At 43.9% G+C, this 113,145-nt stretch overlaps 1 protein-coding gene across 1 annotated transcript; it reads left to right on the top strand.

Annotated features, from left to right (window-relative positions):
- The first annotated feature begins 18,776 nt into the window (after positions 1-18,776).
- LOC143794130 (coiled-coil domain-containing protein 17-like) lies at positions 18,777-100,471 on the top strand. The gene is made up of 13 exons (XM_077280948.1): positions 18,777-19,126; positions 26,085-26,210; positions 36,137-36,269; positions 45,398-45,551; positions 52,289-52,414; positions 53,708-53,847; positions 58,720-58,860; positions 73,010-73,191; positions 73,290-73,375; positions 87,227-87,436; positions 90,327-90,549; positions 90,741-90,851; positions 100,259-100,471. Exons 1-13 carry the CDS (start codon positions 18,992-18,994, stop codon positions 100,397-100,399), a joined length of 1,908 nt encoding a protein of 635 aa, XP_077137063.1. The 5' UTR covers positions 18,777-18,991; the 3' UTR covers positions 100,400-100,471.
- The last annotated feature ends 12,674 nt before the right edge of the window (positions 100,472-113,145 follow it).

Here is a 113,145-nt window from a genome sequence, read left to right as displayed (position 1 = left end):
AGTTCAGGGAGAAACTCAGGCCATCGCCCCTTTTGCCTTTGTTCCAGCGTTTTCAGCATCTGGAGCAGCGTTTGGTTGAATCGCTCACAAGCTCCATTTCCCTGCGGGTGATAGGGCGTCGTCCGTGATTGCTGAATCCCATAGACCTGCAGCCACTCAGTCATGAGCTGACCCTGAAAACAGGTACCTTGGTCTGAATGCACTCTTTGAGGGCACCCATACACCGGAATGAAATGTTTTACAGATCACCTCTGCTGCGGACTTAGCAGTCTGATCTTTAGTGGGAACGGCCACAGCAAATTTTGTGAAATGATCGGTCATGACTAGGCACGAATGATGACCGCTGCTGGAGTACCCAATGGACAGATAATCCATCATTAATACTTCCAGCGGGGCAGACGTCACGATTGTCTGAACTGGAGCTCTCTGTTCTGGGGACTTATTCAATTCACAGGGCCGGCACTTAGCACACACCTCTCTTACGACTTCTTCCAAGCCAGGTGTATACACAAATCGATGCAACCATCGGGCGAGCCTCTCGGGCAATGTCCGGAGCCATTGAGGCTGGGATCACCACCTGCCAACGGTACCCCAGCTCTGCCGCTATGTAGATCCAGCGATACAGTACCCCTTCCGTTATGGCCAATCGATCCCACTGCCGTAGCAGTTTCTGCCCCTCTGCACCCAGCCGAGCTCTCACCCTTCCATTGGGCCAGGACTTTTGACTCAGCCACTTCTTTACTCGTGACAGCTCGGAGTCTGCATCCTGTAAATCGGCCCACTCCTGACGAGTCGTTCCCAGCAAAGTGGCGACCCGATCTCCATGATCTTCCTGCCATTCCACGCAGGTGTGGGGAACTCTTCGGTTGTCATCTGCATTGACAGGGTCCAAGGCAGTCCTGCGGTCTGCTCTCAGTGTAAACTGACTTTTGGGAATGACTCTCTCGCTGCACACATATACATCAGCCAGCTTGGTGCCTGCCGCCAGAGTGATCTCATGATCTTGCAGATTCAAGCACCTTATTGGTACACTTCCATCTCGTACAATGGCCAATGTTCAGGCTACCATTAAACTATCCGTGTCTTCTGACCGACTGGTCTGTTCCAGAATTATCTCCACACCATTCAGTTTTCTGTGTGTCCCTACCGGCATCAATACAAGCTTCTCTTGACCCGGACCGATCACAACAGCAGACCCGCGTGGGACATACACCGCTCCCACTGCTCTTCCTTCTGCCGAACTCTTCTGAATGCCGCACGAACGGACTACCTGCTGCAGGACTCTTTGAGTGACTTTGTGGGGCATCACCCGCTTCCAATAACGCGTACCATCACGTTCAAACAGAAGGGAATCAAGCTCTCTCAGGATGTTCATTCCCAGAACCACCGGAAGGTTTGGTCTTGCCTGCGTCTTCACGAGCACCACTCCCTTGGTCCCCAACTCCTGACCACACAGCTGTACCTTCATCCACACAATGCCCGCCACTGGGATTTCCTCATTATTGGCAGCCTTCAGTTTTAGTAGATGTCCCGACTTCGGTTTGACAGTCCCTTCGAAGTGCGCCTTAAAAAACTTCATTGGCATCGTAGTCACCTCCGACCCGGTATCCACCAGGCACGCCACCTTCTTGCCTGCAAACTGCACCTCCAAAGTGGGACTGTCCTCAATCAGATCCTCAGAACAGACATTGGGCACTGATTTTCATTCCTGCCCCGCCGTATGCCCATCTACAGCGAGGGCCTCTCTTTTACTGATGATGAAGCTTCATCTGCCATCTTCCTCTGGCAGTCTCGCTGCAAATGACCAAATTCCCTGCATCGCCAGCATTGCACCGGTCTTCTTGCCCAACCTCTGGATGGCCAGGGTCTTATAGCAGTCCACATTTCCCTTGAGGTATAGGGTAACCGCTCATACAACAGAGTAGAGGGGTTAGGCGATGCCGGGTACATCGGAGGCGTTTCCCAAATCTGCATCTGCTCTGCCAGGCTTTCCAAAGTTTTCTGTAAAGCTGCCAACTGTGTCTGGATGGGATCTGGCCCCGGCCCTCGTGTATTAGCCACTTGCAGGTTACTCCTCTGCAGAACGGGCTTCACTTCTAAGGTCCATGCTACTGCTTCTTCCTGAATTTCAGCATATGTAATACCAGGAATACTTTGTGCTTTCAGTAACAATTCACTCCTTAGTGTCTAACTTTGGATCCCCTCAATGAACTGATCCCGAAGAATGCTGTCAACCTCGGCCTCAGTACCCACAGTCATAGTTGACTTCCTTTTAACCTCCTGATGCAGCTCCTCCAACGCTATAGCATACTGAATCAGACTTTTTCCATCTCTCTGGGTCTGAGCGAAAAACTGTACTCGCAGTTGCCCTGCCGCCGCCACGTGATCAAATGCTTTTTTCAATATCCGAATGATGTCATCAACTGTTCTTCGCTTATCTTCGGATTTCAACAAGACAACTTTGCGGGCATCCCCATCCAAAGCATTCAGCACGACTTCTGGCTGCAGTCGGGGGCTAACACCGAGCAAGGCAATGGCATTCTTTAACCTGCCTTCCCAATCACTGAGCAGCAGATTGTATCCATCAAACTTGGCCAGGTGATTAAGCAGCGCTCCCGTGGCAGAGCAACCCACTAATCGATCTCTACCAGAAACAATGGGGGAAGGGGGGTGAATAACTACAGCAGGAGCGACAGCGCCTTCTGTTCCATCAGTAACATCCATAGCGAGCGCCGTATCCTGCTGACTACGCCAAAATGTAACGACCGTTATGCCGGTCACTGCTCGAGAACAGAATACGGCGCTGCTATGAATGACTGAGAGCACAATATGATATTAACCCCTTTCTGCCATTGCACGTACTATTCCGTCCATGTGGGGTGGGCCCTAATTCCCAAGGACGGAATAGTACGTCCAGAGCGATCGGCCGTGCTCTCGGGGGGAGCGCGGCCGATCGCGGCCGGGTGTCAGCTGCCTATCGCAGCTGACATCCGGCACTATGTGCCAGGAGCGGTCAAGGACCGCCCCCGGCACATTAACCCCCGCCACACCGCGATCAAACATGATCGCGGTGTGCCGGCAGTGCAGGGAAGCATCGCGCAGGGAGGGGGCTCCCTGCGGGCTTCCCTGAGACCCCCAGAGCAACGCGATGTGATCGCGTTGCTGCGAGGGTCTCTTACCTCCTATCCCTGCAGGCCCCGGATCCAAAATGGCCGCGGGGCTGCATCCGGGTCCTGCAGGGATTACTTCCGGGTGCAGACCAGGCTCTGGTAAGCCTGCAGCACTGGAACTCAGATCGGTGATCTGACAGAGTGCTGTGCAAACTGTCAGATCAGCGATCTGTGATGTCCCCCCCGGGACAAAGTAAAAAAGTTTAAAAAAAATTTCCACATGTGTAAAAAAAAAGAAAAAAAAAAAACCTAAATAAAGAAAAAAAAAATATATAATATTCCCATAAATACATTTCTTTATCTAAAAAAAATAAATAAATAAAACAATAAAAGTACACATATTTAGTATCGCCGCGTCCGTAACGACCCCACCTATAAAACTATATCACTAGTTAACCCCTTCAGTGAACACCGTAAAAAAAAAAACGAGGCAAAAAACATCGCTTTATTCTCATACTGCCAAACAAAAAGTGGAATAACACGCAATCAAAAAGACAGATATAAATAACCATGGTACCGCTGAAAACGTAATCTTGTCCCGCAAAAACCGAGCTGCCATACATCATCATCAGCAAAAAAATAAAAAAGTTATAGTCCTCAGAATAAAGCGATGCCAAAATGATTATTTTTTCTATAAAATAGTTTTTATCGTATAAAAGCGCCAAAACATAAAAAAATGATATAAATGAGGTATCACTGTAATCGTACTGACCCGAAGAATAAAACTGCTTTATCAATTTTACCAAACGCGGAACGGTATAAACGCCTCCCCCAAAAGAAATTCATGAATAGCTGGTTTTTGGTCATTCTGCCTCACAAAAGTCGGAATAAAAAGCGATCAAAAAATCTCCCGTGCCCGAACATGTTACCAATAAAAACGACAACTCGTCCCGCAAAAAACAAGACCTCACATGACTCTGTGGACTCAAATATGGAAAAATTATAGCTCTCAAAATGTGGTAACGCAAAAAATATTTTTTGCAATAAAAAGCGTCTTTCAGTGTGTGACGGCTGCCAATCATAAAAATCCGCTAAAAAACCCGCTATAAAAGTAAATCAAACTCTCCTTGATCACCCGCTTAGTTAGGGAAAAATTAAAAAATTTAAAAAATGAAAAATGTATTTATTTCCATTTTCCCATCAGGGTTAGGGTTAGGGCTAGGGCTAGGGTTAGGGCTAGGGTTAGGGCTAGGGTTAGGGCTAGGGCTAGGGCTAGGGTTAGGGCTAGGGTTAGAGTTAGGGCTAGGGTTAGGGCTAGGGTTAGGGCTAGGTTTAGGGCTAGGTTTAGGGCTAGGGTTAGGGTTGGGGCTAGGGTTAAGGCTACAGTTAGGGTTGGGGCTAAAGTTAGGGTTAGGGTTTGGATTACATTTACGGTTGGGAATAGGGTTGGGATTAGGGTTAGGGGTGTGTCTGGGTTAGAGGTGTGGTTAGGGTTACTGTTGGGATTAGGGTTAGGGGTGTGTTTGCATTAGGGTTTCAGTTGTAATTGGGGGGTTTCCACTGTTTAGGCACATCAGGGGCTCTCCAAACGCGACATGGCGTCCGATCTCAGTTCCAGCCAATTCTGCGTTGAAAAAGTAAAACAGTGCTCCTTCCCTTCCGAGCTCTCCCGTGCGCCCAAACAGGGGTTTACCCCAACATATGAGGTATCAGCGTACTCGGAACACATTGGAGAACAACTTTTGGGGTCCAATTTCTCCTGTTACCCTTGGGAAAATAAAAAACTGGGGGCTAAAAAATATTTTTTGTGGGAAAAAATGTTTGCTTTATTTTTATGGCTCTGCATTATAAACTTCTGTGAAGCACTTGGTGGGTCAAAGTGCTCACCACACCTCTAGATAAGTTCCTTAGGGGGTCTACTTTCCAAAATGGTGTTACTTGTGGGGGGTTTCAATGTTTAGGCACATCAGGGGCTCTCCAAACGCAACATGACGTCCCATCTCAATTCCAGTCAATTTTGCATTGAAAGGTCAAATGGCGCTCCTTCGCTTCTGAGCTCTGTCATGCGCCCAAACAGTGGTTTACCCCCACATATGGGGAATCGGCATACTCAGGATAAATTGTACAACATCTTTTGGGGTCTATTTTCTCCTGTTACCCTTGGTAAAATAAAACAAATTGGAGCTGAAGTAAATTTTGTGTGAAAAAAAGTTAAATGTTCATTTTTATTTAAACATTCCAAAAATTCCTGTCAAACACCTGAAGGGTTAATAAACTTCTTGAATGTGGTTTTGAGCACCTTGAGGGGTGCAGTTTTTAGAATGGTGTCACACTTGGGTATTTTCTATCATATAGACCCCTCAAAATGACTTCAAATGAGATGTGGTCCCTAAAAAAAATGGTGTTGTAAAAATGAGAAATTGCTGGTCAACTTTTAACCCTTATAACTCCCTAACAAAAAAAAATGTTGGTTCCAAAATTGTGCTGATGTAAAGTAGACATGTGGGAAATGTTACTTAGTAAGTATTTTGTGTGACATATCTCTGTGATTTAATTGCATAAAAATTCAAAGTTGGAAAATTGCGAAATTTTTAAAATTTTCACCAAATTTCCGTTTTTTTCACAGATCAACGCAGGTAATATCAAAGAAATTTTACCACTATCATGAAGTACAATATGTCACGAGAAAACAGTGTCAGAATCACCAAGATCCCTTGAAGCGTTCCAGAGTTATAACCTCATAAAGGGACAGTGGTCAGAATTGTAAAAATTGGCCTGGTCATTAACGTGCAAACCACCCTTGGGGGTGAAGGGGTTAAACCAACTTTTCTTTATAACTTATGCAAAAAATGACAGAATTTTCTCTCCCAACACAATATAGGCCACAACAGCCACAACTCACAGAACACAAGTTATGCAGCCTGAGAGACCCCAAGTGCCAGCTTCACAGACAGGAACCAGACTACCCCACAACTATACCACTCCCTCCCTTAATTGTAATGGGCCTACACGGGGTTATACTGTGCCTGTGACACGTGGTCCTCTCAGGAATACAATCTTACACCCGCCTCCCACCTAATTTACAATAAATCACGGGTACCCGGTTTTTCCCAACATATATACATATATATCACAGTATATACTAAGTGTATACGCAGCGCACTGTCTTAGGCTGGTTTCACACTTGCGTTTTGATCTGCAGCGTTTTTTAAAAAAACGCAGGTGGTGAAAAAACACATGTAAATGCATGCAAACGCTGCGTTTGTTAGACGCATGCGTTTTTGCATGCAGAAAAAAACGCGGTGTTTTGACGCGTTTACATGCGTTTTTTCCTGCGTTTGCGTTTTTGAAACGCATGCTGAGAAGTGTGTGACAGCTGCCAATCATCAAAATCAACTAGAAAACCCACTATTAATAGAATTAGCTAGGGTTAGGGTTAGGGTTAGGATCCCTAGGGTTAGGGTTAGGGGTAGCTTTTTATTAGAAGAATGTCCTGGTCACCAGGTTACTGATAAGCCACCCCCCACCATCAAGGTGATAAAGGGATCCAAACCCTAACCCTACCCCTAACCATAACCCTAACCATAACCCTAGGGATCCAAACTCTAACCCTACCCCTAACCCTACCCCTAACCCTTACCCTACCCCTAACCCTAACCATAACCCTTGGGATCCTAACCCTAACCCTAACCATAACCCTTGGGATCCTAACCCTAACCCTAACCATAACCCTTGGGATCCTAACCCTACCCCTAACCCTAACCATAACCCTAGGGATCCTAACCCTAACCCTTAGGATCCTAACCCTAAAGGTTAGGATCCTAACCCTAACCCTAATGGTTAGGGTTAGGATCCCTAGGGTTAGGGTTAGGATTCCTAGGATTACTAGGGATCCTAACCCTAACCGTTACCCTAGGGATCCTAACCCTAACCATAACCCTAAGGGTTAGAGTTAGGGTTAGGATCCCTAGGGTTAGGGTTAGGATCCCTAGGGTTACTAGGGATCCTAACCTTAGGGTTAGGGTTAGGATCCCTAGTAACCCAAGGGTTAGGGTTAGGGTTTTCTTGGGTTTTTTTGTGTTTTCTTGTGTTTTTCTATAAAAACGCATGCGTTTTTAACGCAAGCAAATGCATGTGCTTAAAAACGCATGCGTTTACATAGACAGCAATACTTTTTTTGCCGCGAATAAACGCATGCGTTTTTTTGCGGCAAAAAAAGCCGCTAGAAATTACTACAGGTTGCATTTCTGCAACTAAACGCACGCGTCAAAAAACGCATGCGTTGCCGAAAACGCGTCAAAACGCATGCTAAAAAACGCATGCGTTTTTAATGTTAAGTATAGGAAAAAAACGTATGCGTTTTTTAGCGCTAAAACGCTGCAGATCAAAACGCAAGTGTGAAACCAGCCTTATTGTTGAGTGCTCAGAGTGACTCTTTCACAATATATGCTTCAACGGTAAATAACTGAATTTGTTATACAGGTGTCCAGCAGCGGATTAAATAAGTGTTTGAGCCACCAAATTTTCTGATGCAGATCCAGATAAAGTTCACAAATAATTCCAGGAATATCCCACAGCCAGAATCGTGAGGTGCATGAATCCACACAGTGTCTATTAGTTGTCATGCAATTCTTAATACAAGACTGTCCTTAAATCGGCTGTGATTCCTATCTAGCTATCCCTAGCTAACTACACAGTCGCTGACCGGTCACACTTCTCTGTTTACTCACAAGAATAGGTTTCTTGAAATCACACAGTCCGAAAACAGGAATGCCTCAAGATCTGGATTCCCCACTCTCCATCACCGCGCTGCTTCTTCTCAAACGCCCAGAAACTCTCTCTGAGGTAACTGTCCTGTTTCCAGCATCTTCTTGTCTTTAACTCATGGGTGACCTCCGGTGGCTGAACAAAATTACTGCAACAACATTGTAATTATCCTGTCTATTACTCAAGGGTGACCTCCGGTGGCTGAACACAGTTACTGTATCAACACTGTTTATGATTAAAAAAATCACCTTTTTACACTGGGAAGGGGGTGGGAGTAAGGTATATTCATGGAGACACCAAGAACTATCCCATGGCCTAGGTTAAGATATGCACAGACTGTTGTTCCATGGAGTGGGAGTGGTCAAGGACTTAAAGGGAACCTGTCACCCCCCGTGGCGTTTTCAAGTAAAAGAGCCACCTTCAGCAGCACTAAGGCTGCATTCTGTGAAGGTGGCTCTTATGTTTAGCATCCCAAGTAGTAATGAGCGAACGTGCTCGCCACTGCTCGTTACTCACCCGATTATCACTATGCTCAGTGCTCAGTGTACTCGCCGAGCACCGAGCATTTCCGGGATTATTCGGCGTTAACTGGTGTCTCTGCCCAGCATTTTTGGTGGACTTTAGAGTCCCAATCACGATGCAGGGATTGTCTGCCAGGCCATGGAATGCCGCAGCCATCTTTGTTGTGGTCGTGCAGTGATTGTCTTGGCTGTACAGCATCATCCCGAGTATAAGAGACCTGGCGCCGCCCTGCTCGCCACATTCTGCTCCTGTTTGAGCGAGAGTAGGGAGAGCTGGTGCTGAGATAGGGTCAGAATCGTGGTTTTAGGGCTTGTTTCCACTTGCGAGAATAACGTCCGTGTCTCGCATGTGGAAACCAAGCTGTGGCGCCGGCACTCCAGAGAGGAGCATGCGGCCGCATAGGAACACATGGAGCTGCACGCTCCGCTCCTAAGTGCCGGCACCAGAGCTTGGTTTCCACATGCGAGACACGGACGTTATTCTCGCAAGTGGAAACAAGCCCTTATAGTTAGTGTAGGTCTGCAACTCTTACATCCACAACTCCTGAGAAACCAACAGTCCTTTTTAGGGCTATTTCGTGGGTCCCGATATTGCAGCGCTAGGCAGGCAGGGCACAGCATATCCACATCAGTGCAAGGCCTGCAGGCACTGTATGTGCGTCCATTGCTCCCACTGCATCCCTCCAAAGCTCCATAACTGTCTGCTGCTGCAGCTTCTTTACTATATACCGAGTTGCATTTTTTTTTCCCAAAAATTCACCCCCCCCCCAAAAAAAAAAAATACAGCCTGTTCTGTCAGACTGAGGCCTGTTTAAAAATCATAGTTTGTCAGGCATATGTAGCATAGTTGTGTGTGCTAGCCTTGTGGCACTTTTTTTTTTTGGTGTTTTAAATTCACCAAAAAAGTCCTCATATATCTGCATGCTCCAACTTTCTGCATTTTAGGCCGTTTTGCCACTGTTTTTGCTGTCTGTTACTCTAATTATATACAGCACTATTTGGCATTTAAAGAAAAAAACAGGCCACACATTTGCCAGTGTGGTATTTCCATGACAGCCCTCATATATCTGTGTGCTCCAAGTTTGGTCATTGTAGGTCGGAGGACCACTGTTTTTGCTGTCTGTTACTCTACTTGTATACAGCACTATTTTGCATAAATGAACTTTACAAAATAGCCCCCAAAAATTGAATACAGTCTGTTATATCAGGCTGAGGCCTGCCTGGTGGTTGGGTTTGAAAAACTGTAGATTTGCAGGCATACTGATCAAATATTATTTCGCTACTAATAAATATATTTGTGTTGAGCATTTGAAATAGTGCAGTAGTCCATTTAAAATCGGCAAGGCAAGGGGCAAGGGATGGGGAAGTGGATGTGATGATAATGGTGCATGCAGAGGACAAGGCCGTGGCCAAGGTGAAAGTGGGCAACAACAAAGACCCACATCTTCTCACTCGACCTTCCTGTCCCAGTTTCTAGGAGACCACAGCACACCACTATTGAAGCCAGGGCAGTGTGAAATTGTTGTTGATTGGATAGCGGATAATGCTTCCAGTCACTTAGCCACCACCACCATGTCTTCCACACGGTCAAGTCTGAATAGCTTTGAGTGTGGCCCGGATATTCCTCACCCTGATCCTCCTTCCTCCCACCATGCCGAGTGCCCTGAGACAACTGATCCCACACTTGGACACTCTGAAGAGCTGTTCAGTTTTCCATTTCAAGATTCAGAACTATCGGCTAGTCAACTTGAAGTGGGGACAGGTGAGATCGCATCGCATGTAGAGATGCCCAAAGCTTTGACCAGCCCCGGTCACGCAAAGGGGAAAGTGTCAGAAGAGGTGGACAATGATGAGACACAATTGCCAGAAAGTCAGGAGGAGGAGCAGGGTGCGGATGTGGAAGACAAGGTGGTGGATGACTATGTGACTGACCCAACCTGGCAGGAGGACATGCAGAGCGAAGGCAGCAGCACACATGGGGAAGGAGGCATATCACCCTAACAGGCAAGAAGAAGCAGTGTGGTGGCCAGAAGGCATGCATCCGTTCCCCGTAACACTAACATGAGGGAAGTTGCCATTCCAACTGTTAAATCTTCCCGAGTCTGGTTATTTGTTAAAGACTCTGCCAATAACCCCAAACAGGCCATTTGCGGCACCTGCCATGTCCGCATCAGCAGGGGTAGCAAAACAACCAGCCTGACCACCACCAGCATGATCAGGCACATAGCAGCAAAGCACCCGACTTTGTGGGCCGAACCCCAGGCTCCAGGACCACTGCCTGCAGGTCACACCACTGCTTCTTCCACTATTTTGCATACCAATTAGATACACAATGCACAGGGTTAACAATTCCCAACCCCTGTGCCCATCCGGAGCTAAATATAATTAGCCCCATGCAAAGAATATATGAACCTATAAATAAGTTTTGCACGCCAGAACTCAAATAAGAAAAAATATAAATTGTATTGATAATAAGTTAATAACACTTAAAATCATGAATAATATTGCTAATGGTGAATGGTACCAAAAGAAACAAGACACCACAGACCAGAGGATAATTATGTCAAAAAGTTCTGACTCCTACCGCCATGATATAAATATACCCAGTGGCTAATCAGTACCTCGTGCTGTAACCAGGCATAATCACCTAAGAACGCCACATAAAGGTCAGTAAAAGATGGCATAGTGTCAATATATAAGATATAATACTAGTTACCTCTGGTCCAATGGTGCCATGGCCCCACTATTTTGAGTAGAAGCCAATCCCCAGTACACCATGCATGTGAAGATGCCTCTAGCCCTGCACTTGTTGTGGCCCACAGTCAAGCAGCACCATCATCAAGCCCGTGCACGTCCTTGTCCCAGCACAGCCTTCAGTTGTCTATAACCCAGTCTTTGCAACGCAAGCGGAAAAACCCAGCCAACGCCCCATAGGCCACAGTCCTAAATTCTAATACTTCTCTTCTGCTTGCGCTATAAATGCTGCCTTTTAGGCTTGTTGAGATGGAAGCTTTCCGCAACCTGATGGCGGCGGCCGTCCCAAGGTACTCGGTCCCCAGTCGCCACTATTTCTCCTGGTGTGCTGTACCTGCATTACACCAGCATGTGTCCCACAACATTACCCATGCCCTCAACAATGCTGTTACAAGGAAAGTCCACCTAACCACAGAAACATGGACAAGTGCTTGTGGGCAGGGATGGTACATCTCAATGATGGCACACTGGGTTAACATAGTGGAAGCCGGGACCCAGTCAGACCTGGGGATGGAACACATCCTCCCCACGCCGAGGATTGCTGGCCCTATGTCAATCAGGGTTGCCTCCACAGTCTACAGCTCCTGCACCTCCTCCTCCTTCTTCTCCTCTTCATCCTCCATCTCTGAAATCAACACATTAGTCAGAAGCTGGAAGCACTGCAGCACTCCCTCAGCCAAGAGGCAACAGGCTGTGCTGAAACTAATCTGCATAGGTGAGAAACCGCACAATGCAGAAGAGTTGTGGACAGCGCTGAAAGAGCAGTCAGATGTTTGGATGACACCACTGAACCTACAGCCAGGCATGGTCATGTGTGACAATGGCCGTAACCTAGTGGCAGCTCTGAGGCAAGGTGAGCTCACACACGTACCTTGCTTTGACCATGTGCTAAATCCTCGTGGTTCAACGTTTTCTGAAAAGCTAACCGGAGCTGCCATATCTGCTAGAGAAAGTACGCCGTCTGTCTGCCCATTTTAGAAAGTCAGCTACAGCTTCAGCCGCCCTTGCCATGCTTCAGAAGCGTTTGCAGCTTCCAGCTTACCGGCTGGTGTGTGATGTCCCCACTCACTGGAACTCTACGCTGCATATGTTGGAAAGGATTTGTGAGAAGAAGAATGCAGTTGTTAACTACCAACATCAACAAGGCCATCGATATTCAGTTCAGACTCCACACATAAGACCTCAGGAGTGGACATGGATGTCCGACATATGTACCATCCTCCAAAACTTTAAGGACTGCACCAAGATGGTGAGCGGCGATGACATAGTAACATAGTAACATAGCTAGTAAGGCCGAAAAAAGACATTTGTCCATCCAGTTCAGCCTATATTCCATCATAATAAATCCCCAGATCTACGTCCTTCTACAGAACCTAATAAGTGTATGATACAATATTGTTGTGCTCCAGGAAGACATCCAGGCCTCTCTTGAACCCCTCGACTGAGTTCGCCATCACCACCTCCTCAGGCAAGCAATTCCAGATTCTCACTGCCCTAACAGTAAAGACTCCTCTTCTATGTTGGTGGAAAAACCTTCTCTCCTCCAGACGCAAAGAATGCCACCTTGTGCCCGTCACCTTCCTTGGTATAAACAGATCCTCAGCGAGATATTTGTATTGTCCCCTTATATACTTATACATGGTTATTAGATCGCCCCTCAGTCGTCTTTTTTCTAGACTAAATAATCCTAATTTCGCTAATCTATCTGGGTATTGTAGTTCTCCCATCCCCTTTATTAATTTTGTTGCCCTCCTTTGTACTCTCTCTAGTTCCATTATATCCTTCCTGAGCACCGGTGCCCAAAACTGGACACAGTACTCCATGTGCGGTCTAACTAGTGATTTGTACAGAGGCAGTATAATGCTCTCATCATGTGTATCCAGACCTCTTTTAATGCACCCCATGATCCTGTTTGCCTTGGCAGCTGCTGCCTGGCACTGGCTGCTCCAGGTAAGTTTATCATTAACTAGGATCCCCAAGTCCTTCTCCCTGTCAGATTTACCCAGTGGTTTCCCATTCAGTGTGTAATGGTGATATTGATTCCTTCTTCCCATGTGTATAACCTTACATTTATCATTGTTAAACCTCATCTGCCACCTTTCAGCCCAAGTTGCCAACTTATCTAGATCCATCTGTAGCAGAATACTATCTTCTCTTGTATTAACTGCTTTACATAGTTTTGTATCATCTGCAAATATCAATATTTTACTGTGTAAACCTTCTACCAGATCATTAATGAATATGTTGAAGAGAACAGGTCCCAATACCGACCCCTGCGGTACCCCACTAGTCACAGCGACCCAGTTAGAGACTATACCATTTATAACCACCCTCTGCTTTCTATCACTAAGCCAGTTACTAACCCATTTACACACATTTTCCCCCAGACCAAGCATTCTCATTTTGTGTACCAACATCTTGTGCGGCACGGTATCAAACGCTTTGGAAAAATCGAGATATACCACGTCCAATGACTCACCGTGGTCTAGCCTATAGCTTACCTCTTCATAAAAACTGATTAGATTGGTTTGACATGAGCGATTTCTCATAAACCCATGCTGATATGGAGTTAAACAGTTATTCTCATTGAGATAATCCAGAATAACATCCTTCAGAAACCCTTCAAATATTTTACCAACAGTAGAGGTTAGACTTACTGGCCTATAATTTCCAGGTTCACTTTTAGAGCCCTTTTTGAATATTGGCACCACATTTGCTATGCGCCAGTCCTGCAGAACAGACCCCGTCGCTATAGAGTCCCTAAAAATAAGAAATAATGGTTTATCTATTACATTACTTAGTTCTCTTAGTACTCGTGGGTGTATGCCATCCGGACCCCGAGATTTATCTATTTTAATCTTATTTAGCCGGTTTCGCACCTCTTCTTGGGTTAGATTGGTGACCCTTAATATAGGGTTTTCATTGTTTCTTGGGATTTCACCTAGCATTTCATTTTCCACCGTGAATACCGTGGAGAAGAAGGTGTTTAATATGTTAGCCTTTTCCTCGTCATCTACAACCATTCTTTCCTCACTATTTTTTAAGGGGCCTACATTTTCAGTTTTTATTCTTTTACTATTGATATAGTTGAAGAACAGTTTGGGATTAGTTTTACTCTCCTTAAGGCCCCGTCTCACTTATCGATTTACCAACGATCACGACCAGCGATATGACCTGGCCGTGATCGTTGGTAAGTCGCTGTGTGGTCGCTGGGGAGCTGTCACACAGACCGCTCTCCCCAGCGACCAACGATCAGGGGAACGAGTTCGGCATCGTTGAAACTGTCTTCAACGATGCCGAAGTCCCCCTGCAGCACCCGGGTAACCAGGGTAAACATCGGGTTACTAAGCGCAGGGCCGCGCTTAGTAACCCGATGTTTACCCTGGTTACCAAAAAAAACAAACAGTACATACTCGCCTTTCGGTGTCCAGGTCCCCTGCCGTCTGCTTCCTGCTCTGACAGTGCCGCCGTACACTGAGAGCAGAGCGCAGCGGTGACGTCACTGCTGTGCTCTCACTTCTCACTGTACGGCCGGCAGTCAGTGAGAGCAGGAAGCAGACGGCAAGGGACCTGACGGACATCAGAAGGCGAGTATGTATTGTTTGTTTTTTTTTACATTTACGCTGGTAACCAGGGTAAACATCGGGTTACTAAGCGCGGCCCTGCGCTTAGTAACCCGATGTTTACCCTGGTTACCAGTGAAGACATCGCTGGATCGGTGTCACACACACCGATTCAGCAATGTCAGCGGGGCCTCAACGACCAAAAAAAGGTCCAGGCCATTCCGACACGACCAGCGATCTCGCAGCAGGGGCCTGATCGCTGGTACGTGTCACACATAGCGAGATCGCTATGGAGGTCGCTGTTGCGTCACAAAACTTGTGACTCAGCAGCGATCTCGCTAGCGATCTCGCTATGTGAGACGGGGCCTTTAGCAATGTGCTTCTCTGTTTCCTTTTTGGCAGCTTTAATTAGTTTTTTAGATAAAGTATTTTTCTCCCTATAGTTTTTTAGAGCTTCAATGGTGCCATCCTGCTTTAGTAGTGCAAATGCTTTCTTTTTACTGTTAATTGCCTGTCTTACTTCTTTGTTTAGCCACATTGGGTTTTTCCTATTTCTAGTCCTTTTATTCCCACAAGGTATAAACCGCTTACAGTGCCTATTTAGGATGTTCTTAAACATTTCCCATTTATTATCTGTATTCTTATTTCTGAGGATATTGTCCCAGTCTACCAGATTAAGGGCATCTCTAAGCTGGTCAAACTTTGCCTTCCTAAAGTTCAGTGTTTTTGTGACTCCCTGACAAGTCCCCCTAGTGAAAGACAGGTGAAACTGTACAATATTGTGGTTGCTATTTCCTAGATGCCCGACCACCTGCAGATTTGTTATTCTGTCAGGTCTATTAGATAGTATTAGGTCTAAAAGTGCTGCCATAATTAGCGTCACCATCCCTCTTCTCAGCATTCTGAAAACCTCTCTGCTCATAACTAAAGAGGATGCATTGTAGGCAGAGCACAAGGACATGGAGGAAGGAACTATACAGCCCAGCCTCATGTCTTCTCAACGTGGATTGGTTGTCAATGAGGAGGAGGAAGAACTGGAGCTACTTTCATACACTATAGACGGTACCATCTGTTCAGCGGGGATGGTCTGAGGACAGGGAGGAGGAGGATGAGGAGGAGGAGGACAGCATGGTCAGTCGTCCTGTTGGTGAGGACACGAAAGTCTTTCCTGTTAGCAGTCTGGCACGCATGGCTGACTTTATGTTGCGCTGTATTTCATGTGACCCTCGCATTATAAACATTTTGGGTGACACTCATTACTGGTTGGTGACACTTCTAGACCCATGCTACAAGGAGAACTTTCAATCTCTTCTACCAGAGGCAGAGAGGTCTACTAAAATGTTGCAGTACCAGAGGGCCCTTGTAGCGGAATTACTTAGAAAATTCCCATGTGAGAACGCTGTCAGCAGATGTCAGAGTTTGTTGTACAACCAAGGAGTCCAAGTGAGAGAGACAGAAGTACAATCCTGCTCAGGAAGGAGAACAATGGCAAAGTTCTGGGACAGTTTTCTCAGACCCTCCCATCGTGACGGCACAGAGGCAAGGGGTGCTGTCACAAGAAGTGCAATGTTTGGGAACATGGTGAGGGAGTACCTTGCAGATCGTACAAACGTCCTCTGTGATTCCTCTGTGCCTTTTAATTACTGGGTATCCAAGCTGGACACGTGGTATAAACTGGCTCTCTATGCCTTGGAGGTCCTGGCCTGCTCTGCTGCTAGCGTTCTGTCAGAGCGGGTTTTTAGTGCCACTAGTGGAATTATAACAGATAAGCGCATCCGCCTGTCAACTGAAAATGCTGACAGGCTGACTCTTATAAAAATGAACAAGGGCTGGATTGGGAAAGACTTCTGTACACCACCAAGTGAAAACAGCGAAACATAACCTCAAATACATTCTCTCTTTTGGGGAGGTGTATTCTCATGCATCTCTTCACAACCACACATGGTATACGCTTACAGATTTGGTCCTCCTTATCCTCATTCTCATCACCCATAACCACTAGATGACCAGGGTGAATGTGCTCTGTACTTTTATAGGCCGCTGCATTTTGAGCAAAGGGGGCTGTGATGGCACTATTTTATTTTGTAAGAAAAGGACCCTACATTGGGGAATTGAGCATGACATTACATTGGGTCTACTTCTTAATTCAGTCTCCTGCAATGTGTCCTTTAACTGCCACTAGATCACCAGGGTGAACGTGCTCTGTACAATGCATTTTGGGCAAGGGGGCTGTGATCACAGTAATGCCACTACCAAGATGGCTATGGAATTACAGTGAAGCTCAGGCAATCCCCACATGCTTATTGGCTGTTCAACAGATACCAAACATTTGAGTTTAAAATCGAGCACGGCTAATGGTTTCCGAGTAACGAGCACAGTCGAGCACCAGATAGTTGAGTGATATCCAAGTGTTACCAAGCACGTTCCCTCATCCCTAGTGCCTATGTATCACAATAAATTATAAATCAGTCTATAGACATTGTAATGACATTTATAGTTAGCATTATGTCAGGGCCAGCCCGAGAGATTACGGCGCCCTAGGCGAAACTATTTTGTTGCGCCCCTACTACTTTTAACATACCTCCCAACTTTTGAAGATGGGAAAGAGGGACAAAGTTTGCGGCGCGCGAAGCGCGCTGCGGCAAATTTTAGGCCACGCCTCTGACCACACCCATTCATGACTAACCACACCCATATCCACGTCCCAACCACACCCATTTAGCACTGCTGATCACACTGTTTCATAAAGAATAATTAGAAACAAAAAAATATGGCCACACAGTGCTCCATACTGTATAATGGCCACACATGATGCTCCATACTGTGTAATGGCCACACATGATGCTCCATACTGTATAATGACCACACATGATGCTCCATACTGTATATTGGCTGCACATGATACTTCGTACCGTATAATGGCCACACATAGCTACTCCTACACACGCGGCTGCGCTCCGTACACACGTGCCCCGCTCCATACACCTCGTACACACGCGGCTCTGCTCCGTACACCTCGTACACATTTAGCTCCGCTCCATACACCTCATACACACGACTCCGCTCCGTACACCTCATACACACATGGCTCCGCTCCATACACCTCATACACATTCAGCTCCGCTCCATACACCTTTTGCTTTTTGAAAAGATTTTTTATAATTTTTTCTATTTTTTCTCTTTCGCCCCCTTAGGGTCGGCGCCCTAGGCGGCCGCCTAGTTCGCCTATACGTTCGGGCCGGCCCTGCATTATGTACACATACCCGGACTATATCCAAAACAATTAGTAAAGCCTATTAACAAAGAGATATATTGTCATAGGTAGAAAAAATTAGTACATTTTATTAAATTACATTAAAAAGAGTCATATCAAGATTATTAGCAAACTCAGGTGAGTGCACAAAGGAATGTGACATAACATGGCAGGAGGACATGAATTACAGTAAATGTAAAAATCTATATTATCCACTTGTAATAAATATGGTACTCATTGGTAAGTAAAGGGGTGGTCCAGAGGCCAAAGAAATTTTAGTCTAAATTCCTATCTATTTGATGCTGTAATCTAAACTAATTAGTTTATTGTTGCATGCTGGGATACTCAAACGAAGCATCATCAGATCAGTGGGTAGAGGCTGCGGTCACTGTTATAGCCTCTCCCCTCTCCCTGAAAGGAAGGGTCATCAGTAATGCTCGTTTCAGGAGCTGGACTAGTCCCTTCTGGGTCCCTGCACACTGTCATTGGGCGATGTGCAAAATCACAGTGCACATTGCACAATGACAGCGCACAGCGACACAGAAGGGACTAGCCCAGCTCCTGAAACGAGCGTCACTGATTTCTGGTGCAAAGAAATGAATAAAAATGCTATTAACTAAGTAAATATTGATGTGGGCCACCGTCTTTTCTCCTCACAAGATGTAAACTCTGCAATTTCCAGTCTTGCCTGTAGATGCTGCTCTGAAGCCTTCCAAATCTGTAGCTGTGGTTTTGTGATAAGTTGCAGAAGTTATACACAAACACAGGTTGCCATCCAGCTCTTTGTTACAACACTGGGGAGGGGACAGCTAAGCTCAGGAGCTGGGAAACTACAGCAAGCAAAGGATATGATCTAATTAAGTAGTGAAGAAAAATCTTTAGGGATATATTTCAAGTGTTTTGCATTTTTGTTATTCAATATATAAACATGCAAGATTTCAACATCTGAATCCAAGCGGAAAAGAGAAAACTGATGAATGAAATATTTAACTTTTAACAGTAATCTCTCACAGAATTGGCACGATGACAGATATATTACGCTGCCCAAGTTGCAATATGACTTTCAAGTCTTCATTATTACTGCAAAAACACAGAGAAAAATTCTGCATTGGTGGAGACCTTGGCAGAGCAAGAGAAACACGGACGCCTCAGGACATGGTAAGTTTTTAGCTGGTAGTTTCTTTTATTAATCTTCCTATTAATAATATGTTTTGTATTTGTTTTTTAAATATCTTTAGAATATATAGTGTATCCTAGAAATATAGTCGTTTATTTTGTCTCTTTATATAGAACCAACATATCCCCCAGACATTGTCGGCACTCACTGTCCCCATTGGGACTCACAATCTAAATTCGCTATTTAGTATTTCTTTCAGAGTCTTAGAGAAAACCAGATATGACGGACATGTTCACCAAAGAAACATTAAGCTGTCCACTTTGAATATATTATGAAATAAGGACCCAATGTAACTCTCTGGAGTTATAAACATATACATATTACCGTACTATATACATTATAATTGGTTTTATCTGCAGCATTCACCGTCAGGCGCCATATCCACCCCAACAAAGTCTAAAACATATAGGTCCGTAATATGGATTCTAGCTGTACATTTTTGTTGCATCATTATTACTGACCTGTGCTTCTATCTGCAACATATGCGATCACTTTGAAAAATATGCGCGATAAACAGTTGAACATTACAGAACATAAAACAATTGACATGTATACTGGGGTAAATGCAGACTAAGTTATCGGTATTTTGTGTATATATCTCAATTTGTCAATACACACATGAAGTGTGTACCAAAAAAATGGAGAACAACACATAGGGTAATATGGTCATCCCAACAATATGGGAATATAGCATAAAGGTTCTTCTCACCCTAAGTTGCTGTGTCACAGCAAAAAAAAAGCTGTGGAGGTCACCGTAAGTACTTGTAGAAGTAAATCCTCCTGGCCGTGAATCCAATCAGTATGCTATAGAAATAACCAAAATCAACTTTCGGAATCCGTGCTTGGGGGTCAATATAAAATTAATTAAGTCCAAAAAGAAACGTGTTATGTTTTAGACTTAATGTCATATTGACTCCAGTTGCAGATACGAAAAGTTGTTTTTGGTTACTTTTATAACCTTTTTTGCATACCGATTACACACATATGAATGTGGCCTTAGGTTAGCTTCAGATGGCTGTATCAAAAAACAAGCCAGTCGTTCTTGCAAATTGTGGACCTGACTGGCCCCCATGTACGGCTCTGTGTTCCCCTGTGTGAGAAACATCAGGAATCAGCCCAGAATTACATGGGAGGACCTGGTCAATTACCTGAAGAGAGCTGGAACCACAGTCTCAAACATTACCATTAGTAACACACTACGTCATCATGGATTAAAATCCTGTAGGGGACGCGAGGTCCCCCTGCTCACCCAGCACATGTCCAAAAATAGAACTTATTGGTATCAACTCCATTCGCCATGTTTGGAGGAAGAGGAACAATGAGTACAACTGCAAGAACACCATCCCAACCATGAAGCATGTTGGAAAACATCATACTTTGGGGGTGCTTGTTTGCAAAGGGGACAGGATGACTTCTCCGGATTGAATGAAGGATGGCTAGGGTCATGTATCCAGGGTCGCAATAAGGTATACTGTGTTGAGAGGGGATAAATGGTTATTTTAAGGGCTGGGTTTTAGCGGACAACCATAGAGTGGGTGGGAGGTTGACCACCCTATCTCCACCCCAGGGTGCAGTTTGGGGTTAAAATAGCCAGCTTCCTGAGGCTTTCAGTGTTCAGTGTGCCTGAAGAGGCTAACTCCAGATACCTGGTCGTGCTAACCTGAACCATGTGTTTTGCCAACCCTAAGCAGGCTGATTCCCCCTACCACAAGGACTGTGCTTTGTGTTACTACTTTGTTTTGTTTTCCTGTTTTTGTCCAAAGGGCCATGTTTATTTTTACTTCATCATAGTTTATGCCACATATATATGACACCAGTGAAGATCTTAAAGAGACAATGTACTTCTGTGTACAGCTGAGTGATCCAATCTACCACAGGGGATAAAGCCCTTGTACACATTCAATATCTATAAGCAGAGATTGGAGAGACTTTGTTTGAACAGTCATTCTTTGCTGACAGAGTCCTTTTAAACCTAAGTTCCTTGCCCCCTGTCGTATGTTCACCTACCAGCATCTTCACCATTTTTAAGCACAGTTCCAGTCCTGCGGCACCATCGTGTGAGTGCAGCTTCTGACTGGCCGGAAGTCAGAAGCTGCTTCAAAAAGCTCTCAATGCATGTCTATTAGAGCCAGAATGGAGCGGGTACTCGGTACCGGGTCCTTTCGGTTCTCAAGGGGGATGTCACAGTGGCTGACCCGGTCCGTGGCCCTATGGACGTCCGTTGAAAATGGGGGGAAAGGTCTTTAAAGGGATAGAATTTATGTTCGTGACGCCACCTGTGGCATTCGGTCAGGGTGACCGACGCTGCTTAGGTGTCCGCTGGGGTGATGTTATGGCAGCTAGATGGTATACCTTCCCACAGGTGAAGTGTAGCCCCAGGGCTTCCCAGAGTGTAGATGGTGGATGGTGTGAGGCGCAGTGAAGAACAAGGACACAAGGTTGCAGTCTCTTTACCTTTTTACTGAAGGCTTCAGTATCCACAGTCCAGAGCACCAGATCACAGGGCAGGCAGAGTCCGGCCGGTCTGAAGGCAAATCCAAAGTCCCCTTATCCAGGTGGAAATCAGTAGCCTTCCTCTAGCACCTGGGTGTTGTAGTACCTTACTGCTGAGCCTCTCATAAGGTCCTCACAACTGTTGTAGATGTTCTAGATTTTATGTCTCTCTCTGTCCCCCAGATGGATAGGAACAAACCCGTATGACTGATGGCCTAAGGCTTTTTACAGGGACACGCCCTGGCCGCCACAAGTTGCCACCGTGCCTCTTGGGTATAGGGCGGATCAGTAACTTGGAATTAGCTGTCCTGCCGGTCTCTGGAGCAAGGCATAGAGACTGTTGCTCCCTCGGTGTCCCGGCTATCGGATCCTGCGCCTCAGAGGGAGGCAGCCTTTGCAGGGCAGAACTTCTTCTGGTTTCCTCTCCTTTTGCTATGACTTTGTTTCTCACCCTCTACAATACAATTCGCTGTTCGTGTGTCTTTCTTAGGATGCTGCCGCATGTCGGGCAGGCGCAGCTCCGTGGCCTTCTGTTTAGGCCTCTGACAGGATCCCACCCCTGACAGGGACCCACTCTGTCAGCAGCTATTAGATGTTCCTCCTTCCTGTCTGTCTGCCTGACAGGGACTGCCTAACTTCCTATCCAGGCCACCAGTTTTACCTAATTGTGAAGCGTGCCCTAATAAATAGGAGCATAGCTCCCCCTGGTGGACTGGAGTGTGAAGTGTGTTGCATGGTTTGTGATACCTGGTAAAGAGATCTCCTTTATTGCCTTCAAACGTAACATCACTCCCCCTGATGGAAGAATGACATTACTGCAATCACCAGGACCCTGGGGCGCTGCAAGAACAAGGTTCTCATAGACTTCATCTGGTCATGGTGTTGCGGTTTTTGTCCCTTGTAAGTGATGTTATTCGATCGCCATATTGTGGTAATATGTGGTCTAGTCATGGTGTAGCGGTATTTCTCCTTTGTATGTGGTATTATTCGGTCACCCTGTGGCGGTAATATGTAATTTTTGTCATGGTGTGGCGGTATTTGTCCCTTGTATGTGGTATTATTCAGTCACCATATTGTGGTAATATGTAGTCTGGCCATGGTGTGTTGATATTTCTAACCTATATGTGATATTATTGGTGGTCTTGTAATAGGGGATTGTGTTGTATATGGAGGTTACTTGTTCTCTCTGATATCAATAAGAGGAAGATTCTTCATTTCCGATACAGATAAAATACTTGGAAGCTTAACCCCTCCCTGTCCTGTGACTATTACAGTAGTATCAAAGATGTACATACAGGGGTTCTCCTGTGAAAACAAGTAATCACCTATCCTAAGGTCACGTTCATACGTTCAGTATTTGGTCAGTATTAAACATCAGTATTTGTAAGCCAAAACCAGGAGTGGTTGAAAAATGCAGAAGTAGTGACTTGTTTCTATTATACTTTTCCTATGATTGTTCCACTCCTGATTGTATCCAAAACAAAAGCTGATGGCTATGTATGTCATCTTGTTTTCAATGGGAATTGTTAATGTGTGATTGATGAATACATGGTGCGAAGTGGAGTTTTTCCAAGAGTGGGCGGTGGGACTGTGGAAGATCTGAGAGGTGGAGGTGGAGCTGAGTGAAGGCTCAAGGGGGCCCAAAAACTTTGCCAGCATGGGGCCCTGAATTTCCTGCATATATAGCAAGATTTTGGCCAAAACCTTCTTCCCTCAGTAAAGGGGCATTGAAGATGAGTTGTGGCTGGGTCTTCCAGCATGACAATGAACCGGAACACACAGCCTGGGTAACTAAGGAGTGAAAAAATTGGAGTCTGGCTCAACAGGACTGGATTTTCCTTTTCTTTTTCTTTTTCAAAAGAAAATATGGTGCATACAAAAGAAAAATTTACATGGTCGACATGACCCAGTCGACGCGTTACGACTGCACTATCAGTCACAAAAAGTAACTGATAAGTGACAAAAAGCATATTTCTCTGAAAAATATATATTAAAAACTTTATTTTCTATGTTTGTACTGATGATGTTTGTCCTTCGTAGTCTAAGATGACCATGACTTCAGAGTTAGAAGAGAATTAGTAGTTATGGGTCCGGAGGTGGCTGATGAGTCCAATCCGGGCCCTGAAGGTTCGCCCATATACTTGACATAAGGAAGCAGATGTGGTCAGTACACCAGATTCTACTTGTGCCTTGCGGACAGCGCGCTTTCTTTTTGCGTCAAAGATTTTCCTATCTTCAGCTGCACATGCTCCTGAGGTGATCCTGCCCCGCCAACCTGGACGATCCAGAGCAAGCTCTTCCCATTCATTGGTGTTGACTTCCAGGTTTTTGAGAGACACCTTAAGGCAGTCTTTATAGTGCTTTTTCTGCCCCCCAACTGCTCTCTTTCCTTGGCACAGTTCTCCGTACAGCAGTTGTTTCGGTAGTCGGCTGTCAGGAATTCTAACCACGTGTCCAGACCACCTGGCGTGGACTTTCAGCAGAAGAGTGTAAACGCTGCGGAGCCCAGTTTGTTCCAGAATTGCCATGTCCGGGACATTGTCTTGACACCTGATGTGGAGGAGTCTGCGGAGGCAACTCATGTGGAAATGATTAAGCTGTTTAGCATGCCGGCTGTACACTGTCCAGGTCTCGCTAGCATAGAGAAGTGTGGTGAGGACCACCGCGCAGTAGACCTTCAGCTTGGTGGTAAGGCTGAGTCCCCTTTGTTCCCAGACGTTCTTACGCAGTCTCCAGAAGGCGGCACTGGCTTTGGCAATTCTGTTATTAACCTCAGCGTCTATGGTTACTTCACGGGAAAGTGTGCTGCCTAAGTAGGTGAAGTTATCGACTGCTTTGAGGTTTTGCTCCTTCACCGTGAAAAGTGTTTGTACTATATATTTATGGAAAACATATTTAAAGTGTAATTAACTATTTGAAGAGAATCTGTCAGCAGGTTTTTGCTATGTAATCTGAGGCAACATGAGGTAGGGTCTAAAATACTAAATTCAGTGATGTGTTACTTAACAAGTGTGATGTTATGTATAATGAAGGTTTTAACACTAGGACATTATCATTGCTTTGACTAGCAGGCTCATGAGCAGTTGTCCAACTCCACCCTCTCCTGTGATTAGCAGCTCATTGTCAATAGTCTGTGTACATATAGAGCCAGGGGTGGGTGGGTAGCTTCCTCAGCTCTGCTGCATTTTACATCTAAGCACTCTGATTGTGTCACAACTGCTGCACCCAGTAACTAAGTGATACATGGTTGGATTCAGGGCCTGTTTTCCTACATTGTGCTGCTCTCAGATGAGGTAGCAAAATTCTGGTGACAGATTTCCTTTAAGTTAGAATGGTCCTGTAATGACGTTAGTATAATGTTGTTCAGATCAGGACACCTTGGATCAAATTTGCTTACCCACGTGTAATCTCCCAAGTTGCTGCTAGATAAAAGTGAAAAATGAAATCACCAGCTCACCTAGGTCTCCAACTTTTGATTTTGGAGAACCTGGAGCAGAAGCTGTTGCAAGGTGGTGATTGAAAAAACTGATTATCAACGCGCTTTACATTTTTCATTAAGATTAAGAATGGATATAGCATTTTGAAATGCATTGAAAATCAGTATTCATTACTGGATTTTAAATGTTTGAAATAAATTGCTAATTTTAACCCATTTGGATCAAGCAGGATAACCCCACCTCTTTTTTCAGTCAGACATTGGCTGTATGATTTCAGCCAGTTGGGCTGACTCTGAAACTCTGCAGTGTTTCAGAAAAAAACATACATTTGCTGCCATAAACCAAGCCACATGGGTGACTAGTAGAGAAGGTTGGTCCCAAATAGCATCTCTCCGCTATCCAATTACCGACAGGTCTCACCCCATACGTGCATGCAGGAAGATATTTGTTAGTTAAGGGGAGCAGGCAAAGAGAAGTTGCTGGGAACCGGCCTTTTCGACTAATCACCGATGTGACTTTTTACCCAGGCAGGATTTAACTTTTTTTTTTCCCCTGAAAAGCTGCAGTGTTTCTGAGCCAAACATACCTGGCTGAGATCATGTAGCCAATGTCTGATCCATGCCGCCCGTGGTTTGGGCAGCATGTATCTGCTGTCAGGTTTCCTGTAACTCAGTGTAGATAACCTAACAATTATCTACAAATCAAATTGTGCACTGTTGAATTTCGAAGGTTGGATCTATCCCCTATTAATATCCAAGACTATATGACCATTTCTTCCTAATGTGATCCATACAGGCAGTTTTAGGCTGAAATCACTTGTGGCATGTGTTTGCTTTCAAAACAATCCCAGTCAAATGAATGGAAACCATTTTTACTAACAGAAATGCCTGCAACAAATTTGCCATGTGTGAATTCACCCTTATTTTTTGTTGAGTGATAAGTGGAAATGGGATTTGCATATTCTTTGAGGTTGCTCCAACTATGTGCTCTTTACTCACCTGTAAATTAGGTAAACCGTCTCCAAAAGGCCAGACGAAAAAAGACTGACCAACTGCAGCAGCATCACCAAACCAGCATGATAAATGATCATAATCACATGTTGGACTCTAACGAGGAGAAGTCTGATTCGCTGAAGGTAAGTACAGTTTACGCATGATCAAATCTAAACCAGATCAAGATCCAAATGGACTCTTTTCACACCGGTTTGTGCTTTCTTGTGCCTTGAATCCTAATGAGTTTGCTAAATCAGATGATGCATGTTGTTACGCAGCCTCTGTTTCTTTCATTCTAGAAAAACAGAGAACGTTTTACACTCTACTAGTTCCATTACATACTATTTGGGAAAGCCAAATCCTCCTACATAATATCTAAAAAGTAAATAAGTTTAAGACAAAAGATTTCTGACTGTTACTGTACCCAGTTAGATCTCATTGTGGTTCAAGACCTTGGACAATTCCATACATCCAGGTCGGTAAGTACTTACCGACCTTGGATGTATGGATATGTTCAGGAGCTCTGCGTGCAGGATCGCCGCTGGGAGTTCAGCAATTTTGACAGCTGACACCTGGCACTCATTGCCAAGAGTGGTGCCCGCACCGTTCCCAGCAGTTTAACCCCCCAAATCTTGCGATCAACATCGATCGCAGCATTTAGAAGGCAGGCAGAGGGAAGTAGCCCCATCTGCCATTCAATCGGCATCCCAGCGACGTCCAGATCATTGTCATGGTGACCTGATGACATCCGTGTCACCAGGCACTAACAAGTGCACAAGTGCATGATCTAACTAACTTGTGTCAGTGCAGCACTGACATTTACAAAGCCTAAAAATGCTTCTGCATTCATATGTTTTATAACTGCGATCATAGTGCTGAAAGTCAAAGTCCCAGAGTGGGACTAAGTAAAAAAGTTAGAAAAAAAGTTGCAAAAATATTTTTGTAAAAAAATCATAAAATAATAATAAATATATATGTATATATTGTACCCATAAATAAATATTTTTCTGAAAAAATAAAAAGTAAACCAAAAAAGTACGCATATTTGGTATTGTTGCATCTGGAACAACCCACCTAATCAAAATGTCACACTAGTTAACCCCTTCAGTGGACAACATAAAAATAGACACAAGGCAAAAAATGATGCTTTATCATCATACCGCCAAAGAAAAAGAGGAATAAAATGCGATCAAAAAGACAAATGTAAATATAAATTATATCTTTGAAAACGTTATCAATTTTACAACACACACGAAACAACATAAATTCCCCCCAAAAAAAACAATATCTGAATTGCTGATTTTTGTTCATTTTGCGTCCCAAAAATTGGAATAGAAAATTATAAAAAAAAGTAATGTGCCCAAAAATGGTACCTATAAAAATGTCAATTCATCCTGCAAAAAACAAGCGCTCACATGACTTATTCGACATAAATACGGAAACATTTTAGCTATAAAAAAAGGAAATGATTTTTGCAAACAGAAAGCATCTTTTAGTGTATGACAGTAGCCGAACAAAAAAAACCCTATATAAATCTGGTATCTTAGTAGTCGCATCGACCTGAAGAATAAAGTTGTCTAATCACTAATACCGCACTAGTAATGGCATAAAAAATAAATAAAAACAATTCTTCACCTACTGTTGATTTGTTCACTCTGTCTCCCAAAGATTGCAGTCAAGCTTGGCTCAAATTTATGCTGCGCTTACACTGGGGTTTCCATGTAAAGTTCTGAAATACGTGATTCAGACAGAACCCCTGGTGGAAGGTTCCATACAATAAGGCAGATGGAGGCACTGTGGACGCCGTCTGACTTGTGATTTGGCTGTGTCGTCATTTTAGGCGTGCATAAAAGTGCAGTTGGCCACAGTATTGTGCACTTCTGAAAAGAAGGACACTGCTGAATAGAGGCCAGACTGAGTCCAGAGTAAGTTTGCTGCCCCATTATAGTGAATGAATCCTTCGGAGGTTACATCTGAATCACTTGGTGATTTAGATGGAAACCCTGATGTAAGCTGATTAGCTTAGAGCACAGGATAAATGTGATCCCAATGTTTTGTAAAATGTTCCTAACAAAAGCTTCAAATCAAATCAATCCACTAAAAAAGTCTCCACTCAGGTCCGTCATCTGTCAATGGAAATATAGAGGCTTCTACGTTACTAGTAGCACAAGGGCTATGGCAAAGCGAAATTACTCCTTTCCCCACCTCAAAAGAAATTCAGAAAATTCTGCGCTCCCAAATCCCCCTCCCTTCTGAGCCCCAGGCTGATTAAACCATTAGCATCCACATGTTTTGCATTTCTGTAGCTATGAGAGCCCACCTAATTTATGAGTGAGTGTCTCCAGAAGCATGAGCTGGCACTATAACGTACTGGTTACTTCAACATACTGGTCACTTCAACTTACTGGTCACTATAACGTACTAAGGACTACAAGGTACTGGGGACTACAATGGCAGATTTAAAATTTTCTCTCAGCAGTATCCACTGCTGCTTGTTTCTGGAAAACTCGCATTGAGTCAAAATCGTCACTACACCTGTAAATAAATTCCCAAAGGGGTATAATTTCCAAAATAGGGTCACTTGTGGGGGCTTCTGCATTTCTAGCACTTAGGGGCTCTGTATATGGAGTCCGCAAACTCTTCTAGCACAGCCTGCACCCCTGGAGGCAAATAGCGCTCTGACTTGCTGTATACCTAAGCAGTACTGTACAGCCACATATGGGTATTTCCACATTCAGCAGAAATTGTGGGACAAATTTTGGTGCCATTTTTTACCCACTTCCTCTTGTGAAAATATAAAATCTGGGGATAAAACAACATTTTTGTGTTAAAAATGTAATTAGGCTTTCTTTACTGCCCAATGGCATAAAATTCTGTGATACACCTGTGGTGTCAATATGATCACTGCACCCCTAGATGAATTCATTGAGAGGTGTAGTTTATAAATTGGGGTCATTTATGGGTTTTTTTGCGGTACTGGCACCTCAGGGGCTCTCATAGTAGGTAATGGCACCCGTTAACCATAATAAAATCTGCACTATAATATTACGCGCCTTCCCTTCTGAGCTTGGCACTGTGCCTGAAAAGTGTTTCCTGATTACATGTATGGTATTGGTACACTCAGGAGAAATTTTTACAAGAGTCCTTTTTTCTTATTAGCCCTTAGAAAAATGAAAAACTTGTGCTAAAACAACTTTTTAGTGGTAAAAATGTTATTCTTTCTTCACCACCCAATAGTATAAAATTATGTGACATACCTGTGGTGTCAATAAGATCACTGCACCCCTAGATAAATTTATTGGGGGTGAAGTTTGTAAAATGAAGTCACATATGGGGCTTCTGCTGTTCTGGCACCTCAGGGGCTCTGCCAATGTGATATGGCACCCTCAAACCATTCTTGCTAAATCTGGACCCTTCATTTCTGAGCTTTGCACTGTGCCACATATGGAGTATCGTTGTACTCAGGAGAAATTGCACAACAAATAGTTTTGGGGTCCATTATTCTCCGGCTATCCTTGTAAAAAATGAAAAAGTTTGGGGCTAGAACAACATTTTTGTGGAAATCTTTTTTTTTTCATTTTCACAGATCAACGTTGTAAAATTCTTTAAAGCAACTGTGTGTTCAAGGTGCTAACCACATGTCTAAATAAATTCCTTGAGGCATTTTGTATCCAAAATGGGGTCACTTATGGGGGAGTTCCACTGTTTAGGTACACCAGGGGCTCTCAAAACGCAACCTGACACCCACAGACCATTCCATGAAAGTCTGCATTCCAAAACATCACTCCTTCTCTTCTGAGCCCTGCCGTGCACCCAAACAGTAGTTGAAAGCTGCTATCAAAGCAACCTAGGCTTCCATAACACCTCAGCAGTGCCACAGGCTGATCGCCTCCATTCCACGCCGCTTTGATGCAGTAATTGATGTAAAAGGAGCCCCAACCAAGTATTGAGTGCATTTACTGAACATACATTTCAGTAGGCCAACATTTCAGATTTTGAAATAATTTTTCAAGCTGGTGTTATAAAGTATTCCAATTTACTGAGATAATGACTTTTGGGTTTTCATTGGCTGTAAGCCATAATCATCAAAATTAACAGAAATAAACACTTGAAATAGATCACTGTTTGTAATGACTCTATATAATATACGAGTTTCAGTTTTTGTATTGAAGAGCTGAAATAAATTAACTTTTTGATGATATTCTAATTTTGTGAGACACACCTGTATATTGAGGTGACTTTGACATTACTAAGGTTGTGTTTATGCTAAACAGCTTGAAAGGGTTTCCATAAAGTATTAGGAAACCTTAGATTGTTATACCCGTCTTTTCTGGGCAACATAAATACCTGCAATTTTCTAGAAATATTGCAAAAATTTGCAGAAGCTAGAAAACTTGAATGTTAAAAAATGCGATCATTTCTAGTACAAAGAGTAATTGTATCTTGGTAGATGGTGCACACAAGTGTGATAAAGGATTTCAACCTATCAAAAAGGCAAAATTAACATGTTTTTTTGTAAAAAAATAGATGTCCGATTTGAGGCATTGCATTTTGGTTAAAGGGGTTGTCCACTACTTTCAATTAACCCCCCTATGTATCCCCCCGGGGCCCCTGATGATTTGTGTAGATACCTTCTTTAGCCGTTTTCGCCTGTGAGCGGCGCTATGCTGGTGCCTGAGTCCGGGTCACGTGACCCCCAGGCTTCAGCCGCCGCTCATTTCCGCCGACGTCACGTCAATTTCCAGACTCTGGAAATTGATGTGACGTCAGTAGCAGGCGTGTCCCCAGGCTCCACAGACAGCAGTCACTCATAAAGAGTGACTGGGCTGTGGGCGGGGCTGAGGCTGCCTGCGGGGCTGTGCTGGGGGCGGGCGGGGCTAGGCAGGGATGTGCGTATGCTGGCGGGCGCCGGTGCTGTGCGGTCCCCGGCGCCTGTGCTGTGCGGTCCCCGGCGCCGTGCGGTCACCGGCGCCGTGCGGTCACCGGCGCCGTGCGGTCCCGGGCGCCGTGCGGTCTCGGGCACCGGCGATGTGCGGTCACCGGCGCTGTGCGGTCCCGGGCGCCGTGCGGTCTCGGGCGCCGGCGATGTGCGGTCACCGGCGCTGTGCGGTCCCGGGCGCCGGCGCTGTGCGGACCGGTATGTGCTGGGGGGTGGTGTGTGTGTGTGTGTGTGTGTCTGTCTCTGTGTGCAGGCATCGTCCGATGGGACAACAAGTCCCATCGGGCTCTGCCTGCTACAGTGGCAGTGAGTGACACATTAGCCAATGATGGGACAGTAGTAGTCCCATCATCCGGCTAATGTGTTGAATGTAATAAAAAAAAAAAAAAAAAACACATATACATATACAGTACATACATACATACATACATACATACATACAACACACACCATGCGACGACATACGACAACACTCACCATGCGGCGACATGCGACAACACACACCATGCGACGACATGCGACAACACACACCATGCGGCGACATGCGCCATGCGATGACATGCAGCATGCGACGACATGCGCCATGCAACTACATGCACCATGTGACGACATGCAGCATGCGACGCCATGCGCCATGCAACAACATGCAACATGCGAGACATGCAGCATGCGACGACATGCACCATGCAGCGACATGCACCATGCGACGACACTCACCATGCGACGACATGCGCCATGCGACGACATGCAGCATGCAACGACACTCACCATGCGGCGGCATGAGCCATGCGACGGCATGCGACATGTACCATGCAATGCCATGCGGCGACATGCTGCATGCGACGACATGCTGCATGCGACGACATGCGCCATGCGACAACATGCTGCATGCGATGGCATGCGACGCCATGCGACGACATGCGCCATGCGACGGCATGCGCCATGCGACGGCATGCAACAACATGCGCATACAGTACATACATACAGTACATACATACATACAGACATACAGTACATACATACATACAGTACATACATATAGACATACAGTACATAAAACATAGAGTACATATTCACCATCACTTGTCACTTTGATCCCCGAAGCCATTGTCATCTGTAAAAAATATTAAAATAATAAACAAACAATATACTCCCTGATCCGCAGAAATCCAATTAAAACGAGTGTCCCACGACGATCTCCCGTGGAGAGCAGGAGCATCTACTGACCCAACCACTCTCCAGGGGCTCCAGGAACACAATGAGGGGAGGAAGGTATCCTTCCACAATGTATTCCCCACAATGTATTCCTACGCCCCTGTGAGAAAATAGTCCCTAGTCTCACTTTATGGCATGCTGTATGAGAAAGTTCCCACGCAGCTTTTTGCCATAAAGTGAGACCAGTGAACTTTAGTAACCTCAGTGATGCACTACAGGAGCCATTGTCTCCTGTCAGTGTGTCACTGAGGGTCCTATAGAGCAGTGACATCACCCGATGTCACTGTTCTATAGGGGAGATCGTCGTGGGACACTCGTTATTAATTGGACTACGGCGGACAGGTAGTATACGGTTTATTATTTTACGTTTTTTGCAGGCGCTGAAGTATGGTAAGTATGGTTAAATGAAGAATATTAAAATACTTTTTCCTAATGTGTGTGTTTTATTAACCCTTTTTTAGTATTGGATTAATAATGGATAGGCGCCTTATTGACGCCTCTCCGTTATTAACCCGGCTTAATGTCACCTTACAATAGCAAGGTGACATTAACCCCTTATTACCCCATATTCCACCGCTACACGGGAGTGGGAAGAGAGGGGCTAAGGCTGGTTTCACACTTGCGTTTTTATCTGCATGCATGAAAAAACGCATGTAAACGCGGTAAAATGCTGCGTTTTTTTAGACGCATGCGTTTTTGCATGTAGGAAAAAAACGCGGCATTTTGCCGTGTTTACATGCGTTTTTTCGTGCGTTTGCGTTTTTAAAACGCATGCTGAGAAGTGTGTGACAGCTGCCAATCATCAAAATCCACAAGAAAACCCACTATAAATAGAAATAGCTAGGGTTAGGGGTAGGTTTAGGGCCTAACCCTAACCGTGACAGAAATACGTGGCACTTTAATACGTGACACTGAAATACGTGGCACGTGGCACTGAAATACGTGGCACTTACATAGGTGGCACTTACATAGGTGGCACTTAAATCCGTGGCACTGAAATACGTGGCACGTGGCACTTACATACGTGGCACTTACATACGTGGCACTTACATACATGGCACTTAAATACGCGGCACTTAAATACGTGGCACGTGGCAATTACATACGTGGCACTTATATACGTGGCACGTGGCAATTACATACGTGGCACTTATATACGTGGCACTTATATACGTGGCACTGAAATACGTGGCACTGAAATATCGTGGCACTATGACTGTCAGAAAATGTTCATTAAACGGTTAGGGGTGAGGTTAGGGGTAGGGTTAGGGTTAGGGTTTGGATCCCTTTATCACCCTGATGGTGGTGGGTGGTTTTTCAGTGTTTTTTCTGTTTTTTTCTATAAAAACGCATGCGTTTTTAACGCAAATGCATGTGCTTAAAAACGCATGCGTTTACATAGACAGCAATGCATTTTTTTGCCGCAAATAAACGCATGCGTTTTTTGCGGCAAAAAACGCCGCTAAAAATTACTACAGGTTGCATTTCTGCAAATGAACACGCGCGTTCAAAAACGCATGCGTTGCCGAAAACGCGTCAAAACGCATGCGAAAAAACCGCATGCGTTTTTAATGTTAAGTATAGGAAAAAAACGCATGCGTTTTTTAGCGCTAAAACACAGCGTCCAAAACCGCAAGTGTGAAACCAGCCTCAGTGCCGGAATTGGCGCATCTTACAGATTCGCCATTTCTGGGGTGGCTGCGGACTGGTATTTGTAGCCGGGGGGGACCAATATCCATGGCCCCTCTCTAGGCTATGAATATCAGCCCGCTATCTGCGTAGCCTTTCTGGCTATAAAATATAGGGGGACCCCACGTCATTTTTTGGGGGTGGTCCCCCTATTTTAATAGCCAGTAAAGGCTACGCAGACAGCTGCGGGCTGATATTCATAACAGGCTACAAATATTGGTTCCCGGCCGTCGGCTTTCCCCCTCTTGCGCAGAAAATTGCGCGGGAGCCCACGCCGTTTTTTTCAGCTTTTTATTAAATTAAACGCTCATTAATGCCTGTTTCACACTTGCGTCGGCACGGGTCCATCGCTATGCGTTGGGCCGACGTACCGACGCACGTTGTGAAATTTGTGCACGTCGTGGGCAGCGGATGCAGTTTTTCAATGCATCCGCTGCCCATTCTGAAGTCCGGGGAGGAGGGGGCGGAGTTTTGGCCGCGCATGCGCGGTAGAAAATGGCAGACGCGACGGACGTGCCAACGGTCCGCCAAAACACGACGCATCCGTTGCACGATGGACGCGACGTGTGGCCATCCGTCACGATCCTTCACTAATACACGTCTATGGGTAAAAAACGCATCCTGCGAGCACATTTGCAGGATCCGTTTTTTTCCCAAAAAGACGGATTGCGAAAAACTCAAGTGTGAAAGTAGCCTTATAGAAACATCGGCCTTTCTATTATATATCTATGGATATATCTATCCATAGATATATTTATCTATAGATATATCTATAGATACATAGATGTATTTATCCATATATTTGGGTGCTTTCACACATCAGATTTTTGCCGTGAGGCACAATCCGGCGAGTTTTAAAAAAAACGGATCAATTTTTTTCCGCCGGATCCGTTTTTTTCTCATACAGTTTCATCCGCTTTTTGCCGGATCCGTCAAAAAAGCTGTTTCCGCCGGATGGAAAACACATACAGAGGAACGTTTTTTCTGTCCGGCGAAAAAACGCACAGCGACGGATCCGGCAAAAAAACGTATGAAACTGAGCTGTGAAATGATGAATCCGGCTTTGGAATCCGTTTTTTCATGCATGTTTCCATTCAAATCATGCACATTTTCCATTTATTTACTTATTTCCAAAAACGGCATTAAAACCGCGCATAAACCGCACCAAAAAAAGCATCAAAACTGCACCAAAAACTGCATCAAAACTGCACCAAAAACTGCATCAAAACCTGGTGCAGTTTTGCAGTTTTGGTGCGGTTTTGATGCAGTTTTTGGTGCGGTTTTGATGCAGTTCTTGGTGTGGTTTCGGTGCGGCTTTTTCCGCAGCATGTGCACAACAAGTCTGCGGCTCCCATAGACTTACATTGGTTGTACACTACACTGCGGATTTGATGCAATTCAGTGCAGCAAAAAACACTGCGGATCTGCAATCAGATCCGCAACGGGTGCACAGCCTTAGCATTTAGTGAACCTAGCCAAAAAGCCAAGCAAAAAACAAGTGTGGGATTGGACTTTTTTGCCATTTCATTGCACTTTGAATTTTTTTCACATTTTCTGCTACACGACATGGTAAAACCAATGGTGTCGTTCAAAAGTAGAACTTGTCACGCAAAAGATCACATGGCCATACTGACGGAAAAATTATGGCTCTGGAAAGAAGGGGAGCGATAAACGAAAACAAAAAAGCTCCAGGGGGTGAAGGGGTTTAGAAACATGGATATGGACATATCTGTGGAAATAGACATATATCTATCTATCTATCTATCTATCTATCTATCTATCTATCTATCTATCTATCTATCTATCCATCTATCTGTGTGTAATGGAGTGTGGGTTGGACAAATGTAAAAGAGGAGGTTGGACAGAAATGACATCACAAATCTTTTTGAAGATAGAGGAGGGAGGGGTTGGGTGTGTTTTGGAGTGGGTGTGGTAGGTTCGTGCTTAGTAGCAGTGCAATGCATCATGGAACTTGTAGTATTAGAGCACAGTAACTCAGGAGAAAGGAAGTTGTCGATTAACCCCATGAGAGCTGAATCCAGCACTAAAGATGTGCTGCTACAGCATGATAAAAGGTAATATTGCTAAAATAAACACAGTAGATGTTTTCAGTGGCACATAATAGCAAGATTTATGAAAAAAAAAAAAGGTTATAGTAGTGGACAACTTCTTTAAGCTATCAACTTGCTAACTAAAGGTGTTTAAATGAATATTTTCTCATTTTAGATTAATGCAATTGGTAAACCAGGGCCCAGGACAATAGTTAATGACACACAGCTACACTATCTGGCTGAGGCTCACAGCAAGCAAATCAGTGAAATTATGTCTCAGAACAGGATGCTGGAAAAACAGAGAGATGGTATGTTACAAAACCTACTAGAAAGTTCATTATAGATTTTGCTTAAGTTTATTACATTCCTTGTATGTAAGTATTTTAGTACACAATTATGTATAACTAGATTGTGGCCCGATTCTAACGCATCGGGTATTCTAGAATATGCATGTCCCCATAGTATATGGACAATGATGATTCCAGAATTCGCGGCAGACTGTGCCTGTTGCTGATTGCTCGAGGCAACCTTTATGACATCATCGTCGCCATGGCAACCATTATGACATCTACGTCGATACTGTGCCCGTCGCTGATTGGTCGAGGCCGCCAGGCGGCCTCGACCAATCAGAGACGCGGGATTTCCATTATGACATCATCGTCGCCATGCTGTGCCCGTCGCTGATTGGTCGAGGCCTGTCGGCCTCGACCAATCAGAGAGGCGGGATTTCCAGGACAGACAGACAGACAGAAAGACAGACAGACAGAAAGACAGACAGACGGAAAAACCCTTAGACAATTATATATATAGATGTGTAATTCGGAGTGCAAAATACATGTTTTATATATATATATATATATATATATATATATATATATATATATATATATATATATATATATATCCGCTTTGAAGAAACCGGAATACATCCAACCTGTGGTTACAGTTCGCACGGAAAACGGATTGGGACAAAGCCACACATGTAAAGAAAAAACTTGTTTCTCCAGTGATCAGTTAAATGGTAGAGTAAAATATACCTTTTATTTATCCATTGAAAAGTTCCAGATTTCTTCAGTTACAATATTGCATACATTCAATCCCTTATGGATGACATGTTTCAACACCACATGTGTTCTGTAGAAGGATGTAGATCTGGGGATTTATTATGATGGAATATAGGAATATAGGCTGAACTGGATGGACAAATGTCTTTTTTCGGCCTTACTAACTATGTTACTATGTTACTATGTTACTATGTGTCTTCCTCCAGGTCCGATATATACAGTCATATGAAAAAGTTTGGGCACCCCTATTAATCTTAAGCTTAATGTTTTATAAAAATTGTTTTTTTTGCAACAGCTATTTCAGTTTCATATATCTAATAACTGTTGGACACAGTAATGTTTCTGCCTTGAAATGAGGTTTATTGTACTAACAGAAAATGTGCAATCTGCATTCAAACTAAGTCTGACAGGTGCATAAGTATGGGCACCCTTATCATTTTCTTGTTTTAAATACTCCTACCTACTTTTTACTGACTTACTAAAGCACTTTTTTTTTGTTTTGTAACCTCATTGAGCTTTGAACTTCATAGCTAGGTGTATGCAATCATGAGAAAAGCTACTTAAAGTGGCCACTTGCAAGTTGTTCTCCTGTTTGAATCTCCTCTGAAGAGTGGCATCATGGGCTCCTCAAAACAACTGTCAAATGATCTGAAAACAAAGATTATTCAACATAGTTGTTCAGGGGAAGGATACAAAAAGCTGTCTCAGAGATTTAACCTGTCAATTTCCACTGTGAGGAACATAGTAAGGAAACACATTGATCTGGGCACATCACAGCTGAGCTATACAGCTGACATGTATCCACAACAGCCACAGATGGAATTGCATTCCACCGGCGACTGTTAGCTAGTTAGCTGACAGCGGCATTTACCTCACGCTTCTAGGAAGAACGTCGCTAATTCCACCCATTGGTGACCTGTCACATGATCGTGGGTCACCGATGGGTCAGCATGACAACCAAAAAATATTAAAAAAATATATAAAATTTCAAATCACCTCCCTTTCACCCCATTCAAAAAAAAAGAAAAAACAATAAAAAAATCAAATATACACATATCAATATACAAAAAGAATTAACCCGATCGCTAAACGGGGTAACGAGAGAAAAATTCTAAATGCCAGAATTACGTTTTTTTGGTCGCCGCTACATTGCAATAAAATGCAATAATGGGCAATTAAAAGATTGTATCTGCACCAAAATGATATAATTAAAAACATCAGCTCAGCACGCAAAAATAAGCTCTAAACCAACCACAGATCACAAAAAATGGACACGCTACAGGTCTCAAAAAATGGCGCCTTTTTAAGAAATTTTGATTTTTTTTTTCAGCACTTAAATAAAAAAGAACCTAGACATGTTTGGTGTCTGTGAACTCATAATGACTTGGAGAATCATAATGGTTAGTTTTAGCATTTGGTGATTATGGTGAAAAAAAACAACAACTGTGGAGTTGCACTTTTTTTGCAATTTCACCGCACTTGGAATTTTTTAATGAAAAATAAAAAAGTTATGGCTCTGGGAAAAACTGGAGCAAAAAATGGAAATTTAAAAACTGAAATACCCCTGACTGTTAAGGGGATAATGTAGCCCTAGCCTCTTGGCAACCACCTGTAAGAAATAGTCTTTTTATCAATTTTTGAGGTACATCCAGTTCAGTTTGTCACTATGACAAATGTAAGCAATTTCTTGATGACTGTCTTCACAGTGTTCCATGGTACAGTCATGGCCGGAAGTGCGGGCGCCCTTGAAATTGTTCCAGAAAATTAAGTATTTCTTCCAGAAAATTATTGCCGTTAACCCCTTCACCCCGGAGCTTTTTCCGTTTTTTCGTTTTCGGTTTTTGCTCCCCTCCTTCCCAGAGCCATAACCTTTTTATTTTTCCGTCAATATGGCCATGTGAGGGCTTATTTTTTGTGGGATGAGTTTTACTTTTGAATGATACCATTGGTTTTACCATGCCGTGTAACAGAAAATGGGAAAAAAATTCCAAGTGTGATGAAACTGCAAAAAAAGTGCAATCTCACACTTGTTTTTTATTTGGCTTTTTTGCTAGGTTCACCAAATGCTAAAACTAACCTCCCATTATGATTCTCCAGGTCATTACGAGTTCATAGACACCTAGCATGTCTAGGTTATTTTTTATCTAAGTGGTGAAAGAAAATTCCCAAACTTAGCTAAGAAAAAAAAGAAAATTGCGCGATTTTCCGATACCTGTAGTGTCTCCAATTTTCATGATCTGGGGTCGGGTGAGGGCTTATTTTTTGCATGCCAAGCTGGCGTTTTTATTGATAACATTTGGGTGCAGATACGTTTTTTTGATCACCCGTTATTACATTTTAATGCAATGTCGCGGCGACCAAAAAAACGTAATTTTGGCGTTTTGATTTTTTTCTCGCTATGCCATTTAGCGATCAGGTTAATCCTTTGTTTTTATTGATAGATCGGGAGATTCTGAACGCGGCAATTCCAAATATGTGTAGGTTTGATTTTTTTTTTATTGTTTTATTTTGATTGGGGCGAAAGGGGGGTGATTTGAACTTTTATATTTTTTTTATTTTTTTTATATTTTTAAACACTTTTTTTTTTAAATTTTGAAATGCTTCAATAGCCTCCATAGGAGGCTAGAAGCATGCCCTACACGATCACCTCTGCTACATAGAGGTGAAGTACAGATCACCTCTATGTAGTAGAAATGGTAGTGTACTTTGAGCGCCGACCACAGGGTGGCGCTCAAAGCAATCGGCCATCAACAACCATAGAGGTCTCAAGGAGACCTCTGGTTGTTATGGCAATGCACCGCTGACCCCCGATCATGTGACGGGGGTCAGCGGTGCGAGCACCTCCGGCCGCGCGGCCGGGAGCGCTAGTTAAATGCCGCCGTCAGCGCTTGACTGCGGCATTTAACTAGTTAATGGGTGCGGGCGGATCGCGATTCCGCTCGCGCTCATTGCGCGCACATGTCAGCTGTACAAAACACCTGACATGCCGCGGCTTTGAGGTGGGTTCACCGCCGGAGCCCACCTCAAAGCGGGGGATCTGCCAGCTGATGTACTATTCCATCAGCTGGCAGAAAGGGGTTAAACATGTTTTGTTATGCACATGTTTATTTCCTCTGTTTGTATTGGAACAACATAATAGAACTGAGAAAAAAGGCAAATTAGACATAATTTCACACAAAACTTCAACAATGAGACGGACAAAATTGTTGGCACCTTTACTAAACAACTTTGTTTCAAGCATGTGAGTGTTCAAACTCACCTGTGGCAAGTAACAAGTGTGGGCAATATGAAAATCCCACCTGAAACCAGAGACAAAGGGGAGAAGTTGACTCAAGGAATAATGCAAGTCTATGTTGAAAGTTTGCACATAAAACTCGGCGTACCGCAAGAGAAATTGACATGTTGCATATTTGAAGCATGCACCGCATATCAAAAAAACACAGCAGACATGAGATTTCTGTACATCCCGTCCACCATCCTGGAACTGTAAGACACTGCATTTTGTTTGCTGAGCAAAAATTCACAGTGTCAAAAACATTTGATGGGTGTTTAACCCAAGTAGGTGCAAATATATTTATGTGCTCACGTTCATTACTTAATCCCAAATATATCCAAATAAAAAGAAACTTGAAGGTAACGGTTTCCCTGAAAAACAGTAGAATGTGTCCTCAAATGAAGTTTTTATTTATTTTAACCCCTTCCTGACATGCGCCATACTAGTACTGCTCTGCGGGAACTGCATTTCTGCAAACAGTAGTACAGGTACGACGCACATGGTCGCGTGGCCTCAGGCTGAGCTATGCGGCAATCGGGTGCGGGTGTCAGCTGTATGTGACTAGCTAGATAGCACTGATCACGGACATTTAACCCCTCTGATGCCACTGTCAGTAGTGACAGCAACAGGGAGGAGCATCGCGCAAGGAGGGAGCTCAGTGCGGGCTTCAATCAGGACAATGCGATGCGATCACATTGTCTTGATGTTCTCCATGGAGACCCCCAGCTGCAAGATGGCCGCGGGGTCCTTATGGGAAGGTGGCATGTCAGTGCCTGCTCAGAGCAGGACCTGAGATGCCTCCTCCCTACCTGGCAGATCTTGGTCTAATGTCCTGCAGTGCAGATGCATTGCAATAATGTCCCATACTGGGACAATGTAAAAAGAAAAAAAATATATGTATTAAAAAGTGTAAAAATATATTTTTTTAAATCCCCAAATAAAGAAGAAAAGGAAACAAATATGTTTCCAATAAATACATTTATTTATGTAAATAAAATAAATAAATAACAAAAGTACACATATTTGGTATCACCGCATCTGTAACGACCCGCTCTATCAAACAGTGCCACTAGTTAACCCCTTCAGTGAACACCATGAAAAAATAAATAAAAAATGAGGCAGAAAACAATGCTTTATCATCATACCAACAAACAAAAAGTGCAATTAAACATGATCAAAAAGACAAATGTAACCAAAAATGGTACCACTGAAAACATCATCTTGTCCTGCAAAAAACAAGCCTTCATACAGCTCCATCAACAGAAAAATAAAAAACTTATAGCTCTCAGAATAAAGCGATGCAAAAATAATTTTTTTTATATAAAATGTATTGTCTAAAAGCATCAAAACATAAAAAAGATGTAAATTGGGTATTACTATAATCGTACTGACCCGAAGAATAAAGCTGTCTTACCAATTTTAGCACACGCAGAATGGTATATATAAAAAAAAGCAATTCCTGAATTGCTGGTATTTGTTCATTCTGTCTCCCAAAAATCGGAATAGAAAGCGATCAAAAAATGTCATGTGCCCTAAAATGGTACCAATAAAAACGTCAGCTCCTCCCACAAGAAACAATACATAACATGACTTTGTCGGTCGAAATATGGAAAAATTATAGCTCTCAGCCAAACATAAAACCCCAGTATAAATCTGGTATCACTGTAATCACACCAAACCAAAAATAAAGTCGCCTAATCACCTATACCACACGAGGAACGACATAAAAAATAAATTAAACCAATTCTTCACCTGCTGTTGATTTTTTAATTCTGCCTCCCAAAGATCACAGTAAGGCTTGTTGTACACTTATTCTGCGCTCTGCGCTGAGCGCTTACACCGGGGTTTCTGTGTAAATCTCTGAAATACGTGATTCAGACAGAAACCCCGGTGGAAAATTCCCTATGATGAGGCAGATGGAGACACTGTGGGCACCATAAAACCTGTGATGCGGTGGTGTCCGTGCTTTTAGGATTGCATAAAAGTGCTGTTGGCCACAATTTTGTGCACTTCTGAAAAGGACACCACTGAACAGAGGCCAGACGGAGTCCAGAGTAACTCTGCTGCCTCATTATAGTGATTAGATACATTGAGAGTTTCATCTGTCACGTCACTTGGAGATTTAGATGGAAATCCCAATGTAAGTGTTCAGTGTAGAGCGCTGGATAAATGTGATCATAAATGCTATGTAAAATGTTCCCAATAAAAGCTTCAACTCAGTCCACTAAAAAGCAAGTCCCCACTCAGGTCTGTCATCTGTTAACGGAAATATAGGGGTCTTCCACGTCACTGGTAGCACAAATGCTCTGGAAAAGCGAAATAGCTACTGGCCCCCCAAAAGAATTTCAGCAAATTCTTTGCTCCCAAATCTAAATGCCCCCTCCCTTCTGAGCCCCAGTCTGCATAAACCACATTTAGTGCCCACATTTTTGGCATTTCTGTAGGGATGAGAACCCGCTTAATTTACAGGTGCGTATCTCCAGAAGCATGAGCTGAGCATAATGTACTGGTGACTGCAACGTACTGGTCACTACAGCGTACTTGTCAGTGCAACAGCAGTTTGCACTTTTTCACTCAGCATCCACTTCTGCTTGTTTCTGGAAAACACCCATGAGTCAAAATCGTCACTAAACCTGTAGATAAATTCCCGAGTTGTATAATTTCCAAAATGGGGTCACTTGAGGGGAAATACTGCTTTTCTATCACTTAGGGGCTCTTTATATGGAATCCATAAACTATTCTAGGAAACTCTGCGCTCCAGGAGGCAAATAGCGTTCCGCCCCTCCCGAGTCTTTCCATATGGCTAAGTAGTACTGCACAGCCACATATGGGGTATTGCCACGTTCAGTAGAAATTGTGGGACAAATTTTGGTGCCAGTTTCACCCATTTCCCAGTATAAAAATTTAAAACTTGGGTCTAACACACAATCTTGGTGGTAAAAATGTAAATTATTTTATCTTCACTGCTTAATGGTCTTCATTGAGTGGTTTAGTTTGTAAAATGGGATTACTTATGTGGGTTTCTGCTGTGTTGGCATCTCAGGAGCTCTGCCAATGTAACATGGCACCCTCAAACAAGTGCAGCATAATCTGCACTGTAATATGGCGTTTCTTCCCTTCTGAGCTTTGCACTGTGCCTCAAAAGTAGTTTTCAATGACATATGGGCCATCGGGGAACTCAGGAGAAATTGCACAAAAAATGTTGGGGTCCATATTCTCCTATTACCCTTGTGAAAATACAAAATTTGAAGCTAAAAAAGATTTTTGCGGGAAATATGTGATTTTTTTATTTTCATGGCTTAACGTTATAAACTTCTGTTAAGCACCTGTGAGTTCAAGGTGCTCAATATACATCTAGATAAGTTCCCTAAGGGGTCTAGTTTCCAAAATGGTGTCACTTGGTGGGAGTTTCCACTGTTAGGCTGCCGTCACACTAGCAGTATTTGGTCAGTATTTTACATCAGTATGTGTAAGCCAAAACCAGGAGTGGAACAATCAGAGGAAAAGTATAATAGAAACATATGCACTACTTCTGCATTTATCACCCACTCCTGGTTTTGGCTTACAAATACTGATGTAAAATACTGACCAAATACTGATAGTGTGACGGCAGCCTTAGTCACATTAGGGGCTCTCCAAACGGACATGGCATCCGCTAATTATTCCAGCAAATTTTACATTCAAAAAGTCAAATTGCGCTCCTTCCCTTCCTAGCCCTGCCATGGGCCCAAACAGTGGTTTTCCACCACATATTGGATATCTGCGTACTCGGGAAAAATTGCACAACAAATTGTAGGGAGCAATTTCTCCTGTTACCTTATAAAAATGCAAAATTTGGAGCTAAAACGATTTATCTGGGAAAGATGTGATTTTTTTTTAGTTTTACAGCTTAACGTTATAAAATTCTGTGAAGCACCTGTGGGTTCAAGGTGCTCAATACACATCTAGATAAGTTCCCAAAGGGGTCTAGTTTCCAAAATGGTGTCATTTTTGGGAGTTTCCTCTGTCTTGGCACATCAGGGGCTCTCCAAACGCAACATGGTGTCCGCTAATTATTCCAGCAAATTTTACATTCAAAAAGTCAAATGGCGATCCTTCCCTTCCAAGCCCTGCCGTGCACCCAAACAGTAAATTTTCCCCACATATGGGGTATCGGAATGCTCAGGAGAAATTACACAACAAATGTTTTGGTCCATTTTCTCTTGTTACCCTTGCGAAGGTAAAAAAAATTAGGTCTAAAGGAAAATTTTTGTGAAAGAAAAGTAAATGTTTATTTTTCCTTTCATATTCCAAAAATTCCTGTGAAGCACCTAAAGGGTTAATAAACATCTTGAATGTGGTTTTGAGCACCTTGAGGGGTGCAGTTTTTAGAATGGTGTCACTTGTGGATATTTTCTGTCATATAAACCCCTCAAAGTCACTTCAAATGTGAGGTGGACCCTTAAAAAATGGTTTTGTAAATTTTGTTGTGAAAAATGAGAAATCGCTGGTAAACTTTTCACCCTAATAGCTTCATAACAAAAAAATTATGTTTCAAAAATTGTGCTAATGTAAATTAGACATGTGGCAAATGTTATTTGTTAACTATTTTGTGTGATATGACTCTCTGATTTAAGGGCATAAAAATTAAAAGTTTGAAAATAGCGAACTTTTCAAAATTTTTGCAAATTTTCTGTTTATTTCACAAATAAACGCAAGTCATAACAAATAAATTTTACCACTATCATGAAGTACAATATGTCTTGAGAAAATAATCTCAGAATCAGTGGGATCCACTGAAGGGTTCTAGAGTTATAACCTCATAAATTGACAGTGGTCAGACCCGTAGAAGCGCAGGCTAAGCGCGAAACGGCCGTCGTCCTCCCCTGCTCACACGAGCTTCGGCTCCCTCTCCCCCGGCCATGATTTTTACCTGGATTTGTTGTTGCTAATAAAGAAGTCACTTTACTGAAGACCGGTGAGTGCCCTCATCTTTTTTCTTATAAGGATTGCATCAATTTTTTTAATATGTTCGTCCTCTAATTTGCGATTGATTGAATAACAGTATAGATCCTGTACTGCTGAATTATGCATGTAATCTCATCTAACACAAATACAGATATCGTGCAAAGGCTGAATGAAATAGCAGCTCGAAGCAGGAATACAGATTACTTAGAAAGGATGATAAAGCATTTGAATGCTCAAGAGCAAAAAAATGAACAACTGCTAACTACTATGAAGCAACAGATTGACGTGCTGCAGAGTGAAGCCATGTAAGAATAATGCATTCTTAGTATTTCTAATGTTTTATATTGATTGTATTTTGCAAAAGTATTTCAAGCTAAAACATTACATTATTTCATTATTAGCTCACTATTGCTTTACTTGTGAACACCTTTAATAGTGCTATTATACATTTTGTTTCTATTTTTTATGTAGTTTTTTGGGGCCAAAAGAAGGAGTGGATAAAAAAACAAAATTTATATTTTATTGGTTAATATCATAATAGTAACTATAGTAAATGTAGTATCTGTACTTTATACATCGTCTTAATTTGTGTTTCACACTTGGTTTTACCTTTCACGTTGAGTATTTTTGACATCAGTATTTGTAAGCCAAAACTAAGAGCATGACAAAGGGTATCCGTGACTCCTGTGAGCTCAAATGCAAGACCCCTTATCTTACCTCATATAACTCCCGAGATAACGGCCACCTCCCCCTTCTCCTGTACCAAGAGAATAACCCTAATAAAACACACAATAAACTTGGGTTGGATTAATTGGCCACAGCAGCCATTTATTAACATTTAACATACAACAATATTGAAACAATAAACCCCGGAAGTGGATGATCCTCGAAGCCCGAAACATATAACGAGTATTTTTTCAGCCAGACGTCCCACCTATTTGGCCTTATATCCGCCTTACCCCCAGCCGCTATGCACCAGCTCGGAGGCAAACCACCCGCCAGGCCAAGACCGCACACCTGTTGATGGTTCCCCTAATAATCCCTTCCATGGGATTATCTATACCCCTTTGACCATTTTAAATCACCCCGGGGAGTCCAGGACCTATTGAGATCCCCCCCCATCTTGGATCGCCAAACACCACATATCGGTACCGACCGCATTCAAATGCACACCATCCAACCTCCAGCAACCTCCCGTGCCTTGCTCCAAATTTATATGCCGCACTACTAGCGCTCCGTTCCTTGCCATAAAACGCGAAACAGCTTTGTTCACCTTGATCCTCGCTTTGTTCACCCCTTCCAGTGACCTAGCACCCCGCCAAACCTTCCGCGGGACGATGTCGGACCAAATCACCAAAACCTTGGGAAACATCGCCCACAACCTTAACATGTCGAACTTAATGTCTTTTATAAGTTCTCTACACGGCCTCTTCCCCAAGTCATTACCACCCAAGTGGACAACCAGGATTTGTGGGACCTGATCCCAGCGCACAAAGCGATGAAACTCGGGCAAAAATTGACTCCAAGTCATCCCCCTTTTCCCAATCCACCTCAGTGTTGCCACGTCCCGCGAAAAACCCAATTGACGGCCATCCGGACGAACTGCTGCCCTCTGCGCCGCCCCGAACACGAATGAGTGTCCCATTATCCAAACCAGCCTTTTTCCGTGTTCTGAAAAAGAATAAACAATAGCATCAATCAATTTACGAAAACCCCCTAAATACTTGAACCATGAAGTTAAACCAAACCCGGGCGAACATAAGACCGGAATCTCTCCGATTCCCACCGCCCTATTCTCTTCACCACCTCATCCCCCAATCCTCTCCTAGCTGCTTCCGTTGCAGCCCCTATCCGGAATGAATGCCCACTGTACATTGCCGCTGAAATTCCCCCGGCCTCTAAACACTTCCGAAATACTGAAACAAATTGGAAACGCGACAAAAAGGAACCATCCGCATGAACTAATAGTGGGTCAGATAATACACCTCCTCTTCTCATGAGCTTATCCACGCAGGTTACCGGGCACAATGGACAATTTGGAACTTCGAATAACACTAATTTACAACCTTTTCCGGTAACGTCTGTCTTTGATGACCGAATGAATACGACCACCCTGTCCGAAGTAACATCCACGTCTTCCCTCTGTAAACCCCCTCTCTTGCATTTGGAAGGGCTAACCAACTCCTCCAGGCGAAACGCCCCAAAAAACGCCAACGAGAAAGCTGCTTGAAATAAAGTCACCTCCCAATCTGAAAAGCAAACAACCCGTAATTGCCTTCCAATTGTCAACAGCACTTCGAAGGAGACCGGTCGTCTACCGTCCAATGACTTCTGCCCTTTTTTACAGCCCTTTACTATTTGTGTCAACAAAAATGATTTTGTCTCGTCCCGTAAGCCTCTAACCTTGAAACCAAATGCTAAACCAGCTAAGAACTTACTCACTTTGGACACCGACCAACCCGATTCCCAAACATGCCCTACTAGCAACAACAGCCTATTCTCATCGTCCATACCAGACCCGTAGGACACCTTCCAATTCTCCCATGTACTCCAAGCCTGATCATACTGCATCCAAGACCTATCCGATAATGATCTAGCGAACAACTCCCTTACGGCCCGAAGGGCAGGTTCCACAGGTCCACTGGACAATCCCGGCCTTCTGAATCCATGCAAAGTCTCGGCCCGTGAGACTGATGCCACTGTGAATTGAAAAGGACATCATCAGCATGAGTAGGCACATTTGCCCTACAGTCTGCTACAATCCACAAATTAAACTTTAAGCCCAGGAAAACCAGATGCTGCAGTATCCTGACGACCTCTGGAGATGCCGCAGATAACGTATTGATGGCCTCAACAACACCCGCATGATCGCAAGAAAAACAGATTTTTTTATTCATCACCCTCTCGCCCCAAACGGACAACACCACCACTCGAGGAAATAACTGAAGCAGAATCCGGTTTTGCAACAAACCTTGTTCACGCCACCTGAATGGCCATTCCGCCACCAACCCCTGATCGCGATACTGCAAGCTAAAACCACGCTTTTCAATCACGTTAATGACAAAACCTAGGTCCACCGCATTCTCAACTGGCTGAATCCAAATGGATTTGCCATTATATTCCTCCAAGAAAAGAGCCCACATCTTCAAATCCTGCTTCAACTCCTTTGTCAATCTGATGAAATGTAGGGGAGATTTTACTCCCGCCGTCGCCAAAGACAAACGCCGATCAAATGCGCGGCCCATCGGCATAATTCTGCAAGCAAAGTTCAGCTTGCCCAATAAAGATTGTAAATCATGTAGCGTTATCTTACGCCGCGTACTTGCTTTTCTATAACTTCCTCTCGAAAAGCTACCAGTTTGTCATCAGGCAATCTACATTCCATCGCCACAGTATCAATTTCTATGCCTAGAAAACTCAGTGTAGTCGCTGGCCCGACGGTCTTATCCGCCGCTAACGGGACCCCGAAGCCTTTCGCTATCCTCTCCATCGTGTGTAGTAGAATCGAGCAAACCGCAGACTGTGGCGGGCCTACAAACATAAAATCATCGAGGTAATGTAAACAAGAATTCAAACCAGATACATCCTTAACGACCCATTCCAAGAATGTACTAAACGCCTCAAAATAAGCACACAATAGCGAGCAGCCCATGGGAAGACAACGATCAATGAAAAAACCTCCGTCCCAAAAACAACCTAACAAGTGCATACTCTCAGGGTGTACTGGTAACAGGCGAAACGCAGCCTCGATATCCGTTTTTGCCATCAAAGCCCCCTTACCGCACTGCCGCACCAGATTCATTGCTACATCAAACGACATGTATGAAACCGCACACAGTTGGGGATCGATACCGTCGTTCACTGACAGACCTTTGGGGAACGATAAATGATGAATAAGCCTAAATTTGTTAGGCTCCTTCTTCGGAACCACTCCGAACGGTGACACCCTCAAATTACTGATCGGAGCCGTTGCAAAAGGTCCTGCCATCCTACCCAAATCAACCTCTTTCTTCAATTTCTCGGAAACCACACTAGTAAACTGCAATGCCGATTTTAAGTTCTTTTTTGACAAACAAACATCGTGCTCAATAAACGGAATTTTAAAACCATAACCAAAACCTTCCTTCAAAAGTGACGCTGCTGCTACATCTGGGTATCTATTTAGATAAACCTCCATCGCGTCCAGCCGCACCGGCGTCTCCCCTTTTTTCAGCCACGTCTCCTCCTCTTGTTTTCCCCCCTCTAAAACACCTAGCCGCCCCGTGTGCGCCCCCACAACCAGAACATTCGTGCTTGAATTTACACTTGCTCCCGAGCCTACAGGTCCCCTCATTAAAGGAGAAACACAGTCCCTTCTGCATTGCGACCGAGTGTCCTGACTGCCCTGAACTCCCGGCGCCCCCTTGAAATGGCTGACTTCCCTGATTTGCCCTAGCCGGTGCCATAACTCTCATCCATAAGGCTATGTCCTTATGATCCCACCGTATGCCCGGTCACACCGCCTTACGCTGCCGGAACTGCTCATCATATCTGAGCCAGCCCTGCCCGCCATAAACCCGGTAAGCCTCCCCAATTGCATCCATATAGCAAAAGAGTCCTGAACAATTTCCCGGTGCTTTCTTGCCTATCACGCTCGCCAATATCGCAAACGCCTGCAACCAATTAGAAAATGAACGAGGGATCAGACGGTACCTCCTCTTCTCTTCATCATCTTTTTTGGAATCATCTCTCCCCCCCCCCCGAGGGTCTCCGTACCATATCCTGGCTAAATCTCTAAGGCCCTGTAATATTAAACCCATACCCCCGCTAGCGCCCCCCATGAATGCCTCCCGTTCTCTAACCTCATTAGGAGCTAAGCAAGGGTTAAATATAGAAAATTGCTGGCTGTCACCTGGCTGCCTGGGCGCTGTGAACCCAGCAGCCGAAGGTCCTGGATCCTGGCAAAGGTGTGCTGGTCCCACACTAGATTGGTCTGCCATTGGCTCTGCAGCTCCCGGGTCAACCTGCCTCACCAGCTGCCCACCGCCAGGAGCAGGCAAGCTGGCAACATGTGCAGGGACCCTCGGAACTGCCGCCGTGATCCATGCTGTGCCGCCATCTTGGGAAGGTCCCTGGTCCTGTTGCGCATGTGCTGGGTTCCATGTTGCGGCGCCATCTTGGGGAGGTCCCCGGCCACGCGGCGCTGGTGCCGTGCTCCATGCTGTGGCGCCATCTTGCCGGAGACCCCGGCCATGCGGCGACACTGTAGTGCTGCTGACCGAGGCAGCCGATCGCTGCCCGCGGCTCACCGGTGCCGCCCTCACCGCACCGATCGCCGACTGCCCGTCATGCGCCGCTCCTCCCGGCGCACTGGAAGACACGCCGGCGGGCTGCTGGCCGCTAGGCCGCCGACGCAGAAGGGCCCGCCCCCTGCCTCCACGTGTTCCTCCTCGCCGAACAGGGCCAGCAGAAACGCTGGCGCCCGCCGCTCCTGGTCCCGGATCCTGTCGCCTCTGTGCTGCGAGGGGGGAGGACCCCGGTCCCTGTTGTAGGTCCCGCCGTTGGGTTGGATTCCTCCCAGCCTGCAGGCGCGGAGCAGGGGGGGGTGCGACCGCCGACCCCGGCTGGAGGGTCCCCAGAGGGGCTCCTAATGCGGCACCGGACCCGGGGGGTAACCTAAGAACTTAGGCGCGCCGGAGGGCGGGACCTCCGTGGCCGGCATCCTGCCGGAGGAGCGATGGATCTCCAGTTACCGACCCTTGGAGCAGGTTATTTACCGAAGCCTGTAGCCAATCTGCGCCGAGTGCCCGCTGCGTCCCTAAGCCATTGCAGCAAAGCCTCCACATCCATCGTCGTGAGTACTACAAAGCTTTCGTATCTGGCCGGTGAGTACCCAAATGGTTACCCCACTAACATGGCCACCCCCTTTTATAAAGTCCCCTCTACCCTGCCCCTGACCCCTCCTTCTCCCTTCAATTCAAAAAACTCCGTCCCTCCACCAATTCACTGTTAACCCTATACCCCCCAGCACTCATATGAGCTCCCTATCGTCGCACGTTTCCCTGTCATGGCGGCCTCCCCTAATGGCCAGAGGCCCAGTACGGCCTTTCTGGACAATCAGAGGAAAAGTATAATAGAAACATATGCACTACTTCTGCATTTATCACCCACTCCTGGTTTTGAAAAACTCGGTGTATGGCAGTATATGTCACCAGGATTATCAGAATGAGGGGTGTGAGTCCTCTTGGTGTCCAGGGTAAAACAGAATGTACGTATGTACTGGTATAATTATTTTTTAGGAATGCTCTGTTTGTATCTTACTTATATTTGATTATATATATTTCATTTTATTAAAATATTGAAATAAAATGTGATGTTTTATGAGACCTGTTTTACACTCTGTCCTCTTGTTTGTTTTCTGATTTACCCTAGAGTGTTTGTCTCTCTATAAGGGATTTCTGGTTGCTCGTTTTTTGTTGGTATTCACTATCTGTGATTTGGTTGTTTTTTTAAAGGAATTGTTGTGACTCTAGGTGTGCAACAGCATGTCACAAACAAATTGCACAAATCGTGGCCAAAGTCGCTGAGTATCTCCAGCCATGTCAGCATTGTCTCGAGGATGTCTAATCTGACAAGAGAGGATAAGGCTAAATTCACACAGGCATAAATAATAATCATCCGATTTACATCCAGAAAAGTGGATAATTTTTCATCTGTTTTTTCCCCTGTACAGCGTGTTATACAGCAGCAATTAATAACATTTTCAAAATCGGATGCTGTACATATGATCCATGTGGTATCCAATTTTTTTTTTATCTCCTCATTTCTCAGTGCTTCAGAAAACAACAAATATTCCTTGATGTTTTTAATTGTCATTTATGCAGCCATGGTTGGAGCTTAGTTGTTATATGAAAGGATCACCTGCCATCTGACAACTCTTAGGCTACAATCACTCATCGGTGTGACACATCCATGCCCTTTTGTCAAGTCCAAAATTCCATAACTTTTGTCAAGAATCGCTTAATGTATTTAGATACCTTTCTTATTTGGCTTTATCTTCTAGAAAAAGAGGTATTTCAACAAGGCCCAGTGTATCCCCAGCCTCTCGAAAAATAGAAAGAGTTCCAATATGGTTTCAACAACCATTTGTTCCAATTTATGGAGGTGGAAGCTTGACATCTGAAATCAGGTAAAAGCCTTTATTCAGAGTATAAACTAATAATTATTATAATCAGAACTTATGAAGGAGAGAGAATTCAAATTCCAATAGAGTCCAGCAGAGTCACAATTCATGGCTCTGTTCCTCAAGAAGCATGGCCAGCAGGCAGCAAAATAACCAGTCACGGTTGTAGACTTTAATTGTGTAAATTATGTAGGTTCAGACCCAGAACAACCTGCCTGCTGGGTGTCAAAAGCCACTTTGTCAGGGCTGATGTATTTAGATACAAGATCAGTGCAGTTTTGGGTTCAGATATACCTAAAATCTGTGATCCATGGCAGACTGACTCTTAAGTGTTGTCATTAATAGTAAAAATTAATGGGATATTATGAAACGTTCTCAAAGGTTCTCAGCGAAATGTTATAATAATAATCTTTATTTTTTTATATAGCGCTAACATATTACGCAGTGCTTTACAGTTTGCACACATTATCATTGCTGTCCCCGATGGGGCTCACAATCTAAATTCCCTATCAGTATGTCTTTGGAATGTGGGAGGAAACCGGAGTGCCCGGAGGAAACCCACGCAAACATGGAGAGAACATACAAACTCTTTGCAAATGTTCTCAAATGGCTGTTTTTATATCTGTTATATGGAGTATAAACTGTCAGTTTCCCTGTCAGAACAAAGACCCTTCCCCAGGAATAATATTGGCGCCAACAACTGAACTTTGTGTGAATTCCCTATCAAAATAGCAACAGAAAGTCTGAGTGTACATTTTCATTGCAACTTTACCTCTTCCTGATATTCACCGTGCATGTATGATGCATGTCGATGTTGACATATGGAACTGCTCAGGAGCCGACCCCGCACTATACACCGCAACTGCATGTGAAAGCAGAAATTAAAGCTAATCTCCAATTGCTACTGCTAACTAACAAATCAATTTTTTTTTACAAATTTGGTAGGCAGGTAATACTACTATACTGTAAAACCAAGTCACACAGTACCACGCAATAAATGCTGTAAAACCAAAATCTAAAAAGCAATGGCAAAATTCCGAGGAGAAAGGGGGAAAGTTGCAGTTTCACTACATTTAGAATTTTATTCCCGTTTTCCAGTACATTATATGCTATAGTAAGATGAATGGCGTATTTAAAAGCTACAGCCCTCAAATAAAAAAAAAATAAAAATGTTAGAGGAAGAAACAAAAGTTCAAAAACAAAAATTGGTTGTGGCGGGAAAGGTTTAAAGGGGTAATTGATGTTTAAAAAATGTACATTAAAAGCCTTCACGAATTTAATGTTTGCTCATTTACACAGTGCATTACGCATGACCTATCTGCAGAATGGTGGAAATGATCAAATGATCTTGGCGAATTTACAGGATCTCCTTACTGAGGCACAGCTCATAGAACAAAGAGAGAAACGTCCCCGCTCCATTCGGAAGAAAAAAAACAAAAGTAGGTTGTATACTTAATCTTTTATTCATGACAGCTTTTGCAATATCTTTGAAATAAGGCATTATGTATGAACTCAAGTCTCATTCTGTGGGGAACAAGGTTTTGATGATTAACTATTCATGCCCAGTCAGGTCAGCACCCATTGTAGTTCCCATAACCTGATGGACAGCTTTGTGGCAAATCCTTCACTTGTTCTGCTTTGGATCTAATGTACAATTCACACCTAGACAATTTAGACATATGATAGTTTTAATTTTTTATATTTCACACAGACTCTTTTGTGAATGTTTGTGATTCTTTATTTCATTAAAAGGAAGTAATCATATTTAATAAAACTGTTTACCTTCTTCTTTTCAGTTTTTGTCTGTGGCCAATTTGTAGTTTGATGTACGGTAATCTAGTATAATAGTATTGCATGCACTTCTAAGATGCTTGGTGTTTAGAAGTTAAAGGGAATGTTCTCATTTTAAGGACATATATGGCATATTCTCCTGACCCCCATTCACCTACTCAGGGTTAGACCAGTAGATGACTACCTTGACAGTTTGTTCTCCTGAATGGTAGTGGACCTGGGTGTCCGCTCTCTCCACACCAATATATCAATAGCTTATCCTTAAGATACACCATCAATCAGTAGCGGGCACAGACACAAGATGACTTCAGTGAATGAACAATATATGGGCCCTTTTCAGTACAATAGCTCATTATAATGCACAATTTCTTCAGCTTTGGAGATGGACGTGACACCATTACTTCTTGGGCCACCGTGCGGCTTCACAAGGTTGCACCAATGGTACGTCCGTCCCTGTCATCATTGTTGCTTTTCAGAAAACAATGACCTCCTGCTTGTTTCCCTTTTAACAAAAATTACTGAACATGTCATAAAAGTTAGTCTCCTGCTTAAAGGGAACCTCTCACCAAAGATAAACTGTAATCAGGTTAACAGCGTGATTATGCTGCCTGGCGCCTGCAGTAGCCGAATGCAAAGGGGAGAAAATGATCTTTATTCTCCCCACCAACATTCGGTTTCAGTCATGGTGGCGTGGGCGCTGCTGGTTCAGTCAATGCTCTGAGTATACAGAGTGGCCGCTGTAACCGCACTCCCGGCCCTGACTGAGAGCCGGCCTCAATGTAGAGCCAGTGTCCTTCAGGGCCAGGGGTGCGGTATTTCAAGAGCGGTGCTTGAATCGGTGCGCCCCATCCCTATGACTGAATGCCAAATTCCGGCATGGAGAATAAAGATCATTTTCTCCCCTTTGCATTCGGCTACATGCAGGCGCCGGGCAGCATCATAACGCTGTTAACCTGGTTACAGGTTATCTTTGGTGATGGGTTCCCTTTAAGCAGGAGACTAACTTGTATGACATGTTCAGTAATTTACCCCATATCTGCAGGTTAACAGCATTATTCCTGGTGACAGGTTCCCTTTAAAGTCCCTCTGTAAATCAGAGCAGAGAGCTGCAGTTAAAGAGCAGTACCCTCTCTGGCACTTCATGGATGGCTATTCATTCATGAAGGTCACCATGTAATAGTGCAAGGGAAAGGTCTGACAAGCCATGGCTTCATCCCCTGTGCTAATTAGCTATCATGAATTAACTGGTGATTAATCTCTGTTTACAGCCAAAATATATTCTTTACTTCTTATTGGGGTTGTCCAGGCTTGGGGCTCATGTCTGCAGTCTCTCTATGTGACTGCAGACTTGTGAGTCCTCATATCACATGGACTGTGCACTGTAAGGATTCTCCGGCACCAGGAGTGGGCAGGCAAGTGACCTCAAGTATGCAATTTGCATACATGTGGTCAAGTGCCGATTAGATATGTGTTTCCACACTCAATACAAGTAAAGTGAGCGAGGCTCGACACGTCTATTCGCAATGTAGCTGGAAGAATATAAATCGCTACTCGCTTCCAGCCCCGGCACTGGAGAATCCTGACAGTGCACACTGTGCGGCTGTGAGGGTTCACAAATGTGCAGTCACATAAAATGACTACAGACTTGAATCACAATCCCGGACAACCCTTTTAATAACACATGATGAGTATGAGTGTCATGAGCAGAAGCCAATAACTACATCATAGCAAGCAGTCCCCTTATGTAGGGGAGCACTAGGGGGGCTCCCAGAGATCTCTGTGAATGCCTTATACTTTTGTAAAAAAACATAAAAATTATCTTGACATAATTGGCTTTCCCAAAACTGTAACAACCTGTGCAACACATTTCTAACATGATTTTAAGACAATCAGTGCAATGTAAGATGTAAAATAAATATAAATTATCTGCTAACCTACCAAAAATGTTTTACCCAACTTGCCTCCCTACCCCCAAAAAACAGTTTTTAACACTGCTGCTAAAAAAAAATGAAATTGCGAGGAGGAAAAAAAAATCGTCATATCCATCCAACAATAAAATTTATCAAAAATTTACTGGAAAATCTCTAAAAATAAGGATTCCATCGATACAAAAACATCACGCGTTTCTGGCGTCCAATCTCCCTTAATCATAGTCCTAGAAAATTTTGCATTGGCCAAACAGGGATAGTTAGATAAGTGAAGTGATGTGACAAGCCAGTTTAACCCCTTCATGACCTTGGGATTTTCTGTTTTTCCGTGTTCGTTTTTCGCTCCCCTCCTTCCCAGAGCCATAACTTTTTTATTTTTCCAATACTACCGCAAAAGAAAACAAAAATACGAGCGGCACCGACCCTCATCCAACGGTATTAGTAAAACTATTTTCGGGGGATATCACCAGGTGTGACTCATCTGTATGCCGCTGACAAAAGACCTTGGGTGCTCCTTTAAGAAAAAAAGACTTCTATCCATGCGATCCTTATGAGAAAAATAAGGGCACTCACCAGTCTTCAATAATGTCACTTCTTTATTAACAACAACTCCAGATAAAATTCATGGCCGGACGACGGCCGTTTAGCGCTGTGCCTGCGCTTCTACGGGTCCCAGGCGCAGGCACAGTGCGAAACGGACGTCATCCTCCCCTGCTCACACGAGCTTCGGCTCCTTTACCCCGGCCATGAATTTTATCTGGAGTTGTTGTTAATAAAGAAGTGACATTATTGAAGACTGGTGAGTGCCCTTATTTTTCTCATAAGGATCGCATGGATAGAAGTCTTTTTTATTTTTCCGTTAATATGGCCATGTGAGGGCTTGTTTGTTGCGAAACAAGTTGTACTTTTGAACGACATCATTGGTTTTAGCATGTCGTGTACTAGAAAACGGGAAAAAAATTCCAAGTGCGGTGAAATTGCAAAAAAAGTGCAGTCCCACACTTGTTTTTTGCTTGGCTTTTTTGCTAGTTTCACTAAATGCTAAAACTGACCTGCCATTATGATTCTCCAGGTCAGTGTGAGTTCATAGACACCTAACATGACTAGGTTATTTTTTATCTAAGTGGTGAAAAAAAATTCCAAACTTTGCTAAAAAAAAAAAAAAAAAAAAAAAAATTGCGCCATTTTCCAAGGGCTTATTTTTTGCATGACGAGCTGGCGTTTTTAATGATACCATTTTGGTGCACATACGTCTTTTGATCGCCCGTTATTGCATTTTAATGCAATGTCGCGGCGACAAAAAAAACGTAATTCTGGCGTTTGAAATTTTTTTTCTCGCTACACCGTTTAGCGATCAGGTTAATGCTTTTTTTTATTGATAGATCGGGCAATTCTGAACACGGTGATACCAAATATGTGTAGGTTTGATTTTTTTTTATTGATTTATTTTGAATGGGGCAAAAGGGGGGTGATTTAAACTTTTATATTTTTTTATTTTTTTCACATTTTTTTTTACTTTTTTTTTTTTACTTTTGCCATGCTTCAATAGCCTCCATAGGAGGCTAGAAGCTGGCACAACGCGATCGGCTCTGCTACATAGCAGCGATCATCAGATCGCTGCTATGCAGCAGAAATGCAGGTGTGCTATGAGCGCCGACCACAGGGTGGCGCTCACAGCTACCGGGGATCAGTAACCATAGAGGTCTCAAGGACCTCTATGGTTACGATTCAGAAGCATCGCTGACCCCCGATCATGTGACGGGGGTCAGTGATGCGCTCATATCCGGCCGCCCGGCCGGAAGCGCCGGTTAAATGCCGCTGTCTGCGTTTGACAGCGGCATTTAACTAGTTAATGGCGGGGGGTGAATCGCGATTTCACCAGCCGCTATTTCGGGCACATGTCAGCTGTTCAACACAACTGACATGTCCCAGCTTTGATGCGGGCTCACCGCCGGAGCCCTGCATCAAAGCGGGGGATCTGACCTCGGACGTACTATCCCTTCCGAGGTCAGAAAGGGGTTAAATAAATGCATTGTTAAACCATTCTTAAAATTGTCGGTATTGGGAATTAATCAAATTGTCCTGGGTAATGCATTCCTAGGAATTAGGGCAGCTCAAGAGAAGTCTTCTACTAGTAAACACGCCTTGACATGTATTGAATACCAATCATTAAAGCCAATATATCTAATACTTTCATTTTAATCTACATTTTAATCTTCTCTACTTAATAGGAAGTGGAAGTTTAGTATAAGGCCTATAGATACTGGTATGGAAATTTGATGAGATATTATAAAATTACAAAAAAATAAATGTAAAATAAAAACCTGACTTAAACAATAGGTAATTTTCTGGCGAAATATTTCCTTTAAATTAGATATCTGACTTAGGGTACATCCTCAATAGATTTTAATTTGCAATTTGATTGGCAATATGGTACAAACTACAGACAAAGTGTATTAATGCATGTGTTTGTTGTAATCAATAGACATAATGCAAGAAAACACTAGTGTGGATAAGCCCTTACATTACTGAAGCAATACACCTAATATACAATTTGTCTTTGCCTTTCATGTCTGTTTTCTTCATATGCAGAAGGATACATAAGTTCAAAATGGGACTTGAATGAGAAACTAATTACTCTTGAAATTGAAAATCAGCAGTTAGAAGATGAACTCTTCAAACTTCAGCTTCATAGGCAACGAAACACCAGAATTCCCAGAACAACAAACGGAGGTATGGCCTGGATTTTCTCCACCGCTACGGCAAGGCATATTCTTAAATGGGAAATTATATACAGTTGCATGGAAAAATGTAGGCACACCTGGACAAAATTACTGTTATTGTGAACAGTTAAGCAAGTTGAAAATAATTCTCTGCAAAAGGCCTAAAGCTAAAGATGACACATGTCCTTTGTATTTTAGGCAAAAAAATAGAATACTTTAGATTTGTGTACTCAGATAACGTTGACCAAGGTTTCAGACCTTAATTAGCCTGTTAGGGTTATGGCTTGTTCACTGTCATCATTAGGAAAGGCCATGTGATGCAAATTTCCCAGCTTTATAAAAACCCAGCCTCCCCTAACCTTGTGGCAAAAAACAGCAGATTTTCATCTGAATGTCCCATGAAAAATATAATATATTTTTGATAAAGACACGGCCAAAATTGGTGCTGCCTGTCTGTTAAAGGGAACCTGTCACCCCGTTTTGCCGCTATAAGATATGTCCACTGCCTTTCGGGGCTTATCTACATTCTGTAATGCTGAAGATAAGCCCCCAGTCCGACCTGAAAGAGAAGAAAAACAGGTATTATTATACTCCTCCAGGGGCGGTCCAGTCCGATGGGTGTCGCAGGTCCCAGGTCCGGCGCCTCCCATCTTCATGCAATGTTGTCATCCTGCTTGCTTCGTGCCGCTCTCCTGCGCAGGCGTACTGATCTGCCCTGTTGAGGGCTGAGCAAAGTACTGCAGTGTGCAGGTGCTGGGAAAGGTCAGAGCCTGCATTAGGCCGGAGACACACTGGTGCGAGAGACGGCCGAGTCTCGCTGGTTAAAAGCAAGCTGTGGCACCTGCACTCCGGAGCGGAGCGTGCGGCTCCATAGCAATACATGGAGCTGCACGCTCAGCTCTGGAATGCAGGTGCCACAGCTTGCTTTTAACCAGCGAGACTCGGCCGTCTCTCGCACCAGTGTGTCTCCGGCCTTATAGAGTCACTACAAACAGAGTGATCTATTTCAAGTGTTTATTTCTGTTAATGTTGGGAAAGATTGCTGACTTCACAGATGTCCAGAAGGCAGTTTGTTGGGCTCTCCATACATGTGTTTGACTGTCACACATCCGCGATACATGCAGCTGTGCAGCCAAACAGGCTGATCAGCCGGAGCAATCCAGGGAACCAGGTTCCCTCTGCAGCTTATTCGCTAAGCGCTATAGCTTGACGAATTAGCAGGAACTGGATCAAATTTGCTCATCAATACTCATGACCAATAGACAGACTGGGTCAAGGAGAAAAAGAACTGGACTGTTGCTCAGTGGTCCAAGGTGTTGTTTTTAGATGAAAGTAAATTTTGCATTTCATTTGGAAATCAAGGTCCCAGAGCCTTGAGGAAGAGTGGAGAGGCACACAATCCAAGCTGCTTGAGGTCTAGTGTGAAGTTTCAATAATCAGTGATGTGTCACGATCCAATTTTGGATACGTGGCAGCTCTGGTTCCACTATGTTTTAAATGTAGCTTTTTTCATTTCAGGACCAGAGGGGGTTAACATTAGTTTCCCCTGCTGGCAGCCTGCTGCAACTGCAGAGTGGCTAGGTCAGCTGATGTGGGTGGTGACCACTCCCACCATCCTTTAAATCAGGGGTGGGGAATCTTTTCTGACAAGGGTTATTTGGATATTTATACCATCCTTCGGGGGCCATACAAACTCCACCCACAAAGTAGATCCTGACTCTGGCTTCAGGACGTAATCTTTTATTGCATGCCCTTCAGTGTTCAGTAGTGAACACTGCGTGTGTGTGTGTGCTAACAGAGCAAGAAGAAATTAATGAGCTTGTGGCAATCAAAATACAGCTTCTTGCCCAAGAATGTGGTCCCTGAGAATCTGCTCGGGGGCCTGATAAAAGGTCATCGAGTGCTGTAAATGGCCCTGGGGCCTGAGGTTCCCCACCCATGCTTTAAATGATGCATCAGCTGACTGTTGGTGATAGAGTTTCTCTATGAAGACCAGCCGTGCAGTTGCAGCTCTCTGGTGTCAGCTACTTCTGGAGTTTGAAGTCCTGTTTCTGTGTCATCTGTGGTGTGGAGCTTGGCAGCAGATTCTGGAAGCTAAGTGTTGTACTTATTTTTTGTCCCTCTCCTGTTTGTCCCTTCCCCCTGTGTTTGTACCATCTGCAGTGGTGAGGCTAGCGCCCTTGCTGGCCAGTGCAATAACCAGGATAGTGTAAGGTAACAGCGAAGGACAAGGTTCCTGACAGCGGTGGGGGATGGACCCACTTAGGGCATTAGAGGAGTGCAGGGAAAGGCTCAGGTTTGAGCTCAGGGGGTGTCCTGTTGTGAAATTGGATTTTGAGCTCCCCCGGTGGCCACTGGTGGAATTGAACTGGTGTGCATCATCCTCTCTGTTCACCTGTTTCCATCAGGAGGTGGGAGTCGCTATTTAGCCTTGCTCCTCTGTCACTTCCATGCCGGTCAACATTGTAATCAGAAGCCTTTCTGTGCATGTTCCTGCTGCTAGACAACTCCCAGCTAAGTTGGACTTAGTCCTTGTTTGTTTTTGCATTTTGTTCCAGTTCACAGCTGTAGTTTCGTTTCTGTGTCTGGAAAGCTCTTGTGATCTGAAATTGCCACTCTGATGTTATGAGTTAATACTAGAGTCTTAAAGTAATTTCAGGATGGTATTTTGATAGGGTTTTCAGCTGACCATGAAAGTGCCCTTTCTGTCTTCCTGCTATCTAGTAAGCGGACCTCAATTTTGCTAAACCTATTTTCATGCTACGTTTGTCATTTCATCTAAAATCACCGCCAATATTTGTGGGGGCCTCTGTCTGCCTTTCGGGGAAATTTCTCTAGAGGTGAGCCAGGACTATATTTTCCTCTGCCAGGATTAGTTAGTCCTCCGGCCGGCGCTGGGCGTCTAGGGATAAAACGCAGGCTACGCTACCCGGCTACTGATAGTTGTGCGGCAGGTTTAGTTCATGGTCAGTTTAGTTTCCATCCTTCCAAGAGCTAGTTCTTATGTTTGCTGGGCTATGTTCTCTTGCCATTGAGAACCATAACAGTTTGACCGGCCAAAAAGGGTTAAATTAATTGACAGAGAAAGGAGAGAAAAGAGAAGTCTGCTGAAGATTTTTTTTTTTTTTTTTTTCTCAGTTCTGAGTGTGCTTGTAATTGAATCTCTTGCAAGTCTGCCTATATTGCAGCCTTTCTCTCTCTCTCTCCTTCTTATCCTGGAATGGCTCTGTGTTCACCTGTTTAAGATGGATATTCAGAGTTTAGCTGCAGGTTTGAATAATCTCACCACGAAAGTTCAAAACTTACAAGATTTTGTTGTTCATGTTCCTATATCTGAACCTAGAATTCCTTTGCCTGAATTTTTCTCGGGGAATAGATCTTGCTTTCAAAATTTCAAAAATAATTGCAAGTTGTTTTTGTCCCTGAAATCTCGCTCTGCTGGAGATCCTGCTCAGCAGGTCAGGATTGTGATTTCTTTGCTCCGGGGCAACCCTCAGGATTGGGCTTTTGCATTGGCTCCAGGGGATCCTGCGTTGCTCAATGTGGATGCGTTTTTTCTGGCCTTGGGGTTGCTTTATGAGGAACCTCAGTTAGAACTTCAGGCGGAAAAGGCCTTGATGTCCCTATCTCAGGGGCAAGACGAAGCTGAAATATACTGCCAGAAATTCCGTAAATGGGCTGTGCTTACTCAGTGGAATGAGTGCGCCCTGGCGGCGAATTTCAGAGAGGGTCTCTCTGATGCCATTAAGGATGTTATGGTGGGGTTCCCTGTGCCTGCGGGTCTGAATGAGTCCATGACAATGGCTATCCAGATCGATAGGCGTCTGCGGGAGCGCAAACCTGTGCACCATTTGGCGGTGTCTACTGAGAAGACGCCAGAGAATATGCAATGTGATAGAATTCTGTCCAGAAGTGAACGGCAGAATTTTAGATGAAAAAATGGGTTGTGCTTCTATTGCGGTGATTCAACTCATGTTATGTCAGCATGCTCTAAGCGTACTAAGAAGCTTGATAAGTCTGTTTCAATTGGCACTTTACAGTCTAAGTTTATTCTATCTGTGACCCTGATTTGTTCTTTATCATCTATTACCGCGGATGCCTATGTCGACTCTGGCGCCGCTTTGAGTCTTATGGATTGGTCCTTTGCCAAACGCTGTGGGTATGATTTGGAGCCTCTTGAAACTCCTATACCCCTGAAGGGGATTGACTCCACCCCATTGGCTAGCAATAAACCACAATACTGGACACAAGTAACTATGCGGATTAATCCGGATCACCAGGAGATTATTCGCTTTCTTGTGCTGTATAACCTACATGATGTGTTGGTGCTTGGATTGCCATGGCTGCAATCTCATAACCCAGTCCTTGACTGGAAAGCTATGTCTGTGTTAAGCTGGGGATGTAAGGGGACGCATGGGGATGTACCTGTGGTTTCCATTTCATCATCTATTCCCTCTGAGATTCCTGATTTCTTGACTGAATATCGTGACGTTTTTGAAGAACCTAAGCTTGGTTCATTACCTCCGCACCGGGAGTGCGATTGTGCCATAGATTTGATTCCGGGTAGTAAATACCCTAAGGGTCGTTTATTTAATCTGTCTGTGCCTGAACATGCTGCTATGCGAGAATATATAAAGGAGTCCTTGGAAAAGGGACATATTCGTCCTTCGTCATCTCCCTTAGGAGCCGGTTTTTTCTTTGTGGCTAAGAAAGATGGCTCTTTGAGGCCGTGCATTGATTATCGGCTTTTGAATAAAATCACGGTTAAATATCAATATCCGTTGCCACTGCTGACTGATTTGTTTGCTCGCATAAAGGGGGCCAAGTGGTTCTCTAAGATAGATCTTCGTGGGGCGTATAATTTGGTGCGAATTAAGCAGGGGGATGAGTGGAAAACCGCATTTAATACGCCCGAGGGCCACTTTGAGTATTTGGTGATGCCTTTTGGTCTTTCAAATGCCCCTTCAGTCTTTCAGTCCTTTATGCATGACATTTTCCGTGATTATTTGGATAAATTTATGATTGTGTATCTGGATGATATTTTGATTTTTTCGGATGACTGGGACTCTCATGTCCAGCAGGTCAGGAGGGTTTTTCAGGTTTTGCGGTCTAATTCCTTGTGTGTGAAGGGTTCTAAGTGCGTTTTTGGGGTTCAAAAGATTTCCTTTTTGGGATATATTTTTTCCCCCTCTTCCATCGAGATGGATCCTGTCAAGGTTCAGGCTATTTGTGATTGGACGCAACCCTCTTCTCTTAAGAGTCTTCAGAAATTTTTGGGCTTTGCTAACTTTTATCGTCGATTTATTGCTGGTTTTTCTGATGTTGTTAAACCATTGACTGATTTGACTAAGAAGGGTGCTGATGTTGCTGATTGGTCCCCTGCTGCTGTGGAGGCCTTTCGGGAGCTTAAGCGCCGCTTTTCTTCCGCCCCTGTGTTGCGTCAGCCTGATGTTGCTCTTCCTTTTCAGGTTGAGGTCGACGCTTCTGAAATCGGAGCTGGGGCGGTTTTGTCGCAGAGAAGTTCCGATTGCTCCGTGATGAGACCTTGTGCTTTTTTCTCGCGTAAATTTTTGCCCGCCGAGCGGAATTATGATGTTGGGAATCGGGAGCTTTTGGCCATGAAGTGGGCTTTTGAGGAGTGGCGTCATTGGCTTGAGGGGGCTAGACATCAGGTGGTGGTATTGACTGACCACAAAAATCTAATTTATCTTGAGTCCGCCAGACGCCTGAATCCTAGACAGGCGCGCTGGTCGTTGTTTTTCTCTCGGTTTAATTTTGTGGTGTCCTACCTGCCGGGTTCTAAGAATGTTAAGGCGGATGCCCTTTCTAGGAGTTTTGAGCCTGACTCCCCTGGTAATTCTGAACCTACAGGTATCCTTAAGGATGGAGTGATATTGTCTGCCGTTTCTCCAGACCTGCGGCGGGCCTTGCAGGAGTTTCAGGCGGATAGACCTGATCGTTGCCCTCCTGGTAGACTGTTTGTTCCTGATAATTGGACCAGTAAAGTCATTTCTGAGGTTCATTCTTCTGCGTTGGCAGGTCATCCTGGAATCTTTGGTACCAGGGATTTGGTGGCAAGGTCCTTCTGGTGGCCTTCCCTGTCTCGAGATGTGCGAGGCTTCGTGCAGTCTTGTGACGTTTGTGCTCGGGCCAAGCCTTGTTGTTCTCGGGCTAGTGGATTGTTGTTGCCCTTGCCTATCCCGAAGAGGCCCTGGACGCACATCTCGATGGATTTTATTTCGGATCTTCCTGTTTCTCAGAAGATGTCTGTCATCTGGGTGGTGTGTGATCGTTTCTCTAAGATGGTCCATTTGGTTCCCCTGCCTAAGTTGCCTTCTTCTTCCGAGTTGGTTCCTCTGTTTTTTCAAAATGTGGTCCGTTTGCATGGTATTCCGGAGAATATTGTTTCTGACAGAGGTACCCAATTCGTGTCTAGATTTTGGCGAGCATTCTGTGCTAGGATGGGCATAGATTTGTCTTTCTCGTCTGCTTTCCATCCTCAGACTAATGGCCAGACCGAGCGGACGAATCAGACCTTGGAGACATATTTGAGGTGTTTTGTGTCTGCAGATCAGGATGATTGGGTTGCTTTTTTGCCTTTAGCGGAGTTTGCCCTCAATAATCGGGCCAGTTCTGCCACCTTGGTGTCTCCCTTTTTCTGTAATTCGGGGTTTCATCCTCGATTTTCTTCTGGTCAGGTGGAATCTTCGGATTGTCCTGGAGTGGATGCTGTGGTGGAGAGGTTGCATCAGATTTGGGGGCAGGTAGTGGACAATTTGAAGTTGTCCCAGGAGAAGACTCAGCTTTTTGCCAACCGCCGGCGTCGGGTTGGTCCTCGGCTTTGTGTTGGGGACTTGGTGTGGTTGTCTTCTCGTTTTGTCCCTATGAGGGTTTCTTCTCCCAAGTTTAAGCCTCGGTTCATCGGCCCGTACAAGATATTGGAGATTCTTAACCCTGTGTCCTTCCGTTTGGACCTCCCTGCATCTTTTTCTATTCATAATGTTTTTCATCGGTCATTATTGCGCAGGTATGAGGTACCGGTTGTGCCTTCCGTTGAGCCTCCTGCTCCGGTGTTGGTTGAGGGCGAGTTGGAGTACGTTGTGGAAAAAATCTTGGACTCCCGTGTTTCCAGACGGAAACTCCAGTATCTGGTCAAATGGAAGGGATACGGTCAGGAGGATAATTCTTGGGTGACTGCCTCTGATGTTCATGCCTCCGATTTGGTCCGTGCCTTTCATAGGGCTCATCCTGATCGCCCTGGTGGTTCTGGTGAGGGTTCGGTGCCCCCTCCTTGAGGGGGGGTACTGTTGTGAAATTGGATTTTGGGCTCCCCCGGTGGCCACTGGTGGAATTGAACTGGTGTGCATCATCCTCTCTGTTCACCTGTTTCCATCAGGAGGTGGGAGTCGCTATTTAGCCTTGCTCCTCTGTCACTTCCATGCCGGTCAACATTGTAATCAGAAGCCTTTCTGTGCATGTTCCTGCTGCTAGACAACTCCCAGCTAAGTTGGACTTAGTCCTTGTTTGTTTTTGCATTTTGTTCCAGTTCACAGCTGTAGTTTCGTTTCTGTGTCTGGAAAGCTCTTGTGATCTGAAATTGCCACTCTGATGTTATGAGTTAATACTAGAGTCTTAAAGTAATTTCAGGATGGTATTTTGATAGGGTTTTCAGCTGACCATGAAAGTGCCCTTTCTGTCTTCCTGCTATCTAGTAAGCGGACCTCAATTTTGCTAAACCTATTTTCATGCTACGTTTGTCATTTCATCTAAAATCACCGCCAATATTTGTGGGGGCCTCTGTCTGCCTTTCGGGGAAATTTCTCTAGAGGTGAGCCAGGACTATATTTTCCTCTGCCAGGATTAGTTAGTCCTCCGGCCGGCGCTGGGCGTCTAGGGATAAAACACAGGCTACGCTACCCGGCTACTGTTAGTTGTGCGGCAGGTTTAGTTCATGGTCAGTTTAGTTTCCATCCTTCCAAGAGCTAGTTCTTATGTTTGCTGGGCTATGTTCTCTTGCCATTGAGAACCATAACAGTGTCCATCCCTCATTTCCCTATCGATAGGCCTTCCTCTCCCCTTTTCCATCCCGGTTGTGTGTTTGTTGTGCTGTCCGCTGACCGACCCCCCATTGGGTTGTTGTATTTCATGACTTGATGGTTTTGGGAGCCATGTCATCTGCTGGTGTAGGTCCACTGTGTTTTAACAAGACCAAAGTCAACACAGCCATCTACCAGGAAATTTTAGAGCACTTCATGCTTCCCTCTGCCAGCAAACTTGCCTGTGCTTAACCCCATAGAGAATCTGTGGGGTATTGTCAAGGGGAGGGGAAGATGAGAGACACCAGACCCAACAATGCAGACAAGCTGAAGGTCAAAGCATCCTGGGCTTCCATAACACCTCAGCAGTGCCACAGGCTGATTGCCTCCATGCCACACCTGATTGATGCAGTAATTGATGCAAAAGGAGCACCAACCAAGTATTGAGTGCATTTGCTAAACAAACATTTCAATAGGCCAACATTTTGGATTTTACAATGATTTTGCAAGCTGGTGTTATAAAGTATTCTAATTTACTCAGATAATGATTTTTGGGTTTGCATTGGCTGTAAGCCATAATCATCAACATTAACAGAAATAAACACTTGAAATAGATCACTCTGTTTGTAATGACTCTATATAATATATGAGCTTCACTTTTTGTATTGAACAACTAAAATAAATTAACTTTTTGAAGATATTCTAAGTTTGTGAGAAGCACCTGAAGTTTTTATTGTGTAAAAGCACCAAAACATGAAAAAATATAAATATGGTATCGCTGTAATCGTACTGACCCGAAGTATAAAGCTGCCTTATCAATTTTGTCATATGCAGAATAGCATAAAAAAGCCCCCAAAACAATTCCTGCATTATTGTTTTTTGTTTATTCTGCCTTCCAAAAATTGGAATAAAAAGCGATCAAAAAATGTAATGAGCCCAAGAATGGTGCCAATAAAAACATCAAATTGACCTGCAAAACACAAGGCTGACTTTGTCAGCAGAAATATGGAAAAATTATAGCTCTCAAAATATGGTGAAGCAAAAACTAGTTTTAGAAAACAAAAAGCATTTTTTTAGTGCTTGACAGCAGCCAAACATAAAATCCCCATATAAATCTGATATCGCTGTAATCATACCGATCAGAAGAATAAAGTCGTCTGATCACTTATACAGCACAAGGAATAGCGTAAAAAATAAATTAAAACAATTCTTCACCTGCTGTTGATTTTTTCATTCTGCCTCCTAAAGATCACAGTAAGGCTCGGCGCACTTTTATCCTGCGCTCTACACTGAGCGCTTACACCGGGGTTTCTGTGTAAATCTCTGAAATACATGCTTGAAACAGACCCCCCTATGGAAGATTCCCTATAATTTTGTGAGGGCATAAAAGTGCCGTTGGCCACAGTTTTCTGCACCTCTGAAAAAAGGACACCACTGAACAGAGGCCAGATCAAGTCCAGAGTAACTCTGCTGCCTCATTATAGTGAATGCCTCCTTCAGGGGTTTCATCTGAATTACATCACTCAAAGATTTAAAGGGAAACCCTGATATAAGTGCTCGGCATAGAGTGCCGGATAAATGTGAACCAAATTGTTATGTAAAATATTCCCAATAAAAGCTTCAACTCAATCCACCAAAAAAGCAAGTCCCCACTCACGTCCGACATCTGTTAACGGAAATAAATGGGCTTTCCACATTACTGGTAGCACAAAGGCTCTGGAAAAGTTAAATGGCTCCTAGTCCCCCAAAATAAATTCAGCATTTTCAGTGCTTCCAAATCCAAATGCCCCCTCCCTTCTGAGCCCTAGTGTGCCTAATTCACATTTAGCGTCCACATGTGTATGAGCAGGTTACAATGTACTGGTCACTACAATGGCAGTTTGTGATTTTCACTCAGCAGCATCCATTGCTGCTTGTTTCTGGAAAACTCCCATGAAGTCAAAATCATCATGACACCTGTAGATAAATTCCCAATGGAGTATAATTTCCAAAATGGAGTCACTTGAGGGGGGATTCTGCTCTTCTAGCTCTTATGGGCTCTGTGTATGGAGACCGCTAACTATTATAGAAAATTCTGTGCTCCAGGATGCCTCCTGTATAACAGTACTGCTTAACCTTATGGCAAAACCCTACTGAGTCTCGCCATATGGCTAAGCAGTACTGTACAGCCACATTTGGGTATTTCTACATTCAGCAGAAATTGTGGGACACATTTTGGTGCCATTTTTTACCATTTTCACATATAAAAATGTAAATAAAATTTTGGTGGTAAAAATATAATTATTGTTTTCTTCATTGCCGGCATTGCAGGACCTTAGGTATCCATGGTTATGACCACTGATAAAGTGATAGCTAGTTGCTAGAGGACGTAACCATGGATGCCTAAGGTTCTGCAATGCCTGTACACGAAGAAAGAGATATAGCGAATCAGAAAATTTTTAATACATTTCTAATTGGTGAATTGGTGATGCTAATATTGTTATTAATACACCTATTACATATTAGACCATGTGACACTTAGATTGCACACAGGTGGACTTCCTCTCACTAATAATGTGACTTATAAAGGTAATTGCTTGTACCAGAAATTTTTAGGGGCTTCATAGCAAAAGGGGTGAATACATATGCACATGCCAATTTTTAGTTATTTGACCCCATAAATAAAATTGTGCCTATATTTTTTTCACTTCATTTCACCAATATGGACTATTTAGGATATGTGCACACGCTGCGGATTTTGCTGCGGATCCGCAGCGTTTCCGCAGCTGCGGATCCTCAGCGGTTTCCCATGCATTTATAGTACCATGTAATGCTATGGGAAATGAAATCCGCAGTGCACATGCTGCGGAAAAAAACGCGCGGAAACGCGGAATCCACAGCGTTTTTTCACCTGCTCCAATAGGAAACTGCAGGTGAAAAACCGCAGCGGAAACCGCAATAAAAACCGCGATAAATCCGCAGTAAAAACCGCAGCGGTTTTGCACTGCGTATTTATCAAAAACGCTGCGGAAAATTCCGCAATGGAATCCGCAGCTTGTGCACATGGCCTTAGTGCCGATGCATCACACACAAATTGGATTACAAAAATATCTAAATAAAGGCTGTAATGTAATTAAATAGGTAAAAAGCAAAGGGGTGAATACTTTTACAAGCCACTGTAAGTTGTATTTCCTTGTGATTGTCTCTTGGATGTCTATTAGTTGTGGCTGTCAATATGTTTGGCGTATGAATACAATAGAGATTATATGTCTAGTGTTTCCACCACAGAATATTTGCCCACAGTGACTAATGGAGGTTAATGTACTTTAATGATTTAGGTAAGAGTGGTGTAATAAGTGAAATGACTGTTATAGTGTACATAAACATGGGTGAGGCATCTCCTAGTTACAATAGATAATGAGCTACATGTTGAACGCAAGCTTTAAGTTGTCCTACATGACTAGAAAGAACAAAAACCAAAGGTGCAACAGATACATTTTGGAAGCCAAGTAAAATATTACACAGATTGAAGGAGATTACATTGATTTTCCACATTTACTGTCTAAAGAAATGTTTAAAGGCACTTGGCTTTTACAGCATCCAAATTGCTTGAGGATTCTATTGCTTAAGGATCTTTCCAGTATTTAACCCCTTTCCGACATTGGGCATTTACTCCTATGTCGATCTCCCTCCCTTTGATGTGGGCTCCGGCGTTGAGCCCACATCTTTCCGGGGACATATCAGCTGTTTTGAACTGTCGGCTGTCATGTGCCCGCAATAGTCGCGGGTGGAATTGCAATCCACCCGCCGCTATTACACAGTTAAATGCCACTGTCAAACTCTGATAGGGGCATTTAACAAGCTCTTCCAGCAATTGCGTCGAAAATACGCACACCGGTGACCCCCGTCACGTGATCACGGGTCACCAGTGTGTTGGCATGACAACCGGAGGTATCCTGGAGATCTCTATGGTTGTCACTGCCGGCTTGCTGTGAACGTCACCCACTGGTCGGCGCTCATAGCAAGTGAGTAAGTCTGCTATATAGAGGCGATCTGATCATCGTCTCTATGTAGCTGAGGCGATCGGGTTGTGCCAGCTTCTAGCCTCCTATGGAGACTATTGAAGCATGCCAAAAGTAAAAAGAAAATGTTTTTAAAAATATAAATAAAAAAATATAAAAATTTAAATCACCCCCCTTTCGCCCCATTCAAAATAAAACAGTTACAATAAAATCATATCATACACCTATTTGGTGTCACCGCGTTCAGAATCGTCCGATCTATCAAATAAAATAGGATTAACCTGATCGCTAAATGGCATAGTGAGAAAAAAAGTCAAAACGCCAGAATCAAAAGATCGTATCTGCACCAAAATGGTATAAATAAAAACGCCAGATCGGCGCGCAAAAAATAAGCCCTGTTATGGGGATCTGTGGTGACGCACTGTTATGGGGGATCTGTGGTGAGGCACTGTTATGGGGGATCTGCAGGGTACACAATTATTGGGGGTATCTTAGGATGACGGAGTTATGGGGGATCTGTTACACCAAATATGGCTACAACCCCCATCATCCGTCAGAATCCACCCATTGGTACAGTATATTCTGAAGGGTGATGGAGGTTGTGCTTCCATTCAATGTGTGCTCACCTCTCCCAAGGATCTTGTGCTAGTGTAAAGAACAAGTGCAACACTATACATTGTGCAGGGACAAATATCTGATTGGTGGAGGCGGCTCAGCAACAGTTCCCTCCACCAATCAATATCTATCCCTGCAGAGGAGGAGAATCATGCTTCTTTCCCTCCTCTGCTTTAGGGCTCCTGGTGCAGCGGAGCCCAGAATTCACCCTGCTGCTAGCTAGTATTTGCCGAGAACTACTGCAGTGCATTCACAGCTCGAGAGCTCAGTGACCGAGAGCTCCATCTGCGCATGTGCTGGTTCGGCGGTCATTTTCTTAAAGTCCTGTGCAGTAGGCACAGGCGCTTATTCTGGAAACCGGAAACTACAGATACCGGAAGTGCAATGGCGCCGCCCTGCACTGTGCCGCCCGAACACCTGAGAAAACCGAGCCGTCACCCCCATCTCCAGGCACACTGCACTGCCCCACCAGTGACCCTGCCTTCTGCCAGCCCACCCGCTCTGATAAAAGTGCGTCTTACAAAGCGGAAAATACGGTATTCGTCAAAACACACACACATATATAAAGCTCTGGCAAAAATTAAGAGACCACTGCAAAATTTTCAGTTTATCTGATTTTTCTCTTGATAGGTATATTTTTGAGTGAAATGTAAATTGTTCTTTTATTCTAAACTACTGACAACATGTCTCCGAAGTTCCAAGCAATAGATTTTATTTTCTGAAAATGAGAAATGTTCAAAATAACAAAAAAATGCATTGCTTGCAAACTTCAAGTAATGTGAAAAGAACAAGTTCATAATAATTTAGAAACAACAATACTCATGTTTTAACTCGGGAAGAGTTCAGAAATCAATATTTTGTGGAATAACCATGATTTTTAATCACAGCTTTCATGCGTTTTGGCATGCTTTCCACCAGTCTTTCACACTGCTTCTGGGTGACCTTATGCCACTCCTGGTACATAAATTTAAGCAGATCTTTGTTTGATGGCTTGTGACAATCCACTTCCTCTTGATTACATTCCAGAGGGCTTCTGGGGTTCAGGTCTGGAGATTGGGCTGGCCATGACAGGGATTTGAGGTGGTGGTCCTTCATCCACACCTTGATTGACCTAGCTGTGTGGCATGACGCATTATCCTGCTGGAAAAACCAGTCCTCAGAGTTGGGGAACATTGCCTGAGCAGAAGGAATCAACTGTTTTTCCAGGATAGCCTTGTATGCGGCCTGATTCATACGTCCTTCGCAGAGAACAACCTGCCCAATTCTAGCCTTGCTGAGGCATGGTTCAGGCATGGTACCTAGAGCAGGATCTCTATTGATAGATCATTTATACCCTAGCTTTGATAAATTAACCTCTATGTGTGAATGAAAATAGAAAACAAAAACCAAAGATTAAAATAAATTGTGCCAGTAGATACGAGCTTATCATCTCCATGTAGAAAGCATATTATTTTAGTGATTTTCTTTAACCATTTACTTGTTGGTGTACCATATGTTTCATTAACAGAAATTGAAAGGAACCTTCAATTCCCCAGGTTTGTGAAAGCGCAAAGCCAACAAAATGTAAAGACTCTAAATGCAGAATTAGAGGTGTTAAAACAGGAATTGGAAATTCAGAAGCTAAAACGTCGCATTAAGACATCTGTCACTCAGCGAGCCAAACCCCAGCTGGAGATCCTTCATCCAATGGTAATATTCAATGTTTTGTTCAAAATGTGGTGATAAATTGTTTAATTAGCAAACAGACACTAGCCAAAAATCAATCATTTATTATAATTGATCCACAGGGAATGAATAAACCCGACACTCCAAATCTTGGCAGACATTTTTCAAATCTCAGTCATGGACTAGAGCCTGCTCCATATGATCCAATGTGAGTATTACAAGGAATTATGTGCACTTAGCATCCGAGGGCTAATATGACTACATCAAGTTTCTTATGGTGACAAACCTAACTGACCCTTAATAACAGGAACTACTATCAATATGTTCTAATTTGACTAAGCTAGTAGAGTAGCAGTTTACATTAGAAAATAAAATATAATTGCAATATTAGGTATCTAAGGCCACATTTATCAATGTATTGCTACTTTTTTTTTGCATATTTTATTTCAAAGTAATTTCTAATATCATTTTGTCCAGGAGTTTTGGTAATAACTTTTGCCTTCTGGAAAGAAAATGGTCTTTAGAACGTTAAATGGGTTGCCCAGGTTTGGCACTCTGTCACTGCAAACTTGTAAATTCTAACCTTGCACATAGAGTGCGCTGTCAGGATTCTCCGTTGCCAAAGTGGGCAGTCATGTGGGCAGTCATATGACTGCAACTGTGCGATTTGCATACTTCTGGCCACATTCTGGCTAGATATGCACGGCGTTGCTCAATACAAGTGAATTGAGCATGCTTGCACACATCTAGTCGGAATGTGGCCAGAAGTATGCAAATCGCTTACTGGCGGTCACATAATGGCACAGTCTCGCTGCCAGCGCATACTATGCGCGATGTGAGAATCCACAGGTTTGAAGGAAAGAGAAAATTTGGTTGAGTCTAAGCAATTCTATCAATTTCAAAATGACTTATTCCATATCAAAACATACTAGAGATGATAGAATCTTTTGAAATTCAAATTCGCTAGGTTCAACAAATTTTTGCCAGAAATTTGATTTGCAGCAAATCACAATACAGCAAAGCCTCCAATTGCCCTGAAAATACATGTAACACTCAGGGATATCCTGTGACTCTATACAAGCCCTTTCAAGCTTTTTAACCCAAACACAGCTATAGCAATGTCAAAGTGACCTCGCCATAAAAATGGATGCTTACCCCAATAGTAACCAACAGCCTTTTTAATAGCACAGTGCACTTACAGACTAATCAAATTTGTTTGTTTTTTTAATTCAAAAAAGGTCCAAAATTATCCCTTTTTATAATTTGTGATCAGGAAGACCGTTCTGTCAGAACACGGACACAAACTGACAGTGTCACTGTCAGAGGTACCATCATCCTGTTGTGACTGAGACCTGTGATGTTCAATATATTTCATATCACCCTCATTCCAATATGCTTGGAAGCCGATGGTACCACAAATATGCATTTTTCATTTTTTAATATCTTTATTTTTAATGGGTTAAAAGGGGGTGATATGAAGTTTTCTGTTTTTGTATTTTTTAAAACATTTTTTTTTTACTTTTAACTGTTCTTAATAGTCCTCTTAAGGGACTTGAAGCTGCAATTATCTGATCGCTTGTGCTATATACAGCGATGCTACTGCATTACTGTATATAGCAAAATCATGGTCTCCTTTTGAAGCCCATCCACAGGCATACTAACCACTTTGTGTTTTATATCACGGACGCCATTAAGCGCAGTAAAGCATATCTCCCCTCCAGCACTTTACCAGTGACTTTGTCACAAGAGGTTGAATTTAGCATTTAAACAAATACTTTATTCTCTTGCAAAATGTAACTGTGCCAAATGGTTATTTCCTTTAATACCAGTCCATATACTTGCAACACCAGCCATATGTCGATGATGCAGTTGTTTCAGTTCAGGAGACTGGCTAGTCAGGCTAGCTATTACGATCTCAACGTGGTTAGTCTTTCAAGGACCTGTGAAACTGGCCTACGAGTGATATATTATAGCTTTATCTCTTTTATTCTACAATTGGAACTTATTTTCTTCCATCTTTTTTTTTTTAAATTCGTTTATTAAATCACATAAATCAAATATACATACATGGTTTACAAGTATCCAGGTCAGTGCAAATACACTTTTGATAATAGCTTCATTGATATAAATCTTTATACACCGAACGGATCATATAAACTCAAAGCATTATAGTATGTTTCAAATACTGAAAATCCTAAAACTAAAACTATTTTACTGCCAAAACATTCTCCATCACATTAACAGAGTAGTGCTGAAGCGTATCGTGAACAACACAGTTTCTCAAACTTTTTCATATTAAGTCTAGACCATCAACCACGTGGTGATATAGTGAGGTACGATGAGTTCCACAAATCCCAGATTTTATTAAATTTCTCCAAACAGCCTCTATTCTGATATAATGTACGTTCGTACGGTACGATTGAATTTACCAGCTCTATCCAGGCCCTGAGAGACGGATGTGTGGTGCCCATCCAACGCAAGGCAATTAATTTTCTTGCCAGGAAAAGGGTCTCTCTTAAGAAGATTTGAACATGGTGGCCCCACATCTCCTCCTCCAATACCCCAAATAAACACACTAACGGAGTCAGAGGGACGGGAATATGTAGAAGGGAGGTCAACAACGAAGCTACCTCCTCCCAAAAAGAAAGAATAACTGGACATTCCCATATCATGTGTATAAAATCTGCTTCCCCCGTATGACATCTGATGTATTCCGAAGACCGGGACCACCCAATCTTAAATAGTCGTAACGGGGTTAAATATGATTGATGTAATATATACAACTGTATCATTTTGTTGTTAGCTGATAGGGACACCTTAGTTGGGGACTCAAGAACCATCTCCCAGTCCTCACCTTGAAGGTCAGGTACCAGGACCTTCCACTTTTCCCTAACTGGCAGTAGAATAGCATCAGCACCTACGGATAACATATGACTTGAGGATCCCTATCAATGGGAAGGAAGATATTGCTTGCGTCATTTCCATGCTACGAACATGCGACTGAATCGCCGATCTAAGCTGGAGATAGCAAAAGAATTGAGGCCTTGGTATATCATACCTAAGTTGCAGTTGTTCAAAGGACATTAGGGCACCCTGTTCATAAAGATCATCAAGCGACGAGACACCGTGCGATACCCAGAATTGAGCAGATGGGTGATTCAATAGTCTCGGGAAGTATTCATTATTCCATAAGGGCATTTCGGCTACAATACCATCAAAGTGAATCACCTTTTTTACCTGCCGCCAAATTAGCCTTGCCAACCGAAGTAGTGGTAATAATCTAGGGTCATAAGGTTTATTTACTTCCATGAAACCCAACGGACAATCAACCTTGGCAGCATGGACCAGATGGTTCTCTGAATTTGGCAGACATTCCCCAGGCATCCATTTTCCCAGAGCTCTAAGTTGTCCAACTAAATAATATAAAAAAAAAATCTGGCAACGCCGCCCCTCGCATTTGCCTAGACCTATGTAAAGAAGACAGTTTAAGTTTGAGTCTAGCCTTCCCCCAAATAAAGGACGTAGCTAAAGAATTCAAACTTGAAAAAAAGGATTTAGGAACCGGTACTGCACTATGTTGGAGGGAATAATTAAGCTTTGGGAGTAATATCATTTTTATCAAGTTTATGCGACCAGAAACAGATAAAGGCAGTTTACTCCATATAGCGAATTTATGTTTAACAAAATCCAATAATGGGAGAATATTGAACTGTAGATCAAGTCTACTATATTTTGGAATAATTATTCTTAGGTATTTAAAACTAGAGACAACCGGCAATGGGGATAACACATCAAGGTGAGCTACTGAATCATGAGAGAGAGGCATCAAAGCAGACTTATCCCAGTTAACATATAGTCCCGAATGTCTACCAAATCCCTCTATAATGGTGATCACATGTGGCAGGGTCTCCTCCACTTTGTCCAGAAATATTACCATATCGTCTGCATATAGACCAATAGTATCCGTGCGATCTGCTATCGTAATGCCCCTAATAGATGAAGTGGACCTCATACGAATTGCTAATGCTTCTATCGCCAGGGTAAATAGGGCTCGAGAGAGGACATCCCTGACGAGTCCCTCTTTTTAAGGAGAATGATTCAGAAATAGATTAGATAATTATCCGGGCTTTTGGTTTCAAATATATTGCGGCGATCCATTTTTGGAATTTAGGACCAAATCGATATCTTTGTAAACATGCAGATAGGAAAGGCCACTCAAGAGAATCAAATGCCTTAGCCGCGTCCAGCGAGGCCATGGCCCATTTATTCTCCGATACCAATGAACTATATTGAGCTATTGACAGAACCCTCCTAATAGTGATAGACGTACTCTTACCCGGCATAAAACCCGTCTGGTCTGGGTGTATTATATCCAGTATTACCGTATTTAACCTGGTAGCTAGAATTTTAGTAAAAATCGTATAATCTACACTAACTAATGAAATAGGACGATAAGATCCACATTCTAAGGGGTCCTTCCCTTCTTTTTTTAAAACTATAATATTTGCTTCATAATAGGAATCCAGCAAAGAACCTCCCTCCCAAATCCCCTGAAATACTTTCAAAAGGATTGGTACCAGAATATCTCGATATTTTCTATACATATCTATGGGGAAAATATCTGGGCCGGGCGCCTTACCAGAAGCCATATCTGTTATGGCCCTATTTATCTCATCAAGAGTAAAGTCTGCATCTAAAAAAGATTGCTGTGTAGGATTCAATGCAGGGAATTCTATGTCAGATAAATAATTTAGGCATTCCAAAGTATCAGAATCCCCTTTGGAGCTATACAGCTCTTTATAGAAGTCATAAAGGATTGGAGTATGTCGTCTGTCGAGGTTACTATTGAGTCGTTTGGTTTCCAGATTTTAAGTATAGTATTAGATGTATTATGCTGACGCACCATAAATGCTAAGAGTTTACTGGACTGGTTTCCCAGTTCAAAATATGCCTGTTTAGTAAAATACAGCTTACGTTTAGATTTAGTGTCAGTATATTGACTATGTAATCTATACGAGTGTAACCACTCAGCTCTGTTCTCACTTGTCTGGTTAGCTATATAGGCCACCTCCGAGTCTTTCAGTCGCTTGTCCATGTCATCATCTTCCCTTGAAGTCAAGCGCTTAATATAAGAGATGGTAGAGGATAAACATCCTTTCAAATATGCTTTAAGAACATCCCAAAAAATATTAATATTTTGCGGCATTGGGTGGGATGTAATGAAACAGTCCAGTTGATCAATAGTCCTGTCCTCTGGGCCTATTAACTTCAGCCAAAATGGATTTATTTTCCAAGTCATAATATTCTTTATCTGACCAAGCCTAAGTTTAAGAATCACCGGACTATGGTCTGAAACGCCCCTACTCCCATATCTCACCTCCCCCACCCGCACCGCCAAGTTGCTGGAGCCGAATGCGTAATCTAATCGGGATAGAGTGCGTCTAACGGATGAGTGACAAGTAAACTCCCTTACTTCAGGGTGATGCGTTCTCCATAGATCTAGCCAACCAGTACCTTCCATAAATATTGATAATTGAGACGGTGAAGGGCTCACCCCAGTGGCCCCACCATCTAGCCTGAGCCTATCTAGACATTCGTCCATTATGAAATTAAAATCTCCCATGCGCATAACATGCACATCTGGATAATTTAAGGCAAAGCTCACCGCTTTTTTGACAATTGACATATTAGCAGGGGGAGGGTTATATATACACATTATAACATAGTCATCCGAGTTCACAATCGAGCGTACAAACACAAAACGACCCTCTGGATCTCTCCGGACCTCTCTAACCTCCCATCTAATATCTTTGTGTATTAATAAAGAGACTCCTCTGGAATAGCTGGTATGAAATGCATGTACAGACCACTGTACCCAATGTAACCAATGCTTCTGCACATAAGGAACTGAGTCTCTGGTCAAGTATGTTTCTACCAAAGCTACACTATGGGGATGATAGGGTCATATCTGAGAGAATACTTTAACTCTCTTTCAAGGTGATCCAAGGCCTCTCACATTCCAAGTCATGCATGTAATCTCAGACGCCATATCCTGTCAACCTAACATAATATAGAGTGTCACGCCGAGCTTCTATCACACTGATAGTGGAGAAAAACATGGCAGCAATTTCTATACAAATAACAACTAACAAAACCAAAACAATGAAAAGCAAATAATGCTTCAGAAGGGAGCAAAGATTCATGCTCCTCCTATCCCAGTCCAAAAAAGGGGGTACCTGTTATGACCCCAATGGCAGAGGGACTCAGAAGTTATTACCAAGTCTGCAAACACAAAAAACCAGCTCATAGGGCAGTGGTAACTAGGCTGACCGTATACCTGATCCTAGCACCACAAATAGCAGCAGCCGGGGAACGTACCTACGTTGGTTCTAGACGTCTCGCGCCAGCCGGAGAACTAACTAACCCTAGAAGGGAAAAGATAGACCTTTCTTGCCTCCAGAGAAAAGACCCCAAAAGTTGGATACAAGCCCCCAACAAATAATAACGGTGAGGTAAGAAGAAAAGACAAACGTAAGAATGAACTAGGTTTTTAGCAAAGAGAGGCCCACTGACTAATAGCAGAATATAGTAAGATGACTTATACGGTCAGCAAAAACCCTATCAAAATTTCCACGCTGAATATTCAAGAACCCCCGAACCGTCTAACGGCCCGGGGGGAGAATATCAGCCCCCTAGAGCTTCCAGCAAAATCAGGAATCACATTTAGTGCAAGCTGGACAAAAAATAAGAGCAATGCAAATAACCAAAAAACAAGGAAGCAGGACTTAGCTTATTTTGCAAGAACCAGGACCAGCAGACAGGAGCAAACAGAAAGGAACTGATTACAACGATGCCAGGCACCAGACTGAAAATCCAGGAAGCTTAAATAGCAACACCCCTGGACTAACGAGCCAGGTGGGTACCAAGCTGGGGAAAGAAACTCAAAGTGTCATGTCGCTAGTGACCACAAGAGGGAGCCAAATAATCCAATTCACAACAGTACCCCCCCTTAAGGAGGGGTCACCGAACCCTCACCAAGACCACCAGGACGATCAGGATGAGCAGCGTGAAAGGCACGAATCAAATCGGCCGCATGAACATCAGAGGCGACCACCCAGGAATTATCCTCCTGACCATAGCCCTTCCACTTGACCAGATACTGAAGCCTCCGTCTGGAGAGACGAGAATCCAAGATCTTCTCCACCACGTACTCCAACTCGCCCTCAACCAACACCGGAGCAGGAGGCTCAACAGAAGGAACCACAGGCACAACGTAGCGCCGGAACAAAGACCTATGGAACACGTTGTGAATGGCAAACGACACCAGAAGATCCAAGCGAAAGGACACTGGATTAAGGATTTCCAAAATCTTATAAGGACCGATGAAGCGAGGCTTAAATTTAGGAGAGGAGACCTTCATAGGAACAAACCGAGAAGACAGCCACACCAAATCCCCAACACGAAGTCGGGGACCCACACCGCGGCGGCGGTTGGCAAAACGCTGAGCCTTCTCCTGTGACAACTTTAAGTTGTCCACCACATGATTCCAGATCCGCTGCAACCTATCCACCACAGAATCCACCCCAGGACAGTCAGAGGGCTCAACATGTCCCGAGGAAAAACGAGGATGAAAACCAGAGTTGCAGAAAAATGGCGAAACCAAAGTAGCGGAACTAGCCCGATTATTAAGGGCAAACTCAGCCAATGGCAAGAAGGTCACCCAATCATCCTGATCTGCAGAAACAAAACACCTCAAATAAGCCTCCAGAGTCTGATTTGTTCGCTCCGTTTGGCCATTAGTCTGAGGATGAAAGGCAGACGAAAATGACAAATCAATGCCCATCTTAGCACAAAAGGATCGCCAGAACCTGGAAACAAACTGGGATCCTCTGTCAGACACGATATTCTCAGGAATGCCGTGCAAACGAACCACATTCTGAAAGAACAAAGGAACCAGATCGGAAGAGGAAGGCAGCTTAGGCAAAGACACCAAATGGACCATCTTGGAAAAGCGATCACATACCACCCAGATGACAGACATGCCCTGAGACACCGGAAGATCTGAAATGAAATCCATGGAAATGTGTGTCCAAGGCCTCTTCGGGACAGGCAAGGGCAAGAGCAACCCGCTGGCACGAGAACAGCAAGGCTTAGCTCGAGCACAAGTCCCACAGGACTGCACAAATGACCGCACATCCCGTGACAAGGAAGGCCACCAAAAGGACCTAGCCACCAAATCTCTGGTGCCAAAAATCCCCGGATGCCCTGCCAACACCGAGGAATGAACCTCGGAAATGACTCTGCTGGTCCATTTATCAGGAACAAACAGTCTGTCAGGTGGACAAGAGTCAGGTCTACCAGCCTGAAATCTCTGCAACACACGTCGCAAATCCGGAGAAATGGCTGACAAGATTACTCCCTCTTTAAGAATACCAGCTGGCTCTGAGACTCCAGGAGAGTCAGGCACAAAGCTCCTTGAAAGAGCATCAGCCTTCACATTCTTTGAACCTGGTAAATACGAGACCACAAAGTCAAAACGGGAGAAAAACAATGACCAACGGGCCTGTCTACGATTCAGGCATTTAGCAGACTCGAGATACATCAGATTTTTGTGATCAGTCAAGACCACCACACGATGCATAGCACCCTCGAGCCAATGACGCCACTCCTCAAATGCCCACTTCATGGCAAACAACTCCCGATTGCCAACATCATAATTCCGCTCAGCAGGCGAAAACTTCCTAGAAAAAAAAGCACACGGTCTCATTACAGAGCAACCAGGGCCTCTCTGCGACAAAACGGCCCCTGCCCCGATCTCAGAAGCATCCACTTCAACCTGAAAGGGAAGTGAGACATCAGGCTGGCACAAAACAGGCGCCGAAGTAAACCGGCGCTTCAGCTCTTGGAAAGCTTCCACAGCTGCAGGAGCCCAGTTAGCAACATCAGAACCTTTCTTGGTCATATCCGTCAAAGGTTTAACAACGCTAGAAAAGTTAGCGATAAAACGACGGTAGAAGTTAGCAAACCCCAAGAACTTCTGAAGACTCTTAACTGACGTGGGTTGAGTCCAATCATGAATAGCTCGGACCTTGACTGGGTCCATCTCCACCACAGAAGGGGAAAAAATAAAACCCAAAAAGGGAACCTTCTGTACTCCAAAGAGACACTTTGAGCCCTTAACAAACAAAGCATTCTCACGCAAAACCTGAAACACCATCCTGACCTGCTTTACATGGGAGTCCCAATCATCAGAAAAAAACAGAATATCATCCAGATAAACAATCATAAATTTACCCAGATACTTCCGGAAGATATCATGCATAAAGGACTGAAACACTGAAGGAGCATTAGAGAGCCCAAAAGGCATCACCAAGTACTCAAAATGACCTTCGGGCGTATTAAATGCAGTTTTCCATTCATCTCCTTGCTTAATGCGCACAAGGTTGTACGCACCACGAAGATCTATCTTGGTGAACCACTTGGCACCCTTAATCCGGGCAAACAAGTCCGACAACAGAGGCAAAGGATACTGAAATTTAACAGTGATTTTATTCAGAAGCCGATAGTCTATACAAGGTCTCAAAGATCCATCCTTCTTGGCCACAAAAAAAATCCCGCACCAAGAGGGGAAGAGGATGGACGGATATGCCCCTTCTCCAGAGACTCCTTGATATACGAACGCATTGCGGTATGCTCAGGTACAGACAGATTAAATAATCTTCCCTTAGGAAATTTACTACCTGGAATCAAATCTATAGCGCAGTCACAGTCCCTATGAGGAGGCAGAGCACTGGACCTGGACTCGCTGAATACATCCTGATAATCAGACAAATACTCAGAAACTTCCGAAGGAGTAGAGGAAGCAATAGACACCGGCGGGGAATCACCATGAATTCCCTGACAGCCCCAACTTGACACAGACATTGCCTTCCAATCCAAGACTGGATTATGGGTCTGTAACCATGGCAGACCCAAAACGACCAAATCATGCATTTTATGCAGAACAAGAAAACGAATCACCTCCCGATGTTCAGGAGTCATGCACATGGTTACCTGTGTCCAAAACTGCGGCTTATTTTCCGCCAATGGCGTAGCATCAATACCTCTAAGAGGGATAGGATTTACCAACGGCTCAAGAACAAAACTACAGCGCTTGGCAAATGACAGATCCATAAGACTCAGGGCAGCACCTGAATCCACAAACGCCATAACAGGGTAGGAAGACAATGAGCAAATCAAAGTCACAGACAAAATAAATTTAGGTTGCAAATTACCAATGGTGACAGGACTAACAACCCTTGTTAGGCATTTAGAGCATGCTGATATAACATGTGTAGAATCACCACAGTAAAAACACAACCCATTCTGACGTCTATGATTTTTCCGTTCGTTTCTAGTCTGAATTCTACCACATTGCATTAAATCAGGTGTTTGTTCAGACAACACCACCAGAGGATTAGCGGCTTTGCGCTCCCGCAAACGCCGGTCAATTTGAATAGCCAGCGCCATGGAATCATTCAGACTTGTAGGAATGGAGAAACCCACCATCACATTCTTAATGGCTTCAGAAAGGCCATTTCTGAAATTTGCGGCCAGAGCACACTCATTCCACTGAGTAAGCATGGACCATTTCCGAAATTTTTGGCAATACACTTCAGCTTCATCCTGGCCCTGAGAGATAGCCAGCAAGGCTTTTTCTGCCTGAATTTCAAGATTGGGTTCCTCGTAAAGCAACCCGAGCGCCAGAAAAAACGCATCAATATTTGCCAATGCCGGATCTCCTGGCGCTAACGAGAAGGCCCAATCCTGAGGGTCGCCCCGCAAGAAATAGATAACAATTTTAACTTGCTGAGCTGAGTCTCCAGACGAACGGGGTCTCAGAGATAGAAACAATTTACAATTATTCCTGAAATTCCTAAACTTAAATCGTTCTCCAGAGAACAGTTCAGGAATAGGTATTTTAGGTTCAGACATAGGACTACTGGTAACAAAATCTTGAATGCCCTGCACACGAGCAGCAAGCTGATCCACACTAGTAATCAAAGTCTGGACATTCATGTCTGCAGCAAGCTCAAGCCACTCAGAGGTAAAGGGGAGGAAGAAAGAGAAAAAAAAAAAAAAACTCAGAATTTCCTTTCTTATTATCCCACTTCTGCAATGCATTAAACATTCACCTTCGGCCTGGCATACTGTTATGACCCCAATGGCAGAGGGTCTCAGAAGTTATTACCAAGTCTGCAAACACAAAAAACCAGCTCATAGGGCAGTGGTAACTAGGCTGACCGTATACCTGATCCTAGCACCACAAATAGCAGCAGCCGGGGAACGTACCTACGTTGGTTCTAGACGTCTCGCGCCAGCCGGAGAACTAACTAACCCTAGAAGGGAAAAGATAGACCTTTCTTGCCTCCAGAGAAAAGACCCCAAAAGTTGGATACAAGCCCCCAACAAATAATAACGGTGAGGTAAGAAGAAAAGACAAACGTAAGAATGAACTAGGTTTTTAGCAAAGAGAGGCCCACTGACTAATAGCAGAATATAGTAAGATGACTTATACGGTCAGCAAAAACCCTATCAAAATTTCCACGCTGAAAATTCAAGAACCCCCGAACCGTCTAACGGCCCGGGGGGAGAATATCAGCCCCCTAGAGCTTCCAGCAAAATCAGGAATCACATTTAGTGCAAGCTGGACAAAAAATAAGAGCAATGCAAATAACCAAAAAACAAGGAAGCAGGACTTAGCTTATTTTGCAAGAACCAGGACCAGCAGACAGGAGCAAACAGAAAGGAACTGATTACAACGATGCCAGGCACCAGACTGAAAATCCAGGAAGCTTAAATAGCAACACCCCTGGACTAACGAGCCAGGTGGGTACCAAGCTGGGGAAAGAAACTCAAAGTGTCATGTCGCTAGTGACCACAAGAGGGAGCCAAATAATCCAATTCACAACAGGTACCATCTCTGAATACAGAGTCCAGTAAAGTTGTTTTCCTGGACTTTGGCAAAAGGAGCTCCCCTCATCAGTAAAGAGAAAAAAGGGAATAACAATGGAAGAAGAAGAAAATCCGAAGAGAGAGTTCCAAATTCTGAACATTCATGTAGCTGAAGACAGCAATCCACTTAGGATTTTTCTCCTCCTCCGCCCGCCCCCACACATGACCGCATCCACTCCTCAGCCTCCGCCGGGGTTGCAAAAAAGGAGGAAGAGCCCCCATAGACAACTCTGAGTCTGGCAGGATAGAGCATTGAGTATAAGATGTTTTTCTCTCTGAGCTGTTTCTTTATCTCCATGAACTGAGCCCGTTGTTTTTGCAGCTCCATGGAGAAATCTGGGAATATTGAGATAGTGGCATTGTTATACTTGACAGGACTTTTTTGTCTTGCGAAGGGCAGTGTCCCTGTCTCTGCAATTGAGAAGACGTGCCAAAAAGGGTCTCGGCGGGGCGCCCGGAGGGAGAGGTTTTGTTGGGACCCTGTGGGCTCTTTCCACGGTGAATGTGGTGGAGAATTCATCTCCCAAAGTGTCTTTGAGCCAGCCCTCCAAGAATTTTTCGGGGTGTTGGCCCTCTGAGCGCTCTGGCAGGCCGATAATGCGGATGTTATTCCGTCGTAGTCTGTTCTCAAGATCATCCACCTTCTGTTTCCACGCATTTATAGAGCCAGCTACTTTTGTCAGTTTAGCCTCCACTGGTACATTGTTATCTTCCAAGCGAGATACCCGTGATTCCACCTCCGTTATACGACCCCTCATGGATTGCATGTCTTGCCGAAGGCGCCCCACCTCAGAGTGCACCTCCTCTATTTTCCCAGTTAAAGACGTCCTGGTCAGAGATATAGCTTGCATCAATTGTTCAGATGCCTGTTTCAGAGTTAATTCCTCCTGATCTCCATCCTCCTCATCATCGGAGGCATAATTTTTTGACTGGTGTTCTGGTCTGCCCACAGGTGAGGGATTATTCTTTTTTGAGTGCAGATTATCAGGAGGATCTGACCGTGCATATTTTTTAAGCTTGTCAGCTGCGCTTGGAGTTTTGGAGTGGTGCATAGTTGATACTGTAAAGTCAAATTATCACTTCTGCAGGATACAGACACTGCCCGGTTAATGCACCAATATATCGCAGTGCACACACACAGCCAGTAAGGTCCTCCCTGTAACACCCTGCTGAGTCAGTAGTATATTGCAGCCCTCACCGTTATGATTGCAAGGAAGGGGAGAATCCAAGGAGCAGTTCCCACCACCGATAGGACACAGTGTCTATAATAAATGCGGGCTCTGTCTCCCAGCAGCTGCAGGGTATAATCAATATGGCTGGCCGTCAGCAAAATGTGACAGATTCTGCACCCTCCGTCTGGGCAGCAGGGCAGAGGAGAAGTTTCAGTGGTGCAGGCGCTAGAGCCAGCGATATGGTATTAATGAGGGGGAGCACGGGGTCCGTTTCTCAGTACCTTGAGAAGCCGCACCGAAATCCAGCCAGCTCCCTCATGAGCCGCGGGGCTCGCTTCGCGCCTTCCGCCTCCAGCGCACGCTGCAGGGAAAATGGCCGCCATCTCCCGCCAACTCTGTACTCCATCCGCGCACTCCAGGAGTTCACCCGACCGAAGCCACACCTCGCGCCCTCTTAGAAGCCGGGCACCTCCATGCACCCAGAGGAGCACAGCAGTGTCCAAGAAGACCCTCCTGGGTAAGTATATAGCACGATATGTGTCAGGATTATGGGAGCTCCAGCCAAACACATCCGCACAGCTCCTCTACATCGCCATGCCCCCCTTTCTACCATCTTTTTGTTTATGTTAATAACCTTGATATTATTTAAACTAAAATATTTCCTTACCATTTGCACCAAACATGGATGTAGAGCAGGCACGGCTTACGGCAGCTGTGCTATTTATTAATATATGTATAGATTTCTAGATTGCTTTGATAAATATTTTACAATGTCTACTACAAAATACAGAATCTGCTAGAACAACAAATATGGAAATCTTAATAAATTTAGTTTTTTGTCTTTTACTTGTTGGATTTTTTTTTGTGCTAAATTTTTTGCTTTTGACTTGCAGTTCTGGCTTTGTAGTATTTTATGACTATCTTCTTGGACTTGACCCATCTTATCGAGTATGCAGACTAGTTGTTAGTTTGTGCAGTGGAGGGCAGGAAATGGGAAATCCTTCTACCCTTCCACCTGTGTATTGTGATGCTTCACTATCCAAGTTGTACGAAAGCAAGAAACAGAATATGGCAATTCTATCTACAAAGCAGGCTGTGCCCAGGTACTTTACTTGTTATAATTACAGAACTTTTTTTATTCACCATTATGCAATTATATATTATCTTCATGTACAGTACTCAGTGCAGATTCATCATCAAATAGATCTTAAAACACTCAAAAAGAATTTTATGTAATAAAGTGTCTCAGTGGGTGCTATTGAAACTGCTAAGTATCTCCCTGAACTTCCTTTTGGATGCACTGCATGTTAGTTACTTGGTCGTGTCTGTTATTCCTTTATACTACATTCATTTGAGTGTTAGGTTGGGGTTAGACAAGCATATGAAAATTATTCGATTTTAATCCAGAAAAAGTTGATATTTTTTATCCGTATTATCATCCGTGTGACAATATTTTACGTTTGTGATATCCATGTGCCATCCGTTTTTATACATTAATATTTTAAACCATACATGATTAAATACAGTTTCCTAGGTTAATAATGGCAATGTAATAATTGGATGCAACATACATAATCTGTATGGGATCCAATTTTTTTTGGTGCACCTACATACTTAAATGGGCAACAATCATCCGATATACAGAGAATAGTGCATGTTGCAATTTTTTGGCATGCATGAAAAAATTATCATCTGAATAATCCTTTTAAATAACATTGGTCAGTGTGCTGTATAATACACTAGTTGGAAAGAGCACTTAGCATCCAAGAAAAACAGTGAAAACTGTAAAACAAAGAAAGTCAACTGTTTTTTGTCATATCCCCAAACGAAGAGAGAAATTAAACACAATAAAAAATCATATAAAAATTGTATATCTGTGAACACCATCTTGTCCCAAACAACAAGCCCCCCATTCAGCTCTGTCAGCAAAAAAACTAAAAAAAAGTTATAGCTCTCAGAATGTGGTAAGACAAAAACATTTTTTTCTTTAAAAGATAAAAAAAAGCTACAAAAGCATGGTATTACTGTAATTGTACCTGATCCAAAGAACAAAGCCATGTCCCAATTTTTACCACCTGTTGAATGACGTTAAAAAAAATTGTGAATTATTGAATTTTTGATTCTGGCCTATGATCAGTTGGTGTCAGTCGTTTTAGGCAGGCACAAGAAAAACAGTTGACCACTGAAAAGATGGACTAAACATAGACCAGAATGAGTCTAGAGTAACTGTGCCTACCTCATTATAGTGAATGCATCAATTGGAGGTTCTTTCTGAATCACGTATTTTGGGATTTATATGGAAGCCCCAATGTAATTACTCAGCCTAGAGCACAGGATAAAGGTTAACTGAGTCTTAAAAGTGATCCAAAATGTTATGTACCCCTAAAAATACCACCAATAAGAGCTTCACCTCAACCCACAAAAACAAGCCCCCACTCAAGTCCGTCACCTACTTTGGAAGAGAGACATTGCTCCCCAAAAAAGAAATCCAGCAAAATCTGCACTTTCAAATCCAAATGCCTCCCACCTTTCTGAGCCCCAGGATGTGTGTAGATTACAGTTAGTGTCCACATTTTGGCATTACTGTAGTGAAGCACAAGCTGGTCACAATGCATTGGGTACAACTATGGCATATTTACAATTTTCACATTCCATCATCCACTGTGCTTGATTTTGGAAAACACCAATGGGTTCAAAATAGTCACTGCAGATACAGATGCATTCCCAGAGGGGTACAATTTCTAAAAAATAGGGTCATGTGAACAGATTTCTGCTGTTCTGGAACTTATGAGTTCTACAAATGGAGTTAGCAATCTATTCTGGGAAAATATGCACTCCAAAAGTCAAAAAGTGCTTCTTACCTCCCGAGCCCTGTCATGTGGCCAAGCAGTACTGTACAGCCATGTATAGTGTATTGCCTTATTCAGAAGAAATTATGTGACAAATTATGGGGTCATATTCATCTATTCCCCCTTGTGGAAATGTAAAATCTGAGGCTAAAGCAACAATTCAATGGCAAAAATGTGATCAATTTTTCTTCACCGCCCAATGGTATAAAATTCCGTGACACTTCTGTCCTGTCAGTATGATCACTACATTACTATATAAATTGATTGAGGGGTTTAATTTGTAAGAAAAGGACCTTATGGGATGTTCTGCTGTTCTGGCATCTCAGGGACTCTGCCAATGTGACATGGCGCTTATAAACCATTCCAGCAAAATCTGTACTCAATAATGGTGCAAACTCAGGAGAAATTGAAAACAAATTATTTGGTAAATTTTCTCCTATTAAACCCCAAGTGGGGTACCTATGTAATCAGGAGAAATTAGACCAAACAATTTCTTGTGCAATTTCTTCTCTTACCCTTTTTAAAATGAGAAATTTGGGGGTAAATCCACATTTTTAAGGAATTAAAATATAATATTTCATTTTTAGGGCCCAATATTATAAATCCCAGTGAAGCACAAGTGGGGTTAAGAAGCTTACCACACCCCAAGATAAATTCCTTTTGGCGCATAGTTTCCAAAATGGGGTAATTTGTAGCAGATTTTTGCTTTGGCACCTCAGTGGCTCTGCAAAAATGGATGCAACAAGGATGTCGCACGGACATAAAATGAAGACACGTGGATGAGAAAATGGATAAAATTTGACAATGTTTCCTGGCTGAAAATAAGGTGATTTTTCATGTACTCGTCTGACCTCGGCCTTAAGAACACAAGTGCCATGTTCACAAGATGCTTCTTGCCTGTTTAACTGCAAATTCTACAAATGCCATAGCTTCCTCTGAGACATCTGTGGGATCTTATACAAGATGTACTTTGTTTAATGATAGAATTAATACCATGAAAGGGTTGTGTCAGATAACATACAGTAAAACCTGCCGAACATGTCAAACCTTGACCTTGACTTTTCAGTTGCTATGCTCTTAAAACTTTCAGTATATAGATCCAGCATAAATCAAATTAAGGGTTTTTTTGTTTCCTTTTTTTAAGGGTACGACCTTCTCCTAACATATCTCTAATAATTGAATTGCAAGCATCTGGTGGATATGATCCCTATGGGCAGGAAGTCAGTCGCTTGATTCCTCGAGGATGGGTAAAGGTGGACATTTTTGATTATCAGAACCGAGTCATAAGTGGACAGTGGAAAATACCAATTCGAATTCTTCCTCTTAAGCCATCACTTACAACCGGAGCTTTAAATGGAGTACCACAGGTACGACCATGTGTCCGAGATATTATACAACTATAATCTACAGTTTATATTGTCATTGTGCATTATAATCTGAAATATAGCTGGGACAAAAGACTACACATACTATATTGATAATGTAGATTATATCTAGATATGAAATACAGTGAATTATTGCAAATTCATTAATTAATTACTTTCATTTTCTTGTCTAGTTAGAAAATGCAGAACTGTTCATTCGACTTGTGAATGCGAGGGATGCAGATATTCAGAGCACCTACCCCATTAATATCAGCAACTCAATATACTATAAATATCCTCCTTTGGTAAGTCCTATATGCTTGGGTTGTTTGAATATTGTATTCTGCTTTATTTTGTATCTAATGGAGACACTCTCCACAAGTGTTTCTTTAGTATTACTTTTTTATTGAAGTCTTTTAAATTGAGACCCTTGTTACCACCTTTATAGCCATACAGGTGAGATATACATATAAATAATAAAAACATACTCACCGTAGCTATGTATGTAATTGCACACCTCATAGCCCCAGTATGAAATCCAAATGTCAGGGTAGACACTGGTAGCTCCAGTATTAGATCTAATTGACATAGTGGATTGCAGTGTGAGCAACTTTTTCTTATATCAACATTTGTGCTATCTCCAGTATTAGATCAGAAAGACAAGATGGGCAGCACAGTGAGCGGCCTCTTATCTTAGGACTTCTGGTATCTCCAGTATTAGATCAAATAGAGAGAGTGGACAGTAATCTGAGCAGAATCTTCTTATCTCATTTCACCTGTCATCTCTAGTATTAGGGTACTGTCACACAGTGCCATTTTGATCGCTACGACGGCACGATCCGTGACGTCGCAGCGTCGTATGATTATCGCTCCAGCGTCGTAGACTGCGGTCACACGTTGCAATCATGGTGCTGGAGCGATGCCGAAGTCCCCGGGTAACCAGGGTAAACATCGGGTTACTAAGCGCAGGGCCGCGCTTAGTAACCCGATGTTTACCCTGGTTACCAGCGTAAACGTCAAAAAAAAAAACAGTACATACTTACATTCCGGTGTCTGTCCCCCGGCGTCTCAGCTTCTCTGCACTGTGTAAGCACAGCGGCCGGAAAGCAGAGCGGTGACGTCAGACGTCACCGCTGTGCTCGCTTTCTGGCTGGCCGGCGCTCACAGTGCAGAGAAGCTGAGACGCCGGAGAACAGACACCAGAATGTGAGTATGTACTGTTTGTTTTTTTTACGTTTACGTTGGTAACCAGGGTAAACATCGGGTTACTAAGCGCGGCCCTGCGCTTAGTTACCCGATGTTTACCCTGGTTACAAGCAAACACATCGCTGGATCGCTGTCACACACAACGATCCAGCGATGTCAGCGGGTGATCAAGCGACGAAAGAAAGTTCCAAACGATCTGCTACGACGTACGATTCTCAGCAGGGTCCCTGATCGCTGCTGCGTGTCAGACACAACGATATCGTAACGATATCGCTAGAACGTCACGAATCGTACCGTCGTAGCGATCAAAATTGCACTGTGTGACAGTACCCTTAGATCAGACTGACATAGTGGATTGCAGTGTGAGCAGCTTTTTCTTACATAAACACTGCTGGTATCTCCAGTATTAGATCAGATAGACAGATTGGACAGCAATGTCAGCAGCCTATTCTTACCTTAGCACTCCTGGTATCTCCATTATTAGATCAGATAGACAGGTTGGACAACAATGTGAGCAACCTCTTCTTACCTTTGCACTCCTGGTATCTCCAGTGTAACATCAGAAAGATGTGGACAGCAGTGTGAGCAACCTCTTCTTACCTCTGCACCCTTTGTATCTCCAGTATTAGATAAAATAGACAAGGTGGACAGCAGTATGAGTAGCCTCTTCTTACCTCAGCACTCCCGGGGTTTCCAGGATCACATTAGAATATCCAATGGTAGCACATATTCCTAAACATGGAGAGAGAGGTATTCTACTGCACATGATCATAGGCACCTGTCCTAATATTCTAGGAGAGGTTTCTGTCAATGTGAGGTCATGAGTCACCCGCCAGGGCCGTGGAGTACCCGGTACCGGGTCCGGTGATCACAGGGGGATGTCACCCGGTCCTTGGCTGTGGGCGACCATGTAAAAGGGGAAATTGAATAAAGTTATGTTCATGACTAGTGTTGAGCATTCCGATACCGCAAGTATCGGGTATCGGCCGATACTTGCGGGTATCGGAATTCCGATACCGAGATCCGATACTTTTGTGGTATTGGGTATCGGTATCGAAACAACATTAATGTAAAAATGTGTAAAAGAAAGAATTAAAATAAAAAATATTGCTATACTCACCTCTCCGACGCAGCCTGGACCTCACCGAGGGAACCGGCAGCGTTGTTTGCTTAAAATTCGTGCGTTTACTTCCTTACGTGAAGTCCCGGCTTGTGATTGGTCGTGTGCCGCCCATGTGGCCGCGACGCAACCAATCACAGCAAGCCGTGACGTAATTTTAGGTCCTTCAGGATTTTAAAATTACGTTCTGGCTTATGATTGGTCGCGTCGCGGTCACATGGGCGACGCGACCAATCACAAGCCGTGACGTCACGGGAGGCTGGACACGCGCGCATTTTAAAATGCTTCCTTACGTGAAGTCCCGGCTTGTGATTGGTCGCGTGCCGCCCATGTGACCGCGACGCGACCAATCATAAGCCAGAAAGTAATTTTAAAATCCTGAAGGACCTAAAATTACGTCACGGCTTGCTGTGATTGGTCGCGTCGCGGCCACATGGGCGGCACGTGACCAATCACAAGCCGGGACTTCACGTAAGGAAGTAAACGCGCGAATTTTAAGCAAACAACGCTGCCGGTTCCCTCGGTGAGGTCCAGGCTGCGTCGGAGAGGTGAGTATAGCAATATTTTTTATTTTAATTCTTTCTTTTACACATTAATATGGTTCCCAGGGCCTGAAGGAGAGTTTCCTCTCCTTCAGACCCTGGGAACCATCAGGGATACCGTCCGATACTTGAGTCCCATTGACTTGTATTGGTATCGGGTATCGGTATCGGATTGGATCCGATACTTTGCCGGTATCGGCCGATACTTTCCGATACTGATACTTTCAAGTATCGGACGGTATCGCTCAACACTATTCATGACGCCACCTGTGGTATTCGATCAGTGGGGACCGACGCTGCTTTAAGGGGTCCTCTGGGGTGATGTTATGGCAGCTAGATGGTATCACTTCCCACAGGTGAAGTGTATCCCCTGGGCTCCTGGTGTGTAGATGGAAGATGGTGAATGGCGCGTTATTGACATTTTTAATCCCTGTAATGAGCTGGGATTTGACCTTTGGTACTGCGAGTAGACCTGCGTAGTCCCTGATCTAACATGTCTGCTGTTACTGTAGTGGACCCACTAGTGTGTGTGCTACTTGTAGGTTTGCATTGTATTGGCAAACTGGGCAAGCGTCTGTGTATTCTTAGATTCACCATAGGTCTGACAGATTCACCAATAGCAGAGGGTGGATTCTCTGGTTCCACTGCTGGGGTGACGTTTGCTGCTTGAACCTGCTGGCATAAAGTCTCTTCTGGTTCAAGATGGTTCTGAATCACATCTTCTTGTATTTCCGGCTGGGGAAAGTTTAAGACAGGTATCACTATGGCCTGATGTACTTGACTCCAAGACTGGGGAAAATCTCCAAGAACAGTGTGAATTTTCTTCTCTTCTTCTTCCATGGGTTGAGATGTTCCTGGGTCTGTTTCTCTGTTCCTCAGTTTATCAGGGCATACTTTGAGATGGTCTCTGGATACTGCAGTTGAAGTTTCTCCTCCATCTTTACTGATAAGGCAGAGTTTCGTGTTGTTGAAGTTTCAAGATAGGAAAGTAAACGGTTCTGGTTTCCACTGGTCGTCAAGTTTGTGTAGTCTTCTTTTACGCTTTAGCACTTGTTCACCTGGTGACAAGGGAATTGAAGGGGCTCGTAGGTTATAGTCTCTTTCTTGTTTCTGTCTTGCTTGTGATAGACTTCTTTCAATGCACTCTTGTACTTGGTGGTACGTTTGTTGTCTTTTGGTATCCCAATGTGCATCAGATGAGGTATTTTCTGTGGTTAGGACTCCCATGTCTAGATCAACAGGTAGTTTGCTGGATCTTCCTCTCATCAGGTATGCTGGAGTACAGTTGGTGGAATTCACTGGAATGTGGTTGTACAAGTCTACTAAGTCTGGTAACTTTTCTGGCCATAAGTTTCTTTCATGTAAAGGCAAGGTCTTCATTAAGTCAATCACTACTTGGTTCATCTTTTCACACATACCATTGGTTTGTGGGTGGTGCGGTGTGGTTCTTATCTTTTTACATCCGTAGAGGTTGCAAAACTCTTGAAACACTTCTGCTTCGAAGGCTGGTCCTTGATCAGTAAGTACCTTCTCAGGATATCCATGTGGTCTACAGAAGTGCTGTTGGAAAGCTCTGGCTGCCATCTTTGCTGTCTGGTCCTTGACCGGTACGACTACCAGGAATCTGGAGTAGTGATCCACAATAGTCAAAGCGTAGACATAGCCTGACCGGCTTGGAGTTAGCTTCACATGGTCTAAGGCCACCAGTTCAAGTGGCTGTTTGGTGACTATGGGCTGTAGGGGAGCCCTCTGGCTGTCACGGTCCTTTCTGCGCAAGCTACATGGGCCACACTTTTGGCACCACTTTTCGATGGCTTTCCTCATGGCAATCCAGTAGAACCTTCCACGAAGTAGAGTCTCTAACTTCTTCCATCCGAAGTGTCCTGCTCCATCGTGGTACGCTTCCAGAACCATTGGCGCATCTTATCTTGGGACCACTAGCTGCCAGACCAGCTCGTGAGTACGTGGATCAATACTCCTCTGACACAGCTTGCCATCATACATAAACAGTTTGCCTTTTTCTTTCCACAGCTGTTGAGTCTTTTGTGGAGCATCTTGACCAGGGTGCGAATTGGCTTGTGTCAGCAGCTCTTTGACCAGACGGACTGCGGGGTCACTGTCCTGTGTCTCTGCCCACCCATGGTGGAGCAATGGGTTCAGCGTAGCATCTTGCTTGTTTCAGTGCCTGTTCCTCACATGATAAGAATACTGAGTCACCTTAGGGTGATGGAAAGCTGGCAACTCTATTTCTTTGAGTGTTTCTGAACCTTCTCCCATCTCTGGCAAGTTGCGCATCCTGGACAAGGCATCGCTATTTGCATTCTTGTGCCCCACACGGTGCTTAATAGTGAACTCATAATTGGACCACCAAGCCATTCATCGCTGCTCCAAAGCACCTAGTTTTGCTGTCTCCAGGTGTGTCAGCGGATTGTTGTACGTGAAGACGGTGAACCTTGCCGAGGCCAGGTAGTGCTTGAACCTCTCTGTCACTGCCCAGACGATAGCGAGGAACTCCAGCTTAAAGGAACTGTAGCTCTCAGGGTTCCTTTCAGTGGGGCGAAGTTTCCTGCTGGCGTAGGTGATTACCCTTTCTTTGCCTTTCTGTACCTGGGACAACACGGCTCCCAGTCACATGTTGCTGGCGTCTGTGTACAGCACAAACGGTTGGTCATATTCAGGGTAAGCTAGTACTTCATCTCCTGTGAGAACCAACTTAAATCGAGTGAAAGATCTCTCCAGCCAGTCGTCCCAGTCAAATAGGGTATTCTTATCCTTGCTCTTCTTGGATTGGCCCACTAACAGGTCTTGTAGTGGTGCAGCTATCTTGGTGAAGTCTTTGATAAATCTTCTGTAGTAGCATACCAACCTGAGAAACTGCCGGACTTCATGGAGGTTGCTGGCCTTTGGCCAGTCTCTGATCACGGTGACCTTGTCAGGGTCTGGTGCCACTCCTTCGGCGCTCACCACATGGCCCAGGTACTGCACTTTTGGTTTCAACAGGTGACATTTAGATGGTTTTACCTTTAAGCCAAGGTTGGACAGAGCTTCGAAAACCTCGGATAGGTGCTTCAGGTGGTCCTCATAAGTCTTGGAGAAGACGATGACATCGTCCAGGTACAGCAAGACGGTTTCAAAGTTCTTGTGCCCGAGACAGCACTCCATCATCCTCTGAAATGTTCCTGGGGCATTGCACAGTCCGAACGGCATGTAATTGAATTCACAGAGACCCATTGGTGTGGTGAAGGCCGTCTTTTCCTTATCTGCCTCTGCTACGGGAACCTGCCAGTACCCACTGGGGAGCTCCAAGGTGGAAAAGTAGTTAGCAGATTTTAAAGCAGCTAATGACTCTTCTATTCTAGGCAATGGGTATGCATCTTTGTGTGTAATGCGGTTTATCTGCCTATAATCTACACACATTCTCATGGTGCCATCCTTTTTCCTGACGAGGACTAACGGAGCTGCCCAGGGGCTACAACTATCTCTGATTACCCCAGCCTCTTTCATCTCTCGTAACATGTCTTTGGCGCACTTATAATGATCTGGAGGTACAGGCTGGTATCTCTCCTTAATGGGCGGATGATCTCTCTAGGGGATATGATGTTGAATCCCTTTTACCTGCTCAAAATCTAGTGGGTGTTTGCTGAATACTCGCTCATACTCATGGACCACCCGGTAAGCCCCTTGTTTTTGGTGTGATGGTGTAGAGTCAGTGCCCACGTGTAATTTCTGACACCAATCCTTCATTTGTCCTGCAGAGCCATTGTCCTCCACCTGGTTGGACGGGACCAAGGGTTCTGTTGCCTGTATTACATTATCAACAGTAAACAGTTAGCAAGTGTGGCATATTTGGTTATGTGGACCTCCTTCTCTCCACCCTCCCCTTGCGGACTTCAACCAGCCCTCTGGCTGTCAGGATTGTGGGCCTACTATCTGAATACACAGGTTCTACTAGGGCCTGGTAGTCTTCACCTCTGAGGCCTATTGCTGCCCCATGCCATATTAACATTTCACTCCTGGGGGGTATTGCAATGGGGATTGAATCACTCACTGTGGCACAGCCAATTTCTCCACCAGATAGTTCTACCTGCTGTCTCTGCACTAGAGCTCTGATTTCTTTCTGCAGGACACGTTCACTGGAACCAGCAGTTTCGGCCACCTGTTGTAATAAGACAATAACCTCTGCAAGACAATTTTCTATGACATTAGTACCAATGGTCATTATGGGGTTATGTTCACGATGGTCAATATCGACAATCACCATTCCCTAGGCCTTCAATTATACCCGCCCCACCTTAATGGTGACCTCTTTGTACCCCACCTGTGGCAATGGCTGACCGTTACTGGCTACTATTGTCAAATCATCACCTGGGCCACGATTAATGTCTGTGTCAGCCCAGTACCGTTAATATAGAATGTAAGGCATAGTTGTCACCTAAGAACCGGTGTCCAATAAAGCGTTCATCGGGATGCCGTCGATCACAATGGGAAGGACAGGTCGTCCGCCGACGTACTTGGCTCTCCAGTTTTGTGGGCCTGGTCGTCCTATTCCTGGGGGTTGGCCCTCTGCCCCAGGGGTCGCTCGTTTAAATGACAGTACCTTGCGATGTGTCCTGCCTGGTCGCAGCAGATGGGTCGTCCATCCTGATGATAGCGATCGTTGTCTTTCCCTCTGGTCGGCGGGATCCTATTCTGTCATCGCCATGGGACGTCTTCCGGTCTGGAAGCCAGCTTGATCTTTTCTTTCAGCGACTCCTGCAGGAACTGCATGGTTTTAGCCAGTGCAGCTACGCTTTTAGTCAGTTCCTGGACCTGGAGGCATAGTCCTGTGGAAGAGTCATCATCCAGGATCTGTGCGTTGGCCTCAACTGGGACTTGATGATATGATGCCACCTCCTGGTGGTACGTGAGAGCTGGATGCCTATGGAGCACTGTGCAGCTGTGCTGAGGTTTATGCAGCACCCGGATAGCTCTGTCCTTAAATTGCGCAAAGTCCAGGTCAGGGATTCGCAAGGCCAGGATGCGCAGCTGTGTCCTGTGATTGCTGGACAGGAGACCCTCAATGAACTGTTCCTTTAAGAGTTTTTCTCCATCCTGCACGCTGTTAGGGTCAACCTGTCTGACGGCCCGCAGTGCCTCCTGGAGATTAAGGGCATAGTCCTGTATGCTATCCTGTGCTCTCTGCTTGCACCCAAAGAACTTCATTTTGATTAAAGGTGTAGTACAATGCCAAAGATTTCACTTACTTCTTACATTACATGAGTGATATCTATTGTAACTTCTACAATAGCTCAGAAACCGGACAGTATAGTCCTCCATACAATATTATGGGCACCACATAGTGCTCCATACAGAATAGTGAGCCCCATATAATGCTCCATATAGTTTAATGAACCCCATATAATGCTCTGTATAGAATAATGAGCCCCATATATTGCTCCATACAGACTAATGAGCCCCATATATTGCTCCATACAGAATAATGGGCCCCATATATTGCTCCATACAGTTTAATGAGTGCTCTATAATGCTGCATACAGTATTATGAGCCCCATATAATGCTCCATACAGTATACGATGGGCCTCATATATTGCTTCATACAGAATGGGCCCCATATAATTCTCCATACACGATGGGCCCCATATGATGCTCCGTATATAATGGGCCCCATATGTTGCTCCATATATAATGAGCCCCATATGATGCTCCATATGCAGTTGGCCCCATAAGATGCTCCATAACTAATGGGCCCCATATACTGCTCTATATGTAATTGGCCCCATAAAATGCTCCATATGTAATTGGCCTCATAAGATGCTCCATATGTAATTAGCCCCATAAGATGCTCCATATGTAATTGGCCCCATAAGATGCTCCATATGTAATTGGCCCCATAAAGATGCTCCATATATAATTGGCCTCATTAGATGCTCCATATGTAATTGGTCCCATAAAGATGCTCCACATGTAATTGGCCTCATAAGATGCTCCATATATAATTGGCCTCATTAGATGCTCCATATGTAATTGGTCCCATAAAGATGCTCCACATGTAATTGGCCTCATAAGATGCTCCATATGTAATTGGCCCCATAAAGATGCTCCATATGTAATTGGCCCAATAAAGATGCTCTGTATGTAATTGGCCTCATAAGATTCTCCATATGTAATTGGTCCCATAAAGATGCTCCACATGTAATTGACCCAATAAAGATGCTCCATATGTAATTGGCCACATAAGATGCTCCATATATAATGGGTCCTAAATACTGCTCCATATGTAATTGACCCCATTAGATGCTCCAAACATTTAAAAAAAAATGAAAAACCCCTCCTCCCTGGCCGCTGCTCTGCCCCGGCTCCTCAGCGCCACCATATTCCAGCTCTCTGCACTGTGACTGCTCAGGCAGAGGGTGCACAGACGTGAAGTCATCGTGCCCTCTGACATGAACGTTACAGACAGAGGAGACGGAAGACGCTGCAGCGTTGGAGCGGGAAGAGGTAAGTATCGCAAGTACCGGGACACAGGCACAGGGCCCCCATAGCATGACAGTGTCCCCAACAGCGAGTGGGCACCTCCTGACTGCTCAGGGCCCCGACACTTGCCCAGGTGCGCCGGATGCTGACGCTGGCCCTGACAGAGGCTATATGCATATAGTAGATATACTTTAGTGATAATTTCCCTAGAGAAAAGAATATTGATTTGCTAACTAAAAGTATTTAGGAATTTACTTATCATGATATTTTCCTTAGGTATTTATATTTTTAATTCCTTTGGAACAGCTTTGACATGCAGAAAATTGTTGTTTTGAATGTTGACTTCATAAATGTCTTTTTACTCCTCAGACAGCAGCATACATCCATCCAGAGGAGGTTGTCCTTCCAACTCCCTACTATTCACCCTCGTACCTCTTCCCAAATGTGCAGCCTATATACGGAGAAAATGTGGATTCTCCCCCTTCAAGAAATGATCTAATGACACAGTGACTGATGATGAAATCTAAATTTATGATAATTCATAACTTCTGAGAATGATTTAATTCATAATAAAATGTATCTTTTTTATATTATGTGAAGGGTCACATCGATCAAGTTTACATTTTTTCTCTCCTTATAATTTGTTGCAATATTCTTACTGCAATGAGCAACGAAGTACTGCTCAAAAATCCTTTAGTACTAACTGTATGACTTCGGCTTCAGCGTTACAACTTTAAAGCCGTGTTCACAGATTCAGAGTTTTTTCATGATATACTCATGGATTCCATAGATAATACACCAATATTCTGCAGCTAATGCATGTGAATGGGTATTTTATACACCATTATTAAACAGCAGGAAAAATGAATCAACATTTACAGCATGTTCCTAATTTGCCATGTTTCTGCATGGAAAAGCAGTGGCTAAGTCTCATTGAATGATATAGGTAAATCCTTAACTTGTGAACATAGTCTGAGGAAAAAAGGCAATAAAATGGCACACTAAAGGTACCTTCACACGAAGCGACGCTGCAGCGATAGCGACAACGATGCCGATCGCTGCAGCGTCGCTGTTTGATCGCTGGAGAGCTGTCACACAGACAGCTCTCCAGCGACCAACGATGCCGAGGTCCCCGGGTAACCAGGGTAAACATCGGGTTGCTAAGCGCAGGGCCACGCTTAGTAACCCGATGTTTACCCTGGTTACCTGCGTAAAAGTAAAAAAAACAAACAGCACATGCTCACCTGCGCGTCCCCCAGCGTCTGCTTCCTGACACTGACTGAGCTCCGGCCCTAACAGCAGAGCGGTGACGTCACCGCTGTGCTTTCACTTTCACTTTAGGGCCGGCGCTCAGTCAGTGTCAGGAAGCAAACGCTGGGGGACGCGCAGGTGAGCATGTACTGTTTGTTTTTTTTACTTTTACGCTGGTAACCAGGGTAAACATCGGGTTACTAAGCGCGGCCCTGCGCTTGGTAACCCGATGTTTACCCTGGTTACCAGTGTAAAACATCGCTGGTATCGTTGCTTTTGCTTTCAAACACAACGATACACAGCGATCGGACGACCAAATAAAGTTCTGGACTTTATTCAGCGACCAGCGACACCACAGCAGGATCCTGATCGCTGCTGCGTGTCAAACGAAACGATATCGCTAGCCAGGACGCTGCAACGTCACGGATCGCTAGCGATGTCGTTTCGTGTGAAGGTATTTTAAGAACAACCTCTGCGGAAATATTGTGAGGGGAAGCTAGAGTTACCACAAACAAAACTTAAAGGGTAAACATATTTTCATGTATCTTTTCAAGTACATTAAAACACTAGATACAGAACAATTGATTAAAAATACAGTCTGAGCCCTGACATGTTTTTTCATGCATAAATGCAAAAGTAAAACATAAATACAATGGATTTACGCAGTACATATTAGAAATGTTTCTTGTTCTATCTAATTAATGATGATAGTTTGCAAAATAGGAAAAAATAATACTGCAGATGAAAAGCCTCTATGATCGCCTATAGCACAAATAATAGGCAGCAATAACATACAGTATGATATACTTAGGTTTAGGCTGAATTTAGACATCATGAAACATAGACTGGATGGTAGTCTCCCGAACCTGACAGTGTCATAGGCATATATGAAATGGTTTAATTCAGCTTGAAAGACCCACGGCCAGTCCATGCATGGACTATATTTCACACACGTCTGAAATCAACCTTAACCCCCAAGAGTTGTTTGCACGTTAATGACCGGGCCAATTTTTACAATTCTGACCACTGTCCCTTTATGAGGTTATAACTCTTTTAACGCTTCAACAGATCCTGATAATTCTGGCATTGTTTTCTCGTGACATATTGTACTTCATGATAGTGGTAAAAAAAATTTGATATTACCTGTGTTTATTTGTGAAAAAAATGGAAATTTGGTGAAAATTTTGAAAATTTCACAATTTTCCAACTTTTAATTTTTATGCCCTTAAATCACAGAGATATGTCACTCAAAATAATTAATAAGTAACATTTCCCACATGTCTACTTTCCATCAGCACAATTTTGGAACCAAAATTTTTTTTTAGGGAGTTATAAGGGTTAAAAGTTGACCAGCAATTTCTCATTTTTACAACACCATTTTTTTAGTCATTTTGAAGTCACTTTGAGGGGTCTATATGATAAAAAATAACCAAGTGTGACACCATTCTAAAAACTAAACCCCTCAAGGTGCTCAAACCACATTCAAGAAGTTTATTAACCCTTCAGGTGTTTCACAGGAATTTTTGGAATGTTTAAAAAAAAACCGAACATTTAACTTTTTTCACAAAAAATTTACTTCAGCTCCAACTTGTTTTATTTTACCAAGGGTAACAGGAGAAAATGGACCCCAAAAGTTGTTTTACAATTTATCCTGAGTACGCCGATACCCCATATGTGGGGGTAAACCACTGTTTGGGCGCATGGCAGAGCTCAGAAGGGAAGGAGCGCCGTTTGACTTTTCAATGCAAAATTTACTGGAATTGAGATGGGACACCATGTTGGGTTTGGAGAGCCCCTGATGTGCCTAAACATTGAAACCCCCACAAGTGACACCATTTTGGAAAGTAGACCCCCTAAAGAACTTATCTAGATGTGTGGTGGGCACTTTGACCCACCAAGTGCTTCACAGAAGCTTATAATGCAGAGCCGTAAAAATAAAAAATCATATTTTTTCACAAAAATGATCTTTTCGCCCCCAATTTTTTATTTTCCGAAGTGTAAGAGAAGAAATTGGAACCAAAAAATTTTAGTGCAATTTGTCCTGAGTATACCGATACCCCATATATGGGCGAAAACCACTGTTTGTGCGCATGGCAGAGCTCGAAAGGGAAGGAGCGCCGTTTGACTTTTCAGTGCAAACTTGACTGGAATTGAGATGGGACGCCATGTTGCGTTTGGAGAGCCCTGAAGGGCCTAAACATTGAAACCCCCCACAAGTTACACAATTTTGGAAAGTAGACCCCCTAAGGAACTTATATAGATGTGTTGTGAGAGCTTTGAACCCCCAAGTGTTTCACTACAGTTCATAACGCAGAGCCGTGAAAATAAAAATTCCTTTTTTTTTCACCAAAATTATTTTTTAGCTCCAAGTTTCATATTTTCCCAAGGGTAACGGGAGAAACTGGACCCCAAAAGTTGTTGTCCAATTTGTCCTGAGTACGCTGATACCCCATATGTGGCGAGGAACCACCGTTTGGGTGCATGGCAGAGCTCGTTAGGGAAGGAGCGCCGTTTGGAATGCAGACTTAGATGGATTGGTCTGCAGGCGTCACATTGCATTTGCAGAGCCCCTGATGTACCAAAACAGTAGAAACCCCCAAGTGAACCCATAATGGAAACTAGACCTCCCCAAGGAACTTACCTAGATGTGTTGTGAGAACTTTGAACCCCCCAAGTGTTTCATTACAGTTTATAACGCAGAGCCGTGAAAATAGAAAAATCATTTTTTCCTGCAAAAATGTTTTTTAGCCCCCTGTTGTGAATTTGGATTCTGGGCTCCCCCGGTGGCCGCTTGTGGAATTGGACTTGTCATCCTCTTTCCTGTTTCACCTGGTTCCATCAGTAGTGGGTGTTGCTATTTAAGCTCATTTCTCTGGTGGTTTCTTGCCGGTCAACAATGTTATCTGATGCCTCTCAGTGCTTGTTCCTGCTTCTAGACTACTACTAGATAAGTTGGACTTTTGTCCATGTTTTGTTTTGCCTATTTGTTCCAGTTCACAGCTGAAGTTTTGTTACTGTGTCTGGAAAGCTCTCGTTGATCAGGGATTGCTACTCTGGCGTTATGAGTTAATGCCAGAGTTTAAGGTAATCTCTGGATGGTGTTTTGTTAGTGTTTTTCTGCTGACCATGAAAGTATACTATCTGTCTTCTGCTATCTAGTAAGCGGACCTCAAATTTGCTAAGACTATTTTCCTGCTGCGTTTGTTGTTTCATCTGAACTCACCGTCATTATATGTGGGGGGCTACTGTCTTCTTTGGAATATTTCTCTAGAGGTGAGCCAGGTCTTATATTTCCCTCTGCTAGCTATTTAGGTCTTAGGCCAGAGCTGGGCATCTAGCGATAAATAGGAAATGCTACCTGGCTATTTCTAGTTGCGCGGCAGGCTTAGTTCATGGTCAGTATAGTTCCATCTTCCGAGAGCTTGTCCCTCTATAGGCTTGCTATGATCTCTGCCTGCAGAGATCATGACAGTTTGACCGGCCAATAAAGTGTTAAAGACCCAGGTTGAGAAAGGAGAGTTATAAGAAGTCTGCTGGAATTTTTTTTTTTTTTTTTTTTTTTCCTCCAGTCTGCCTTGCTGCAGTCTTTTTTCTCTCTCTCCTCCTAATCTCTGTATGGCTCTGTGTGCACCTGACAATAATGGATCTCCAGAGTGTAACTACGGGTTTGAATAATCTCATCACGAAAGTACAAAATTTACAAGATTTTGTGGTACATGCTCCGGTATCTGAGCCGAGAATTCCTTTGCCGGAGTTCTTCACAGGGAATAGAGCTAGCTTCCAGAATTTCCGAAATAATTGTAAGCTTTATTTGTCCCTGAAGTCTCGTTCAGCTGGAGACCCTGCTCAGCAGGTTAGGATTGTGATTTCCTTGCTCAGGGGTGACCCTCAAGATTGGGCCTTCTCATTGCCAGCAGGGGATCCTGCGTTACGCGATGTGGATGCGTTTTTTCTGGCCTTGGGCTTGCTTTATGAGGAACCTCATTTGGAACTTCAGGCAGAAAAAACTTTGATGGCACTATCTCAGGGGCAAGACGAAGCTGAAGTTTTCTGCCAAAAATTCCGTAAATGGTCTGTGCTTACTCAGTGGAATGAGTGCGCCTTGGCGGCAACTTTCAGAGAAGGTCTCTCTGATGCCGTTAAGGATGTTATGGTGGGGTTCCCTGTGCCTGCAGGTCTGAATGAGTCCATGACAATGGCTATTCAGATTGATAGGCGTCTGCGGGAGCGCAAACCGGTGCACCATCTGGCGGTGTCTATGGAAAAGACGCCAGAAAGTATACAGTGTGATAGAATTCTGTCCAGGAGCGAGCGACAGAATTTTAGACGGAAGAATGGATTGTGTTTCTATTGTGGGGATTCTACTCATGTTATATCAGCATGCTCTAGGCGTACAAAGAAGCTTGATAAGTCTGTTTCCATTGGCACCATTCAGTCTAAGTTTATTTTGTCTGTAACCCTGATTTGCTCTTTGTCATCCATTGCCACGGACGCCTATGTTGACTCTGGCGCCGCTCTGAGTCTTATGGATTGGTCCTTTGCCAATCGTTGTGGTTTTGATTTAGAGCCTTTGGAGACTCTTATTCCTCTGAAGGGGATTGACTCCACCCCATTGGCTAATAATAAACCACAATACTGGACACAAGTAACCATGCGTATCAATCCGGATCACCAGGAGATTATTCGTTTCCTGGTGCTGTATAATTTACATGACGATTTGGTACTGGGATTGCCATGGTTGCAGTCTCACAACCCAGTCTTGGACTGGAGAGCAATGTCTGTGTTGAGCTGGGGATGTAAGGGTATTCATGGGGACTTACCTTTGGTTTCTATTTCGTCGTCCATTCCCTCTGAAGTCCCTGAGTTCCTCTCTGATTATCAAGATGTCTTTGACGAACCCAAGCTTGGGTCGTTACCTCCGCACCGTGAGTGCGATTGTGCCATAGATTTGATACCGGGTTGTAAATATCCCAAGGGTCGTTTGTTTAATCTGTCTGTGCCGGAACATGCTGCTATGCGGGAATATATAAAGGAGTCTTTGGAAAAGGGACATATTCGTCCATCTTCTTCTCCCTTGGGAGCTGGGTTTTTCTTTGTCTCAAAAAAAGACGGCTCTTTGAGACCATGTATTGATTATCGGCTTCTGAATAAGATCACTGTTAAGTATCAATACCCATTGCCATTGCTTACTGATTTGTTTGCTCGTATAGAGGGTGCTAAGTGGTTCTCTAAAATTGATCTTCGTGGGGCGTATAATTTGGTGCGGATCAGGCAGGGGGATGAGTGGAAGACCGCATTTAATACGCCCGAGGGCCACTTTGAGTATTTGGTCATGCCTTTTGGTCTTTCTAATGCCCCTTCAGTTTTCCAGTCTTTTATGCATGATATTTTCCGCGATTTTCTGGATAAATTTATGATAATATATCTGGATGATATTCTGATTTTTTCTGATGACTGGGACTCTTATGTCCAGCAGGTCAGGAGAGTTTTTCAGGTTCTGTGGTCTAATTCTTTATGTGTGAAGGGGTCTAAGTGCGTTTTTGGGGTCCAGAAAATTTCCTTTTTGGGGTATATTTTTTCTCCCTCTTCCATTGAGATGGATCCCGTCAAGGTGCAAGCTATTTGTGACTGGACTCAGCCCTCCTCTCTTAAGGGTCTTCAGAGATTTTTGGGCTTTGCCAACTTTTACCGCCGATTTATTGCTGGTTTTTCGGATGTCGTTAAACCACTGACTGATTTGACCAGACAAGGCGCTGATGTTGCTAATTGGTCCCCTCATGCTGTAGAGGCCTTTCAGGAGCTTAAGCGCCGTTTTGCCTCTGCCCCTGTGTTGCGTCAGCCTGATGTGAATCTGCCTTTTCAGGTTGAGGTTGACGCTTCGGAGATCGGAGCTGGGGCAGTGTTGTCGCAGAAAGGTTCCGACTGCTCCGTCATTAGGCCTTGTGCCTTCTTTTCTCGCAAATTTTCGCCCGCAGAGCGGAATTATGATGTTGGGAATCGGGAGCTTTTGGCCATGAAGTGGGCGTTTGAGGAGTGGCGCCATTGGCTCGAGGGGGCTAGGCATCAGGTGGTGGTATTGACTGACCACAAAAATTTGATTTATCTTGAGACTGCCAGACGCCTGAATCCTAGACAGGCGCGCTGGTCTTTATTTTTTTCTCGCTTTAATTTTGTGGTGTCATACCTACCGGGTTCTAAGAATGTTAAGGCAGATGCCCTTTCTAGGAGTTTTGACCCGGACTCTCCTGGTAATTCTGAACCCACAGGTATCCTTAGGGAGGGAGTAATTTTGTCGGCCGTTTCTCCTGATCTGCGGCGGTCCTTGCAAGAGTTTCAGGCGGATAGACCGGATCGTTGTCCGCCTGATAGACTGTTTGTTCCGGATGATTGGACCAGCAGAGTCATCTCTGAGGTACATTCTTCTGCATTGGCAGGTCATCCCGGAATTTTTGGTACCAGGGATTTGGTGGCAAGATCCTTCTGGTGGCCTTCCCTGTCACGAGATGTGCGAGTCTTTGTGCAGTCATGTGACGTTTGTGCTCGGGCCAAGTCTTGTAGTTCTCGGGCTAGCGGACTGCTGTTGCCCTTGCCTATTCCTAAGAGGCCTTGGACACACATCTCGATGGATTTTATTTCAGATCTGCCTGTTTCCCAGAAGATGTCTGTCATCTGGGTGGTCTGTGACCGTTTCTCTAAAATGGTCCATTTGGTTCCTCTGCCCAAGTTGCCTTCTTCTTCTGAGTTGGTTCCTCTGTTTTTTCAGAATGTTGTCCGATTGCACGGTATTCCTGAGAATATTGTTTCTGACAGAGGTACCCAATTTGTGTCTAGATTTTGGCGGGCATTCTGTGCTAGGATGGGCATAGATTTGTCTTTTTCATCTGCTTTTCACCCTCAGACTAATGGCCAGACCGAGCGGACTAATCAGACCCTGGAGACATATCTGAGGTGTTTTGTCTCTGCTGACCAGGATGATTGGGTTGCTTTTTTGCCATTGGCAGAGTTCGCCCTCAATAATCGGGCCAGCTCTTCCACCTTGGTGTCCCCGTTTTTCTGTAATTCGGGGTTTCACCCTCGATTTTCCTCCGGTCAGGTGGAATCCTCGGATTGTCCTGGAGTGGATGCGGTGGTGGAGAGATTGCATCACATCTGGGGGCAGGTTATGGACAATTTGAAGTTGTCCCAGGAGAAGACTCAGCGTTTTGCCAACCGTCATCGTCGTGTTGGTTCTCGGCTTTGTGTTGGAGATTTGGTGTGGTTGTCTTCTCGTTTTGTCCCTATGAGGGTCTCTTCTCCTAAGTTTAAACCTCGGTTCATCGGCCCTTATAGAATATTGGAGATTCTTAATCCTGTTTCTTTCCGTTTGGACCTCCCTGCGTCCTTTTCCATTCATAACGTTTTTCATCGGTCGTTATTGCGCAGGTATGAGGTACCTGTGGTACCTTCAGTTGAGCCTCCTGCTCCGGTGTTGGTTGAGGGTGAGTTGGAGTACGTTGTGGAGAAAATTTTGGACTCTCGTGTTTCCAGACGGAGACTCCAGTATCTGGTCAACTGGAAGGGTTACGGCCAGGAGGATAATTCTTGGGTCAATGCATCTGATGTTCATGCTTCTGATCTTGTTCGTGCCTTCCATAGGGCTCATCCTGGTCGCCCTGGTGGATCTGGTGAGGGTTCGGTGCCCCCTCCTTGAGGGGGGGGTACTGTTGTGAATTTGGATTCTGGGCTCCCCCGGTGGCCGCTTGTGGAATTGGACTTGTCATCCTCTTTCCTGTTTCACCTGGTTCCATCAGTAGTGGGTGTTGCTATTTAAGCTCATTTCTCTGGTGGTTTCTTGCCGGTCAACAATGTTATCTGATGCCTCTCAGTGCTTGTTCCTGCTTCTAGACTACTACTAGATAAGTTGGACTTTTGTCCATGTTTTGTTTTGCCTATTTGTTCCAGTTCACAGCTGAAGTTTTGTTACTGTGTCTGGAAAGCTCTCGTTGATCAGGGATTGCTACTCTGGCGTTATGAGTTAATGCCAGAGTTTAAGGTAATCTCTGGATGGTGTTTTGTTAGTGTTTTTCTGCTGACCATGAAAGTATACTATCTGTCTTCTGCTATCTAGTAAGCGGACCTCAAATTTGCTAAGACTATTTTCCTGCTGCGTTTGTTGTTTCATCTGAACTCACCGTCATTATATGTGGGGGGCTACTGTCTTCTTTGGAATATTTCTCTAGAGGTGAGCCAGGTCTTATATTTCCCTCTGCTAGCTATTTAGGTCTTAGGCCAGAGCTGGGCATCTAGCGATAAATAGGAAATGCTACCTGGCTATTTCTAGTTGCGCGGCAGGCTTAGTTCATGGTCAGTATAGTTCCATCTTCCGAGAGCTTGTCCCTCTATAGGCTTGCTATGATCTCTGCCTGCAGAGATCATGACAGCCCCCCAAATTTTTATTTTCCCAAGGGTAACAAGAGAAATTGGACCCCAAAAGTTGTTGTCCAATTTGTCCTCAGTACGCTGATACCCCATATGTTAGGGTAAACCCGTTTGGGTGCACGGGAGAGCTCGGAAGGGAAGGAGCACTGTTTTACTTTTTCAACGCAGAATTGGCTGGAATTGAGATCGGACGCCATGTCGCGTTTGGAGAGCCCTTGATGTGCCTAAACAGTGGATGCCCCCAATTCTAACTGAAACCCTAACCCAAACACACCCCTAACCCTAATCCCAACTTTACACATAACCCTAACCACACCCCTAACCTGAATATGCCCCTAAGCCTAACCCCAACCACACCCCTAACCCCAACACACCCCTAATCCCAACCCTAACCACACCCCTAAATCCAACACACCCCTAACCCTAATCCCAACCATAACCCTAACCACACCCCTAACCCTGACACACCCCTAACCCTAATCCCAACCGTAAATGTAATCCAAACCCTAGCCCTAACTTTAGCCCCATCCCTAACCCTAACTTTAGCCCCAACCCTAACCCTAACTTTAGCCCCAACCCTAACTTTAGCCCCAAACCTAACTGTAGCCCTAACTCCATCCCTAACCCTAGCCCCAACCCTAACCCTAGCCCTAACCCCAACTCTAACCCTAACCCCAACCCTAACCCTAGCCCCAACCCTAACCCTAGCCCCAACCCTATCCCTAGCCCCATCCCTAACCCTAACCCTAGCTCCAACCCTAACCCTAGCCCAAACCCTAACCCTAGCCCCAACCCTAACCCTAGCCCCAACCCTAACCCTAGCACCAACCCTAACCCTAGCACCAACCCTAACCCTAGCCCTAATGCTAGCCCCAAACCCTAACCCTAGCCCCAACCCTAACCCTAATGGGAAAATGGAAATAAATACATTTTTTTTATTTTATTATTTTTCCCTTACTAAGGGGGTGATGAAGGGGGGTTTGATTTACTATTTATAGCGAGTTTTTTAGCGGATTTTTGTGATTGGCAGCTGTCACACACTAAAAGACGCTTTTTATTGCAAAGAATAGTTTTTGTGTCTCCACATTTTGAGAGCTATAATTTTTCCAAATTTTGGTCCACAGAGTCATGTGAGATCTTGATTTTTGCAGGACGAGTTGACGTTTTTATTGGTACCATTTTCTGGGCACATGAAATTTTTTGATCGCCTTTTATTCTGATTTTTGTGAGGCAGAAAGACCAAAAACCAGCTATTCATGAATTTATTTTTTGGGGGGGGCATTTATACCATTCCACGTTTGATAAAATTGATGAAGCCATTTTAATCTTCGGGATAGTACGATTACAGCGATACCTCATTTATGTCATTTTTAGTGTTTTGGCGCTTTTATACAATAAAAACTACTTTATAAAAGAAATAATTATTTTTTGCATCGCTTTATTCTGAGGACTATAACTTTTTTATTTTTTCACTGATGATGCTGTATGGTGGGTTGTTTTTTGCGGGACAAGATGACGTTTTCAGCGGTACCATGGTTATTTATATCCGTATTTTTTATCGCGTGTTATTCCACTTTTTGTTCGGCGGTATGATAATAAAGCGTTTTTTGCCTCGTTTTTTTTTTTTACGGTGATCACTGAAGGGGTTAACTAGTGGGACAGTTTTATAAGTTGGGTCCTTACGGATGCGGCGATACTAAATATGTGTGCTTTTATAGTTTTGGTTTTTTTAGATAAAGAAATGTATTTATGGGAACAATATTTTTTTTTCTTTATTTAGGATTTTTTTTATTTATTTTTTTACATATGTGAATATTTTTTTTTTACTTTATAACATTGCCCCATGGGGGACATCATGATATAGGGTCAGACTGCTGATCTGACACTTTGCAGAGCACTGTGTCAGATCAGCGATCTGACAGGCAGTGCAGGGACGCTTGCAAGCGCTTGCTCTGAGCAGGCGCTTGCAAGCCACCTCCCTGCAGGACCCGAAAGCAGCCCCGCGGCCATATTGGATCTGGGGCCTGCAGGGAGGAGGAGGTAGGAGACCCTCGGAGCAACGCGATCACATCGCGTTGCTCCAAGGGTCTCAGGGAAGCACGCAGGGAGCCCCCTTCCCGCACGATGCTTCCCTATGCCGCCGGAACACTGCAATCATTTTTGATCGCAGTGTTCCAGGGTTAATGTGCCGGGAGCTCTCCGTGACCGCTCCTGGCACATAGTGCCGGATGTCAGCTGCGATAGTCTGCTTGCACTGCAGTCGATCGCATATGACGTACTATCCCATCACTGCGAATTAAGTCCCAGGTCACCTTGACGGGATAGTACGTCATATGGGATTAAGGGGTTAAGGTATGTACACACAATGGCATTTTTTAGGCGGAAAAACTTCAAAAGAGTGAACATAAGCAATTCTATGTAAAAATGACTTGCTTTGTGTATGTTCAGTCTTTTGGAGGTCTTTTAACCTCTTCAGGTTTCTAATAGTGCCAAGTAGGGTTGAGCAAAACGGATCGGTCAAATTCAAAAATCGCCGACTTTCGGCAAAGTCAGGTTTCATGAAACCCGACCCAATCCCAGTGTGGGATCGGCCATGAGGTCGGCGATCTTCGCGCCAAAGTTGCGTTTCGTATGACGCTTTCAGCACCATTTTTCAGCCAATGAAGGAGGACGCAGAGTGTGGGCAGCGTAATGACATAGGTCTCGGTCCCCACCATCTTAGAGAAGGGCCAGACAGTGATTGGCTTGCTTTCTGCGGCGTCACAGGGGCTATAAAGGGGCGTGCACGCCGACCGCCATCTTACTTCTGCCGATCTCAGCATAGGGAGAGGTTGCTGCAGCTTCATCAGAAGCAGGGATATCGTTAGGGAGGGAAGATTAACCCCCAAACCGCTTGTGCTGTAGCGATTTCCACTGTCCAACACCACATTTGTTTTGCAGGGACAGTGGAGGCTAGATTTTTGTGCATCAGCTCTGTAGCTTATTAGGCTGCCTTATAAGGCTCCCTGATAGCTGCATTGCTGTTTGTATGCCGCTGTGCAAACCAACTGCTTTTTTAAAAGCAAAAATCCTGTTGCTCCTTTCTGCACAGTTATCTTGTTTATTTGTCCACACTTTTGTGTGCAGCAGTCCTTTTTATTGCTGGCTGCCATACTTGTCCTGAAAATTGTAGTACAGTCCTTGTATTTTTTTATATATTTTCCAGCCACGTTCTGCCACTTACACTGTATAGTGTAATACCCAGGGCCTGTTTTTTGCTGCAGTCTTCCCCCCCAGAAAAAGGGAGATTTAAATTGCCAACAAGTTTATATACATCAGTTCTGTTTGTTGTATATCTGCCAGCCACGTTCTGCCTTTTACATTGTATAGTGTAATACCCAGGGCCTGTTTTTTGCTGCAGTCTCCCCCCCAAAACAGGGAGATTTAAATTGCCACTAAGTGGATCTACGTCAGTTCTGTTTGTCGTATATCTGCCAGCCACGTTCTGCCTTTTACATTGTATAGTGTAATACCCAGGGCCTGTTTTTTGCTGCAGTCTCCCCCCCCCAAAAAAAAGGGAGATTTAAATTGCCAACAAGTTTATATAT

This window comes from Ranitomeya variabilis, chromosome 1 (genome assembly GCF_051348905.1).
Source record: "Ranitomeya variabilis isolate aRanVar5 chromosome 1, aRanVar5.hap1, whole genome shotgun sequence".
In the NCBI taxonomy this organism is placed as follows: domain Eukaryota; kingdom Metazoa; phylum Chordata; class Amphibia; order Anura; family Dendrobatidae; genus Ranitomeya; species Ranitomeya variabilis.
Note: the sequence above shows the minus strand (reverse complement) of the source record. Positions and strands in the feature narration are given on the sequence as shown.

Bases quoted from the DNA above. Each gene is read 5' to 3' on its own strand.
- LOC143794130 (XM_077280948.1), top strand. From the start codon at position 18,992: ATGACAGATATATTACGCTGCCCAAGTTGCAATATGACTTTCAAGTCT. The intron at 36,270-45,397 runs GTATGTTACAAA...ACACAAATACAG, and splicing joins GCTGGAAAAACAGAGAGATG to ATATCGTGCAAAGGCTGAAT. The intron at 73,376-87,226 runs GTGAGTATTACA...TTTGACTTGCAG, and splicing joins CCTGCTCCATATGATCCAAT to TTCTGGCTTTGTAGTATTTT.